Source organism: Felis catus, chromosome A2 (assembly GCF_018350175.1).
Source record: "Felis catus isolate Fca126 chromosome A2, F.catus_Fca126_mat1.0, whole genome shotgun sequence".
Lineage (NCBI taxonomy): Eukaryota > Metazoa > Chordata > Mammalia > Carnivora > Felidae > Felis > Felis catus.
The window spans coordinates 46,814,695-46,958,873 of NC_058369.1; the positions used below are offsets into that span (position 1 = coordinate 46,814,695).

Sequence of the window (144,179 nt, forward strand, 5' to 3'; positions counted from 1 at the left end):
CGGGGCTCGAACTCATGGACCGCGAGATCGTGACCTGGCTGAAGTCGGACGCTTAACCGACTGCGCCACCCAGGCGCCCCGCCTTTATTTTTAATAAAGTGTACTTTAACTATAAGTGAACAAAAGAGTTATGTCTACAACATGTTTCCATTATTGTATATAAAACTCTCCATCACATATATGTGTGTATGATTAAAAAAGAAAGAGTAAATGTTAAAATGGGTTACTTCAGAGGTGAGGGGATCAAGGATGCCAAGAGATAGGTTACCTTTTTCTTGTTGCATCTCTGTATTATTTGATATTTTACAACCATAATATTGTGCTTTTATGATAAAAAGTAATTTAGAGATTTTTTTAATGGGAAACTAGAATTGGAAGGTAAGAATGACTTTTCCATTAAAAGATTTTGGAGATGAAGGGAAGTACAATAATTGTAAAGGTTGAGGAATGTTCATCTTCTCATTTCAAAATTAGCGTGTTTATTTGTTCATTGTTTTCCCCACTTGAATGAAAGCTCCCTGATGGCCTTCACAGAGTCATGGTTCCAGCTTCCATTATCATCATTCCATTAAACTAGTACAACAATGTCCTAACCATCTCACCGTTTCTGTTCTTTCCCTCTGCATTAGTTTCCTAGGGCTGCCATGAGAAAGGATCATAAACTGGGTGACGAAAGCCATAGTTTTTCTCACAGTTCTGAAGCCTAGAAGTCCAAGATCAAGGTGTTGGCCGGGTTGGTTCCTTCGGAAGCTGTAAGAGATATTCTGTTCTATGCTTCTTCCCTGGCTCCTGATGGTTTGTTGGCCATTCCTTGGTGTCCCCTGGCTGCAACACTTCAGTGTCTGCTTCTGTCATCACCTGGTCTTCTCCTCTCCTGTGTCTGTATCTTCTTCTCTTCTTATAATGACACCAGTTATTTTGAATGTTTCTTTATTTATTTTTGAGAGAAAGAAAGGGAGGAGAGAATCCCAAGCAGGCTTTGCACTATGAGCACAGACTCGGGGCTCATACTCACAAACCATGAGATCGTGACCTGAGCCAAAATCAAGAGTCAGACACTTAAAACCATAAAATACCTTAGAATAAATCTAACCAAAGAGATGAAAAATCTATACGCTGAAAACTATAGAAAGCTTATGAAAGAAATTGAAGAAGACACAAAAAAATGGAAAAATATTCCATGCTTCTGGATAGGAAGAACAAATATTGTTAAAATGTCAATACTACCCAAAGCAATCTACATATTCAATGCAATCCCTATCAAAATAACATCAGCATTCTTCACAGAGCTAGAGCAAATAATCCTAAAATTTGTATGGAGCCAGAAAAGACCCCAAATAGCCAAAGCAACCTTGAATAAGAAAACCAAAGCTGGAGGCATCACAATCCGAGACTTCAAGATATATTACAAAGCTTCAGTCATCAAGACAGTATGGTACTGGCACAAAAACACTCAGACCAATAGAACAGAATAGAGAACCCAGAAATGCACCCACAAACATATTTCCAACTAATCTTTGACAAAACAGGAAAGAATACCCAATGGAACAAAAATAGTCTCTTCAGAAAATGGTGCTGGGAAAACTGGACAACAACTTGCAAAAAAAAAAAAAAAAAAAAAAAAAAAGAAAGAAAAAAGAACTTGGATCACTTTCTTACACTATACACAAAAATAAATTCAAAATGGATGAAAGACCTAAACATAAGACTGGAAGTCATCAAAATGCTACAGGAGAAAGCAGGCAAAAACCTCTTTGAGCTTGGCCACAGGAATTTCTTACTCAACATGTCTCTGGAGGAAAGGGAAATGAAAGCAAAAATGAACTATTTGGACCTCATCAGGATAAAAACTTCTGCAGAGCGAAGGAAACAACCAGCAAAACTAAAAGGCAACTGATGGAATGGGAAAAGATATTTGCAAATGACATATCAAATAAAGAGTTAGTATCCAAAATCTGTAGGGAACATATCAAATTCAACACCCAAAAAAACAAATAATCCAGTGAAGAAATGGGCAAAGACATGAAGAAACACTTCTCCAAAGACATCCAGATGGCCAACCGACCCTTGAAAAAATGCTCAACATCACTCATCATCAGGGAAATACAAATCAAAACCACAATGAGATACCACCTCACTCCAGTCAGAATGACTAACATTAATAAGTCAGGCAACAACAGATGTTGGTGTGGATGCAGAGAAAGAGGATCTCTTTTGCACTGCTGGTGGGAATGCAAACTAGTGCAGCCACTCTGGAAAACAGTATGGAGGTTCCTCAAGAAATTAAAAATAGAACTAGCCTATGACCCAGCAATTGCACTACTAGGTATTTATCCAAGGGATACAGGTGTGCTGTTTCGAAGGGGCACATGAGCCCCAATGTTGATAGCAGTGCTCTCGACAATAACCAAAGTATGGAAAGAGTCCAAATGTCCATTGATGGATGAATGGATTAAGAAGATGTGGTGTATATATATATGTGTGTGTGTGTGTGTGTGTGTGTGTGTGTATACTCACACATATATATATACATATGTGTATATATATATACACACACACACACACATACACACAATGGAGTATTACTAAGCAATCAAAAAGAATGAAATTTTGCCTTTTGCAACTATGTGAATGGAACTAGAGGGTATTATGCTAAGCGAAATTAGTCAGAGAATGACAAATATCCTATGATTTCACTCATACGAGGAATTTAAGATACAAAACAGAGGAACGTAAGGGAAGGGAAGCAAAAATAATATAAAAACAGGGAGGGGGACAACATATAAGAGACTCTTAAATATGGAGAACAGAGGGTTGCTGGAGGAGTTGTGGGAGGGGGGATGGGCTAAACGGGTAAGGGGCAGTAAGGAATCTACTCCTGAAATCATTGTTGCACTATATACTAACTTGGACATAAATTAAAAAAAAAATTAATTAATTAATTAAAAAAAAGAGTCAGACACTTAACCACCTGAGCCACCCAGGCTCCCCAGGACACCACTTATTTTGGATTAAGAGCCCACTCTACTCCAGTATGACCATCTTCACTGACTATGTCTACATGGTTTTGTTTCTAAACAAGGTCATATCCTGAGGTATTGGGGGTTAGGACTCCAACATATCTTCTGGAGGGACACGATTCATCACATGATGCCCTCCTACAGCCAATTCTCTATGGAGCTACCACAGTTAACTTTTAAAAACATAAATTGTTTCACTCACCCAATTCCCCATCACACCAAGAATAAAATCTGAACTATGACCAACTGTGCCTTTCTTTGTCTGGTCCCTGCCTCTTTCTCCCGCCACGTCTCTTCCCACTCCCTGCCTCCCTAATCTGAGCTAGCCACACTGTCTTTCTGTTCCCAGAGCATTCCATGCTCCTTCCCCCTTCAAGGTCTTTGCTGTTCCTTTCCTTCTGTCTGGAATGTGCTTCCACCATATCTGTGCCTGGCTCTCTTTCTCACTTCCTCCAAGTCTCCCCACTCAGGGATACTCCCTCTGAGAGTCTACTCTGATCTTAACTAGAACAGGGGCCACTCCTGTGTCCTTCTCTTGTGCAGTTTTCTGTATAATGCTCTATACTACATGGAATTATATCTTATAATTATTTTTTTATTACATTACATGTCTCCTCACTAGAATGTATGCTCCATGAGGTCAAGGATTTTTTTTTTTAATTTGAAATCCTTGCAGATATTTTAATTTATTTTGTAATTAAACTTTTGAACAGTCAACTCGTTTCCACGGTTGAAAGTCAGAATGATGCAAAAAGATATCTAGAGAAGTCTCATTCCCATTCGTGCCTCTGGCCATCCAGTTTCTTTTACCCCATAAAAAAACATTTTTTATTGGTTTTGCAGTATTTCTTTATGCAAATACAATACGTATTTTTCTATAAGTACAGACTTTGCATTTAAAGTCTTTGAAAACATTTCCTGGACATCATGCCATATCTGTTTATAGAGAATTTCCTCATTCATTTTTATAGCTGTATAGTATTCCCTTTTAGGGCCACACTACAGTTTCTTTAATGAGGTCCCTCCTGATGTACACTTGTGGCTTCCCAACTTTTGCTACCAAAAATGTCAGAAGGGATTTTTATCCCGTGCTGAAGCCCACAGAGTCTTGAATACTTTCTGCATAGAACGAATGTAGAATGAATGATGAGTGTGAACCAACCAACATTACTGGGCGAGGGAGGTGTGGTCGAAAGGGAGCAGGGTCAGCCGCGCTGCAGGGAGGCTCCAGCCGGTGGCGCTGCAGGCAGCAGACGCGTGTGGCCGGACCGGCCACGCCGCTCTTGCCGTGGGCGCCGACGGTGGCGCGGGGACGAGCGTGGGGGGGGGGGGGGCGGAGGGTAGGGCGAGTCATATGACCCGCTCGGCTTCCTGGCTTCGGCCGCCGCCGCCCGCCCGTGTCCGCCAGTGGTGCGCCGCGGCCCCGAGGAGCCGTTGAGGGGTCCGGGCTGAGGCCCGCTCGTGTGCAGGCCGTCGCTGTTGCTGTCCGCGCCCGCGCGTCCGTTCTCGCTCCCGGCCGCCATCATGCTGGCGCTCATCTCCCGCCTGCTGGACTGGTTCCGCTCGCTCTTCTGGAAGGAGGAGATGGAGCTGACGCTGGTGGGGCTGCAGTACTCGGGCAAGACCACCTTCGTCAATGTCATCGCGGTGAGTGCCGCCGGCTCGCCCGCCCCGGGCGCCGCAGCCCGCGAGTCCGGCCCGGTGCTGGCCCGAAGCCCGTGGCCGGGGCTCCCCTCAGCGCGATGGGGCGAGTGGGACGAGGGCTGGAGGCAACAAGGCGTTCCTGTCGCCTCGGCCGGGGCCGGGGTTTGGAGTTCGCGCGTGTTGGCGCCTGAGGCGTAGCGCTGAGCTCGGCCGCCGAAGGGTTAATTCCATTTAGTCGTGTTCTACAAAGGGCTGGGTCCTCGACGCGGCCGCGGCTTGGAAAGGGTAAAATCGGCCTTGTCACATTTTTCAGGATTGGGATTTCCTTGGGGCTTGCTCTGGGTGTGTGTGTTGGGTGGGGTGGGGGGGGCACCTGAAGGCTTAACTCCGGCCTGTCCCTTCCCAGGAGGGGGGGATTTGGCGAGCTGTCAGTCCCGTGAGAACGCATGAGTAAGACTCGAGAGCGTCCCTCCAGTATCCGCTCGGGACGGAGAGCCCATCGCGAGGAAAGCAGGGGAGCGTTGTGGGCCCCTTCCCGGATTTTGTGGGCAGCTGGTTCCTTGTGACTCAGTTACTGGTTTTCAGTCGGTCCCCTTGGAGGGGGCGAGATCGAGTTCATTGCTGCCGGGCTCGTTGCGGGAGAGACTGGGGAGAAACACTTCCAGCCAGTCTGGTCCACAGTAGTTCGCAGCCTTTACTTAGCCAAGCAGTTCGGGGGCTCTGCTTTCCCAGTGGTCGGAAGAGATGGATCTGTAGTCACTTAACTTTCTTGGGAAAGGGGGAGTTGGTCTTTTGTGAGAGTGTTTCTTGTTTGAAGGGGAGGGCAGGGAAGTGACTGGGCAGGAGCATAGCTTTTTCCAGATCCAGGAAATGGGGTGTCTGGGATGGAAATTGCCCTGGGAACCTAGTGTGGTGTTGATTCAGCAGTGATTGTGTGGAAGGATGATTATTAAATTTTGCCTGGGTGGTTAGTTGGGGAAGGGATAAGAGAGATTCTCCTCAATCTTTAGAAGCCAGGAGTCGATGTGACTCACTCTTAGTTGATAGGTGCTTGTACTTGTCAGGGATGAGCTTTAGAACTATTCTAAAGAGAGATGGCAGCCGTCCTTCCGTCTTCTAGATGGTGGTTGAAATCCTTATTTAATGGACTAGTTGCCCAACTGGTTTGGTTACAGGAACGATTGAAACACAGCTCCCTTGTGGGAGAAAATAGGTAACGTGTGACTCTTAGTCCTCCAGTAATAGAGTAGCAGGAGTAAGACTTGAAAAAGATTAGCAGAGATCCAAACTTCCTTTGAAGAATGTTGCGTATAAGTATAAAGAAAATTTACCCACTTGTTTGGCTCCTTTTGTGATAAGGTTTTTTAAATTATTTATTTATTTATTTTTTGGCTTGAGATGACTATCTTTTCAACAGGTATAGTGGAGTGGAATGTGTATGTGATGACACAGTAAAAAAAAAAAAAAAAAAAACCAACTTTGGATTCAGTATCCAAAGTAGAGCTTTTGTATGATGGGGAAAAGATAAGACCTCAGTTCGCTATACATTTTCTGGTATCCCTTGAGATAAGAAAGTTTCCTTGTAAACCCTATCCTTTTGACAAAACCGAATTAATATACAGTGTAGGTGTAGGTCTATCACTACATTTAGTTGTATTTGTTGCAGAGAAGGAGTTATGCGTTGGAAGTCTGAAAAGGTTTAGTAAATCTCTGAAGAACTTCTAGAGACATAGGCATGAACATCATGCTTATTTATTTATTTATTTATTTTTATTGTAGACATTGTAGCTTAATATAATGAGCAAGAACTTTGAAGAGAAGGAGCCCCAGCTTTGCAGTCTGGCTCTGCCACTTAGCAGCCTTGTATCCTCTTTCAGTCCTTGCTTTCTCATCTTTGAAGTAGAGATAATAATGTGCTTCTTAAAGAGTTGTTCTGGGGAGTAAATGAAATGACAGATGTGACCAGCACTATGCCTGCCCAAAGAAGGGGCTAGGTAGGTGGTAGCTGTTGTTATTTGTAGCGGATACACTCCTTTAATGCAGAAACAGTGTTTTGAAAAACATTCAGAAGGGAATTAGCTGTGGTCATTTCCTTCTTTGAATCTAATTTATCCAAACCTGGGCTCCAGTAGCGGATTTATGGATTGTGGCAAATGATCACATCATGTACTCCCCCCGACCCCCCGTTTTTGTTTTGTTTGGTTTTTTTTACATTGTATTAGATTATTTTAACAACTGAGCTTCTGCAGTGCTGTTGAACTTAAAGTGAACCAGTGGTGCCACTATTTTTTTTTTTTTACATTAGACTTTTCTTTTTTCTTAACGTTTGTTTATTTTTGAGAGAGTACTAGAGTAAAAGCGGGAGAGGGGCAGAGAGAATCCGAACCAGGCTCCAGGCTCTGAGCTCAAACTCAACACACCACTGTGAGATAATGACCTGAGCTGATGTAGGACTCTTCACTGACTGACCCAGGTGCCCCTAGCCTATTCTTTTTAAATTATAATTATATGGGTAGGTTTGGTTTAGAAAAAATTCTGGACTGTAAGTGGTGGTAACCCTTAAGATGCTGACAAAAAGAGACCTTAATAAATTTCACACTTAAAAAAAAAAAAAAAAACAACTCTAACCTAACCTGTGATTATCATAGACTATATTGAGGGTGAGGAAAAGGTTAATAAATAAAGGTGATGTTGCAGACTTTTCGATAAAAACAAAGTTTCCAGAATAGTGAATTTAGCCTTGTCTTTAAAAAAATTAACTGCACTGTTCTTTGTATTTTGCATAAAATGTCTGATTTATAGACTCACAAGTACACATGGGTTGAGTGTGTCACTTTAGAAAGTTGGCCATTTATTTACTCACATTCAACAGGTAACTTAGGCATGAAAAGCTTTAGGTGAAGGCAGTTTTCTTCAGGTAAAAATCAACTTTTTGTAAACATAAAATGTGGCTCTGTCTTCTGCCTTAAAAGTTATGAAAAATTTCATAAATGTCATTTAACTTACTAGAGAGGTTTGTGTAGGGTTTGGTCCATTCTGAAATTAGGCAGTTTATTTACAGAGAGGTTCAGTCTTAAAATTTATATTCTTGTGATTTTAAAACTTCAGTGAGACTCCATTTTATCTGGTATTTTTATACAGAGACCCTTAACGTACATACTGTATTCTTTGTTTTGGACATTAAAAAAAGAAACCCCTCTAATATTTAATTTTCTCATTAGTGTTAGGGAATGAAATATTGCCCATTGCTAAGTATTCTGGCAGTTATTGCATAATAAATCATGTGTCCTATATGTGTAATTTATGTTGAGTAATCTTTATTTTTAACAGAGACTCTAACATGGGTTATAAGATAATTACTAAGAAATGTTTAGTAGGATTTACCAACGTGTTATAGGCTAAATTTTATAGACACTGTGTATTTTTGAAATGAGTAGTATAAAAATTTGTCTACATTTTTATGAAGTATTAGTGCTCCTCCCCAGGTTATTCAAGGAAAAGTTTATTAACTTCCAAGAATTAGGAAAAGGAGATATTTTGAAAGATTGTAGAAATTTGAACGTAGAATAATTTTTTTTTAGAGTTTCTAGAAACTAATTAAGTGGTCTAATTTTATTCTCATTTTATAGATGTAGCTAGAAGATCCAGAAAAATAAGTGAAATTCCTAAGGCAACAAAGCTAATTAGCAGAGATAAAATTAGAATGTAGGGCCAGTGTATTTTCTACTTTTCTTATCTGCCTCTGTAGGATCTAGCTGAGATTAGAATCCTAGAGCTGTGGATTGGGAAATCTTAATCCTTTAAATATCGTTTTTTCATGTATTTGTACATAAATACACTCTTCTTATGAATGTGGATAACACTTTATTTTATTTATTATTATTTTTTAAAGGTTTATTTTATTTTATTTGTTTTTGAGAGAGAGCACAAGCAGGGGAGGACAGAGAGAGAGAGGGGACTGAGGATCCAAAGTGGGCTCCATGCTGACAGCAGCAAGCCCGATGCCGGGGCTCAAACTCACGAGCTGCAAGATCGGGACCTGATGGTCATGGTTGGACGCTCAGCCACCTACCCACCCAGGTGCCCCAAATCTGGATAACATTTTAAATCCAAGTATCTTAAGCATGTTGATTGACATTTGAGGACTATTTGTATATATGTGTGTGTGTTTATATTTGAGGATATGGATTAGAGGAAGTAATGAGCATCTGTGTAAAGTAGGAATAGTGGAATATTGTTTGGACATTTAAATAACTGGCTAACAGGCATTGTTGGGTTATTGAGCTATGTCTGTTTTCTTTAAAAAGCAGAAATAGGGGCTCAGTTGGTTAAGCATCCTACTCTTGATTTGGCTTGGGTTATCATCTCATGGTTCTGTGCTGACAGCTGGGAGCCTGCTTGGGATTTTCTCTTTGACCCCTCCCCCCACATGCGGGCTCTCTATCAAAATAAACATTAAAAAAACAGAAATAATTCTGGGTTTGATTAGTGTTTATTATTTAGTTACTTTAGGGCAAGAATGGCAAAAACGGTTTTTAAAGAAAATACAATGTAGCTGAAGTCTAAAGGTTAGTAAATTTGAAATTTTACTGTAGAAACTAGTCTTCCAACGAGGTAGTCTTCCAATTCACGTTAGGAATTGTGGAACCCGAGGCATCCTGCCAAGGAGCTTCTCTTCTAGGCTCTTTATCTTTCACCCCTGTTGCCATTATTTCTGCCATGCAGACCTAGAATCTCAAAAGCCACATGTTCTCATGAAGAAGGTGGTGCAATAATGCATTTTAAATTATTGACAGGGGTGCCTGGGTGGCACATTGGTTAAGTGTCCAACTCTTGATCATGGCTCCGGTTATGATCTCATGGTTTGTGAGATCCAGCCCCAAATTGGGCTCTATGCTGACAGTGTGGAGCCTGCTTGAGATTCTCTCCCTCTCACTCTCTCTCTGCCCCTCCCTCAGCTTGTGTGCACTCTCTTTCTCTCTCTCAAAATAAATAAACATTCCAAAACAAAGAAAGAATTTCTAAATTGCTGACTTAGAATATATCTCACAATTTGAAGCCCTTTTTAACTTTCTCAAAGATAAAAGTGGGTGGTAAGTGAACATGGATACAAAATGCATCACAGCTATAAAAACTAGTTACTTAAATGTTGTTTTAAGAATTTTTTTCTGATTTGCAATATAATACAGGGTCATGAGTAGAAATTTGAAAAAGGAGTATAAAGTAGAAGAAACCACTTGTTATCTTCATCATCCAAGGTTAACTAACTGTCAGCGTTTCAAAATATTCCCAAAGCCCCTGGCTTTGGGCTGACATTGTGGAGCCTGCCTAAGATTCTGTCTCTCTCCCTCTCTCTCTGTCCCTCCCCTGCTCTCTCTCTCTCAAGATAAATAAAGTTAAAAGAAAAGTATTCCCTTTTTATCCTTTTTAAATGTATGCATTGAAATGCCTTTCAACTTAAAAAAAAACTTTAAACTTTTTTTTAAAAAGTTTTGAGATGATACCTAGTTTGTTTTTTTTTTAAATTATGGTGTATGCATATTTCTGTGTGTAAAACCATTTTAGTGCCTTTATAATTTATGTTATGGCATTCATGTGGCTATACCATAATATATTTGATTATTTCCTTATTATTGGACATTTGGGTAGTTTCCAGGGTTTTGCTATTGTGTATCAATTTGATCTGCATTTCCTAAGGATGGGTTCCAGAGTTACATCATGGGGTCAGAAGATAGAAACGTATTTCATGCCAAATGGACAAATTGCTGTCCAGAAAGTATGCGCTACTGACAATGTCTTATGAATAGATTTCATGTATAAAGTTGGAATTAAGCTAAGCACTTGTTCTTTGTTATTTTTAGGGAAAAACATATTTAGTTTTGTTGATAAGTAAACCAGCAGTATTTTTAAACTATTTTATTAGGTAATTGCTCTGTTTCTGTGTTTAATGTTTAAAGAAGTATCTTTATGTTTCAGCAACTGCTAAGACTGAGACTATAGAGAACATAATTCCTTTTTCAATTTTCTTTTTTATTGAACTTTGCAGGCAAGTCTTATAAATACAGCTCATCCCCTTTAGCTATCTGCATCTAATTTGTTTTCAACTTACTGGTGGATTGCATTAGGAGTTTGTATTCCAGGAATCTGGCATATTTCCACGCAGTCCTTACCTAATCTTGGCCTATTATGGTGTGATGCTGCCTTTTCTTGGTGGGCGGGAGGGTGTCTGCTAAATATTCTTTTCTAAATCAGAATCTAAGAGCGTTTGCTAAGGAGACCACTTTTTGAGGGCTATAGCATATGATTTGTGTGTGTGTGTGTGTGTGTGTGTTTTAATGGTTATTTATTTTGAGAAAGAGAGAGCAAGAGAGGAGAGAGAGAGAGAACACCTTGGAGCAGGGGAGGGGTGGAGAGAGGGGGAGAGAATCCTAGGCAGGCTTTGCACTATCAGCACAGATCCCAGCAGAGCCTGATGTGGGGCTGGATCTCACAAGCCATGAGATCATGCCCTGAGCTGAAATCATGAGCCTGAGACTTAACTGACTGAACCCCCCAGGTGCCCCTAGTATATGACTTGTTTTGAATGAATAACTTGGATATCATTTATGATTATAAAAGTTGATTCATGTCCTTTGTCGTCATATATGAAAAAAACCATAGAAAAATACTAACTTACTTGCTCAATAGGGCAAAATTAAATGACAATTTAAGTCATTTAGTTTTTCTTTTTTTTTTTTAATATAATTTATTGTCAAATTGGCTTACATACAACACCCAGTGCTCATCCCAACAAGTGCCCACCTCGGTGCCCATCACCCTTTTCCCCTCTCCCCCACCCGTCCATCAACCCTCAGGTTGTTCTCTGTATTTAAGAGTCTCTTGTGGGTTGCCTGCCTCCCTCCCTCTCTGTTTGTAACTGTTTTTCCCCCTGTCCCTTCCCCCACAGACTCGTTAAGTTTCTCAAGATTCACCTATGACTGAAAACATAGGATAGGATATCTGCCCTTCTCTGACTGACTTATTTCACTCAGACATTTAGTTTTTCTAAGATGTAGCAAACCAAAATTGGAGTCTCTAATGAAATAATGTGAGTTAATTTCTTTCTTCAAAGTCAAAACCACAAAGCTTATATTCTATTGTGCTATTTTTTTAAAGGTTACACTGTTTCTTAAATTAGACATTGGATCTTGTATTTGGATCGGATTTCATAGTTTGTCTAGTTTTATTCGCTAGAATTACGTTCTTCATATCCCGAAAGGAATTTTTTTTTGTATTAAATCTAAACTTTAGGGTTAATTTAATTTAATTATATGCTTTAGGGTTCATTTTAAAATCATCTCTAAGAATGCTGTATTTTTAAAAAAATAAAATTCTGGCAAAATAGTTTTAGGTTTCAGGTATCAGAGTAGTGACATTTCTGCTTGAAAATTGAAGCCTTTCCTTCTAAACTAGGTTGGAAAAGTAATCATTTGTTATTAAAAAAAAAAAAAAGACAAACTTGGATTATGATTGGCAAAATAATCCTAAAAGTGTCTTTTTAACCAGTTTACTTGATAACAATTACTTTAGACTTACCAAAGTAGTATTACTGAAGAATATATTTGAGCCTACATTTGTTGGCATCTGAGTGTGGTATGAATGAGTTTATTTGGAATATGTTTAAGTGGCTGCAGGAGTTAGAATGGCATAGAAGTTAATAATTGAGAGCCAGACTGTTGAGGTTCAAATCCTTATTCTTTGACTTGTGTTATTTTTGGCAAGTTATTTAACTCCTCAATGTCTGTTTCCTTAAATGTAAAATGGGAATAATAGTAGTTCTCCCTCATAGAGTCGTTATAAGTTAATATTTATAAAACATTTTGAACAGTGTTCAAAACAAAGCATATACTATGAAAGTGCTTCATAAATGTTAACCACTAGGTTATTGTATTGTGCTCTCCTTGAGGTCAGGGATTTTTGTTGCTTTTGTTCACTGATATATTCCAATTCCCTGAAACAGTGCCTGGCACTTATTAGATGCTCAAATATATTTTCAAGTAGACTTACTCACAATAAAAAATGAAGAAAAATGTCTTTATGAACCCATATTCCCATTTTCATAGTTAAGTTTGCAAACTGTAGCATAGTGTTAAGAATGTGAGTTAAGAATGCAGCTTTATGGTACTAGGTGGAGAAGTAGACTGATCCCAACAGGAAGAAAAGAGTGGCCCTTGGCAGTACTACCTGCCCTCTAGAATTGAGGTGCCGTGTACAAGTGTATGCTTGGATTGTCATTGTAAATTTGGTTAAGACCATACTATTGGCATCCATTTACATGTGTTTGCTTTGATTTTTGAACGAAGATTTATGATTAGAATGGGTTTAATCACTGTTGACAGCCATAAATTTGCAAGCCCCACCAGGCAGTAGACTGTGTGGTAGGCCATCCTCTCTTAGATGAGAAGTGGGCCCTTGAGGGTGCATGCAGCCTGTACCAGAAAGAGCTTTTGGCAGAGTTTCCTCTCTGAAGGTGACTTAAGGTCCCGTTTAGACACTGATCACTAGACCCAGTTTTTCCTGACAGCTCATTTTGTCTAGAGAACGTTTGAATGCAATATATTGACTTCATTATTTTTAAATAGTTCTTATCAGAGGAAAAACCAGGAAATGGAAGAAACCCACTTTTTTTCTCCTCCAAAATCTAGCTGTTTCACTCCCAGGTTTTAGTTTTTTTATTTAATTGTATTATTTTCTTCAGTGGCTGAATTAAAAAACTTAAAACATTTGTTTCTTAAAAATAATACACATAATCCATATTGTTTTAAAAAAAGAGGGTAGATACAGTGCACCTGGATGGCTCAGTTGGTTGAGCATCTGACTTAGCTCAGATCATGATCTCCTGGTTTGTGGGTTTGAGCCTTGTGTTGGGCTTTGGAACCTGCTTAGGATTCTCTCTTCTTCTCTCTCTGCCCCTCCCCTGCTTGTGCACATGCGCACTCTCTCTCTCAAATAAATGTTTAAAAAACTATAAAAAGAGAGTATAGATACACAAATAAAAAATTCATCTTTAATACCATTAGGACCTAATCATTATTAAACTGTATATCCTTCCAATTTTCTCCCTATCCCTTTATTTATATACATATACATATACATATATATATATATATACATACACACACACAAATAATATACTTTTTTGTTATGATATAATTAACATATAACATATTACATTCAGGTGTATAATGTAATGATTGCATATTTGTATATATTGCAAAATGGTCATCATAGTAAGTCTAGTTAACATCCATCACCATGCATAGTTAAAAATTTTTTTTTTCTTGTGATGAGAATTTTTAAGACTTTTTAGCAGCTTTCAGATATGCAGTGTAGTATTATTAACTACAGTTACTGTGCTGTACATTACATCTTATTTATTTTATAACTGGAAGATTGTACCTTTTGGCCCCTTCGCCTGTCACCTGTTTCCTCTCATCCCCCTACTCCCTGCCTCTGGCAACCACCATTTGTTCTCTGTGAGTACTCCCCCCCCCCCTTTTTTTTTTTTTTTAAAGATTCCACATAGAAGTGTCTTTCTCTTTCTGACTTCTTTCATTTAGCACAGTGCCCAGTATATGCTTTCTTGATAACAGTGACAGGATCATATTGTACATACTTAGTCATCTCATGTAGTCTATTTGATTTATCTACTTTGATGGCTAATAGGCAACTCAAGTTTAATCAGCTCAAGATGGAACTTTTGATCCCCTTCTGCCTCAATCCAGGACACCAGCATCTATCCTTTTCTAAAGAATATTGAATGAAATGGATGCTAGAGGCTTTAATTTATCTATATATTTATAGTTTCGTTGCAGGCATTGTTTTCCACTGTTCAGTGATGAAATATTTGTGCCTAAGACTTTGTTTTTGCAATTTTCTTTGGAGTGCCTGAAGATGGGCCAGTTTGACCAGTTTTAACCTTTCCATGCTCCTCTCACCCTGTCTGTAGCATGTAATTTCCCAAGTTAGGATTGATCATATCACCTCCGTCATAATTTTCACCACACATACCACCTTAAGAAGTTATCTTGGGGGCGCCTGGGTGGCTCAGTCGGCTGGGCATCTGACTTTGACTCAGGTCATGATCTCGCGGTCCGTGAGTTTGAGCCCCGCGGCGGGCTCTGTGCTGACAGCTCAGAGCCTGGAACCTGTTTCAGATTCTGTGTCTCCCTCTCTCTCTGACCTTCCCCCATTCATGCTTTGTCTCTCTCTGTCTCAAAAATGAATAAACGTTAAAAAATTTTTTTTTAAAGAAATTATCTTGTTTATTGTCTTTGTCTCTTTTATGAATGTAAGTTCTTTTATGGATGTAAATTACATAGGGATAGAGCTTTGTCCTTTTTTCAGTACTGTATTAAGTACAAAGCACTATGCCCTGCGTATAATAGGTTTTCTAAATATTGAGTGAATGTATATAAAACAAACTATTTTATGTATTCTTAAATTGTGTGCAAGGCATTATGATAGATGATTCATAAGTGTATCAGATAAGGTTGTTTTGCTGGAGTATGTGCCTCATAGTAGCCATGTATAGAACAGAAATGTTAAGTGCCTTAAGACTGGCACAAAATGCTTTGGGAATCTCTTTACCCTGACCTCACTAAGACTTCAGGGGTGTTTTAGAAAGTCGGTTTAGTGGGACCATGGTGGGAATGGCCACTGAGGGGAGCTTTGAGAGCAGAGTGGTTTTCATTTATCAATGAGTATTTGAAGAAGCAGTGTTGTAGGTAGCATAGATATAACGAGGAACAAAACAGACATTCCTTTACTTGTGCATCTTCCTGTATTATGGAGGGAAGAAAAGATGTTCAGGAAGGAACTGTGGAAGTAGCAAAGACACAACTGAAGGCAAGAAATTTTGTTGAATTAAGTGTGACTTGCATGAAGGAGAAAACAAGAGACTGGAAAAGTAGATCTGTATGCCTGGGGAGCCATTGAAGATTTTTGTTTGGGGGAATGAAGTAAGACTGTTTTCCAACGGATTAATTTAGTAGACCAGTGAAAAGGAAGTTGGTCACAAGATCATTACAAAGGTCTGATTGAGAGGTAATGGGGTGGTGGGGGGGGGGAGTTAAGGAGTAAGGAAAAGATGAGCTTTATTAGGGAAGTAGAATAGGTACAATTTAGTGGTCAAATCAGATTTGCAGGGCAAAGGGGGATTTGTAAGGAGTTGAGTGAATGTTGGGGAATATGGCTGTGGGATCAAGTAGTGGAAATGGGGCAGAGAATGAGAATGAGTTTAGAAGAGATAAGGATGAATTGAGTATAAAATGTATTATATGATTAATGGTATAAAGGATTTGTATTTGGGAAGGGCATTCATTCTATTATTTTTAGATATAGTGGGACTAAAACTGAGAATTAAAATGTCATCATTTCATATCTTTATCTTAGTAGTAAGGGACTTAAGAAGTAGTTGAGAATTCAATCCTGGTTTTTCTTCTAAAGAACGTTGTAGAATATTTTCTTCCTTCTGATTTGTGTCAATTATCCTATTCTGCTGATAACTTATTTTGCAAATGTTTTATAAGCAAGGAGTAAACAAAATGTTCTCCACTCTTCCAGAATTTCAGTTGAGCTATCTTGATTTGTTTATGGGGCTATGTACATTAGTCTGTGCCCAGTTTGCAGGCTGCCCAGAAGACGTCCTAATCCATAGGCCCTTGAGGCAGCTGAATGAAGGTTGTATATTCAGAGTGGCTGAGGCTCTTGTAGGCTTGGAAGTCTTCCTGATTTAATTTAAAGAGGAATGTTCTATCCCTGGAAAGTGTCTGATTTAATTTTGTATGCTGTCTTTCTACTGAAGAGAAAAGCTGGTATGTATAATATCTTGTGCTTTAAACATAAAGGATACCTGATGTCTTGGGATTTCAGTTGTGATTTTTTTTAGGTGCTGGGTCAACATGTAGTAGTCTTAGACTCAGGATATCATTTTTCTTTCTTCTTGGGTCACATTACTGATTATTTTACTGTGTGATTGAAAAGACGCAGTGTGATCCTCAGTCCTCCTATCCCAGTTAGGCTGTCTGATATCTGCTAAGAGATTTATTTAGTGCAGTCTTTTGTGGACTTAACAGTGCTCAAAGACACCTGTTCATCTTAGAACATGTGGACATTATCATATAACAAAAAGGAACTGGCTGTACCATCTCTGCCATGTCATTCTTAAGGGTAGTTAATGCAAAGAATATTCCTAGACATCCTACTGTTTCTTAACTGTCCTTTTCTACAATGCAGAAGGGGTATTCAGTGAAAACCTTTTTATTTATTTATTTATTTATTTATTTATTTATTTATTTATTTATTTATTGAAACAGTTGATTGTTTTATGAAGTGCACTCACATACGAAGCATTGTATGATTCTTTTGGTCTCCTTGTTAAATAGATACTCACTGGCTTATAAAAGGTAAAAAGAGCTCAAGTGACACAGTTTTGAGATAGATCTGGAATGCAACTCTAACGCAGCCTGGATGTTCTGTTCCATAAAAAAGGTGAGCTATGATGAATCCTGTTTACAGACAAATCCTTTAGGACCTTGGTTTGCCACTTGATATAGTACAACTTTTCCAAGTCCTGTGACTCAGACTACTTGAGAAATTTGATATCACCTCTTGTGGTGTTCCTTAGGCATTTTTAGCTTTCTTTGGCAATTCATTGCCAAATACTTTAAGTCTATTTTACTGGTTGTTGTAATACTTTTCTGTATTATACTTCCTAGGAACACTTGTAAATTTTAGTGGTTTGAGTGTGTGTGTGTGTGTGTGTGTGCGCGCGCGGGCGCGTGTGCGCGTACGCACGCATGCGTGGCAGACTTTGGACTGGGCCTTAAATTTGCAAGATGGTTGTGAGCAGAAAGAGGAAGCAGGCTTTGAAATACATGTTAGACCGTGTTAATGATGGAGAATGAGACACCCAAGATACCAAGCCATTTTCCTTTGTCTGCAATACATTATCTCCTGGTCCTCCTTTTCCCTTAGACAGCACTGTCTTACACATAGTTTAGGTCCCATATCTGTGGAGCCTTGCCTTAACTCTTTTCCCAGGCAAAGTTAATTGCCCTTGCTCTCTTTTCATAGCGCTTTGTTAAAAATTGTGTTTATTTGTGCCAATTTTATATCTTTTTATCTGTTTCTACTTACAGACTGCAGACTTCTTGTTTATATCCCCTAAACGTATCTCTGTGCTTGACTCAGGAGGTGCTCCATAATTATTGACTTACTAGAGTCAAGCACTGTAGGGTATTGTTTAAGTATGTTGAGTCAGACAAGCCTACATTTGAATTCTATATCTGTTAGAGCTCTCTGCCCCCCTCCAAGTTTCAGTTTCTTCATTGGTGATTTGGGAATGAGAGTAGTTGTCCCATGGGCTCATGGTGTAAGGTAAGATAAATCAGCATAGTAGCTGGCATAAATGCTCCATAGTTGATAATTATCACTGTGATTGATGTGATATTTGGGGGGGAAGGGCAGGAGCATGTGCTCCAGTTAGATGGCAGATGAAATGGATCCTCCCTCACCCCTCAAGTAAGCACTGAATAGGGATTCAGTTTTGGAGGAGGATGAAAGGATTTTGAGTTCCAGGATGGAGGTCTGCTGGCCACTAGGGACCAATTTCTGATTCTTGATGAAGGTTCTGTCATTGTGAGAGAAATTAAAATCAGACTGTCCTTTGCCATAATCCATTACAGATGTGCTAGGGTGCTTGGGGCAACTTAACTGAAAAATTTACTGGTCTATTTGTTTTGTCTTCCTGTTGGTAAACTTGGTAGTAGTGACTAGTTTCGGCTTGGTGGAATACTAAATTTGTATTTTACTACGTATGCTTAGTATAGTATCTATTTATAATCTCTCAATTGACCATTGAGGTTTTTTTTGTTGTTCCTGTGTTTGGGCACCCTAACGTGGACTACAAGCTTCTGTACAAATAAAAATCTTTGCTTATTTATCAACAGATAACTCTCAAATGTGTGAAGCATTTTACTCAAGTAGAAAGTAGAATAAAGGTTTTGAAACTCAGACTTGGGTTCAGATCCCAGTTTTCCTGCTGTGTGTGTGACTTTGTGACCTTGCTCTCAAGCTTCCTTTTCTGTAAAATGAGGCCAGTAAAGTGAATGGTGTCATGTTGCTGTTAACATTATTACTATTGTTATTAATAGTGTAAGTCAGTGGAATGTGTCCTAGCTAATAACAATGATGTATTCTTGATGCAGGAGTCACATATAACTGGAAAACATTCTTGACACTCCAACCCCTTGTGCATTTTTATTTCCCTGCCAGGCTCCCTACCTGGATGGTAGTAAGTGGGGTTGTAGACAGCTACTGAATAAATAATGATGTTAGCATTTAGAAGACACAGCAATTTGGAACTTGAGCACTGTACAATGACTCAGTTTTTCATGACTGTCCATCATTTAAGAGCTGAGTTTCAGTTTGAAGCGATGCTGATAACACTGAGTAGGCTAATGGAGTAGCTTTGGCATGTTTGGTGTTTCTTCAGGGACACCCAGAGAGAGCCAGAGGGTGAAAAATAGCCATTGAAAGGGAAATAAATGTATTCAGGCCATGGCATTTTCTGCAGCCATACCACTGTACTGCCAAACTAATAAATGTAGAAGCAGAGATGTCTCTACTGATACATGAATAAACAGCTGCAAGACCTGATGTATTCTAGTTTAAAAATGTTTTTAGAGATTTAGTACCTTTAATATTTTAAAAAATAAGCAGTGTTTCTAAGTGCTTTACTTTGTTTTGGGGTAAAAACAAAGCAATCCACGTGATGTTATTAGCGGAGGAGATAAGGATGCAAATCCACAAAGCAGGAAAATGTTACAAGTTGGAGATAAACGACTAAAATTAAAATCCAGGTTTTAATGTATCCTAATGATAGGTGCCAAAGTTTGCTTCCTCCAGAGTCTGACATCAGAATTGTATTTATAAACATTTTCTGCTTCCACTACTGCTGTCAAGGATGCCTGGGCTACTCTTTAAAAGATAAGAAAGAGAGTATTGCTTATCTGTTTTATGATATACCTGTGGAGCAGGGTTTTAATAGCTTTATTTATCGTCCAGTTAGAAAAGAGATCTGATAAGAGGACATGCATATGCTGTCATCTGGCGTGATATGCTGTAATCCTTGGTTACATTTAGAGGCTTTTTCATTCTAACATTTAAAGGTTCTGAGTAGCAGTAGGAGTCATGGGTTAAATTCTAAACTAGGGGACAGTTTCTGGATAACTTCTCAGTAATGTTTCTGACATTTGTTTAATTGCAGATCTAAATAGCCACTAATGGATGTTACAGTTTCAGTGAGCAGTGATGTTTATTGTCTCGGAAGTAGAATGAGGTAGACTCAGAAAATGATATAAAATGTTCATCCCCAGTTAGATTTCTTGATAGCCCAGAAAAACCCCTGTATAACTTCTTTTAAAGAAATGGAGCTGAACGGGAAGCAGAAGTGGTTATGGATGATGTTGGACCTGGGAATTCTGAATGAGTCAGTTCAATTCCTACAGGATGTCTTGTCTCAAAGAAATTAGGGTGATAGGTGATGTAAAGCTTGCAGGGCTCCCTGTGGCCTTCCTAGTTCTGTTCTTTAACAGGTGGCAGTGGTCATGGCCTCTTCCCATACAAGATGCGATTAGGTGATTTTCTTCACTTTGGGGACTCTGCACAGCAGTTTTAACAATCATGCTCTGGTTGGTTCATCAGGAACTAAACCTCATGGCTAAATTCCAACACAGACTAATCTTGTAATCTTGTCCTTAATTCTCTATATAGTGAGTGTTGGAGAAGGTTTCCAGACTTCTTCAAACTAATCCAAGGGTACAATAAGAAAAGACAACATGAGGGATGCAGCTGTAGGTGTTTGTTGTATTCTGAAATTTTTAGGTTAGAATAGATGGTTCCTGGGTTACCAGAAAACATGGGTGGGTTTACCAGTAACCTCTTGATGGAGGTGGGGGTTGGTACACTCCCACTCCCCTACCTTTCCACACACCAGCATTTGGCTGAACAAAATTGACAACCTAGATCATTCAACAGATTATAGATCTCCCTTCCTCAAGGGCTCTTGTCCCCAAATCACAAGCAAATCTAGTAATTCATAGAACTTTGCTGTAGATTGGTGTGAATTTTCTAGCTGTTTTATATCATTCTAGTTGTTTAGGACATGTAGCCACCTTTTTGAATATTGTAAATTACCTTTTGGCATCAGGGTAATGCTAGACTCCTAAGATAAGCTGGGAAATGTTCCTGCCTCTTCTATTTTTTGGGAAGAGATTATGTAGAATTGGTGGTGTTTTTTATTTAAATGTTTTTTATTTAAATGTTTGGTGGAATTCACCAGTGAAACCATCCAGGCCTGAAGATTTTTTTAAAAAAGACTTAAAATCTGAATGCCTGGCTAGCTTAGTTGGTGGAACATGACCTCTTGTTCTTGGGGTTGTGAGTTTGAGCCTCATGTTGGGGAGAGAGTTTACATTAAAAAAAAAAAAATCTGAAGTCACTTATTACATTTTTTTAATTGACAGAGAACTATTCAATTTTTTTCTTCCTGGGTCAGTTTTAGTAGATTGTGGTTTTCAAGAAATTGGTCCAATTCGGGGTGTCTGGGTGGCTCAGTTGATTAAGCATCCAACTTTGGCTTAGGTCATGATCTCAGGGCTCGTGAGTTCAAACCCTGTGTTGGGCTCTGTGCTGACAGCTTAGAGCCTGGAGCCTGCTTCCGATTCTGTGTCTCCCTCTCTCTCTGCTCCTCCCCTGCTCACTCTCTGTATCTCTCTCAAAAATAAATAAATATTAAAAGAATAAAAAATTTTTAAAATAAATTGGTCTCTTTCAATGGGGTTGTTGAATTTATATGCATAGGGTTTATAGTATTTCTTTCTTTTTTTTTTTTTTTAATTTTTTTTTCAACATTTATTTATTTTTGGGACAGAGGGAGACAGAGCATGAACGGGGGAGGGGCAGAGAGGGAGGGAGACACAGAATCGGAAACAGGCTCCAGGCTCTGAGCCATCAGCCCAGAGCCCAACGCGGGGCTCGAACTCACGGACCGCGAGATCGTGACCTGGCTGAAGTCGGACGCTTAACCGACTGCGCCACCCAGGCGCCCCTATAGTATTTCTTATTACCCCTTTAGTATTTGTAGAGTTTAGTGATATCCCTTCCTTCATTATTAATATTGCTAGTTTTTGTTTCTCCTGTTTTCTTCTGTCAGTTCGTCAGTTTTATTTATTTTCTTAGAATCGGCTCTTGGTTCCATTGATTTCCTTCTATCGATTTTCTATTCATTATTATTGATTACTATTCTTACTGTTTGCTTCTGTCTGTTTCAAATTTATTTTGTTCTTTTTTCCTCCAGTTGTATCGAGATATAATTGAAATACAGCACTATGTTGTTTAAGCTACATGACCATAATGACTTGACTTATATATTGTGAAATGATTATCACAGTAAATTTAGTTAACGTCCATTGTCTATAGATACCAAAAAAATTTTTTTTTCTGTGTAACGAGAACACTTTTTTTTTATGTTTGCTTATTTATTTTTGTTTGTTTTTAATGTTCATTTTTTTTATTTTCAGAGAGAGATACAGAATGAACAGGAGAGGGATACAGAGAGAGGGAGACAGAGAATCCCAAGCAGGCTCCACATTGTCAGCGCAGAGTCCAATGCGGGGCTCGAACTCGTGACCTGAGGCAAAAGCAGGAGTCAGACGCTTAACCTACTGAGGCACCCAGGCAGGCACCCCTAATGTTTGTTTATTTTTGAGAGTGAGAGTGAGTGGGGGAGGAACAAAGAGAAGGGGGACAGAAGATCCCAAGAAGGCTCTCTGCTAACAGCAGAGAGCCCAATGCAGGGCTTGAACTCAGGAACTGTCAGATACTGATCTGAGCTGAAGTTGGATGCTTAACCGACCCAGCCACCCAGGGGCCCCTGTAATGAGAACTCTTAAGATTTCTTTTTTCTTTTCCTTTTTTTTTTTAATGTTTATTTTTGAGACTGGGTGCAAGTGGGGGAAGGGCAAAGACAGTGTGACCAAGGATCTGAAAAAGGGGCTCTGTGCTGACAGCAGTGAGCCCTGATGTGGGGCTTGAACTCAGGAACTGTGGATGATCTGAGCCCAAGTCAATGCTCAACGGACTGAGTCACCCAGGTACCCCTTAAGATTTATTTTCTTAACAGCTTTCAAATACAGCATACAGTAGTGTTTCTTAAAATATTATTTATTTATTTATTTATTTATTTATTTATTTATTTATTTATTTATTTATTTATTTATTTATTTATTTATTTATGAGACAGAGACAGAGTGTGAGCAGGGGAGGGGCAAAGAGAGAGGGAGACACAGAATCGGAAGCAGGCTTGAGGCTCTGAGCTGTCAGCACAGAACCCGAAACGGGGCTTGAACTCACGAACTGTGAGATCATGACCCAAGCTGAAGTTGGATGCCCAACCCACTGAACCACCCAGGCACCCCAATAATTTTATTTTTAATGTTTATTTAATTTTGAGAGAGAGTGAAAGAGAATGAGTGGGTGAGGGGCAGAGAGAGAGAGGATCTGAAGTGGGCTCTGCATTGACAGCCGATAGCCTGATGCAGGGCTTGAACTCATGAACCCTGAAATTGTGACCTGAGCCACAGTTGGATGCTTAACTAAGCCACCAAGGCACCCAGCAGTGTTAATTATAATAATAATGTTGCACATATTTATTCTTTTTCTAATTTCTTAAGTTAATTTGAGAATTTTCTAATACAAACATTTGAGTGTCTAAGTTCCCTTCTAAGCAGTACTTTAGCTACGTCTCACAAATTTTGATGTTTTTCATTTAGTTAAAAAAATTTTTTTTTTCAACATTTATTTATTTTTGGGACAGAGAGAGACACAGCATGAACGGGGGAGGGGCAGAGAGAGAGGGAGACACAGATACAGAAACAGGCTCCAGGCTCTGAGCCATCAGCCCAGAGCCTGATGCGGGGCTCGAACTCCCGGACCACGAGATCGTGACCTGGCTGAAGTCGGACGCTTAACCGACTGCGCCACCCAGGCGCCCCAGTTTAAAATATTTCCTAATCTTCCTTAAGACTTCCTTTTCTAACCCATAGGTTACATATAATAAAATATTTGGTTATTCCCAGATATTGTATTAATTATTTCTAGTTTAATTCCATTATAGTCAGAGAACATACTTTGTTTGACTTGAATCTTTTTAAATTTCATAAGCTTTGTTTTATGGTCTGGATATGGTTTGTCTTGAATGAATATTCCATGTTCATTTGAAGAAAGTGTGTATTCTGCTTTTTTGAGTGGAGTGTTCTATAAATTTCTATAAATGTCAATTAGATTCACTTGATTGCTACTCATGTTAAATTTTATATCTTTGCTGGTGTTCTTGCTCTTTGTTCTGTCAACATGAGAGGAATGCTGAAGTCTCTATAATTGTGGGTTTATTTCTCCTTTCATTTCCATCAGTTTTTATTATTTCATTTCATTTTTAGAGAGAGAGATAGAGTGTACAAGTGGAGGAGAGGAGGTGGTGGTGGGGAGAATCCCATGCAGGCTCCATGCTGTCAGCACCAAGCCTGATGTGGAGCTTGATCTTATAACTGTGAGATCATGACCTGAGCTAAAATCAAGAGTTGGACATTTAGCTAACTGAGCCACCCAGGCACACGAGGAAATAGATTTTAAATAAATTCTTTGTGTTCAAGTCTACTTTGATATTAGTATAGCTACTCCACCTTTCTTTTGGTTAGTGGCTGCCTGGTGTTACTCTTTCTGTCCTTTAACTTTTTTTTTTTTAAACCACTTTATTGAGGAATGATTGACATGCCCAAAGCTATACATATTTAATGTACCCAACTTGATGAGTTTAAGATGGAGCTGTTTTGGTTTTTAATTTACATTTACATCTGTCATTTAATTATTTGTTTTCTGTTTCTCTACTTTGTTCCTTTGTTTCTTCTTTACTGCTTTCTTTTCAGGTGGACTATTTTTCACTAATTTATTACGGTTTTGACTATTCTCTTTGGCTTCATTAATGCTTGTTTTAGGGATTACAGTATGTATACTTTACCTAGTTTACTTAGAAACCTTCTACCATATAGGTCCCTTTATCTTTCCTCTATGGTATGGTTGTCATATTATATCTACACACATTGAAAACATTACCAGAGAAGCTTGTAATTTTTGTTTTCAACCATCAACAATTTTAAGTATTCAAGAGGAAGACAACATTTGTTGATATTTACCCAGATGTTACTATTTCTGTTGCTTTTTGATCTGCACCTGTTTTTGATTCACATTTCCCTGATGATTAGTGATGTTGAGCTCCTTTTCATGTGCTTGATGGCCGTCTGTATGTTTTCTTTGGAAAATATCTTTTCAGGTCTTTTGGCATTTTTTTATTTCAAAAAAATTTTTTTAATGTTTATTTATTTTTGATAGAGAGAACACAAGGTGGGGAGGAGAAGAGAGAGAGGGAGACACAGAATCCGAAGCAGGCTCCAGGCTCTGAGCTGTCAGCACAGAGCCTGACATAGGCTCGAACTCACAGACCATGAGATCATGACCTCAGCTGAAGTCAGTTGCCTAACCGACTCAGCCACTCAGGTGTCCCTCTTTCGGCATTTTTTAAAACCAGATTGTTTGTTATTGAGTTGTAGAAGTTCTTTATATTTTGGATGTCAGCTCTTCATTAGATATATGATTTGTAAATATTTTCTTCCATTTAGTAAGTTGTCTTTTCATTTTGATGCAGAAGCTTTTTAGTTTGATATACTTTGAATTATTTATTTTTGCTTTGGTGTCAGGATTCAAAAAATCATTCTGAAGACCTTTGTCAAGGAGGTTAGCACCTGTTTTCTTCTAGGAACTTTATGGTTTTGGGTCTTATGTTCAAGCCTTTATTTTGAGTTAAGTTTTGTGTATGGTCTAAAATAGTGGCAGTTTTCCCAACACCATTAATTGAAGACACTGTCCTTTCCCCATTGTAAATTCTAGGCTCCTTTGTCACAGATTAATTGGCCACATATTCATGGGTTTATTTCTGGGCTCACTACTCTGTTTCATTGATCAATGAGTCTTTTTTTTTTTTTTTTTATGCCAATACCATACTGATTGACTACTATAGTTTTGTAATAGAATTTGAAATCCAGAAGTGTGAGGCCTTCTTCTTTCGCAAGATTGCTGTGACTATTTGGGGTCTTTTGTGGTTTCATTCTCTTTCTGTTATTCTGGGATTTCAGTGACATGAATGTTAGACCTTACCCTACAGATCCTTGAGGCGTGGCTCTTTCTTTTTCCTATCTTTTTCTCTTTTTTTTTTTTTTTTTTTTCTGGTTGGATAATTTCTGTTGCTTTATCTTCAAGGTCATAGAATTTTTCTTCTGTCATCTCCATTCTTCTATTGAGGGCATCCAGTTAGGTTTTTTTTGTTTGTTTGTTTTGTTTGTTTTTTTTGTTTTTTTTTTTTGTTTTTTTTTGGTTATTGTATTTTTCAATCTAAGATTTTCATTTGGTTCTATTTTACAACTTATTTGCCTGCTGAAATTTTATGTTACATTCATTTAATCCTTCTTGGAACATGGTTATGATAGCTAGTCTCTGATACTTACAACATTGGGGTCATCTTGATATTGGCATCTGTTCAGTGACTTTTTCCCTTGGTGAGTTTTCTTGATTCTTCAGATGTTCAGTTATTCTGGACACTTTGAATATTATGAGTCTCTGGTTTTGTTTACATCCTATAGAGAATGATTTGTGGTTTTGTTTTAGTGTGCATTTGACCCAGTTAGGTTCAGGCCACAAGATCCAACCAGCCTTCTTCTGTGGGCTGTGGTTCTAAAGTCAGTCCAGTTTTCAAAGCCTCACTAGTACTGTTTGGCTATATACTGTGCAAGCTGTTATTCAGAAACCTGGCTAGTGGTTCTACCTCCTAGTTTAGTTTTCAAGACCTTTGATATGTTATTTAGGGTCAGATCCACATGTTACAGTTTAGGGATGAGCCCAGGAGTTCATGTATAACTTTATGGGGTCTGTTTCTCTAGAACTTTCCTTTGCAAATTTCACCAGTACTATGGGTCACAGCTCTGGCCCCACTTTCCTTATCCTCTGTCTGGAAAGCTGGGCTTCATTATCCCTCCTTTGCTATGTCCTTCCCTCAACTGAATCTATCTTGGGGGCCAAGAGAATAGACAAAAAGAAATAATAATAATAATCAACAGGGTTTCCTGTCTGTATTTTCTCCACACTACCAAGCACTTTTGGAACAGGGTTCTTATGGTTAAAGAGGATCCTTTTCTTTCTAAGGAATGCCTGCCTGGCAGACTTGGTTTTGTCTGGAGGCTATGGCATGAGAGAGAGGAAAAAACCCAGGAGACTTTTCCCCACTCTCTGTCCTTTCTTCCTCTTGGCTGCCCCTCCTCCCCGCCCCTGAAACACACACACACACACACACACACACACACACACTCCCCTACCTCAGACTCAAAAGAGAAGGTGCTTCTCTTGGAACCTTTTCTGTTCATGCTTGGTATATGTTTGTTAGCATTTGGGCTACCTTTGATTACAGGATAGGAGATGGGAGGAAAGAAAATGACTAGGAAATAGCACCAGATTATTTGTGCTTTTTAAGTTCTGATTTCCTTTTCTAATCTGTCTGCTGCCACTTAACACCCTGAGCAACCCTCAGGTGCTGCATACATTCTGTCCAGGGATTTTAGTTACCTTCAGTGGAAGGGATAGGGTGGAGTGTACTTATCTAATCCTTTTTTTTTTTTTTTTTTTTTTTTTTTTTTTTTTGGAGAGAAAGTGTGCAGGTGGAGGAGAGGGGTGGAGGAAAGGAGGGGGAGAGAGAGATAGAGAGAAGGGGGGGGCGGGGAGAGAATTCCAAGCAAGCTCCACACTCAGTGTGGAGCTGGATGCAGGGCTTGATCCTACAACTTTTGGACCATGACTTGAGCCAAAATCAAGAGTCACACACTCAACCGACTGAGCCACCCAGGTGCCCCCTTACTTAATCTTAACCAGAACCCTGTGCATTACTTTTTAACATTGCATTTAGTGGACTCTGTGTAATGATGATGCTACCAAATGTTAAAACCTTTTCCATAGCTGTTTCTGAGGCAGGCATTGTTGTAAATGCTGTATGTGTTTTAATTAATTTAATTTTTTAAAATTGATTTGATTTTTAGACAATTCTATGAGATAGAGACTATTACCTCCACTTTACATTTGGGGAAAGTGAGGCATTGCAAAGTTAAGGAACATGCAGGGAGGACATATAACTAGGCAAGTGGTAAGACCAGAGTTATAACCCAGTCAGTATAACTGTCTCCAGAGTCTCCATCATAACCACCAGACTAATACTACCTCTATTTCATTGTGTTGTAAATTACCTGAGAAAATGAACAGGATCTCTTCTAGTAACTCCACACCCACTGGGATTCTTTAAACTGTACTGAAATGATTGTCAGCTATTTAACTTTCCTAAGATGGGCTTTATTAATTACATTAAAATTTTTATTTTTCTCCTGATTCTGGCTTACTTTAATAGATTTTGATGAAGACGAGGCTTGTTACTTGTTTTAAAAAGTATGAAATTCACTATGCAGTTTATTTGCAGGTTAAAACTTTGTTATGTATGATGCACCCTTTCCATAAAGCAGTTTTCCTTATGACGAGAGGACTTCTGTTACATATATAACTTACTGATTTATAGCATTTGGGTGGTTCTAGGAATCCTCCTTTTGATTTAGTAATAGAAGCCTATTTTGAGATTTGAAGGAAACTTTTTGTATTTCTTTTTGAACAGCTATACATGGACACACAGAAGGGCACATGCAGCAGAAAATAGAGGTCTTCTTCTCATTCTATTTCTTAAATACCCATTTTTTTCCCAGAAAGAGGGAAAGAAACTTTTAAATATAGAAAATCACTTTCTTTATGAAAAGTATTTAAGTTAGAAAAGTAAAAATAAAAAAAAGTTGAAACGTCTAGAGACCAACAAGTAGAATATATCAAGGCCTGAAAACGTGACTGTATGCTAATTTTCCCTACTCATGCTTTTGTCTTTAGAACCTGCTTTAGCCCATGTGAAGATTAGTAGTCTTTTTATATAAAGACACAGGTGTTATTAAAGATTTATGGTGGACCCTTGATGTTTGTGGGAAATAAATCCAGACATATTAGTGACTTGACAAGTTAGCAGAAACTATATTTGCTAAAGGTCTCCAGCACTGATTTCTTTTGAGGTCCATTTTCACATTATTACTGTGTCGTGATAATTTCTGAGTATCTGAGTGAAAATAAACCGTGGTATATGGTCTTTGAGGGTTTGACTAGGGATGTTCATTAGCAAATCATTTTACAGACAAGCAAGTTGAGTTTTTCTTCAGTAGTTCTTTGGATATAGATTTATAAAACCTTTATTAAAGTACTTTTAATGAAAGGTGTAGTGAATGTAGGAAATAGTCATTACAGACCTTTTGAAATGAATTTTCTTCAAGAATGGAGGTTAGCAGAGATGAGAGTTTTCAGGCTTCTAATTGAAATTGTGGGTTTGAGAACATTTTAATCCTCAAGAGTTATCTTTATAAAGGAGATTGCTGCAGAGTAGCTCTACTGGTATTAGCAGGCAGTAAGGATTAATTAGTTGTTTAAAATGAGTTGAATTGGAATGACAGTCAGACATTTAATTAGTAGTAATAGAGTTCCCTATGCCATTATGCTTTTAAAAAGTTCTTATTTGGAGAATTTTCATCTGTTAAATTTAGTTTTCGTAGCCTAATGTCAAAGAAAACATAATGTCTTTCGCTGAGTTTTAATGTTACCACCCAAAAAGAGCTATTTTAAAATCCATTTTTCTCCTCTTTGGGGTGTTCTATGTATCCTACTACGTAAAACCTACCAACAGTTCACTTGAAAAGTAAGCTAGCCACCTCCAGTAAGTAAGTTTGTTTGCCCACAAGGCAAACCTGATTGCTTGCCAAATTAACATAATTTAACAACATTAATAACAAAACAAAAGTACACTGGCAATTTTAACACTAAAACCCAGAGACTTGCTTTCCTAGACCCTTGGATTCAGGCGTAGTCTTCAGCTGAGAAGTATGTCAAGAGTGTCTCTGCTGGCAGGCAATGCTTGAGTGGTTTGTAAGGACGAGGACAGCAGTTCAGAGTTAAATATTGTATCTTATGGGTTGGAGTGGGTCTTTTTGCCTCAGATGAAAGGAATGCACTTGTTATTAAAGGCCTGCTCTTTGGGAGCGGGAACTCCTATCTACAGTAGCTTTGGGAACTCAGGAAAGAAGAAAAGCAAAAGGTTGGGAGTGGTAAACACTTGAAGTAATGAAGAAGTGAACTAGCTATAGGTACTTAAGTGGCAGTAAGGAGAGAGGTAGAACCTTTGCATTCTGAGTAAGAGGGTTGTTCAAAGTTGTATGTATCTATATATAATCTAAAGTGATATAGCTGGGACTGGAATTTAGATTTCCTTACTGATATTCAAGTAGCACAGTAGTTAGGTTATCTGCAGAAGCTGCCGATTTAAAATGATCTTTAGATGTTTAAATGTCACTGTTTCAGAGAGGCCTTTCTAGATACCCAGTCACCTCATACTGTCTCCTTTGTTTTAAATAGTCTGTATTTATTGTGTGGTATTTTTTAGGTTTCCTAGTTTCTTTTCCTTCCTTCTGTTGTTTGAATAAGTGAGTGAGTAAATAAACAAATGAGTAAAAACACAGGCAAAGTAGCTTTGTGGGTTTATCGGACAATAGAGGAAAGGTGAATAGTATAGGTGTTTGTGAGTCAGTACAACACACAGTCATTGTCTTTGTATGCTGTTGATGATTGGATCATGTGTGAAATAGGCTTTTATTTTTATTTTAATTTTTTTAATGTTTATTTTTTGACAGAGAGAGAGAGAGAGAGAGAGAGATCGAGACAGAGTGTGGGCAAGGAAGGGGCAGAGAGAGAGATGGAGACACAGAATCTGAAGCAGGCTCCAGGCTCTGAGCTGTCAGCCCGGACAGAGCCCAACACAGGGCTCGAACTCACAGACTGCAAGATCATGACCTGAGCCGAAGTTGGGTGCTTAACTGACTAAGCCACCCAAGTGCCCCTATTTTTATTTTATTTTGAAAGTTTTATTTATTTAAGTAATCTCTCCACCCTACGTGGGACTCAAGCTTGTTGCTTAATTGTATTTTAAGAAGCTTGTGAATAAAACACAACATCATAAACATTAGAGGTAGAACTGAATTTGGACCTACTCTTGCAGTTCCCCCTTCTAGATAAGATAGCTTCATTCCAAAGGTAAAATGACTTGCATGTGGTTAGTAAGTAGCATAACTGGTAATAAGATTCCCTGGCTTAGAGGATAGTCTTCTTTTTACTATTTTATTTTGCCTCAATCTATTTTGTCCAACCAAATTCCAGGAATATTGCCTTGAGACTTTGGCTTATGGATGACAACAGTTGCATCCATCATCACAGAATCAGTGAGTGCTACTTGTATCCTACTTATTAAGTGCTAAGAACAGTTCTTGGTGTTATTTAAGTGTTAAATTTAAGTAAATAGAATGATACACTGCTAAGTAGTATATTTTTTAAGCATTGATTTGCTTCCTAAATTGCCAGTCTCATTTTAGTGGCATAGAAATAAGTATTCCCAGTTATCTAGAAAACAGTTGCTGAGTAGTTTAGTCATTAAGCACAAGCTTTGAAAAGTGAGGAGTAAGATTTGACACTTGGAAAGAAGTAGAAAATGCTTCCAAGTGTATAAAGTAGTTATACCACAAAATCCATGCATCACAGTTATTATTTATTACTTATTTAAACATTTATTAAACATATTTCTGTGTTCAAGACATTTGGGATTAAAACCTTAAAAGACTTTGGACTTCAAGCTGTATTACAAAGCTGTAATCATCAAGACAGTATGGTACTGGCACAAAAACAGACACTGAGATGAATTGAACAGAATAGAGAACCCAGAAATGGACCCACAAATGTATGGCCAACTAATCTTTGACAAAGCAGAAAAGAATAATCAATGGAATAAAGACAGTCTCTTCAAGTGGTGCTGGGAAAACTGGACAGCGACATACAGAAGAATGAACCTGGACCACTTTCTTACACCATACACAAAAATAAACTCACATTGGATTAAAGACCTCAATGTAAGACAGGAAGCCATCAAAATCTTTGAGGAGAAAGCAGGCAAAATCCTCATTGAGCTCAGCTGCAGCAGCTTCTTCCTCAACAGGTCTCCAGAGGCAAGGGAAACAAAAGCAAAGATGAACTGTTGGGACCTCATCAAAATAAAAAAGCTTCTGCACAGCAAAGGAAACAGTCAGCAAAACTAAAAGGCAACCGCTGGAATAGGAGGAGATATTTACAAGTGCCATATCAGATAAAGGGTTAGTATCCAAAATCTATAAAGAACTTATTCAACTCAACACCCAAAAAACAATCCAGTGAAGAAATGGGGGACACTTCTCTCAAGAAGACATCCAGATGGCCAACACACACATGAAAAAGTGCTCAACATCACTCATCATCAGGGAAATACAAATCAAAACCTCAATGAGGTACCACCTCACACCTATCAGAATGGCTAACATTAACAAGTCAGGCAACAACAGATGTTGGTGAGGATGCAGAGAATTTCTTTTGCACTGCTGGTGGGAATGCACACTGGTCCAGCCACTCTGGAAAAACAGTATGGAGGTTCCTCAAAACGTTAAAAATAGAACTACCCTATGACCCAGCAATTGCACGACTAGGTATTTATCCAAGGGATACAGGTGTGCTGTTTGGAAGGGACACATGCACCCCAATGTTGATAGCAGCGCTCTCGACGATAGCCGAAGTATGGAAAGAGCCCAAATGTCCATTGATGGATGAATGGATAAAGAAGATGTGGTGTGTGTGTGTGTGTGTGTGTGTGTGTATACACATGTACATACAATGGAGTATTAACTCAGCAATCAAAAACAACGGAATCTTGCCATTTGCAACTACATAGATGGAACTAGAGGGTATCATGCTAAGGGAAATTAGAGAAAGACAGATATCATAAGACTTCACTCATACGAGGACTTTAAGATACAAAACAGATGAACTTAAGGGAAGGGAAGCAAAAATAATATTAAAACGGGACAACATATAAAAGACTCCTAAATATGGAGAACAAACAGAGGGTTACTGGAGGGGTTGTGGGAGGGGGGATGGGCTAAATGGGTAAGGGGCATTAAGGAATCCACTCCTGAAATCATTGTTGCACTATATGCTAACTAACTTGGATGTAAATTTAAAAAATAAATTAAAAGAAAAAACTCAAAAGACTTGGGGCGCCTGGGTGGCTCAGTCGGTTAAGTGTCCAATTTCAGCTCAGGTCATGATGTCATGGTTCGTGGGTTTGAGCCCTGCATCGACTCTGTGCTGACAGCTCAGAGCTTAGAGCTTGCTTACTTCAGATGCTGTTTCTCTCTCTCTGCTCCTTCCCAACTCGAGCTCTGTCTCTTGCCCTCAAAAATAAACATTTTAAAAATAATTAAAAAATTCAAAAGACTTGATGACCTAATTTGCAGCCGTTGCAGGTTAGCAACTGAATTAGAAAAAAGTTATTGTTAGCTTCTGCCACCATTGAGAAGTATTGGTGAGGAAAGAGCTGAAGAAACATCCAAGAAAGTTTAGGGGCACCACCCCAGTATACTGCAGACCACCCCCCTCCATCATTTTATCTTTGAGTGGGTGCTATAATTGATGTTCATAATCATTAAATTTTATTGCCAGAAGGGCCCTTACAGGTTATCTAACTTAGTTGTCTTGTTTTACATTTGGAAAGTGACCTTCAAATACCAAGAACACATTAAATCATGTTCCATATATTGTATGTGAGAAGTTAGCCAACTATGTGTGCATTTTGGAAAGCTTTCTATGCAAGCTAGTTTAAAAGTTTTTGTATTTAAAAAGTTTAGCTACCATTTCTGGCTGCTTCATTATATAGCACATCTTTTTCCTAATGATACCAAACAAATGAGGCATTATCTCACATAGGTCTCACTTCAGACATTAATTAAAGGTTATTACAATACATATAATTACAGTGGAAATCTTTAAGAAAAACAGAATCACCCACTATTGCTATGTGACCTTGGGATTTATTTCCTGTTCTATAAAATGATACTGGTAATTGCCTCTTCTTAACAGCAACGAGTTTTAAAGTTGTGGTAAAATACTCAAAACAGAAAATTTACCATCGTAACCCTTCTTAAGTGTACAGTTAGCTCAGTAGGTATTAAGTACATTCACCTTGTTGTGTAACCGTCACCAGCATCCATCTATAGAACTTTTTTTTTAATCTTTCCAAACTGAAATTCCATACCCACTAAGCAATAACTCTCTATTTCCTCCTTCTCCCTAGCCTTTGGCAAACACCATTCTACTTTCTGTCTTTGCGAATTTAACTATTCTAGGTTCCTAAGTAGAGTCATATAATATTTGTCTTTTTGTATCTAGCTTATTTCACAGTATAATATCTTCAATGTCATCTGTGTTTTAACAGGAATAAGGTTTTTAAGGCAGAGTAACATTACATTGTAGGAATAGACCACATTTTGTTTATTCATTCATTTGCCAGTGGCACTTGGCTTTCTTCTATCTTTTGGCTCTTATGGATAATACTGCTGTGAACGTGGGTATACAGATACAATTTTGAGTCCCTACTTTCAGTGCTTTTTGGTATATAACCAGAAGTGGAATTCCTGGATCATGTGGTAATTCTATTTCAAAAATTTTCGGGAATTATTATACTGGTTTTCATAGTAGTTGTACCATGTTATGTTCCTGCAACAGTGCACCAGGAAGGACATGGCTCCATATGCTCACTGCAGTTTGTTGTTTTGTTTTTTGATAATAGCCATCTTAATGGGTTTGGGGTGGTATCTTCATGGTTTTGATTTGTATTTCCCTAATAATTAGTGATGTTGAGCATCTTTTCTGTCCTTATTAGCTATTTGTGTATTTCCTTTGGAGAAATGTCTTTTCAAGTTCTTTGCCCATTAAAACAAATTTCTGGTTAAGATTTTTTAAGAGCAGTTTTAGGTTTACAACATAATTGAGGAGGGGACGGTATAGAGATTTCCTGTATACCTCTTGCCCCAACACTTACAGCTTTACCTGTTATCAACATCCCACACCAGAGTGGTACATTTGTTACAATTGATGCATTTACACTGGCACATCATGATCACCCAAGGTCCGTAGCTTTACATTATTTTTCACTCTTTGCGTTGTACATTCTGTAGGTTTGGACAAATGTATAATGACATGTATCCATCATTATGGTATCATGCAGAGTATTTTTACTGCCTGAAAATCCTCTGTGCTCTGCCTATTCATTTCTTCCCCACCCCCCAACTCCTGTTAACCACTGATCTTCTTACTGTTGCCATAGTTGTGCCTTTTTCAGAATATTTTTGGAGTCATATTTTTAGTCATTTTGTTGGAATCATATAGAGTACGCAGTCCTCCCAGATAGAGTCTTTCATTTAGATATGTTTTTAATATTCCTCCATGTCTTTTTGTGGCTTGGTAGCTTGTTTATTTTTAGTTTTGAATAATACTCCATTTCTTGGATATGCCACAGTCTATTTATATACTTAACTGGAGGACATCTTGGTTGCCTCCAGTTTTTAGCAGTTATGCGTAAAGATGCTGTACGCATTAATGTGCAGATTTTTGTGTGGACTTCAGTTTTAAACTTCTTTGGATAAATACGAAGGAGAATGATTGCTGGATTGGAGAGTATATTGAGAGTATATTTGGTTTTGTAAGAAACTACCCACCGTGGCTGTACCATTTTGCATTCCTTCTTGCTTCCACCATGGCTGTACCATTTTGCATTCCTACCAGTAATGAATGAGAGTTCCTGTTGCTCCACATCCTTAGCAGCATTTGGTGTTGTCAGTGTACAGATTTTGGCCACTCATTGATAAGCATATAGTGGTATCTCATTGTTTTAGTTTGCATTTTGCTGATGACGTATGATTGCAGCATCTTTTTGTATGCTTATATGCCATCTTTGTATCTTCTTTGGTGATGTATCTGTTAGGGTCAGTGGCTCATTTTTTAAATATTTTTTTAATGTTTATTTATTTATTGGGGGGGTGGTGCAGAGAGAAGAAAGGAGAGAGAATCCCAAGCAGGTTCCGCAGTATCAGCACAGAGTCTGATGTGGGGCTTGAACTCACAAACCATGAGATCATGGCTGAAATCAAGAGTGGAATGTTCATACACCCACGTGCCCCATGTGGCTCATTTTTAATTGGATTGTTTCTTTTCATATTGTTGAGGTTTTAAGAGTTCTTTGTATATTTTAGATAACAGTCCTTTATTGGAAGTATCTGTTACAAATATTTTCTCCTGCTCTGTGCCTGTTTACTAACTCTAATTCTAACTCTTGTTCACAGGACAGATTTTAATTTTAATGAAGTCCAGCTTATTGTTGCTATCATGGATAGTGCCTTTGATATTGCCTTTGTTCCTTTTTAAATCAGTTTATATTTTTGTTTTTGCATCAAGACTAGTTTTGATGTATGTAGTTTTGATGTCATGACTTGACTTTCTCATATTAGTCATATGTGAAACTTCTGAGAATTATGTCTAATATAAATGAAAGTAGTGATTGTGGTTAACATTTTTTCTTTCATTTTTTAAATTATCATTTAGTTAAAAATTTTTTAAAGTTTATTTTTGAGAGAGAAAGAGAGAGAGAGAGAGAGAGAGACAGACAGCGTGCGAGCAAGGGAGGAGCAGAGAGAGAGGGAGACACAGAATCTGAAGCAGGCTTCAGGCTCTGAGCTGTCAGCACAGAGTTGATGTGGGGCTCGAACTCACAAACTGTGGGATCATGCCCTGAGCAGAAGATGCTTAACCGACTGAGCCACCCAAGTGCCTCAACATCTTTTTTTCTGAAATCAGCCTAAATTCCACTGAACGGGATGGGGGAGAGAGGTATAACTTTGGAGTTATGTAGAGGATATTAATTTATAAAATTGGAATTCATTGTGTTTGGGGCTTGTAGACTGTTTTAGAATCATGTGTGGCTAGCATAAGGTCACAACAAACAATTGGCCAGTGTTAGGACCTTGAAAATAGTCCTATTTGTTTAACCATTCCTGTCTTGAGAGATTTCATAATCCTGGGCTGTTTACCTAAAAAGTAAGAGTCAGGTCAACTGAGAAATTAATATTGGGTAAATAAAATATATAAATAGATAAAATTAGTATTAACTGTGACTCATATGATGTACTTAGTAATTGCAGTCAAGGTAAAGAATACGACAAGAAGCGTGAGAGAGCTGGTAGGAGAATTATGATACTTTCCTGAGGATTTAAAAGATTTGAATGTTTGAGTGGACAAACCATGTGCCTGGAGATGGAGAGATTTGATAGTTAAATATTGTGAACTGATACAGAGCAATCCTTCTCAGATTAGATACAGTTAATATAATCCCATTCAGTATTTTAACTGAAATATGAATTTCTAAAGTTTATTTGGAATGTGAGCAGTGAACCATTCCAAATTCTTGATCTTCTATGTAGTGTAATACATTGCACAAACAGACTAATGGAAAAGAATTGAGGACTCAGAAATAGAACTGTCTCTGTATGGCATTTGGCAAATCACTTCAAATTAGTTAAGAATGGGTGGATTTTTTTTTTTTTTTTTTTTTAAGTAGGCTTTGTGCCCAGCGTGGAGCCCAGTGCAGGGCTTGAATTCACAACCCTGAGATCAAGACCTGAACTGAGATCAAGAGTTGGATTCTTTAAAAAAAAAAAAAAAAATTTTAATGTTTATTTATTTTTGAGACAGAGACAGAGCATGAGTGAGGGAGGAGAAGAGAGAGAGGGAGACACAGAATCTGAAGCAGGTTCCAGCCTCTAAGCTGTCAGCACAGAGCCTGATGCACAGCTTGAACTCATGAACTGCGAGGTCATGACCTGGGCCGAAGTCAGATGCTTAACTGACTGAGTCACCCAGGCGCCCCAAGAGTTGGACCCTTAACCTACTGAGCCACCGAGGCACCCCAGGAATGCATGCATTTTTAAATGAGGAGTGAGATGATTGAAAAAAGGAGCTTTTTTTGCACTGTATAATCAAATTCCAGATGGGTGAACATTTTAAATGTAAAAAAGTCATTCAGTAGCAGAATGTATGGATAAATTGTTGTCTATTACTATAGTGGAATACTCTACAGCAATGAGAATGAACAAACTGCAGGCAGCATAATGTTGAAAGAAATACAAAATATTATGTCATAAGAGTTTATTAATATGAAGTCCTGGAACAGTAAAAACTACTCTGTAGTGTTAGGAGTCAGAACAGGATTAACTTTTGGGTGAAGAGTAGGAAATAGTGATTCAGACGGGGCAAGATAAAGACTTTGAGGTTCTGGAAATGTTATGTTTTTTTGATGTGGGTAATTGTCTTTAATCCAGTTGTTCATTGTGATTATTTATTGGTCTTCATACTTACGATTTGTGTACTTCTTTGTATGTATATTTAGAAAAAAGTTATAAAATTAAAAAAAAGAAAAAGTCATTCAAATACTATTAGAAGATACTTCAGTTTTATGACAAGAAGGTCATAAACCAAAAAGAGAACAGAATTGATTACATAAAAGGAAAACCTATAAAGTGACAAAATAATTTGGGATGCCTGGGTGCCTCAGTTGGTTGAGCATCCAACTCTTGATTTTGGCTCAGGTCATGATTCCAGGGTTATGGGATTGAGCCCCACATTGGGCTCTGTGCTGAGTGTGGAGCCTGCTTAAGATTCTCTTTCTCCCTCTGCCCCACTTCCCTGCTCATGTCCTCTCTCTCTCTGTCTCTCTCAAAAAATAACTAAATGAAATAAATAAATAAATAAATAAATAAATAAATAAATAAATAAATAAATAAATAAAATCATCTCTTTAAAAGAAATGGCAAAATATTTTATAAGCCTTGTTACAAGACAAACCTGGAAAAGCTATTCAGCCATGAATTGTAATAGTTATTGTCAAAATAATTTAAATGCTAAAAATGGAAAACTTTGAAGTTTTACTTCTGATTTCCTACTTTGTGTGTTAACATTTACGTACAGGTGGGGAAGTTAATAAATGTTTCTTCATAGTTGTATAATAATTCTTTTTTAAATTTAAGGATATACGTAAAAAATTTTTATTACTTTTTAAATATTTATTTATTTTTGAGAGAGAGAGGGAGAGAGAGAGAATCTTAAGCAGGCTCCATTCTGTCAGTGCAGAGCTCAACTTGGGGCTTGATCCCATGAACTGTGAACTCACAACTTGAGCCAAAATCAAGAGTTGGATACTTAACTGACTTAGCCATCAAGGTGCTCCCAAAATATCTTTTTTTAAATGGGAGAAATGTGTTTGTATGAACAAAATATATCTCTTCAAGAATTAGGGGTATAAAGCGTGTTTTTTTTAAGTATTTTTTAAAATTTTGTAATGTATGTTTATTTTTGAGAGAGAGAGAGAGAGAGAGAGAGAGAGAGAGAGAGAGAGAGAGAGAGAGAAAACGTGAGCAGGGGAGGGGCAGACCGAGAAGAAGACATAGAATTTGGAGCAGGTTCCAGGCTGTGAGCTGTCAGCACAGAGCCCGATGCAGGGCTCAAACTCACAGACTGCGAGATCATGACCTGAGCCGAAGTCGGAGGCTTAACTGACTGAGCCACCCAGGTGCCCCTAAAGCGTGTTTTCTTAAGACATTATTACCACCCCTAAAAAATTAGTTAAATACTAAAATGGTTACAGAAGCATTGTTGATGCCTGAAGCTTATACCATGTTATGAATCTTAATAAATATTGATTAATCTAACTTGAGATGTTTTCTTTCATTCAGTCAGGTCAATTCAGTGAAGATATGATACCCACAGTGGGCTTCAACATGAGGAAGGTAACTAAAGGTAACGTCACAATAAAGGTATGTTATCTTGCCATACTTGACTTAAATTGTTAGCATACATAGCTAGAAATCTTTGTTTCTTTGTTTTTTACATGCTTATTTGTACTTCTTAACTCATGAATGGGTAAGTTTCGCAAGAATGTAAATCAACTGTTTTGTTCTGTTTTTTTCTTTTTCTAATAGATCAAAATGTGTAAGTTGAAATGGTTAAGTGCCATAAAAAAAAAAATTAAACATATGGTTTGGCAGAATAATGTTTAGGGTCTAAATGTTTCTAGGAAATAAAAACCCCATGTTTGGGATGTAGTGTTACATTATTTCATGGGTAGTATTTTATATTGAAAGATAATTTATTATTTATAATATTGGTAATTTAGTATTATATTTGTGGTATATATGTGGTAGCCTAGTTTTCTCTTTCTTTGTTACTAAGCCCTAAAATTAAAACTATAAAATTGGAAAGTTTATAAAACTATAAACATAATTTTTTTACAAAATGTTTATTTATTTTGAGAGAGAGAGAGCGTGAGGTTGCATGAGCAGGGGGAGGGGCCGAGAGAGAGAGGGAGAATTCTGAGCAGGCTTTGTGCTGTCAGCATGGAGTCTGATGTGGCGCTGAATCCCACGAACTGTAAGATCATGACCTGAGCTGGAATCAACGGTCGGACACTTAACTGACGGAGCCACCCAGGCACCCTTGAACATAAAGTTTAGAATGGCCCCAAGAACTTCTAGATGAAGAGCTTGTTTTATTAGCTCAAGTTTTTCAGGAGTAGTTTGGCTCTAACGTTGTGGAAATAAGCACACCTGCCTAATCTTTCTCCGCCTCTTGTAATTTTTTCCTTCCGTGTATTACTTGAAATATCTTTCTTAAGAATTGTCTTTCTTGGTTTAAAGATTTGGGACATAGGAGGACAACCCCGATTCCGGAGCATGTGGGAACGGTACTGCAGAGGAGTCAACGCCATTGTGTAAGCACTTTTTACAAACGTCAATTTAGGTTTCCAGGAAGAAAAGTTGTTTTTAACACTCAAAGGCTCAATTTTTATTTCACACAATAACTTCCTCAGATATTTTCTTAGTGTAATTCCATTAATATGAAACTTGAAAAAAATCATAAATGAGAGTTTTATTTATGTCTTTTGTTTATGCAGTTAAGAGCTGAGGGATAGAAATGTTTTACTGCCATGTTTTAGCACCTAAGAATAGTCTATTTAAAAGTATTTTTGGGTACTGAGCTTCTCTTTATGTAGGCCTTTATTTTGATTAACAGTTTCAGTAGTGTAAATCTTAAAATTAAAAACCTTTATTCCTAATTGTGATCATCAGAGAATTTGGAGAAGACATATTGAAACTGCTTTTTTTTTTTTAAGTTACATGATAGATGCTGCAGATCGTGAAAAGATAGAAGCCTCTCGAAATGAGCTACATAATCTTCTAGATAAACCACAGTTACAAGGAATTCCGGTAAGTATGGAGTTTTTGGTGTATTATATGATTATAATATATTATTAGAAGTGTAATTCTTTGATTATGTTATGTTCAAAACCAGTAAAATGTCTTCTGTCTTAAAGTCTTAAAAGGCTTATATTTATTGAATATGAGTCATATACTGGGCACTGTGCTATTTATTCATTTCTTAAACTATATGCAGTAGGAGCAGTGCTCAGTCCTGGGGATACAGTAATGAACAGAAGTGAATAGAATCATGCTCCCTGCCATCATGGAGCTTGTGGTTTAGTAGGAAAGGTGGATGCGATGAAATCATTTGAATAGTACAGCTCTGATAAGTGCTGCAAAGGAGAGGTACAAGGGGCCATGAAAGTTGTAAGTTAGAGGAGAGATTTGATCTAGTTTGAGGGAAGAAAGAAGGATTCCCCAAGGAAGTGATGCTTGAGCTGAATCGTGAGGGATATGGAGGCATATGAGGGTTGGTTGGGACGATTGGAGGAGAAGGGAGTTGTAGACAAAGAGAGCGCCTTTGGAAGGAGGAAGCAAGGCGCTGAGAGGAGGCCAGTCTCTCTAGAACACACAGCAAAGTGAGAGGGTGGTGAGCTATGAGGCAGCTAGGACACTAGAGGAGGCTGGGCTGGGCTGGGCTGGGCTGGACTGGACTGTGTGGGAGGCTGATGTAACATTTGAAATGATCAGATTTATTATTTAAGTCACTTATTTCAGTTGGAGAGTAGATTCAAGGGTCAAGAAGGACTATAAGGAGGACAGGTTTAGGAAGCTGTTGAAGTTGTACTGCAAATTATAGTACCATGAATTAGGGTGGTAGTAGACAAGATGGTGAGAAGGAAACAGGTATTAGGGATATTTAGGAACACTGTCCTCAGACTTGATAATGGGTTAGAAGAGGAAATGTAAAGAATAATTTCCTAGTTTTCTGGTTCGTGCATTTGTGCGGAGGGTGGTGCCTTTTGTTGAGCCAAGAATGCTGGAAAAGGACCAGGATTTAGCCTCATGACAATGAATGTCAAGGACTTGAGGTGTATTATCTCTGTGAATTCTTAGAACATAATGAGGTTCATGGTTATCCCTGCTTCATAAAAGTTGTTACTTATTCAGGGTTACATGGCAACATTTGTATGTTGTGCAGCCAGGTTTTGAATCCATGTCTATCTGACTTCAAAGCCAATTCTTTATCTCCTGTTTTAAAACCTGGTTCTATATACTGTAAGTAAACATCAGCCTTAAAGTCATCACGAGTCTTCTTAGTTGCAAGCAAAAGAAAGCTGACTTAAGCAGAAAGGAATTCATTGAAAGGACATTGGGTAGCTCTGAGAAGGCAGCACATCAGCAGGCTCAGGAAATGGGCTGGAACAAGGAAGCTCAGCAGCTGCCAGATACCCAGACCCACACCACAGAGTAAATCCAGTGACCAAATGCAGGTTCTAAACACTGGACGTAATTTTTCTGGTTGGAAAGTCATCTAGGTGATTCTCTTTCCCTGTCAGAATGGGTTCTCCCTCCTGCTTTCTTGTGTAATTGGCTCTGCCTGGAAGGTTTTGGTCAGTTCTAGATCTAGCAGAAAGGAAAGCTGGGGAAAAATGATCCACAGAAGCAAGAAGGTCTGTTGGGAGGCAGATTCATATGGTAGGAGGAGGTTTCTTAAATGTAGTAAGAGGTCTAAAATGCTAGGCAACCTCCAAACTGACCACTGATAACAAATGGCCGTGATGTTATTTTTAGAAACAAGGCGGGTCCAGCTTGAGAACCTGGTGTGACTTAAATAAGAGTATAGAGAGGCATGGGAGTTGGGAAAGGGGAGACAGGCTGACCAAAGGTATTGAGGTTTGGCTCTTGGCACTCTGACTCCCTGTAGTGCACTCTCCTGTGAGCCCCTGGTGTCCCTGGCTTTCTGTCCTTTGTGCAGAGTCACAGTCTGGGGCCTAGGAGTACGACTGGTCAAAGTGTATGGAGTCAGCTGAGAGTATGCTGTATTAAGTGAAAGGAATAGGTATGACAAGGTAGACCTGGCATGTACTTTGTTGAGATACAGGTTTTTTAGAAAACACTGACTTTAGAGTTTGGATATCATCAGGTATGTTACAGGTACTCATATTCTCGCTCTCTCTAAGGCAGAAAGGACATAGCTGAGAAAGATAGATTGGTAATTGGGAAGCCTATTTCTGCTTTCCTTTGTTTTCAAAGCTCATCTAGCAACCTGATGACAGCATTTATTGCTACAGTTTAGAGCTGCTATATTTATCCTGAGCTCCAGACTTAACCATTGTCTTAGAATATTTATACGTGGTATTCTGTAGGATGGATCAGGAATTTTAAAAGCCTATTTATGTGTTTATATGATTAATGGTTAACAAAAAAATGGCTAAAAAATTGTTCCCCCACTCTTGGTTGTGTTGGTAGAGATTTATTTAGAAATAGCAGAATGCATACCATAGACTCAGATTTTTTTTTTTTTTTTGAGAAAGCATGAAAGCACAAGTTGGGGAGAGGGAGAGAGAGAATCTTAAACAGGCTTTACACCTAGCTTGTAGCCTGCCTTGGGGCTCAATCTCATGATTGTGAGGTCATAACCTGAGCCAAAATCGAGAGTTGGACACTTAACTGACCGAGCCACTCAGGAGCCCCTAGACTTAGAATATTTTATTTTTTATTTTAGAGAGAGACAGTGTGAGTGGGGGAGAGGGGCAGGGGGAGAGAGAAAATCTCAAGCAGGTTCCAAGCTCAGCACGGAGCCCACTGCGGGGCTTGATCCTATGACCCTGGGATCATAACTTGAGCTGAAATCAAGAAGAGGACACTCAACCAACCGAGCTGCCCAAGTGTCCCTAGACTTAGAATATTTTATTTTATTTTTATTTTTTAAAATATTACTTGTTTTTCAGAGAGTGCAAGTGGGGGAGGAGCAGAGAGAGGGGGACAGAGGATCTGAAGCGAGCTCTGTGCTGACAGGCTGACAGCAGAGAGCCTGATGTGGGTGGGGCTTGAACTCAGGAACCATGAGATCATGACCCGAGCTGAAGTTGGATGCTTAACCAACTGAACCATCCGGGTGCCCCTAGACTTAAAATATTTTAAATGTTTATTTCTTATTTTTGAGAGAGTGAGAGTACCAGTTGAAGAGGGGCAGAGAGGGAGAGGGACACCTCACTGGCAGCAAAGAGCCCGATGTGGGGCTCAAACCCCCGAACTGCAAGATCACAACCTGAGCTGAAGTTGGATGCTTAACCAACTGAGCCAGCCAGGTGCCCCAAGACTTAGAATATTTTAAATAGAATTTGGCAGCCACATGTTGGATTAAGGGCATCTGTGTGGGAGAAGTTAAAATGGATGCTGATTTGAATGACAGAGTGAATGAGATAGGCTACCACTTAACACAAATATGCCTTAATAGTATGGCATGTGGTACCATTCCAGTTTTCATGTCCACAGATATGACTATCATATGCTTCTGTGACCTTTTCTTACATAAAAGTTTATTGTTAATATCTTTTCTTTTTAAAGGTACTAGTACTCGGAAACAAGAGAGATCTTCCGAATGCCTTGGACGAAAAACAGTTAATTGAAAAAATGTATGTCTTTTTTATTTTTATTTTATTTTATTTTATTTTTTTTATTTATTTTTGGGACAGAGAGAGACAGAGCATGAACGGGGGAGGGGCAGAGAGAGAGGGAGACACAGAATCAGAAACAGGCTCCAGGCTCTGAGCCATCAGCCCAGAGCCTGATGCGGGGCTCGAACTCACGGACCGCGAGATCGTGACCTGAGCTGAAGTCAGACGCTTAACCGACTGTGCCACCCAGGCGGCCCCGAAAAAATGTATGTCTTAAGAAAGAATGATGGTGTTTTTAAAAAAGTTTGGTTCTCAATTACACTTTTTTGCCCACTACTTTGTTTAGCATCATTATATTATTATTTAATTTTTAATTTTTATTTTTAGAGAGCACGTGAGACGGGGGAAGGGGCAGAGAGGATAGAGAGAGAGAATTCTAAGCAGGCTCCACACTCAGCACAGAGCCCGACATGGGGCTTGATCCCATGACTCTGGAATCATGACCTGAGCTGAGATCAAGAGTGGGGCGCTCAACTGACTGAGCTACCCAGGCGCCCCTTAAGGATTTTATTTTAAAGTAATCTCTACACCCAACATGAGGCTCGAACTCACAACCCCAGGATCAAGTCGCATGCTCTTCTGACTGAGCCAGCCAGGCGCCGTTATTTAGTAATGCTTATTGCTATGTTTTTAGGTAAACATGGTAAATTTGGCCCACCAGAGAAGTGAATTTCTAAAATTTCAGTAGTGGTAAAATAATTTCTTCAGTATAAAAAGACCAGGAAATGGAACAAAGGGTGATAAGTATGGTTGTTTTAGGCACTGACTTATTCTCTTAATTCTGCTTCTTATAGGAACCTGTCTGCTATTCAGGATAGAGAAATTTGCTGCTATTCAATTTCTTGCAAAGAAAAGGATAATATAGGTAAGAAATGACTGTTGAAGAAATGGGTATTACTGGAAAGGTGTCTTAATGCTTTCTACTGTTTATTTTCCCCATTTCTGTTTAATTGACTTCCCTTTTAGAGTACTGTTGTTTTTGCCTCAGGAAAAATAATAGACATTGTATATTTTGACAGCAAATACACATCCTGAATGTGCTCTATGCTATTTAAAGAAGTGAAATAGACATGAAGTTAAACATTATGTGATATCAATTTATTGTATTAATTTTGGTCGAGCTGGTATCCAGCTGTGCTTTTTAACAATGATGTTTTTGAAATAAGACTTCACAAAAATTGGTCTATTATTTGGTCTATAGGCACTGAAACAATTGTTCATTTATTGAACCAGTATATTACTGCAATATGTCAGTACTCTATTGGAGATATAAGCCAAAAGTACCCTTTATCTATTAAGTGTCTGTATAAATTTTCTAGAATTGCCATAGCAAAGTACCACAAACTGGGTGGCTTAAAACAGCAGAAATTTATTTTCTTAAGTTCAGGAGGAGAGGCATCCAAACTCAAGGTGTCACAGGGCCCTGAAGGCTGCTGGGGAGTATCCTTCCTTGCCTTTTCTTAGTTTGTGATTGCCTGCAGTCTTTGACTTGGAGATGGCATAACTCCAGCTTCTGTCTCTGGCCTCACACAGCCTTCTCCTCTGTGTGTGTCTCTGTGTGTATTTTTTTTTCTTATAAAGACATATATCATTGGATTAGGGCCTACCTTAATCTAGTATGATCTCATGTTACATCTGCAAAGACTATTTCCAAATAAATTCTAAAGTTCTGGTAGGTATGAATTTTTAGGGGACTCTCTTCAATCTAGTACAGTGTCCTTAAAGAATACGTATATGTGGTTGGACTTTAGTTTCTTAACTAATTTATGAGAGGTTATGTAATAAAAGTATATTGGAATGGGTAAAAAGAGTCAAAGGTAAAAAGGAAAGAGGACTGGAAGAGTTTGACAAGATAAATGACTATTCCAACCTGTTAGTTGCTTGCTTGAGTGAAAAGACCTTTAACAATGCAATAAAATATACTCAGTGGTAAAGTATAATCTTCATGAAAAAAGCTACTCACGCTAAGTCACATGGTTCTTGTCTGGACATGACCGGCTCAACCAAAGTATGAAAGGAGAGTTCAATGCATGCATCTTGAAGCGGCTGGGTAGGAGCCTAGGGATTTTTGTGGCACCTTCACTTTTCTCAGTTTTGGTGGTCACTGATGAAAAAGATCACTGTGTGGGTCAGTACAGAAAAATGAGGCTATCTGTCATTGCTGTATAGTAGGCTACAGACAGCATGTGCTTTGGAGTCACGCAGCCTCAGGCCAGAACACTTGGTCCTAAGTTACTTTCTGACAGGCCTTGGACAAAGCACTTAACCTCCCTGATCTCCAGTTTTCACTCATCTATAAAATGGTGATAATGGCAGCAATTTCAAAACTCTCTTGTGAGAGGGAATGTGACAATGCATTACAACATTTGACATATGGTGGATGTCACATGGGGGTATTAGTTTTTCTATTGCTGCTGTCAATTAGCAGCCTCTCATGGTTCTCACTGAGCTAGAAATCAAGGACTAAAATGACAGGTTGTGCTCTTTCTGGAGACTCTAGGAGAGACTCCATTTTCTTGCCTTGTTTTCACCTTTTAGATCCTGCCTGCTTTCTTGGCTCATGGCTCCTTCCTCCATATTCAAAGCCAAAAACATTATCTCTCTCTGACCATTTTACCATAGTCACACCTCCAATTAAAAAAGAAAAAAAAAACAAAACACCGAAAACTTGTACTGGCACTTGTAAATAGTGCCAAAAAAGTGTGTTTAAAAGGTATTCTGAGATTTTTTTTTTCCTTTAGCCTTGTTCATTATGTATTGGTTCTTACCATAGTTAACTTTTTTCCCAAGTCATTTCTAGTCTATCAAGTTTTTCCCCATACCTTCTCAAACATGCTCTGATGAGCTCAAATTGTTGATAGTTTTCTGGCCAATTCTGGGCTTTCTTTCTCTTTTATTTTATTTTATCTTATTTTACTTTTTATTTTGAGGGTTTTCTTTCTTTCTTTCTTTTTTTTTTTTTGAGTTTATTTGAGACAGAGAGACAGCATGTGTGCATGAATGGGAGAGGGGCAGAGAGAGAATCCCAAGCAGGTCTACGCTGTCAGCACAGAGCCTGACCCTAGGCTGAGTCTCGAGAACCATGCGTTCATGACCTGAGCTGAAATCAAGAATCAGATGCTTAACCTACTAAACCATCTAGGTGCCTCATAAAGATTTTATTTTTATTAATACTGTTTTTTAATGTTTATTTATTTTTGAGAGAGAGAGACAGACAGTGCAAGCAGGGGAGGGGCAGAGAGAGAGGGAAACAAAGAATCCGAAACAGGCTCCAGGCTTTGAGCTGTCAGCACAGAGCCCGATGCAGGGCTTGAACCCACAAACCATGAGATCATGGCCCCAGCTGAAGTCGGACGCTTTACTGACTAAACCACCCAGGCACTCCCAAGATTTTATTTTTAAATAATCTCTGCACCCAACATGGGGCTTGAACTTAACAACCCCAGGATCAAGAGTCCTATACTCCACTGACTGAGCCAGCCAGGCCTCCCTGAGCTTCCTTTAAAGAGCACCTAAAAGCAGTTTGAGCCTAATAAGTTGGTGATGGACACAAACTCTCCTCTATTAAATGGGTAGAATAAGTGGTTTGTTATATTGTGAGCATTCAGATAATTTGCAGACTCTTCAAACACTCAGGGTTACATAGTTTATTAAAAAAAAATCCCCCCCCCTCCCGTGTTAGGAGGAATTCTTGTTAAATTTTAAGTTGTGACGCCATGAGAGTATTTACTTATACAACAGTGTTCTCATCAAAGGACTTTTTTTCCCCAGGAGATGTTTGGCAACGTCCAGAGACACTTGGTTGTCATAATGAGGACTGTGATGCTGGCACATAGTGGGTAGAGACCAGAGATATTCTAAACATGCTACAGTCTCTACGGCTAAGAATCCACCAGCCTAAAATGTCAGCAGTAGTGGCGAGGCTGAAAAACACTGTTTTATACTAACCGTAATTTTTAGGGCATTGTGCTATTCTGTAAATCTATTTTACCACCTTGAATACTCTCTAGTATTTCATAAAATAGGAAAAAGAAGTTATTGAAAGGAGAAAAAAAATCCTTTATTTTATTACCTTAACAAACTAGCCAGATAGTTTCTTGAAAAAATCTTGGGAGCTCATTTAGGAAGGAAATGCTGGAGAGCTGATGAGAAAGAACTTTTGCTATTTGAGGCTGATCTTCCTAGTCTGTCATAGAGCTCCAGAGACACCAGTGTGTGACTGTAGAACTCCTGCTTCACTTTGTATTATCAAGCCCTAGGACATGGATCCACTCTACCTAGATTCAAATAAGCAGTTTGTAAATGAGAATTTGGAGCAAGAAATGCAGCTAATAGCGAATTAGATTAGACTTCTTGGATAATCAAGTCAGAACATCCTCCTTAATTTCAGCTTTTACAACATTTTAGAACCAAATTCCTGAATTTACTAAATTGTTCCAAAGGTATCTCAGTACACATGGATTGTATATTCTCCTTCCAGCTTCCTAATGTGGCATATGAAATACTTGAGTAATGTATCCTCAGACCACACATAGAACAGATTACTTCTGGGAACATGATTTTTGCAAAGATGTCTCATGTTTGTGGCCCTTTTTGTCATGGAAGATGACTTCTTTTTCTGAGTATCTTATTTCTTTTCTGCCTTTTTATCTAGTCTTCAGGATCCATCTGTCTTTAGGATATGACTTCTGTCCAGTGTCCACAAGTTTTGATTTTTTTAAGTGAATATCTTAAATATTTAAAACTAGGCATTTCACTTTCAGTTTTACCTTTCTTTCCGTTCAGTTCTAATGAACATGGCTTTGCTCTTACTGCATACTGCTGTCCCCCTTTGAAAGTGCACAGTCTGGTTCAGCAATGAGGTTAAATCATTGTTTTCACAACTCTGAGCAGATCATGTTTGTTCAGATCTCAGCTCTAGGCTATTCTTTTTTTTTTTTTTTTTTTTTAAACAAAATTTTTTTTTTTTAATGTTTATTTATTTTTGAGACAGAGAGAGACAGAGCATGAATGGGGGAGGGTCAGAGAGAGGGAGACACAGAATCTGAAACAGGCTCCAGGCTCTGAGCTGGCAGCACAGAGCCCGACGCGGGGCTCGAACTCACGGACCGCGAGATCATGACCTGAGCCAAAGTCGGACGCTTAACCGACTGAGCCACCCAGGCGCCCCTCTAGGCTATTCTTTATATGTGTGTGGAGTACAGTTTCTGTAACACATGTTAGCTGGGAAACTGAATTTGCACTCAGCTCTCAGGCTTGGAGAATCGAATGCTCCTTTTGATAGATGACACATTTTAAAGAACTCAATGACAGTGACTCAGTGTTTGACTTAGCTGCTTTCTCTTGTCACTCGAAGTGCTTTTCTTAGCTAATTTCAGCTACTATAGCTTCACCTGCCACCTCTATTATGGTACCTTACCAGTCCACATCCCTTTCTGAGATCCATAGAGCTAAAACTACCTGCTGGACCATCTCCATGCCTGTTATCTTCTTACACCTCAAACCTGATGTGCTTTATAGCTTAATTCTTTTTTTTTTTTTTTTAATGTTCATTTATTTTGAGAGAGCACAAGTGAGGGGACAGGCAGAGAGAGAGAGAGAGAGAGAGAGAGAGAGAGAGAGAGAGGGAGAGAGAATCCCAAGCAGGCTCTGTACTGTCAGTGCAGAGCCCGATGTGGGGCTCAATCTCATGAACTATGAGATCACGACCTGAGCCAAAATCAAGAGTCAGATGCTTAACCGACTGAGCCACCTGGATGCCCCTACAGCTAAATTCTTAATCTTTTAATTCTCAAGTCTGTTCTTTCTTTAGCCACTGTGTTTGTCAGCAGCTCCATGACATACACAACTCATTGAAGTCAGAATATTCTTTCTCACCCACTACATATAGGCAGTTTGTTCTATTCTGTATGTTAGTCAATTCTGCATTTCCTTCTTCTATCCCTGTAGCACTTGTTTGCTTCAGGCCTTCCTCCACTTCCTATTCCTGCTGTGGTATTTGGCATCTGTATTAGCAGTTCTCCAAGTTGTTCTCTGTTGCCATTGTTGAGCATGCTAAAATAAAGTAATATATGTTCTCTGCTTAAAATTCTCCAATAACTTCTAGTTGACTTGAGAATAAAACCCAAACTTAGTAGCACCTTAGAGTGAGATACAAGGATATCTGGCTCCCTCTTGTCTCTGGTTCTTTGTTGAGGACATTTTTGCTCCCAGGGGACATTTGGCAATATCTGGAGACATTATTGGCTGTCACAACTATGAGTGTGGAGGGGGAGTGATAATGGCATCTAGTGGTAGAGGTCATGGATACTGCAAAATGGTCTACCATGCACAAGAAAGGCCCTCTTCCCATCCCAGCATAGAATTACCCAGTCCAAAATGTCCACAAGGTGAAGTGAGAACTCCTGCTGTAGCCTTAGCAACGAGTGGCAGCCCCTTCCCCCATCCCTGTGCTTCATCCACATCTTATCAAATATAACCCATCCAGATCTCCACAGTGTTCATGTCTTTGTTTATTCTTTTGCTTTTGTTGTTTCCTTTGCCTGGAATTCTGCCGGGCAACCCTCCTCCTAACCCCAAATGATTTCTTCTCTGTTTTCCAGCTTTGACACTAAAAACTCCCTGAGGGCAAAGAGGGTTTCTCCCATATCTTTGCATTCCTGGCACTTCATGTAATAGTACCTTGTCTTAAGGCAGTTAGTAAATTTTTGAGTGAATAAAAAGATGGCACAAGCTGTCCTGAGCACGGAGACCTCATGAGTCTCTCATAATTCCTTAGACTGCCCTCTTGATGTTTCGGTAATGGAGAATAGTAGTATAGATGCAGAAAAGCAGAAGAGGGCAGGGCCAGCATGTGTTTTGAATTAGCTGCATTTTAAATATTATCTCTCATGTTTAGTAGTTTCTTAACTTTGATATCTTAATGCCTTCAATTTTTTTCCCTCCATCTTTAGATATCACACTTCAGTGGCTTATTCAACATTCAAAGTCTAGAAGAAGCTGAAGCATCTCCTGACGTCATCCAGTCCTTCCTGGCTATAATCCTAGAATTATTGTCCGTTCCTCTGAAGTACTTCCCAGAATACGGTCCTTCCTAATCCCAAGAAATTGCCTTTTTCAGAGTTTATTTCTCATGTGCACTGCTGAAGATGTGTATCCCTAATCCTTCATAAAGAATCAGCTAGAGTTGTCATGATAAAGTCAGCACACACAAAAAAGCTTATTATACATACTTGTCTTAAACAGTGTGTAGAGCTTTTTTTAAAAAAAACAAAAAACAAAAAACAAAAAACCCCAAACACATGTGACCATCTTAAATCAAGACAATTGCATATATATGTTCTGGTCTTTCTGGGCCAGATTTTTATATTGGTTTTCGGTAAATGTCTATGATATTTCGTTATAGAGTCCATTAGCTTAATACTGATACTGACTTGATACAGCATGAAGTTTCTAGTGCCACACACAGTATTTAGAAAACCTTTAGCCTGACTCATGTGGGATAAAAACATAATGTTTACCTGTCTCACAAATGCATGTGAAATGTATAATTACACCTTAGGAATTTAAAAAATGGTCTGCAAAGAGTGAGCGAAGGCACCAGATCAGTGTTGTTAATTGGTTCTTTACACTGGTGAGATCGTATATGAGTTTAAAAAACATTCTGCTTTCTGAGAATTCTTCATCACCAGATAGCAGTTGGGAATATGGGAGGAACTGAGGCATGCTGTTGTGTATCTGTCCAGATCATTACTTCTCTATTTTCTTCTTTTTTTTTTTTTTTTTCCTCTGGGTTCAACACACTTTTTTAAAGGGTTGGGAATTGAGGATTTTCTCAAAAGCTTTCATGAATTTAGAGCATTCCAGCCAATATAATAAAATGTGCTAAGAATGTCAGACTTTGTTCAAACACCTGTTTGTTCTTTCTTTCTCCAGTCATTAAATCAGTGCTGCTGCATGACACTCTAACTCTCGACTTTTTATATCCAGTCATAGACTTTCAGCACAATAGATACTTAGAAATAAAAATTCTTATTTTTCTCTCTTATTGATGTAAGGTTTGGCACTCTTTTGTCTGGTGCCATTAGACATCTCGATTATTGTGACAACTCTAGACCTGCCTGCTCTATCTAATGTAATCATGCGCAACGTCTACAGGTTGTTTAATAATCACCTGGGAAACTGAGGAGCTGATGCTGTGGATTGTTTGCTTCTATGATACGGAGATGTATACAAACTTAAAACGAACATGTTTTGTAGTTTAGTGATGTCCATATACACAAAGGGACATATTACTACTGGTTCACTTGTAAATTGTTATTCACATAAACCACTGTAGTAGATAAAACTCTATGGTACACCCGCTTATGTGTTGCCTCACACTGTGTGTGATTTTGTTTCTTTTGTTAAGCAGCACTCATGTAGACAGTGCATTTCCAGACATGTTGAGCACTCAGAAGTGCAGTCAACAGTGAGTTCTTTTAATGAATACCAGTTTTAATTTATAGACTGCCATGGCCTTAACAATATTCTGTACAAAGTACTGCACTGTGTTGCACAGATACTCCTTGTTTTCCTCCATTCGCATTTTTATGAGTAGAATCTCAGCTTTTAAAATTCTGTTCCTATTCTTTGAAGCATGTTGCATACTTCCCTGATGGGATGGATGGTTCTGTAAATGAAGGGAAATTTAAACTTGCTACTGTAGCTCAACACCATAAATGGTCACTGTGAACCATTACAGAGAATGTGGCAATTTGCTTGTGCCTAAAAGGAGGAATTGGAACTAGAAAGTGTGACTCTGTGGGGATCGCATAGGTTTGTTATTTGACCTATAGCTAAACCTTAAATGTGTTTGTGTGTCTGTTCATTGCTTTCAGCATTTCAAGACATCCAAACTCTACTACCAACATTTTCCTGTGCATTAACTTCTGCATGTGAAAACTTAACAGTTACTGAACTTTGTAAATACGTGAATTTTTTAATTTCGGTGATGCATTTTTTTGTCTGTTTACTGCTCTTCTCAGCTTTATTCAATAAACTTGCATTTTGAGGGTTGTATTGACAATTTTAACTGAAAATGTGCACCCTGATGGAGGGTGCTGACGTTTTTGGAAGGGGACAGAAAGTTATCGTGAGCAGGGTCCACAGACAATGTGCTAGAAAGAAATCAGCTCATTTCTCAAAGAACTGGGTCTGTGGGCTAGTTAACATAGAAGTAAACTTTTACAATATCCACAGAATTGATACTAGGATTTGGCGGGGGGAGGCAGGGTGGAGGAGATGCTGTTACCTGTAAACTGTCATGATACACCAAATTTAAGACTTTCACAAGTGGCAAGAGCTAGTTAAGCATTTTATTATCTATTCTTTTTAAAAATCATAATGAAACTTTATTAATAAATTGAAGTTGCAAGGCATGCCTACTTACTGACTAGAGTTCCAGAATGAAAAGATTTTAAATGTCAAACGTTAGGGTTTTCCCACAAAGGCACATGTTTAAAGTAAAGCCATTTGGTCTCCCTTCCTGTGTGTTATCTTTTGCACTATAAAAGTGAACATTTATCTCCTCAAAGCTACTGCAAAGATGGGATTTTTTATGTAGTTTTACTCAAGAAAAGTTCAGCCTGGCCTTTTCTCCTATATCCATACTGTTGTTTTGGATAGTCAAACCATGTTGGCCAATTGGGTGTGATTCAGCATTTCTAGGACAGAAATTTCGAGGATATCCAGATTCAGTTTTTGTAGGGGATTGGCAGAGAGATTGAGTTAGGCTATTCACTTGCCCTCTTCTCACCACCCTCCTACCAAAGTGATTTTTGAAGGAGTGTGTGTGTCCCTGGGGCCAGTGGGTAGGGGTGCAGGGAGGATATAAGTTTAGCTTCCTGTATCCTTGATTTTCAAGTTGATATCTGCTTTCAAAAATTGAGACTTACAAAAATCTGTCCCTTTGATTCCGTCAAGTAAATTGGATGTATTGGGCTGTGGCTACTTTAGTATTCATTGTTTTGACTGAGGAATTAATTGCCTTGTGTAATTCTATCCATACAAGATCCAGTTACACTGAAATCCTGTTGATTTGGTAATTCCAACCTCTCAGGGTCTGGCAGATTGAAAACTGGAGTGGAAGTCTGAATTTACCATAGTCAGCATTATAATGTAACATCGAATTGGCCAAATACTTTAAAAATTCCATTGTGGGGAAACCAGCATGTTTAGTATTCAAGATGTTTTTTTTTCTCTTAAAAAACTTTAAATGTGCCCTGAGCAACGTGCATGCCTGTGAACATACTTGAAAAGGAAGACCGTAAAGCAAACACTAGCCTTACCAACTTCCCTTCAGCTTGCACATCTACCAGTGTGGGGGCCACTGCAGGTGTTTCCTGTTGATTAGTAAATAGCCTCCCCACAATTTCTGTTTAAAACTCAGCTATTAATAAAAATGGGCGCTTTTGTAATTGCTGCCTCTTGAATGTTCTTAGGGAAACAGAAGCAAGTCATTGACATGATAGATGGCAATGGGAAGTTCCTTAATCTAAGCAACGGCAGTAGTCATTCATTATTCCATTTCATTAACAAGCTCTCTCTTCAGTAAGGTAATTCTGTTTTAAAACCGCAAGGCAGCTGGTATGCAAGGCAGCTGGTAACTCTAGGTGATGCAGATTTCCTAGCAGGAATCAGAGTGGGAAATCTACTTTAACTTCATTTTATGGGGGCTTGCAGGTCAAGGGATGAGGCAGGGAAATAATTTGTCAGTTGAAAATGCTAATACAGTTTGACTCTGTCACGAGTGCTGGATTGACATTTGAGAATATGGGTTCTTTTGTTTTTATTAACTGATTGTGTGATGAGTTGCTGAATCCCTTCTGGCTCTGTAGTTTTCCCATCTATAAAATGAAATGTAGAAGATTTCTAATATAATTTCTCCTAACAGACTATGGTTCTACAGCCAAGAGAAGTGGATGGTGGTAAAACAGCAGAGAAGAAAGATGAAAAGGCCCATTCGCCCTAGTGAATATGTTAACTTTGCATGTTATTCAGCTTGCAAATAATCCAAAAGCACAAATATTTACATTTTATCACTTTAACACATTTAAGGGCTAGAGATCACAGACATTTTATAGAATGATACAGTAACTTAGATTTTGTCTGAAGGAAATGCTGTAAAACATAGGGGCTTATATTTTGAAAGCCATTTAAAAATTTTAAAGCTTTTCTCCCAGACTGCAGAAAAATGTTTATTCTGGTATACAGGGTGGAAAAATACATATCTACTACAAACTCGGGGGCAAACATTTAGAACTAATGTTTAACACTTTATAACTGCTGTGTTGCTGGGTTCTGCTAGAATTTATTTGGAGCTTGGGGAAAACTGGAACAGTTAAGAAAATACTTCTTTTCAAAGTAGTGAGAGGGGAAAAAAAACAACAAAGCCAGCGTATTCCCTTTTGAATATAGGAGGTGGAACATTAATAGATTGCCCGTTACGGTGTCTCCTTCAACCAGCTTTTAGATAATCTACAGCTTTGGCCTACCCTCAGTTTTGTACAATCTATATCACACAATGTGTGTCTTCTTTCTACATATTAAAAGTGCATCATTTGTATCTGCTGCTACCCAGTATATGAATTAGGTAACTCCTTTTTCTATTTGTATCATTTTGTAAGGAAAAAGAAATTGTTCACGTTTATCATACCACTAACTGATGGAAAGCACAAGCTCTCACCCTTAAAAGAAGGTTAAGAATTTTTATGATTTCCACTTTCTCTGTAAACATCAGTTACGTAAAGCGTGGGGCATGGCACATGGATGGTGAACATTAGTTCTTGATGGATAATCACTGCATTGGATTTAGTGATTTAGTAGTTAGAACAGGTGCAGAAAGGAAGCTTACCACTTCCTAGGTCCGCTTTATTATTTTTTTAAATGATTTTTTTTTAATTTTTTTTAACATTTATTTATTTTTGAGACAGAGAGAGAGAGAGAGAGCATGAATAGGGGAGGGTCAGAGAAAGAGGGAGACACAGAATGCGAAACAGGCTCCAGGCTCTGAGCTGTCAGCCCAGAGCCCGATGCGGGGCTCGAACCCACGGACCGTGAGATCATGACCTGAGCGAAGTCGGACGCTTAACCGACTGCGGCACCCAGGCGCCCCTTTAAATGATTTTTAATAGGTGAGTTACATGATTCAACAATTGAAAATACCTAAAAAAAATGAACTCTTGGTTCCACCCATGACTGAGTAACCAACTGCCCTTCAACCACCATTCTGGCCTTACAGGTAATCCTTAAATCACTTTCTTTAAAAAAAAAATTTTTTTTTAATGTTTGTTTATTTTGAGATAGAGACAGAGTGCGAACAGGGAAGGGGAAGAGAGACGGAGACACAGAATCTGAAGCAGGCTCAAGGCTCTGAGCTGTCAGCACAGAGCCCAAGGCAGGGCTCGAACCCACAAACCGAGAGATCATGACCCAAGCTGAAGTCAGACACTTAACCGACTGAGCCACCCAGGTGCCCCTTATATCACTTTCATATTTATTTTTCTAGTGTTTTCCTTATACAAAATAAAAGCAAGTAGAAATATGTATGCACTTTTTTAAAAATTATTTATTTAAATCCCTTTCTTACATTGAAGGTGGCATACTGATTTGAACATGGCTTTTTTCCACTTACACTTCCCTGGCGATCTTTCTGTATCAATATAGAGAGAGGTCCCAATTCTCCTTCACAGCACCATGGTTCCCAATTCATTGTGTATGTGGTTTTCACTGTTACAGATTCCAGTTTACCTAATGGTCCCCTGTTGATAGACATTTGGGCTGTTTATAACATTTTGCTTATGTAACCAGTACTGCAGTGAATCGTGGACGTTTGCAGTAATTCACATAACCATGACTGGGTCAGAGGGTAAATGCATTTGTCTTTATGCCAGGAGTTGTCAATCTGCCCTTTATAGGGGATGGGCCACTTTTTAGTTCTAGTTCCTGTCCCCCGTGTCTTGTCAGTCAGCAGAGTGTGTTGACAAACTTCTGGATTTCTGCCCATTAAATAGGTGGGAATGATAATTATATACTATACAGTTTTGAATATGAGAAATTTAGCTTTTCTTACCCAGCTGAGGAAACAATATTACCTTAATTCTGGAGTTGGATCACCAAATTGATGGGATAATAGGTAATCTCCTCCCTGTTTTTGCTTAAGTCTGCCCCTACCCCTACTCCACCTTTTACAAAGCAAGTAGATACTGCTTCAGAAAGAAGCAATGCTGAGTTGTAAAAGTTATCATTACATCACTTGTTTCTTTTTTACATTACTGTTTTGGGTACTAAGTCATTTATAATTTCTTAGAGTAGAAAAATCCTCCTTTTAATAGACTATTTTAACCCTGATATTTAACATAGGAATCTCTGGGAGTATCCTTGTACCTTTTGAGGTTATTATGGGGCCAGACCTATTTTCTAGCTTCACAGTTTTAGGAACCTAGTGCACTGATTGACGCAGACTCACAAGATTGATTCTGAAAACTGCAATATCCACGTATTTATTTACAATGCAGGATATCTTTAAAAGCACCAACATACACCTAGGTCATCTCCTTCAACTATCAGAGTTAAGAGGAGATTGAATTTGGATCACCTTGTGGGATGTAACTCCACATCACAGAGATTTAGGACCGTGAGTATAGAAGCTAGAACAGGTTGAGTTAAATAGAACTGGAATTAGATGTGAGGATTCAAATGTCTTTCAGGCGTTCTTGGACTGTGGTGAGTTTTAGTCCTGTCCTAGCTTACATTAGGTTTCCTTAGATATATTTTTCTCCTAAAACAGTGCTTTGAAAATAGGAGGGGCTTATTCATCCAACAGACCTCAGGTTCAAAAATACTAGGTGCTTTTACTAGATGCTGGTCAGTTCAGAGAGTTTGCGAGTAGTAAAAATAGGGCTTACTAAAAGTACTTTTGTAGGTACATTATATACATTCAGTAATTGAATTCTCACAACTGCCATATACTCATATGTTTTCTTTTCTTTTTTTTTTTTTTTTTTTTGTAAGTAGGCTTCAGGCCCAGTTTGGTACCCAATGTGGGGCTTGAAATCATGACCCTGAGATCCACCCCTGAGCTGAGATTGAGTTGGACCTTTAACTGGCTGAGCCACCCAGATGCCGTTGAGTACTGGTTCCTTTTTTTTTTAATGTTTATTTCTTGGGGGGGGGGGGGGAGAGACAGAGTGCGAGTGGAGGAGGGGCAGAGAGAGAGAGGGAGACTTAGGATCTGAAGCAGGCTCCAGGCTCTGAGCTGTCAGCACAGAGCCCAATGCAGGGCTCAAACTCAGGAACCGTGAGATCATGACCTGAGCTAAAGTCAGACGCTTAACCAACTGAGCCACTCAGGTACCTCGAGTACTGGTTCTTATTACCCTCATTTTACAGATGAGAAAACCAGCTCCAGAAAAGTTAAGTAACTTTCCAAGGTCACTCAGAAGCCAGAGCTACGATTTGGACATCTGGCAATCAGACTTGGGTCTGGGTTCTTAGCTATCACCGCTTTTACGTCCCCCAGAGTAAAGGCATTTTTACCACAGTACGTTTCATTTTTTTAATCAGCCCCCTAATGCTTTTGTAAGATTGTGCAGAAAACAGTTTTCTTGAAGAGTTGCTTTTTAAAATGGAGGTTTTCTGATTAGATAGGGATGTTGTCCCAATCTTATCAGCCACATTTACCTTGAGGGGAATCCTAGGCTAATCTGAAAGGCTAGCACAAGATCTTCTGTTTTCTTTTGGTTCCGTTTAATTCGAGATGAAACAGTTTCCGACTCTGGCCCCTAAATCTTGGACTGTGCCTTGCAGGAAGCTAATGTCAACATTGTTGCCTCTGGGGTATCTTGGGAATAGTAGAAAAACTCGTCTTCATTTGCTTTGAGGGCCAGCTAGTTTGGGTTAAATTTCACTAAAGTTCAGGAGGGAGACCTGGGCAGTAGCTTGTTTTCTGCCTACAGTAAGTAGCTCAGAGAACTTGAGCCTTCCGACCTGATTTCTTCCCTTTTGGCTTGTGGAATGGGCCTAACAACGCTTTCTGTGAAGATTAAGGGAGAATATAGGAAAGGATTCTGAAAACTATAAGACATATATGAGTGGCAGCTATTGTCTGTTTTACCATCAAAAACATCTTTTAGAAGTTGGATGGTTTTCTCTGGTTATGAAGAGAAATTTGTTTTTGTTTTTAACTAGAGCTCATTTCCAAATGTGAGGACAAGAGCTGTCATTAATGTGGTCTACACTTGACCATGGTGCAAGATCAAATTTAAAACCTTTAAAATTTGCTTATAATGAGATAGCTTAAGAAGGAAACCTGTAACACATACCTTAATATTCACATTCAGTTTGCAAGTTCTGGGAAGGCAGACCTGAAAGTTCAGGGTCAAACCCTAAGACTGGACTTCTGGCAGGGTTCCCAGTTGCCTTTCACAGAGGAGTAAAAGCAGAATCTTCATAGGCAAAAGACCATGGCTCAAGCTATCTTTATAACTCTTTAGTGCCTGGGCAGGCTTAGCTCTCAGGACTTCTGGAGGAATAAGGCTCAGCCAACAAAGAGGGCCATCTCAGGTGCCAGTTACCTTGTGTGTTGTAACGAAATGTTTCTTTGTGCTTCTTCTCAGTCCCCATTACATCTCTGTGTTGCAAAAAGTCCCCTGACTCTGAGAATGTGATGACTGAGCCACATGACAACTTTATCATTCTCTTAGTCACTCCCTTGGTGGCTCAGCCAGTCTCTGACGTGGGCCATTGATTAGGCTTTGTTTCCTAAGCTTTTCAGAAACTTTGGTGTAACAAGCACATGGTCTAAATTTGAGGGAAAACCTTAACCGATACCTACAAATGTAGCAAACAAAAGAAAACAAAACCCCGCAACTATTGAATCTTTACGTGAAAGCCATAGCCTTTCAGAGCTGACATTAGCAACCCTCTTAATTATAGGAAGTAGATATAGAATGTGTAAAGTGATTTGACCAGGAATCTATCCTACACCCCAAAGGTTAGGTCACTACTGTGGTGCACAGGAGAGATGGTGGGAATAGAAGGAGCGGGAGGGGACGTGGTTAAATAGATTTGGCAAAAATAATTTGGTGGTAGTGGCGGCCTTGATTCTTCACTTCTTTTTTTAAAGATCCTATTTCCTAGACAAAGGCAATATAATCTAATTCAGTATTTCATGAAATTGCCAGATGCTAAGAACAGCACACGACCACTTGTTACACACACATTCCCAACACCCTCCACTGACGTTTGCTATGTCTAGGACGGGATCTGGGAATATGTGTTTCACAATCACAGCAATTCTTACAAATTAGTGTTCTGATAAAAATAGAATTCAGGATACCGTTTAGTGCAGTCGCTAGCTACAAGGTAGTATCCCACCCCCGCTGTAAACAGACGGTCAAGTTAAAAAACCCTGCCCTTGCGATGCATAAGTAGCTCCTTTTGTAAGGAACTGTCCCTTTCCCTCCTCTTCCTTCGGTCATTTGACTGGCACCATCCCAAACCTACAGCTGGAGTGGCTTTCTCCAGGCCCAGCTAGGCGGGAGACACACACTACCCTAAGCCGGGCGGTCGGGGAGCCCCGTCTCCGTCCGGCGTCCGGCTGGTGCAGCCGTGCCGCTCTCCCATTGGCTGGAAGTTTCCTCGCCAGTAGCCCGAGCGGCCCCTACTCGCCACGCCAGCCCTTCTGGTCTCCGACCGCCCAGGGGGCGGGGCGGAGGCAGGGGCGGGGCCCAGAGGGCGGGGCAGGAAGATGGGGCGGGGCCTCGCGGCGCTGCGGAAGTCTGGGCGGCCTATGGCGCGGGAGGGAGTCCCCGGCCGCGCCCCACGAGGCCGGGCCGGGCCGGGCCAATCCCGGGCGACTGGGCGGGCGAACGCGGGGCCCGGCCGGCCGGCCCGAGGGACTGGGGGTGGGGGACAATGGGCCGGTTCCTGGTGCGTCACGGGGGAGTTCCTTAAAGGGGAAGTGAGCGGGGCTACGGGCGGGTGCGGGGTGCGGTGGTCCGCGGGGGAGGCCCCCCGCGCTTTAAAATAATGCCCGCGGCGCCCGCGCGACCATGCAATGGCGAGCGCTCGTCCTGGGGCTGGTGCTCCTCCGGCTTGGCCTCCATGGAGTGCTGTGGCTCGTCTTCGGGCTGGGGCCCAGCATGGGCTTCTACCAGCGTTTTCCGCTCAGCTTCGGCTTCCAGCGCCTGAGGGCCCCCGACGGCCCCGTCTCTCCTGCCTTAGGGCCCGCGGGCCCGTCGGGGCCGTCGTGGCTGCAGCCGCCGGTCCCCGGGGCGGCGGCGGGGCGGCGGCGGGCTCCGCGGCGGCCCCGGCCAGGCATGTGCGGCCCGGCCCACTGGGGCTACGTGCTGGGTGGCCGGGGCCGCGGCCCGGACGAGTACGAGAAGCGCTACAGCGGCGCCTTCCCGCCCCAGCTGCGCGCCCAGATGCGCGACCTGGCGCGGGGCATGTTCGTCTTCGGCTACGACAACTACATGGCGCACGCCTTTCCCCAGGACGAGCTCAACCCCATCCACTGCCGCGGCCGAGGGCCGGACCGCGGGGACCCGTGAGTAGCCGGCGCTGGCCCGACGCCCCGGGCCGCGCGCACCACGCGCTTCCTTGCGTCCTCCGGGTTCCCCAAGGGATGCCATAGCGTTTAGGGTCCAGCTGGCCACACCCGCCCACCTGGGGCCTTGGCCCGACCCCCCTGGAGATCCCCCTGGGCTTGGTGGGGGTGTGGATGGGTCCGTGGCTGTCCTCTTCCTCGATTCTCCCGGAATGTCAGTTACAGCACAGCTGTCCAGCTCAGTCTCTTTTACAGATGGGGAAATTGAGGCTCAGAGACCGGAAGGGACAGTGGCAGTACCAAGGGGTAGCTTCGGGGGCTTTTGACTAGGGAAAGAGAGGGAGAGGGAGGGAGGCAGAGAGGCTATCTAGCTGAGATTTGGGGTCCTGATACTCAGGCTGTGATTCCCTGGCCGCAGAATTGACTGCCACCTTTATCTGTCCCATAAATTCCTCTCCCCTCTGGTGGCAAGGTTGTCACGGAAGTTCAGCCAGTGTTCCTTTCCACCAGCCTTGTCTGTGGAGGCCAAGCTTCCAGGGTCACTGCTGTTGACATCAGAGTCCAAGAGGACAGCACACTCAGCTGAGGACCTTCCACCTGGAGGGAATGGGTGTGCTTTGTCACTGACCCTGTTAGACCACATTGGTGACTACCTTCCTCTGTGTGGTGAGGGTGGACCAGAGGAGCTGCTCATTGTCCTGGCCCCACATCCTGGGGGTGGCTTTGTACTTCTGGGGGATGTACTTTCCTTCACCTGGGGAAAACGAGTCCGATCCTTAAGTTCTGAAAAGGAAGCCTGTATACTAAAGGGATTTGAAGGGTTTTAAAAAATGGTTTGGTTATCTCCAAAGTCATATTTTAAATGACAGTTTGAGGAGCATGAGTTTCAGTGATGTAAGGGCACATTCCAGGCTACTTTCAAGGGACTGTGCCTTTCTAAAATTGCAGGAAACAGATGAGTTATTTTTCTTGCTTCACTAGATCAGGCTTTATGCATATAAATATCTTCTATCTTAATTTTTTTTTGAGAAAAAGTTTTCTTAAGTTTTGAAAAAAAATTGCTGGGCCTTTCCAGATGTTTGGAAAGTAATGAGTCGTTTGTTGGTATTTAACTGTACCAGGCTTTATGCCTGTGTATTTTCTGTTAATTTCATTTTTTATTGTTGGAGGAAAAAAAAATTAAAATTTGAAAAAATGAAAAAGCCTAAAACCCCACCAGACATTTAATTTATTTTTCCTTGCCAGCTCCTGCTCATATGCCTACACATTTTTTACATAGTTGAAATCAAAGTGTGTGTACACATTTTGGATCTTGATTGTATTTTCTCGCTAATGCTCATGGTATTACAGGAAGGGAGGGAATACTTCAGTAAGTGCCCTTATTCTCTCTCGAAGACTTTTTCCTCAGATTTTCTTTTATGGCAAGAACCTAAGGAAACGGTTTAATGAGTGCTTGTGATCACACTTTCAGTTGGGAATATGGTGGTCTGGAGAGTTAGCTGATGGCATTTGGATGCTTTTCTTAATGAATCTTAGGAACCCTTTGGGGAGTTGGAGCCCCTCTCCAGCAACGTGACGTGTCGGTTGATTACCCTACTGGGCCCTGTGGTAGTTCCGGGTGGCGTAGGCCTTTGTTTCAGACTAAGTCTGCTGATGAGTGTCTTGGTTTGATTGTGTAGTGGCGGTGTGGGTAAACTGAGGTCAGATTGCTTTGAGACAGATATATTGCTGTTGGAAAGATGGAGTTTGAAATGTCGAGGGGGGTAGCATTTGGGAAGGGTCATGCCCAGAGGTTAGTAAACCTTTTGGTTGATAAACTTTTGATGTCTTTGAGGAGATGAAAGAATTCTGGTGTTATGGTGATCTTGAGTAGATCCTCACATTGGCTGCTTCCAAGGAGTGGAAAGGTTAATTTTTTTACTCCCTTTCTTTAACTTAACTCCTTTCAGACTAGTATTTGCTTTTCTTCTTTTTTAAATCATATTTTTTTTAAAAAAGATTTTATTCTATGCTTTTTATAGCTTATTTAGTTTTGAGAGAGAGAGAACGTGAGCAGGGGAGGGGTAGGGAGGGAGGGAGGGAGGGAATCCCAAGCAGGCTCCATGCTGTCAGTGAGGAGCCCAATATTGGGCTCAAACCCATGAACCCTGATATCATGAACTGAGCTGAAATTAAGAGTTGGATGCTCAACCAATTGAGCCACCCAGGCACTCCGAGATTTTTTTTTTTTTTTTTTTAAGTAACCTCTGCACCCATCATGGGTTGCAAACTCACAACCTTGAGATCAAGGGTCACATGCCGTACCTACTGAGCCAGCCAGGCACCCCCAGACTAGTATTTTCGAAGAAAGTTTAGAACCAGAGTTTTGGCATTCTGGCTCTGAAACAATAGGATAGTTTATATCGCCCAAGTAAATAACCTGCAATAAAAATTTTTCAGATTTTAAAAAATCAAATGTATTCTAATAATTGTTTTCAAGCGTATTCTAATGATACATTTAAAAATATAGAGTGACAAAGCCATTAGAATGTTATGCAAAAAGTACAGAAACAAAATATGGGTGCTCAATGTGTGTATCTTTTCTTTCTAGTCACATTTACCTGAGGCATATCTTGCCCGTCATGTTTAACTATAAATAGGGTGAGGGTTTAACATGAAGTAAATGAAACCTGAACGCTTTAAAATAGAAAATCTTTCTGTTCAGCTACAGATGACTATGCAAAGTCAGTCACTCTCATATCCCCAATTTGGGTTGGAGGATCCAAATTCAAAAGTTTCCTCAAGTGAATTTGAATGTTCTATTTTTTGTAACCTTGTGAATAATAACGATAGTTCTGGCCTTGGGCACGTGACCCTTCTTTGCGTCCTCCCCAGCCAAGTTGCTGTTCAAGTAAAAAAGCAAATCGCCTTTGAATCACCCCAACCAGTATTGGCCCCCAAACCAACCCATTCCTCAGCAACCAAGCTTAAGATGGCCTCCTCTGCATTCTTCTTTCTTTCTAAAATCCTGTCCCACTACACAGCTCGGGCCTAAGACTTTTTCTATGATGCCATTGAACTTTTGAAGACAAGTTTCTTTGATTTACTCGGTTCTCCTTTCAGTTCCTTTTCTTTAAGCTGCTGTTCCACATTTTAACATCACTTGAGAATTATGTATGTGTCACCTTCCTTTCCCTTTGTCTTGTCTTCCCAGATTATCAATCCCTTGACACAGAGACTGTTTCTTGTATTACCTCTGTGTCTACCCAGCACCAGGTATATTTCTGAACAGCTGGTACAGGTTAAGTGTATGTGGGAATTTTTTTTTTTAAACATATGTTTGATTTTGTCAGTTACGTCATCAAAAATTTTCTGTCAAAGGTGTAGTTTTCTCCTCTATCTCTGTTTTGGGGTGATAAGAACCTTAAGAATTCACGGTAGAGTGGGATCGCCTGGGTGGCTCAGTCAGTTAAGCGTCTGACTTTGGCTCAGGTCATGCTCTCATGGTTCATGGGTTCAAGCCCTGTGTCGGGCTTTGTGCTGACAGCTCAGAGCCTGGAGCCTGCTTCAGATTCTGTCTCAGTCTCCTTGCTACTCTCCCACTCACACTCTGTCTCTCTCTGTCTCTCAAAAATAAATAAATATTAAAAAAGTTCACAGTGGGGCAAATGTCATGAACAGTCACACATGGTAAATTAAGTGGAGAGTTTAATTCTGGGTCATCATGGTTCAGCCAGCTGGTTATGTGGAAAGATGTGTACTTGTGAGCCTAGTCTTGTACTAGACGATTGAGTTCTTGGCTTGAGACACTTAGCAGATATGAAGTCAGGCTGGCCATTGGTCAAGAATACCTACAAAGAGCAAGACCACAGTCTTACATACTGGGCTGGCCTAAGTGGAATCACAGTAATATGGTGCTGCTAGGCCAAGAGCGTTCTATGGAGTCTACATTTCCCTTCTCACTCCTCTTCCTTTTCTATTTTGGCATATTTTAAAGACTGTATAGCAGTTACTCGGTAGAAAATAATTAAAAGTGTTTTAATGAACACCTTAGATTTTTCAGTCAAATCCTTTAGGGGGATTTGTCTGAGTGGAGAGAAGGAACCAACTCCATTATTCCAAATATTTATTTTCTTTTACTGTGGCATTTCTTATAACTGTTAATTGTTAGTGACTGCTTGGGCACTGTATTGAGAAGTAGGTTGAAATTGGGTCCATTTTAGTTATTAGCCTAAAAGGAAAAGTGCTACAAAACACATGAAGGAGTGCAGTGATCGAAGTTAGTAACACCTTCCACCGACCTGTGTAGGTGGAAAGAGTGGTGTTGGCCCCAGATGAGGGTATAGTTCAGGAGAGGGTGTGTTTCACACGTAGTTTGAATGCTAAGTGGCGAAGGAACTATTTTCTAATGAGGTGGGTGTTGGAACCCACTCTTTGTTTCTGAGCAGTAGAGCAATGCAGTTAAATATTTAAACCCAACAGGATGTTCTTGAATTGGCAGAATTAAGCACAAGGATCTTCCTGTCTACTTTGACCTTCTCCTCCAACTTTCGACATTTCCTGTATGTTTTCTTGCTGGCACTGCCCTTGAAGTGCTTATTTTTACCCCACGGCTCTCGTCTTTAGAGGACCTTTTGGAATTATATGAACATATTTAGAAAGAATCTACAAATAGAAGAAGCAGGTGCAGTTTTTCAGCCATGCGGTGTGCTGGCCTCATGGCTTGTAAGGGGCAAGATAACCCTGGTTCCTAGATAGCCCGTTCTGTATGGCTTGTTCTCAAAAGTGTATCTAAAAGTTAGCTCTAAATTCTTTGTCCTAGATTTAGGGGGGTAACAGCATATAACAAAGCAAGTGGAAGGCTCATGTGAGATCAGATGTGAAGTGTCGAAGCTGTGTGTGCCTGCTTCATGTAAGGCCACTGACCCCGACCAGGGCACGCTGGAGGGTACATTTTCAGAGAGCATAGCAAGCCATCCAGGACAGGGGAAGTGAGACCAGGTGCTGTAGGTGTGACTGAGGGAGTAGCTACGGTGGCCTGGGACGTGCTGCAAGATGTTTGAGTTTTGGTGAATCTGTTGTCGAAGATGAAACTCGGGCTTTTCACTTTGGTCTTTAATAAATGTAACCTTTTTAAAATTTTTATTAAAAAAATTTTTTAATGTTCATTTTTTGAGAGAGTGCTAGAGTGAGTGAGTGCGGGTGAGGGACAGAGAGCAAGGGAGACACAGAATCTGAAGTAGGCTCCAGGTTTCGAGCTGTCAGCACAGAACCTGATGTGGGGCTTGAACCCACAAACCATGAGATGACGACCTGAGCTGAAGTGGGATGCTTAACTGACTGAGCCACCCAGGTGCCCCAATAAAAGTAACCTTTAAACAGCTGTCCCATTTCTCCTTACTCCAGCCTTTTCAGGCTTCTGCAGTTACTCTCGGGGCTGGTGGGAAGGAGAGAGAAGAATGACTGAAGTCCCTGGAATTTGTCAAGCTGCACTATTTCTCCGTCCTTGCCCTTCCCGGATGTTTTCGTTGTCCTTGTCATCGTTTTCAGTGTTACAAGGAGCAGTCTGAGTGACTGGGGAGCTTTACTTTCCCTGCAGGCCTGAAGGCAGTGTCTTAAGATTGCTCCAGGAAGGGAAATCAGTGTTGACTATGACTCCTCCGCAGGAGGAGTGCGGCAGACAAGTCCCACCGTGGCTCATCTCCTCAGAATGGGTGGAGGTGATGGGGATTCATTGGTTGAATGAATGATAATGAGAAAATGAGATCAAGAGGTTAATTTATTCCCCCAACCAAAGCACCGTGGTGATAATGGGAATATAACTGAAGGTATTTACTTCTCTTTGTGTGTAACCTGCTGGAGTGTCTGATTTCTATATTTAAGGTCACATGACAGGGTCTTCCTAGTTTCGTTAACAATGATTTTGAAATCAGAGCTTTTTGAAGCTGGTCAGAGAGATGATTTGTGGTGATAAAACTGTGTCTCAGGGCACACGATTCTGGTTCACCGTCTCCTGACTTCCTGTTGCATGTTTCCTCAGTAGCATTAAGGGTGCATCTATTCTGTGAGTTGAGTCTACTTACGGACACCATAGAAAGGGTCACTTATGAGATGGAAAGACTGTTGCCATACTGATCCACCTGTAATCGGCCCTGAATAAATGAGAGTTTCTAGCAGTTTTAGTTTCTAATGGATGTTTAGTTTTATTGCCCTTTTTCTCTTTTAAAATAAAGTACCTTTGTTTAATTTTAATTTTGTTTCTTTTTCAGTTCAAATCTGAACATCAATGATGTCCTAGGGAATTATTCATTGACTCTTGTTGATGCATTGGATACGCTTGCAGTAAGTGTGTAGGCTTGTTATTATTTTTGTAATTAATTAAGGCATTTTGGAGTTGCAACCCCTAGTTTCCACCATCGAGGGAATTCCAGGAAACCTGATATTCAAAATGTATTCATAGCTTTGATAGCCATTGTTTATTTTAATGACCTTAATGCTGAGAGCAAGAAAAGCATTCAGGGTTAAAGGGACGGAAATGTGATTCCCCTAAAAAAAATGGAGAAGAAAGTATGATTATTTTGAGGGAACATGTTTTTCTCCCAGTTTCCCACTGTTTTATTCCATAAAGGAGCAATGGAGCATTCCATTAAAGTTGACAGTTACTGTAGTTAAGATTTCAGAAGTAAAAGATAAGCTCAGGGTGGGTAGGGCCCCTGAGATAGCATTCAGCTACTTGGTCCCCTTGTGTGTGTCCTGGGCCCTGGTCCCAGCCCCTGCGTGAGACCCCTAGAAATGCTCCTCTCCTATGTGGGACTCCGTAGTTTGTAGACACTCCCTACTCCACATTTGGGCTGCCAACTTGGGTGCCGCCTTCACCCCCCCAACCCCTGTTTCCTTCGCGGAGTCTGGGGAACTGGAGCTTTTTGAGTAGATCTGCAGAAACACACTGAAAGCAGGATGGCACTGTGGCATGGTACTTAACCATTGGGCTGTGTCGTGTGCCTGGTCTGCTTCTTGGTTCTTTGCTTCCAAGAGGCTGTCTTCCAGAACAGTATGTTAAAACCTCCTTGATCAAGGTGATTTCACAACCTCTTTGCTCCTCGTCATTGTCCTGCACGGCTTTACCACTAGAGAATTCTTACCATAGTCAAGCCCAAATACTGCATTTAACAACGTACTCTTGTCTGTTTGGACGTCCCTGAGAAGAATTTAAAGCCGTCAGGGGTTAGAAGTGGGTCATGCTAGCTAAGTTTGCGTTACAGCTGCCCAGTGTCTTGCTGGCAGAAGAATCACCAGGACATGGGAAGAGCTTGAGTGATTGCTCTGCATCCTCACAGGCCCGGGGTCTGCGGGGACTGTGGGCTTTCATTCTGCCAGGCTGTGATTGCATAGCACTTTTGGTTTCCCAGTCTCTCTGGGGTTCTTGCTGCTGCGCTTCAGTCATCCGTCATCCATGATCACAACGTGCCCAGACAAGTATGCTCAGCCTAATTGGAATTAACTTGCCGCATATACCAGAGGCTGACTCAGACCATAGGTGTTGGTTAAAACAGAGTCCCAAAACTCAGATATGTTATGAAAGGCATAACATCTCTTCTCCCTGACCTCTCTTTTTTGGCCTGTTGTGTCTTTTTATCCTCCTGCTGTGCTCATTAAGTACAGAGACCTCATCTCTATTACTCATTGTCCTCTCCACACCTCATGTGTCTGATACATAGTAGGAGTGCAAATATGTGTTCAAAGAATGAATTCCTACAAAGCCAGCATTTCCCAACACCATTTTCAAGGGTGTTCTCCCTGAAGGAAGAGTTGCTTTCTCAAACGAACTTGAGAAATTCTTCATGCCTGTCCTACTATTGGAGAACCACAACATACACCAGCCTTTCAGAGGCTCTGAGAAGTTCTTCAGTAAAGAAACTGTTTTAACTCTTTCTTTCCAGCCCACATTTTCTTAAGCCTGAGTGAATGATTTCATAGCCTGCTTACTCTGTTCTGTAGCTGCCTAAAAGGGTAGAGTATGTAATTGAAAGTCACTGGCTTTCTTCACCATGCTCCACTTGATCTGAGATTGTATCAGCCTCTGCAGGTGCTAACAGATATTGTTGCTGGCGAACATCTGTAAGGAAACAAAGCCACTTCTGTGGTTTTCATTGTAGAATATCCGGTGTTGAGTGTGCTAGCACTTTAGGCTTATTTTTCAGGTGTTACTTCAGTTGAGGGTTTCTTGATCTCTTGCTAACATTTTAAATAGGCTCTAAGATGTGCTGTGGAAACATTCAGATGATAGCAATCCCCTGACCACTGACTGCAACTTGTGGCATTATTGCATAATCTTTTAAAAAGAAAGAACTAAAAGTCAGGAAAGAAACGCCTGTACTCGATCTGCCTGTTTACAGTGAAATAACAACGAAGAAGGGACAAAAAGATGAGCTGGACCAATAAATACTGGGAAGTAAAGGACACTTGGAAGAAGTAGTATCTGGATGAAATTTTTTGTTTTCCCTTTGTGTGTGTGTGTCCTGATGATGTCCTTGTAGTACCAGGATTGTCCTGAATTTTTGAACAGGATGAAACCATTTTGGTTTAGTTAATCTGTAACATTTTATGCCCAATTTGCACTTCCTATAGGAGAGAGCAGCTTAGCATGAGATCATATTCATGCACCCAAAATAGAAATCGTAATTTTAGATCACTCTTTAAAAAGGACATGGAGCTGATTATTTGTTTGTTTGTGTGTTTTGGATGCCACTGGTTTTATGCTGTGCTCCAAAAGATAATGCTTCATGTTCTCAAAGCGTTTAGACATCTGGACAGCAGGCAACAAGTCCATTTTCCCCAATGTTTTGGTCTCCTGGGAGCCAAGCCCCAAGCTGCCGATTTATTTGAGGAGCACCGGGAGAGTTATATTTTTGTTTCTTCAGTTTTGGAATTTATTTTTACTCATGTTAAGAGTTTTAGGAACTCTGGCGCCTTGCTTGCTAAATCGGATCAGACCGAAGTTTGAGGGAGAGTGGAGTGGGAAAGTGAGGGCTACTCATGGTTCATGAGGAATTACTTCACAGTTTTACCATTCGGAGATCGGATTCTTGAGTTGCCATCTGTCATGGAATATGTTCTAGGAGACAACTGTGCTTTTTCTGCCTTTTGTGTTTCCGCTCCTCCCATGGGTGGCGAAACCCCGTGCAGACTTTTAGGCGAAGTGGTCCAGCTCCTGCCTTCTCGGAGCCTCGTTCCATTACAAGCTATGGTAATGGTTTGTGTTCCTCTTTTTAAAGATAATGGGAAATTCATCCGAGTTCCAGAAAGCAGTCAAGTTGGTGATCAACACAGTTTCATTTGACAAAGATTCCACCGTGCAAGTCTTCGAGGCCACAATAAGGTAAAATAGTATATAAGATGGATTGAAGACTTCTTTTGTAAGTGTGGAAGGAGAGAAATTCCTGCGAGGATTTCCCTGTGAGATCCAGGTAGAGAGTCGTTGGAGACCTTATGAGCCCTGTGTCCATCTTTCCTCTTCCTTTTGGGCTTTATCAACAGCGGGACCCTTGACATTTCAAAGTAATTACGTTTGGGGCTGAAGAGAAAGACTCACCTAAGCTTTAATGAAGGTGGGAGTTAGGTGTGCTTTTAATGTAGATTTTCACCGTTGCACTTCATGTCTGTTTTCGTTTCCTTCCTTCGCCGTGTCCTAGGAAAACCCCTACATATTTCTGACGGAAATGAAAGTTTCCCATTTTACCTACCACCCACAGAGGACCGCTGCTTACCATTCGAGTGTATTTCCCCCTTTTCCCTCTTAATGCAACTCCCTCTTCTCTCTCCCTCCCCCGCTCCGTGTTCCACACTCCGATTTGTTTCTTGTCTCTTTTAGGTTGATATGTTGTGACTATTTTACTATTTCATTTAAACTTTTGGAAAATTATATTACTGCACACCATTCTAGATGTATCATTTATTTCAAGTTAAAGTTATAAAACCGTTTGTGCCGAAACACGTCACGATGTACTTGAGATCATCGGAGTGGTACATGAATTCCTGGCTCTTAGGGACGTAGATCTCAGCTGGTGGCCGTCTGCCTCTGAGCAGGTCATTTTCTCCTCCTCACCTTCTTCTCTTCCTCACCTCACATCCTCACCAGAAGTTGGGTGATTTCTGAGCTGTTTGGCAGCCCAAACAGGGAAAGTGACTTAGTATTTGTTGTTTTGCCCTTTCCTGTTTCTTAGACGGTTAATTGTGTTCCCCATGTGAGAGAAATCAAGAGTAATTTATTCATATTGAAAGGTAATGTTTATTCTGAGGACAGCTAGTATACTCTCTTCTGATGAGATGGCTGAGACTGCCAGCCATTAGATTTTACTTTATGTGAGATTATTCTTGGAAACCCCAGATGAACGGTTCTCTTTCTCCCGGGCAGTAGTGTGGTTAACTAAGAATCGGTTATTTATTATTAGGGCTGAAAAGAACTTCAAGAAACCATTAAATTCAGTCTCTCTGATTCTCGGCCGCTCTAATTCACGAGGGATTTGAGGCTGCTTCTGTCCCTTGGAACTGGATTGTGTGCATTGACGAGCAACATGATTTTATTATTTTTGTGTTCTTGTCATCTTGTCTTCTAGGGTCCTAGGAAGCCTCCTTTCTGCCCACAGAATAATAACTGACTCCAAGCAGCCCTTTGGTGACATGACAATTAAGGATTATGATAATGAATTGTTGCACATGGCTCATGACCTGGCTGTGCGGCTCCTCCCTGCTTTTGAAAACACCAAGACAGGAATCCCCTATCCTCGGGTAGGTAGACTAGTTTGATGTTTCAGCATCTTCCTGAATTGAAACTCTTTTTAAAAAAAAAAAAAAAATTATATTTATTTATTTTTGAGAGAGAGGGAGAGACAGAGCATGAGCAGGGGAGGGGCCGAGGGAGAGGAAGACACAGAATCTGAAACAGGCTTCTGGCTCCGAGCTGTCAGCACAGAGGCCGATGCGGCGCTCGAACTCATAGACCGCGAGATCATGACCTGAGCTGAAGTCGGACACTCAGCCGACTGAGTCACCCAGGCGCCCCTAAAACTCTCTTTTGATTATTTTATTTGGAGAAAGGAGGGAGGTGATGCGGAAGAGGAAAGCTGTGTCCTAGAGAGAATTTGGCCCTAAATGCGATGTAAATGTTTTCTAGTTTGTTCAGCATTTACTGAGCACCTACCATGTACCAGGCACACAGTGACATACCTGATCTTTCTCTTAAAGAACTTAATGTTCCTGTGCTCAGTGTTCTTAAATTCTTCTGCATGTGAGGTTTATATCCCCTGCTACAGAATAGCATGGGGAATTTGTCTTTCTTTCTGACTTGAGTACATGTCCCCAAAGACTCTGATGTGTATATTGTAAGGATCCTGGTGAATGTTCTTTGGAGTGCTTCACATGGATCTTTCAAATAAAAGCCTGCACAGCCCAACAAGTTAGCTGCTGATTTACATGCAAGATCTGGAATGAGATTATATGCTTGTGGCACCCGATTTGCTGAGCCCAGAACTCCCTTGGGAATTGAGTCAGCCTTTGACGTAACCAGCAGAGAATTGCCAGACCACAGAGCCTCAGGGATGAAACAGGCTGTCACATTCTCCCTGTGTCTCCTTTCTCTCCCAGTCTGCAATTTGTTTATGTTTGCTGAGCAGGGGTGAGTTCCTAGTAGGTCACTTAAACTTTGTAAGGGGTTCCACAGCAGAGCTCTGTTTCTAATGCCAAAGCCTGGTGCCCTGTAACCATGAAGAGAACCCACTGGAAAGAGACGGGTTAGTGAATAGCATTGTGACGATGCCCCTAAGACTTACTAAAATAAGGTGGTGGTGTTCTTATGGTCTTGGAGGTGTGACCTGGAAAGTGGTGAGCTGAGTCACACTGCAACAAGTTTGGGTCATTGGTGGAGTCTGGTGGCTGGGACATGGCCTTTTGGCCCTGGAGGGTTCCTCAAGTTTTGCCACAAATCCTTTGTCTCTTCCTGTCCCCAGGTGAACCTGAAGACTGGCGTTCCTCCCGACAGCAATAATGAGACCTGCACAGCAGGAGCTGGTTCCCTCCTGGTGGAATTTGGGATTCTGAGCCGACTCCTGGGGGATTCTACATTTGAGTGGGTGGCCAGACGTGCTGTGAAAGCCCTTTGGAACCTGCGGAGCAATGATACAGGATTATTAGGTGTGGTGGCACCTTCTCAGGCCATTGGGACTGTGTACCTACGACCCCCTTTCCTTCCCTCTTCTCTGGGGTCTCTCCCCTCTCCACTCCTTCTGTCTTGCACCACGAATCTGACAAATGACTCCTCAGAAAGACCGGCCCTCTGTGTCTGCTGTATCGGTTTCTCTGTGGGGCTTTCTGCTTAGAGGGAGGCTGTAACATTCAATGGGAAAGAATCATGCTTTTGCTGTTTGAGGGTTCCCTTCTGATGTGAATCCTTTGGCAATTCCACTTGAAGATAATTGTTAATGGAAATGCTGTAAGAACTGCCTCTAAGGCAGATTATATTGTTTCAATCTAAATAGAGGGATTTAGAGTTACTTACTGGTAGAGTGGCTTTCTCCTTTAAAAAAAAATCTAGGCACATGATAGGAGGTTGAAAGGCCAGATTAAACTTATATTAGGTGTTTTGGTTTTTTTTTTTCCTCCTTTGTGAATGTTTGGTCAAGATGTTATTTGAAAAATTACGGGGCCGCCTGGCTGGCTCAGTTTGTTGAGCATCTGACCCTTGATTTTGGCTCAGGTCATGATCTTACAGGCTGGGGAGTTTGAGTTCCACTTTGGGTTCCTTGCTGACAGTGTGGAGCCTTCTCGGGGTTCGTTCTCTCTTTCTCTCTCTCCCCTTCTCCTTCCCCCCTCCCTTCCCCCACTCATGCTCGCATTTGTGCATGCACACACACTCAAAATAAGTAAATAAACTTAAAAAAAATTATTATAGGGGTGCCTGGCTGACTTAGTAGAGTGTGTGACTCGATCTCAAGGTTGTAGGTTTGAGCCCCACGTTTGGTGTAGAGATTATTTAACAATAAAATCTTTAAAAAAATTATTATGGAACGTTTCAAACATGCAGTCATAGGGAGAAAGTGTAATGAATTATAATTACCTATGGACTTATCATTCATTCTCAGTAAGTAATAGTTCTTGCTAATTCAATATTTTATTTTAAACTGTCTTATACTGAGAAAATTTTTTTGTGTCATTGAGAAGTAACTTGATTGCTTCTCCTAGAGCCATGCAATGTCATTCCAAGAGCACTACTTTTTATTTTTATTTATTCCCCCAACCTTTTTAAAATTTCAATTTTAGTTAGTTAACATGCAGTGCAATATTGCTTTTAGGAGTAGAATTCAGTGACTCATCACTTACATAGAACACCCTGTGCTCATCATAAGTGCCCTCCTTAGTGTCCATCGCCCAATTAGCCCATCCCTTACCTACTTCCGTGCAGCAATCCTCAGTTGGTTCTCTGTATTTAAGAGTCTCTTGTGGTTTGTCTCCCTCTCTTCTCTCCCTGCCCTTGCCATATGTTCATCTGTTTTGTTTCTTGAATTCCACTATGAGAGAAATCATATGGTATTTGTTTTTCTCTGACTGACTTATTTTACTTAGCATAATACAGTCTCCCCCCACCTCTCTCTCTCTCTCTCTCCGTATATATGTATATGTGTATGTGTATATATATATACACACGCACATACCACATCTTCTTTATCCATTTATCAGTCAGTGGACATTTGGGCTCTCTCCATAATTTGGCCATTGCTGATAGTGCTCCTATAAACATCGGGGTGCATGTATCCCTTTGAAGGAGCATTTTTGTATCCTTTGGGTAAATACCTAATAAGAGCACTCCTTTTTAAAATGATTTTTTAAAAGTAATCTCTATGCCTAGCTTGGGGATTGAACTCATGACCCCGAGGTCAAGAGTTGCACGCTTCACTGACTGAGCCAGCGAGGTGTCCTAAAAGTGATTTTTGATTATTCCTTAAGTTCTGAAATGTATTTACGAATTTGTTGTATTTAACAACAATGGTAGAAATAAAGTTGCCCAAATTGTCACCCCACCACCAGATGATTGGCCGGTGTCAGCACAAATTGTCACCTTTTAAATTTCCCATAGGTCCTTTCAGCCTGGCATTTGTAAGGTTTTTATACCTTCAACTTAAAATATAAATAAACATTTTATTCTGCGTCACATTTGGCAGTTCAGGTGTTTTCAAATTGTTGCCTTGTGTTTATAGCTACTGTCTTTAAAACCTACATCTAGTTCATTAACTCTTCCTGTGTTGGACACTTGGATTCTTTCTGTTTTTTCTTTTTTTTCCCCCATTTTACAGATAATGTAAATCATACAATTCATAATTCTTGAAAACAACATAATACTTTTATTTAAAAACATTTTTTTTTCATTAAGGATAAATTCCCAGGAATGGCAGTACTAAGTCAAAGGCTTTGAACACTCATTTGGTATTTGAAATGCACTGTTAATCTGGAAAGGCAAAATGACAAACTTATTTTTCTTTTGCCTTCAGTGTTTTCCCCATTTTTGTGCCAGTGTTTAAACACTGTATTTTCAGAAAGATCTCCTGGCTGCCTGTGCTTCTGCTGGGACCAATAAAACTGTGAGGGCCACATGTTCATCCCTTCCCTTTTCTGCCAAGGACGAGGGTGTTGAAGCACATGGGGCTGGAGGAGAAGGGCACCCTGGAGAGGGAGCTGCCCCAGGATAATTGGGCCCTGTGGGCTTCGTTTGTTTTTGCAGGCAACGTGGTGAACATTCAGACGGGCCACTGGGTCGGAAAGCAGAGCGGCTTGGGTGCTGGACTGGACTCCTTCTATGAATACCTCTTGAAGTCTTACATTCTCTTTGGAGAAAAAGAAGACCTAGAAATGTTTAATGCTGCATATCGGAGTATTCAGAACTACTTAAGAAGAGGGTGTGTGTCCCCGACACCTGTTCTCTTGCTCTATGAAACAAATAGAATGCATTCAGAAACTCCCCTACTTTTCTCAGCATGAATTTACGGGGTCTTTTGGTCTCTGCCTCAGTCGTGCACTTCCTGGCTGTTGGTCAGACATTCGAGGGTGAAGACCTGTGTTGGCTTTCTACTGTGCCATAGTAATTACCCTGGAACTTAGTGGCTTAGAACAATAAACATTAGCCTACACAGTTTCTGAGGGTCTGGAAGCCAAGAGCCACGGGGCGGATCTGGGGTCTCACAAGATTGTCATCTGGCTATTGGCAGGGACTGTAGCCGTGTCAAGGATTGGTCGGGGCTGGAGGACCCACTTCTGGGCTCAGTCTGGTGGTTGGCAGGCTTCCATTCCTCACTGGCTGTTGGCTCACAGCTCCTTGCCACATGGACCTCTTTGTAGACAGGTCTATGGCAGCTGGCTTCCCCCAGAGTGAGTGAGCTGAGAGAGAAAGACCCAAAGTGTGCTTTCATGACCTAATTTTGGAATGACAAACCAACACTTCCATCCAGCTCTGTAGGTCCTACAGACCAACTCTCATACAGTGTGGGAGGGAACCTTTGTGACTGCCAGGGGTTGGGGATCTTTGGGGCCATCGTGGAAACTGGCTGCCACAGGGAGTGACATTATGCCTCTGTTTCACTGTGGCTCTAATTGCAGATAGAGCTGTAATACAGGACAATTACTGAGTTATTCTGGTTCTTTTACATTCCAAAGAATTGTTAGGATTGGTCTTTATCCCTAATGAGAGAGAGGACAATTATGAACCCCCCTTCCCCCACCCCTCTTTGTTTCAAACACCATTATTTGCTACTATCCAGTTGTACAATCAGGAGGGCGGAAGAGAAGTGCTGTTTGAAGCTTCTACCCCGGGCTTCTACCCCGATGTCACCTCACTCCCTTAGGTCTTTCTTTGTATGCTTTTGTATATTAAGTGTCCAGTGCAAGTGATAGCTACTGGGTTTGTGCATGCTAGGATTTTCTTAGACCCATAAGAAAGCTGTTGTAGGAATGCATTACGTGAGTGCTGTGTTTTAGTAAGAGGCCACTTTGCCAGGGTTCAGTCCTTTTTGCTTTTTGAAGTCCCAAACTAAATTGAGAAATAATCCGTGAGTATCTTGCTCTGATGTGATCTTCCAGGCCGCTGGTGTAGGACCTCATTAGAGAAGAGACTCTTCGTGTGTGTGTAGAAGTAACTAGGCCTCCCACTCAGGTCAAATCCAACAAAGACCCATGCCGTATGCCACATTACTTGGTGGTATTCTTAAGCCTGAATATCAAGTGCTTTCTGCAATATAGAGTGAAATCCCCGGTAAGTTACACTGGCTGACTTTGGAACTTCTTTCCTATGGCACCTGTTACTTTCTGCTAGATCCTGGTATGGACAGGTAGAGGCAGTTGATTCCCAAAGGTTTAAAGAATGAGGTAGGGGAACATGTTAACGTTGATTCCATTTGAGGTAAAGGCTGCTGGAGTAGGGCTGGAGCTCTGTCAGCAATCTCTCTTTTCACCTTTGACCGCTCTGCTTGGGTCACCAGTCGGGAAGCCTGTAACGAAGGAGAAGGAGACCCCCCGCTCTACGTCAATGTGAACATGTTCAGTGGGCAGCTGATGAACACTTGGATCGACTCGCTACAGGCTTTCTTCCCCGGCTTGCAGGTGTGTTGCGAGGAAAAAGCAATCATTTTTTCTTTCTTTCTTTTATTCTTTTCTTTTTATTCTGTTCTTTTTATGATACCAGAGCATTCTCTGGCTCCTCCGGATTTGGGAGCTTATTAGCACAATATGTCTTGATTATTCTGTTTGTGAGATTAGTCCCCAGAATGTTGAACAGAGCCACAGGAAGCAAGCACAAACCATGGTAAAAAAGTAACCGTATGTGATTTTTGGATCATCTGTCTCTTAATTGTTTATTCTTTGTTCATTGGTACAGTTAACCTGCTGTCCTGTGCAGTTCACATCAGTTTGGTGTTGATGGTCACATAGGGAGGGCATCCTTTTCTCTGGGCTGCTACTTTCGGGTTGGTTTAGTCTCCACCTGTGTTTGTAGGACAGATGGGAACTGGTGGGCAGAGGGAGAGCCCAGGGCCTCTGTGTTCTGCCTTGCCACGCTGAGAAAAGTGTCTTAGCCTAGTGACCTGTGTCTGTTCCTCAGGTTCTGATAGGAGACGTGGAAGATGCCATCTGCCTCCATGCCTTTTACTACGCCATATGGAAACGCTACGGGGCCCTCCCTGAGAGGTATAACTGGCAGCTACAGGCCCCTGACGTGCTCTTCTACCCGCTGAGACCGGAGTTAGTGGAATCTACGTATCTACTGTACCAGGTACTAGGCTTTGTTGACCAGTAGTTTGTGTTTAAATGCTAGCAGGACTCGTAGCAGTTGGGTTTTAGCACACATTTACTTATTGGTGGAGAATTGTGCTCTTCATAGTGACTCTGATACAGCTACTGCCTGACTGTGGGCTTGTCAGTGTTCCACGTGTTCATGGTCCCACAGGACAGAGAAGGCATCTGCGGCCACACGTGTCGTTGAGTCTAACCTTCTGCAAAGCTGAGCATGCCCGTACCATAGGACTTTTCTCTCACGCCCTCAAACATTTTAGAGAGGATTTAGTACTCGGTGTTTACCGGATCTGTTTGGCCAGATAACTCTTTTTTGGGCTACAGTTTTTTTTGGGCTACAGTTCTGTACTCATGCACGGTGGAACCCTGGTCTGTGTAATAATTATTCAGACAAAAGGAATTCTTTTTCTTGGTAAAGGGAATCCTCTGGGATTCATCTGAATGCCTATTTTTGTTTAACGCTTAAAAAAAAGTATAGCATTCATTTTTCCATGCAATTCAGTGCCAGAGGGAATGTTACTTTAACTGTGAGGTCTGCCCTGCAGGCTGAGGCAGGTATTTGTCTGTCTGTGCACACGGAGCATCTGCACGTGTTCACAGGTCCTGCAGCTTTCTACAGAGACGGCCTTCAGTGCACTTCAGTAGACCTGTAACAGATGCCCACGGTGGGCAAGCCCTCACAAGAAGATACTTAGTTTCATGACTTCTGAGAGTAGGATTAAGACTCTGGTTTAGATTTATTAAAATAATAATAATAATAATAACGCTAAAGCCTTGCCCTTTGCTTCTAGATGAAAAAAGGGAGAAATGCTATGAACCTGGTCATAGTCCTTGAGTGTAAAGAGAGCCCTCGTGAGTTTTAGATGACCTCTCAGACAAGGAAGAGATAGCCTCTGAGCTGGCTTCTCTGAGCTGGGTGGGCGGTCAGGCTGCACATGCTGTGAGGAAGTCATGCCTCGAACCGCTCAAGTCCTCCTGCTAAGCTGCCTGAGTCCTCCCCCTAAGCTTAGGTCTGTTGCCTCTGGGTTTACACCTCTTGATTTCTGTTCTTGCGTCTTTCCTGTTTTCAGCTTCTTCCTTGCGTTGCCTGTTCTCTCAGAATCCACAGAAATGTCTGGCTTCGTGTCCCTGCCTTCTGAGCCATCTCCCTGTCCTCCCCTTACGCGCAGCCTGCTACCTTACTAGCGGTTTGCATTTGCTGCTGCAGGTTGGCACTGGGCACGACTTAAAGGCGATCCCTAACTTTTAAACCGTCTGTGGGGTACAGGTCTCATCTTCTCAGAGAATTGTTTTCCTAAAGAAACCATCTGCAAGCATGTGACAGCAGAGTAAGGAGCCCCAGGGACTAGGTTCTCAGGGCAGCTGGAGAGCAAAGTGTGGGGGCCTCCTGTGTGAAAGCCTTCTTGTTCCTGTTAGCTTTTCCCGGGAAGGACCTAAGTGGATTGGGGGCAAGATCCTGCTTCCCTGGGCCTACATCTTAAGTTGCTAGAGAGTTCCGAGGCAAGATAGAATTAGATTGGTTCTCCCATGTGGTACTGTCTGTGAGGCATTATTTCTGATCACGACGGGGATCAGGGGCGCCCAAGCAGGGTATTGGTCTGCCCTCAGACAGATTGTCTTAGCCCTGGTTAAGGTGAAACGCATTGTAGATGCACTTTGACGTGAGCAATGGAACACCTTAGTCCTGTTACATTTGCGACCCTTCCAGATAAAGTGAGCTGGGCGCTGCACCTGCTTTCAGCCAGTGACTCACCTGCTCGGGAGATTCCTGCAGTCGCTGTGATGTTTGTTGATGGCATGTTTTCCAGGCCCTTGCTGGATCACATTCTCTCGTGTTCTCTCTAGGCAACCAAGAATCCCTTCTACCTCCATGTAGGAATGGATATCCTGCAGAGTCTGGAAAAGTACACAAAAGTCAAGTTAGTTTTCTAAGTTCCTTCCTTTTTTCTGGCCCTTTTGATTTATTTTCAGTCGTTTTGGGGAAATATTCCACTTTGCACTTTAATTTATAAAACAGGTCAGTACTGTTAATTCTGTAGGGAAATTGCCTACTGTTTGTGTGGCAGGACTGGTCCATTTTAATCGGAATTACTTTTTATTACCTTTTTTTTCCCCCGTAAGGTTCCAGCAGACTATGTATGTTCTTTTTAGTAATTTATTTTCCCTACTTATACAAATACATGTGCTAAAAAGTTTAGGGAGTACAGAAAACATGGAGGTAGAATATTATCACTGTATTCTCCACGTGCAGATAACCACAGTCCACATTTAAGTGTATATACTTTTTTGTATATTTATATGCATAATGTGTTTATGTGTGTGTATATAAAAAATTTCTATATTTCAGTTTTGTGACCTGCCTTTTCACCTAGCAGTATAAGTATTTTCTTACAAGATAGTATTTTAGACTGTCCAATGATAAGTCAGTTCTACAGGTACTGGGACAAAAAAATTTCATTCAGTCCTAAGTTTGCTGCCTGTCATTTTCTTGGTGTCACATTAAGCACTTGGCATGTCCCATCCACCACCCCCACTCTCTCTTCCCCCTACACCAAACCTGATGATTTAGCAGCCAAGCCACATTTTAATGAATTTGCAAATAATTTCTGGGCTAAAAAAAGGATACCTCTTCAACCTAACCTAATTTGCTTTTCGTATGGCATTTGATAATTTGGTTGATTACTCCAAATTACTATTTTTGCTTTTCAAATCAATAAGCAAGTAGGAAGGAGCAGAGGCAGGACTAACTGGAAAATTGTTTTGTAGGTGTGGGTATGCTACGTTGCATCACGTCATAGATAAATCCAAAGAGGACCGGATGGAGAGCTTCTTTCTCAGCGAGACCTGTAAATACTTGTACTTGGTATGTGTGTTACAGGGTTATAACCAAGAAATGTTTTTTTTTTTTTTTTTTTTAATGTTTATTTATTTTGAAAGAGAGAGAGAGCAGGGGAGGGGCAGAGAGAGCAGGAGAGAGAGAATCCCAAACAAGCCCCGTGCTGCCAGTGCAGAGCCCGAAATCAAGAGTCTGGGGCTTAACCCCAGGTGCCCCAAGCCAGGAAATGTTGATCACTGCTTGGAGCAAGCATTCATTCAGAGTTCTGTCCAAGCACATACTCCCTGGGCACTGCTTCGGGCTGCACATGTGCTGGCCTGGGGACACAGTACTGTGCACACAAGAGCATATTGCCGTCCTCCACCCTGGTTTCTAACGCTGTGGTGCTTGGGACAGGTTCCCACGAGGACGAGAGCAGTGTCTGTAGCTCTTACGTCTCTTGATGTGTGTGAGTTTGGCTGAGACCCCCAGCCCGGCTGGCTCTCTGTCCACACACACATACTCTCGTGTGTGCGGAGAGCGGCAGAATCACGGGCCCTGGAAGAAACCTTGAAGGGGTCATCTTGTCAGCGTTCATTCTTCCCCTCACGGGAGCTGCTGTCTTCGTGGAGAGGCAGGTGTGACTTGCCTGGATTTTCGGGGTGACTGCATGGCGGAGCAGAGGCTTCAGGCCCGGTCCTGACTCCTTCTTCAGTGCTCTTCCCCCTTCCCTGCTCTCCTCCTGCTCACATGCATGGTGGTGGTGTGTGTGGGTACCTGCCTACTGTCCTGCCTTGTCTGCCACTCTACTCACTGTGGCTGCATACCAAAGGCTGCTTCCTCAGGGCACAGAGTGTCAGGGTCCCCGTTGGGGAAACAGTGAGGGGGCTGAGATTCAAAGGTAATCGAGCAGTGATGATAGGCTGTGTTATTGAGGCCGCTGGTTCCCAGGCCTTGGGGCCAGCTGGATCAGAATCACCCTGGGGCCCTTGTTAAAATTACAGCCCTGTTGAATCAGAATCTTTACATTTTAGATTCAGAAGCGGCTCAAGAATCTGTAATTTTGACAAGTGGCTTGTGATTCTGCACAAAGCCAGGGTTTGGAACTTCCAGTCTAATCTGGTGTGACTTCACAGAAGACTGCAGAGGGGGCGTGTCCACCAGCAGGCCACATGGCCCATGGCATGATGGCTGTCCTGCTGTCAGACCCCCGTGGGGGCCTAGGTCTCCCTGTCAGAGCACGCCTTGGACTTGGAGCCAGGCTGGCCGCTGCAGGCTGATGGGAGCCCTGCACGCATCCCTGTCCAGCAGCCATTGGTGCGTGGGGTGTGCACCAGAGTGAGTGAGGGAGATCCCCTAGGCCATTCTAGAGGAAAGAGCTCAGGGTCTGGGGCCAGAAAACCTAGGCCTACTGCATTCTTCCTTAGCTGTGGAAACAGACCAGCCATGCTGAGTCTTTCCTTATCTGTAGAATACTTCAGGTAACTGTAAGGTTTCTTATATCACCGAGATTCCTGTTCTGAGCGTTGGCTCATTTAGCATTTAGTGGACACCTGCCTTCTCCACCCACTGACCTGTCCCCTCTTCGGTTAGGTGTTCTTTCTGGACACTCCTGCTGCACGCCTCCTGTTGAAGGAGGGCACTGCCCTGTGTGCCTCTGTCCTCAGGGTCTGGCCCGTGTTCGGACAGGAAGCAATGGGATGGTGGTACAGGGTCAGGCTCTGTGCCAGACCCTGGGATAGGGTGAAGGTGTGTGCGTCCTCCCTTCCAGCATTTTCCAGTTAGGGCCTAGGTGTGTGTGAGGTGGGTGGTGGTTCTAGAATTCCAGTGTCAGAACTCTCAGGGGAGCCTTGGAGGGGAGATCATCCTGAGAGCTTTTATAGACTATGCAAGTTTGGGTCTCAGCCCTCAGATTTCTCAGTCTTTAGGTCTGAGCAGGGTGGGATGAGATGGGAGACATTCAGGCATTTGGGTTTAAACAAAACTGGTGATTCTGTTTGCAGCCAGAATTGGGAACCACCTTTTCACCCATTTGTTGCTGAAAAGCCTGAGGACCCAGCAAATTCTGCTCCCTGAGTAGTCTGGGACACTGTCTCTGGAGTTAGTTCCCAAAGTGCTACAGTTACATTTCTTTTCTTTTCTTTTCTTTTCTTTCCTTTCCCACCAGCTATTTGATGAGGAGAATCCAGTCCACAAATCTGGAACCAAATACATGTTTACAACTGAGGGACACATTGTATCTGTGGACAAACATCTTCGGGAATCACCCTGGAAGGAATTCTTTTCTGAAGACGGAGGGCAGGACCAAGAGGGAAAGTCTGTGCACAGGCCTAAATCTCCTGAGTTAAAAGTCATCAATTCCAGCTCCAATGTAAGTGGCTTTCTCCAGCGGTGGTTTCTGTGCGGAAGAGGAGAAAATAATACAAATTGGTCATTTAGAGTCCCTGACAGAAGATTGGTGGCACACTGAGACTGGGTCGTCTGAGAAGAGTTTCACTAAAGACCCTTAACGTAGATAGTTGTAGATAGCGTCAGGGCGCAGGGAACCATGGGAGCAGTGCCTCATTGTCCTAGCTGCAGGGGCTCGTGGCTCCAGGAACCGGGGTGGGGAGAGGCGTGCTGGAGGGGGCAGTCTCCTGGCAGAAGCCATATTCCGAGCTGGCCTCAGTGATCTTGCAGGAAGGGAGCCAGTGGAGTAAACACTGACCATTGTGCTTCCTTCTAATCTGCTGGAGCCCCTCGTTGGCTGCGCGCACCAGAAGGCAGAGGCCACTGCGACCTTTCGACCTCTGGGTATAATCTGCCAGCTTGGCCTCTGGCACCAGAGCAGGATGGGGAAGGAGAGTGATTTGGAAGGACAAAAGGAAGAGATCCAGCCAAATCACTGAGCAGCAGGGGAGGGAAAAAACGCAGTCATCAGTCATCCTGATTTTTAATGAAATGCTCTTTGAGGTGCAGAAGAACCCAGTTTCGTTTAAAGCAGGGTTTCACTAAGCATGCCTCCCTCCATCATCCTGGTAAGTACTGGGAAAGATTTGGAAACGAGTCCTGGAGTTTCTGGTAGGAGTCCTAGGTTAGTTGTGTTGGTTTGAAACAAATAGGATGGTTTGTAAGCGAGGATGCGGAAAGAGGCATCAGTCGAAATACCAAACCACGTTACCCCATGGTGCAGTGGATGCCACCTGTCTTCCCAGAAAAAGCCTCTATTGTCAAGATTCCTACCACCCAGCCCCACACTGCCTTGGTGAGGGACACCCCTTCATCCCAAGCTCCTTAATGGTCCTGCTGAAGGTCTTTACCATCAGTCTGTGAACTGTGTGGACAGCCCAGCACAGAAGTGAGTCCCCCAAATCTCCGTAAGGCCGTGGAGTGTAGATTAGGTAAATACGGGCCTAATTGAGAAGGAAAGGGGGGCAGGAGAGTTAGGAGGACAGAGATATTAATAGGTCACCTTTTGCATGTAATGCGTACCGTTGCCCAGGCCCCTTTTCCAGGTGGTCGTGTGGGTGAATTTCTCACAGCAGCCTTGTGAGGTTAGGTGCTTGGTGTCCCCACTCGACAAGTGGAGAAAGGGAGGCACAGAGAGATTCAGGTTGCGAGGTGGAGGCAGGAGATGGACTGGAAGGAGACTCATCTGTTGGCGCATCCCAGGGGCCCCAGTGGGCTCCCCGCCCTGGGTGTTTGTCACTAAGGCACCGCGTGCGTGAAGTGCTGGTGAAACAGAGGAGCTAATCTCCCAGGGAAGATAAAAATAGGCTTCATCATGGAGGCTGCTTTTCAGAAGTTCCTAGAAGGGTGAGGAGAAGCTTCCCAGGAAGGGGTGTTCAGGCAGCAGGAATAGCACCTACAGATGCCTGGCTGGGAAGCTTTGGGACCCACTGAAGGGCCTGCTGGCCTTGATCTCACGAGGATGGGGAGTAGGGCACGGGGGAGTCAAGTTCAGAGCAGTGAGTGGGAGTGTGTGTCTTTGGGGACAAGTGTGTAATGAACGGATGTTTGCAGACAAATGTGTTTGGTTTACAGACTCGCACCTCATTTGAGGGGGTAAAAAGGTCTCTCAAGCATTTAGGTTTTAGCTGTGGATCCGAGAACCATAAACTCAGAAAAACCACCCACAGCTGACTCTTGAACAACGCAGGTCTGAACTGCTTGCAGGTGTTTTTTGATAAATACGGTGCAGTCCTGCAAGTGTATTTTCTCTTCCTTATGGTTTTCCTAGTAACATTTTCTATCCTGTAGCTTATTTTAATGTAAGAATGGAGTATGTAATACACACAACATGCAGAATTCGTGTTCATTGACTGTTGTTACCAGTAAGGCTTCCAGTCAACCGTGGGCTGTCGGTTAGTAGGGAAGCAGAAGTTACATGTGGGTTTTTGACCGCTCTGGGGGCCGTGCCCCAAGCCCTGCAATGTTCAAGGGCCAGTTGTGTTTTCAAATAGCCGAGGTGTTTTCTGAAATTCTGGGTGGATTAAATGAAGGCCCCAAGGGGATGAACTTTTCGTCCCGGTCACTCTGCCCTTGGGCACATGTCCTTTAGCTGCCCTGAGTCTCCATTTCTTCACTTGGGAAGACACTAAATTATATCAGTGGTCCTCACCTGGTGTGGTTTTCTCCTCACAGAGGAGGTTTTCTCCTCTGTTCAATGGAACAGAGTCTGGAGACAATCTTGGTTGTCACACTAGGGGAGCAGGGGCTTGGGGGCGTCTAGCGGGAGACAGCAGGGACGCTGCTAACCATCCCGCGGCGCACAAGATGGCCCCCATGACAGCGGTGTGCAGATTGACAAACCCTGGTTTAGGTCATCCACCTGCGTTTCCTGGGCAATTAATACCTGGATTTTTAATTCCAAGTTGACAGTTTTCCTCTTCTGTTTTCTTCCTAGTGCAATCGTGTTCCTGACGAGAGGAGATACTCCCTGCCCTTAAAGAGCATCTACATGAGACAGATTGACCAGATGGTTGGCCTGATCTGAGGTGCTCTCCTCCGTGTGGCTGCATCGGAAACCGGACGTAAACAGCTGAACCCAGGCCATGCCGAGATATGTTCTGAAGTGGAAGTGGGTGGCAGTCTGGCCGTCCACAACGGTGTTGGCATTTCCGGCTGGCTCCGCACACACGTCTAGCAGAATCGTGCATACGCTATGTTTCTCTTCTGTTCAATAAAACGCCCTGTTTTTCTTAAGGATATAATTGGAAGTAAGAAGGTACACAGAAGTTGGCTTCCTATGACATGCTGATTTCCTAAGCACAGTGTGGATGGGGCATCTTTGGATGGATCTTCCTAGCCTCACACTTTGGAATCCAACGAGTGTGTTCCCGTCTCCGGCACTTGTGACTGCAGTATTGCTACCTCTCTGTTAGAGGACTGTGAACGAAATTTCCGTGCAAAGGGCCTGAGGTTCATCCCTATTTATTGCATTTTGTTATCCTTTCTCTCTCTCACTAGATAATTGGGCTCTCCCTCCACCTATGATTTGGAATCACATGGGGGAAAACCCCCGAGTTATTCATTTGCATCCCCAGTAATCTTCACAGTGTTACGAGTTAATTGCTTATGAATAACTTTGACCTGAATTTCAAAAGGCAGTCTCTTAAATTGTCACAAGGCTAGATCTTTTGGATGGTGTATTACATTTATTTTGAACTTACCTGAGGAGCTCCTGTAGTTCCATAACCAGGTGCCTTTTAGGGGGAGAGAAATACCTAAGAATGTCTGAGCTTCCCTCTGTGTTGTATATACTAACCAAGGATTCTCAGTTCTGACCGTGTTTGGGTTAGAATTGTGTTTTGTTTTTGTTTTCTGTGTCTAGTGCCAATTAGCTAAGTCAGGGAGGAAGAAATGATCAGATGACTCTCTGGCCCCCTTGAGCCGTTTCTCTGTGTAACACAGGCGTTAGATTAGTGCCTTATTCGATTTTGGTGGGGGCTGCTGGTCGTCACAGCTGCTGGCACGCTTGTAACAGGCTTGTTTTGTATTGCCACATGGTGGGACCACAGTGAAAGGGGGATGGGATGAGTATTACGAAGACTGGAAAATTCTTGGCCGGTCCTTGACTTTCAGCCTGATATTTTTAAGCAAACCTACATTAGGAGGAAGTTGTGCTCAAATGCCTTCTTTGTTGTTGTTTTCTTAGCCAGAACAGAAGTATCTGTCTTTGAACTTACACTGAATACTCATACGAAGCAGAGGTGGATTTGAACCCTCAGCCTGGCTTCGTGTAACATCTGAGGTTGAAATGAACCCCAGTAGAAAGGCTGGGAAGTCTCTTGAACACCTCCACCCTCACCTGTCATGTTGTGCACCTGTCCCTGCTTGCACACTTCCAACGATTTCCCGTTCATCTTTTTAAAACTAGAAGTGTGGTCTAAGCCATTGCATATCAATCAAAGGGAAAGATTTTATTCCTTCTTGAAAATTTAAGTGTTACTGTTTTTTTTTTTTTTTTTTTTTTAAGACAGAATTCAGTTCTTGGAGATTTTTAAAAAAAGGATTTTCAGTAATAAATGTGTCACCTCTACCTTTTAAATATTTACTATGCAAATTGTTTTAAAGTAAACACAATCAAATGCTTCTGTCTTACCTTTTTTCTTCTTTTCAGAGGCATTCTCTTTATCGACCTTGTCTTATCTACTGAATAGAAAATTTTCTTTGAGAATATATTTTAATTGTTTTCTTTGACTCAGTCAAATCAAAATGCCACATTTACAGACACATGTGCACACAGGCCCGAGCGTCCCTGTAGCTCTTCTCCAGGCACATTGACGTGGGACTATAAATGGCCCACTTGGGAGGATGGGGCACATCAGGGAGGAAAGTGGGTCCTCCATGCATCTGCCCTCTCTCGTGGCCTTGCTGGGTTCCCTCTCCAGCTTCTGTGACAACATTGATGTGTGGCATTCTGACATCACCCTCTCCTCCAGGCCCTTAACCTGTCACCCGCTCTGGTGTTGCAGCCCCCTCGTGCTCAGGAGTGGGGATGTGTGCCTGAGTGCCGCTGATGTACCCCAGGGGCTGGAGGCGGCCCGGGAGGTGTCTTGCACGGAGTCAAGACCCTCTTGCCTTTTGGGCACTGCCTTGTACCAGTTGGCGAGCCTGAGGATGAGCGACATACTGTGGACTCATCCTGGTGGTTGAGCTCGCAGACTCTCCGGTCCAGAGTGATGCTGCCCAGTCCGTGCTCTGTGGGGCTACATGCAGATGAGCGCCTAGTGCCAGCCACGAAACGAAGGTTCTTTTAGCCAACTTCAAAACTTGCTCGTGTTCTGGTTGGAGATCAGAATGTCCACAGCTGTGTTACATCTTGTAGGGCTTTTGCTGTGTCTTTTATTCTGTGTTGCAGGATATGGGGTAGGGAAAGGCGGAGGGGGGAGTGCTTTGCCCCAGGACTGCCCTGATTCTGAATGGATGCCATCCTTTGGAACAGCCGTGGGCCTGCATCAACCTCAAGTTCCCCTGTGTAGCCAGGGTCTAGAGTCTGCTCTGGTCGACGTGAGGAAGATGGTCTTAACAGAACTGCTGTAGAAAGCTGCCTTGTAGTTAGGCTGGGTGGAGTCTGAATCGCCTCCCACAAAGTTCTAAATCGGTACAGGGCAGGCTCAGTGTGACAGGGAACTCTCATTTCCTGAGGAGTAGGTGATGAAGGAAGTCTGGCTTACAGTTGCGCTGGCTTTTGTGAAGAACCAGCTTCCATTTGCACATCCGTCCGGCCGTTAGTTCCACCGGAACTTGGTCTGTGCGATTGAATCCCAGGTTCTCAGGCCGTCCCGGATCAGGGCGGGGGCACACACACGTCACTGAAGTCGTTGCTGTTCATGCACCAAGGTGGTGTCTGTGCAGGTGAATTTTAGAGGAGGGTCTGTATACAATCTGAGGGCCTGAACCTGTTTCCCCCACCTTCTGTCCCCTCCCCGACCAAAGAAAGCCTCTTAGCTATTTTCTTAGCTCAGTTTACTGAATGATTGCAGACAGTCATCCTTTGCTTTGGATCTTGTGGAATTAGCATCAGACATCCTTTTCTTCTTTCTGGAGGGCTCCGGGGGTCTTTCTCTTTTGACACTTTCAAACTGAATGGTGAAAAGGTAGGGTGCATGATTGCTCTAACCAGAGTGCCTGAGCAGGGACTTCTGAAGAAAATCTTGGTTTTTCCTTTTCTGTTCCCAGACATCCAGCTCCTTCTCTAGTGCCTGTTCCCTGCAGGGCAGGGACCCTTGTGAAAGAGAGAGGGTGGGCTGGCTGGGTTGTGTGTCCCCAGGTTTTGCAGGGCTCAGGGTTCTGTTCCTGCTTGAGTTTGGACGTGACTCCGGGAAAATGTACCTGTGGACCTTCCTGATTCCTTACCCCCTTTCCTTCTTTCTGAGAGGCAGAGAAATACTATTTTTTAAAAGGTATTTTGTTTTAGTTTTAAATAGCAAAACACAAGCTGCATTTTTATTTATTATGCACAAGAAAGGTAAATCTGTTTTTACAAAAAAATCTGGAGTTGGAAACTCTGGGAAAACCAATTAAAACATACACATGCTTCTCTCTCTGTAATGTGCAATATGCTTTGCAACTATAGATGATATTTTATGTTTAATCTGTAAATAAGAAATGTATTTAAATTAAGAGGGAGCTTTTTGTAAAAGGACCAAATGTTCTTTTATAAATGTACTAAGAAATATCTTGTTCTTAGAAATTTATTAGGATTTTTATGAATAATTTTTATTAAAAGATTCTTTTTTTTTTTGAATTGTCTTTTTGTTTCTCCTTTATAAACTCACACGTACACATTACATGCAGGACAAACCAGGGGGGAAACCCTTTAAAAGGAAACCATAAAGCCAGATGATAACTTTATTTTGTGTGTTTTTTGTTTTTCACAGCTGAGCCCTGACTAATACCACTCTATTTTTGTCTGTCACACGTTCCCTTTTCCTGTCCTTCCCATGTGGGTGAGAGCCGCACGTAATGATTTTTGTCCTGTCTCTGCCCTCCTCTCTGCATTAGCCTCCTTTGTCCCAGCCACTGACCTGTTCTCAGTTCTCATTGCCATTTATCTGAGTCTTTCTACCTTCTGGAACCAAGTCTCTGTTATCTTAAGGCAATTCATTCCTGCTGGCCTCCTACAGGTTGAGGTGGGGTAATGGCACATGCGGTCAATGTGGGGGCAGCGGTCTGCGGGAGGCATGAGCCAGGAGGGTTTCAGCAGGACAGCCCCCATCCCTGCAGCTACCTGAGTCGCGATGGGGTCTGGAAGGAGATCGCTGGTTCTGCCCTGTGCTACCTTGGTGTCCCGCCTTTGTGGCTGGGCAATTCTGACGGTGCTTTTAAAAACCTCTGCGTTTTAACAAGGAGAGGAAGCACCTTGCTGATATTAAAGCACACCGCCTTTGTACACGTTGGTGGTGGTTGTGTCTTTGAAGTCTCTTGGGCTTGTCACCCTCTTGACAAGGCCAGGTGGGGCCCCTATGCCAAAGGTGCAGCTGAATGGCCTTGATGGTGGAAGCACCCGTGCCCTTGGTCAGCGGTGGCACGTGGGAGCATCCTGTCTAGACACTGCCGGGGAGCATCAGGGCCGAGAGTGGACTCTGGACCCACACTGCGGGAGGTGCGGACCTGACTCCGCCGATGAGCCTTGTGCCCGGTTGTACAAGGTCCACAATCTCGCTGGGCCTCAGTGTGCCCATCCGTTATATGGAATGCCAACAACAGTCCATATGTACAGGGTGGATTGAGTGGATTCGTATGTGTAGCATGCTTAAGATGGCACCTGGCACCCAGGACGCCCTGCCTGTGCACCTCCTAAGGTTATGGTCGGGTTGGATTTGATACCCAGGAGAAGTTGTAGGATTTTTACCCCAACCCTAAGGAGGGATAAGAACTTGGACTGGCATGAAGAGGCCTGGGCCGGAGCCTTGGCCTGTCCTTCTGGATTAGCAGCTTGAGTCAGGGTCTCACACTGTTTACTCGTTTGTAAAACCAGGGGCACCTGGGTGGCTCAGTCGGTTGAGTGTCCAACTTCGGCTCAGGTCGTGATCTCAAGGTTCATGAGTTGGAGTCCTGCGTCGGGCTCTGTGCTCACAGCTTGAAGCCTGGAGCCTGCTTTGGATTCTGTCGCTCTCTGCCCCTTCCCCACTCATGCTCTGTCACGCTCTGTTTCTCCCTCTCTCTCTCTCTCTCTCTCAAATACAAACAAACATTTAAAAAAAAAAAAACAACAAAAACCCCCCAGATTCTAGCACCTTAACTCCTGGTGTTCTTGTGAGAGCAGAATGAGCTACGTTTTAGCAAAGCCTGTTAGGTGCCAGCTGCTAACATACTTATTATATATGTGACTTCTCTCCAAGTTAAAAATTTTTTTTTTTTAAATTTCATTTTAGAGAGTGTGAGCGGGAGAGAGAGGCAGAGGGAGAGAGAGAATCTTAAGCAGATTCCACACTCAGCGCAGAGGCCAATGTGGGGCTGGATCCCACGACCCTGGGATAGTGACCTGAGCCGAAATCAACAATCAGACGCTCAACCAACTGAGCCACCCGGGGGCCCCAACTTCTCTCAAAGTGTAATCAGGGAAATGTGCTGCTGTTCTGTCCATCGTAGGACCCCAGAATGCGAGGTGCAGGGTGGTTAAGAGAGATGCCTGTGCCCCACACTCCCTGGAGCATTGTGGGCAAGTACCTGGCACATTCTGGCACATCACAGTCCTTCACGTGTGTGTTTGTGCATGTGTGTCTGTGCACATGCGGCTTAAAACCTACCATATTCAAGCATCACCCGAATCCTGGGAGAGAAATTCTATTATTCTATTTCTACAGTTGAGGACACTAGGCGGTAAGAACCCTACCCTAGGTCACAGTTGAAACACTCTGAACCTGTGACTTCAAGCTCTCTTAAGTAGCAGAATGAATAGCTTGGCTGTAGCCCCAGGATGGAGAGAGGGGGGGTCTTTCCTGCAGGGAATAGCCTGGGCCATTTCCAGAGGGATGTTGCTCAATCCTTGGTCTGAGAACCCAGTGGCCCCTTCCACAGGGTGGGAGGGAGGAGGTTGGGACAGGGCAGTAAACCTGCTTCTGGATTCCGAGGACCCCAGCCTGAGGCACCCTGGCCCTCCCAGCTTCTGGTAATCAAGACCTCTGAGGCTGCTCTGCATTGCACAGATCAGAATGTTCTCTGTACTGGTGGGCATGTGTGAAGGAGGCAATGAGCCTGCCCGCCCTCCAACCAATAGAAAGCCCCTCTCCAAAAAAGATTTGTTACTCAGTTATTACTGTCATTCTCTTAGATAAAATATACCCCATAAAAGCCTTCCACGATTTATCAAATTCACTGTACCTGTTATTTAAAAAAAAAAATTTTTTTTTAACTTTATTTATTTTGAGAGATAGAGTGGAGGAGGGGCAGAGAGAGAGGGAGAGAGAGAATCTCAGGTAGGCTCTGTGCTGTCAACGCAGAGCCTGATGTGGGGCTTGAACTCATGAACGGTGAGATCATGAAGCCAAGAGTTCTGAGCTCCTGAAGCCAAGAGTTGGACACTTCGCCAAATGAGCCACTCAGGTGTCCCTCATTGTACCTGTTATTTTTAAATTTAGAGGTACCTTACAGAACTGAAATACTCACAAAGTACGAGGAAATTAAAAAATATTAACTTCAACACACCTCTGATCATACATTAAAAGAAAGTGTCTTTGTCTTGTTGCCTCCTTTAAATATATTTACGTCAAAACTCCGGAGCTGTAGACTCACCCCCTCAATTTGGAGGAAATATCCACCCTGTAACTTAATTGGCTAAGCAGGTCCTGGTTTTCACACTCTTCTGCCCTAACAGGCTTATTTGCTGATGGGAAAAGTCCAACTTTGTTTTTCTGTCCTAATGAACATGTTAATTAACACGAGAGCCCTCTCGTGTCTGCATTCTAGCACAGAGCAAGGCGGCCTGAAGTTTTGCTGTGTTTGCTGCAGGAACAGAACGAGGCACTTGGGGCTCTGCCGACAAGCCAGGAAGGGAAGAGGCAGAGTGTTTCCTGACAGATATTTCCCATGGTCCCTTTGGTGCTCCAGAGATTTCTACACGCCAGGGCTGTGCACGCAGAGCAGTGACATTCCAGGTCTTTGAGAGGTGTGCCCTCCGATCAAGTCCGACAGGGATCGTGGGGACTGAGAACTGGTAGGTCACAGGTCAAGCCGTAGCCGAGCCATTTTCCGGTGCAACTACAAATGTGTACTTTGATGTTGTGTATGGTGAGGATTTGGAAATGTCCCTTAAAGGCGGTGGTTGTTAGACGTTAGAGTTCCTTGGAGTGTTTATAGAAACACAGATTGCTGGGCTACCCCCCAGAGTTTCTGACTCAGTAGGTGTGGGGCGGGCTGAGAATTTGCATGTGCCAACCAGTTCCTGGGTGAGCCTGATCGCTGCCAGTGTGGGGACCACAGTTTGAGAATCTCGCTTACTGTTTTTCCTGAAGACACGTGTACCCCTTGGAGAGTCTTCCAGTGCAAAAGACACTCTTAACTTTCCCATGTTTTGTAGGGGGCGATCCAGGTTTTGGAGGGATGTCTTTGAGAAAAATAAGATAAAATTACGAACGCAAAACTAGACATGCAGAAGTAAATATGTATGCAGGATAAAAAAAAAATCACAACAAATTTTGAAAAGCTGACAAATACCATAATAGCACGCATTTCATAAAAATGACAATGGTTTCATTAAAATGACCTGATTTACTTCTTTTCCTAATGTTTTGGGGTTATGTACTCTTTGATTATTCTCTATACTTATACTAATCTATATAGATTTTGTGCCTCACATTTGTATGCCCTTTCCCCAACGTATACCCTCAACCGTCTGGTTCTAGAACCTCAGCTTCCTTCCATTCCTTCCAGCAAAGAAGGAATGTAATTGGGTTGTTGGCCTTTCATTGTCTAGCCATGCCAAACCTACGTCTTCAGTAGAAGACAAGTGGTTCTGAGCCAGAAGAGTTTATGTAGAGTTGTAGGAGGGCCATTCCACTATTTTCCTGATTACGTTCTTAAAAAACTAAGATGGCAACAGCTAGCATTCATGTCTTTGTGACAAACATTTTTTTTAACACTTATTTAATTTTGAGAGACAGAGACAGAGCACGAGTGGAAGAGGGGCAGAAAGTGAGGGAGACACACAATCCAAAGCAGCCTCCACGCGGTCAGCCCAGAGCCTGATGCGGGGCTGGAACCCACCCACCGTGAGATCATGACCTGGGCTGAAGTCGGACGCTTAACTGACCGAGTCACCCTGGTGCCCCACTAGCATTCATTTCTTAAATTTCATGTTTGTAACATGGCAAGCTTTTCCCATGTATTATCTCATTTAACACTTGACTAAATCAATGAGGGAGCTTCAGTCAAACATTCCGAGAAGTGTAGCATCAGCCCAAGTTCTCTCAGCCAGTGAGTGATAGGGTCAGAATCTGAGCCCAGGATTTGAACATCTGACTGTAGCACCTAAATCTTAACCACTAGCAGCATTATATATGCTCCACCTGGGGTAGTTTGTGTCGGGTCTCTGTAAGGTGATTAACATTGAACAGTGGTTTATAGTCTTTTTAAAGAGCTTATAAAAGTCTTCAAATAAAATATGTAGTGACTGAACTTATAAAACAGATGAAAACAACACCACCACCGCGAACTTGTAGCTTTTGTTAAGTATGGGTGGGAATGAGGACCCTGAACCTCCCATCTCCTCCAACCAGGTCTGTTTTACAAGAACTAGGGTTTCTGTACAAACAGAAACACAGAGACAGCCACTCACACTGCTTTCTTCACTAGTAGGGTTTTTGTTTTTCCGGTTTTAATATTGTCTGTGGTCTTTCACCCATTTGCGGGTTCGAGTCCTGAATCAGCCTTGACCACCAGTCTTGGTTGACTGTCTTTTATTAGTAGGAGGATCTTTATAAGTTTAAGGGTATGATTTGAATTACCCAACAGTCCTCTCAGCAGTGTATAAGCATGGATTTGTGGGAAGGGGCAAGAGCGAGTTTAAAAACACAGGCTTCTTGCCATTTAAGTGCCCAAGGAGAAATGCATGATCTTCACTTTACAGGAAAGTAGTATTTCTTTTTTTTTTTTTTTTCAATATATGAAATTTATTGTCAAATTGGTTTCCATACAACACCCAGTGCTCATCCCAAAAGGTGCCCTCCTCAATACCCATCACCCACCCTCCCCTTTCTCCCACCCCCCATCAACCCTCAGTTTGTTCTCAGTTTTTAACAGTCTCTTATGCTTTGGCTCTCTCCCACTCTAACCTCTTTTTTTTTTTCTTCTCCTTCCCCTCCCCCATGGGTTCCTGTTAAGTTTCTCAGGATCCACATAAGAGTGAAAACATATGGCATCTGTCTTTCTCTGTATGGCTCATTTCACTTAGCATCACACTCTCCAGTTCCATCCACGTTGCTACAAAGGGCCATATTTCATTCTTTATCATTGCCACGTAGTACTCCATTGTTATATAAACCACAATTTCTTTATTCATTCATCAGTTGATGGACATTTAGGCTCTTTCCATAATTTGGGTAGAGAAAGTAGTATTTTCATCAGAAATACATGAACTCAAGACTTGTCTACTCTTCAGCGAATTGCATAGCAAAAGTATTGCATACCCATGCATTTGGCAAAATTAATGAGACCAGCCCCTGGTAAGGATGTGAGAAATGGGGACATTTCCACACTGCTGGTGGGAATGCAAATTCATGCCTCCACTCGGGGGGGAAGAGCTTGGTATTCCCCAGCACCAGTGAATGGGAACATGCCCTGTATGGCCAGGCTGTGCACTGCACCAACTGGGGCTGCCATGGAGTCATGCTATGGGCTGGCCCCGGCATTGTCACTCCTAAGAGTCATCTTTAGCAGGAGTCAGCAGACTATCGGACCATGGTCCAAATCCGAGCTGCCTCCTGTTTTTGTTTGGTTTTGTATTTTTGAATAAAGTTTTATTGGAACACATTCATGCTCATTTGTTTACATAGGGTCAGCATTTGCTTTTCCTATACAACGGCAGGGTTGAATAGTTGCTAGAGGCCATCTTGTTCACAAAAACCCCCGAATTCACTGTCTGGCGATTTGCAGAAAACGTTTGCTGGTATCTAGTCTAGATGATCTCTTGTATGTGAGAAACTGGTGACACTTGTGAGACCATTCATAGCAGCATGGTTTGCCAAAGGCAAAAATGGGAGACACTATCCAAATGTTCATCAAAAGTAGTGACTTGTTCAATGGAAATATTATAGAGCAGAGACACACTTCACAATGGTCCATTTATACACACTTGAAAAGCAACCCAAACTGAATTTATTGCTTAGATGTGTAAACACATGTGGAAAATTATAAAGAAAAACAAGGAATTGATTATCATAGAAGTTAGCCTAGGGGTCATCCTGGTGTGGATGTGATGGTGGAGAGGCACAGAGAGGGGTACTGGCAATGCTCATTCTCATCCTGAGTCCATTTTTAGTGGTATGACTGCTTACTTTATTTTTCTTTTTTTATAATTAATTTTATTATTTTGTTATTAAAAATTTTTTTTTAATTTATTTTTGAGACAGAGAGAGAGAGAGATAGAGTGTGAGTGGGCGAGGGACAGAAAGAGAGGGAGACACAGAATCTGAGGCCAGCACAGAGCCTGTTTCAGGGCTCCAACTCACAAACCGTGAGATTATGACCTAAGCTGAAGTTGGGCACTCAACCAACTGAGCCACCCAGGCGCCCCCAATTTTCTTCTTTATATGGTTCACATGTTTTAGATGCTCTTCGGTGTGCATGTCAAATTTCAAGATAAATGAATTTTAACATTGTATATGAAACTGGTTTTTCAAATTGTGGAAAAGAAGTCATAATTCAGTTTGTCCTGATACAGTGTGAAAAATGGCAAAATGTTCTTCAAAATAGGAAAAAATAAAATCATGTGCTTCATCCAGTGGAGAAATCTATCAAGGATTTTGTGCCCCCTCAGACCTTTTAGGTACACCTATCCTAGCCTTAGTCTTTTTTTTACCTTTCGTGGACACAAATGTAGACCAGGGCTTGTCAGTGAGTTAGCAGCTGAGTTTTGAACAGCAGTCCAGGGGGGAAGGTCTTTCTTCGGAAGTGGTATTTGGGGGTGCCTAGGTGGCTTGGTTGGTTGGGCGTCCGACTCTTGGTTTGGCTCAGGTCATGATATCACGGTTTGTGAGTTCAAGCCCCGCTTTGGGCTCTGTGCTGACTGTATGGAGCCTGTTTGGGATTGTCTCCCTGTTTCTTTGTCTTTCTGCCTCTCCCTGCCTCTCTCTCTCTCTCTCTCTCTCTTTCCCTCTCTCTCTGAAAATAAACTTAAAAAAAAAAAGCACTATTTGAAGAAAACACAGTAGTATACACCACGTGTCCAGTAAGACTACCGGAACGCCCAATTTCAGAGAGTATTTCTAGAATACCTGCTGTTGACCCACCTGGGTGATTGAGGAGCACAGACTAGGAAGGCTGGCAGTGGACGGGAGAGACACAAGTATTTATGGCCTTGCGGAAAGGCTGGCAAGCATGGCCTTGGGTTTTAGGCATGCAGTTTCAAAACCCATCCACACTGAAAACAGGCCATGTCCCTCCGGTGGGTTTCCAAAGATCCTGTGTCATTCAAGCTCTATTAACTGTTGTAGACACCATGACTTCCACAAGAGGCCACTCTTGTTTCACTTTTTCAAAGGGGGCCTTTGAAAAATAGTTTTAGCAACCAGTGGTACAGAAAAAAAAAAAAAAACACCATTGGCATGTTTTAAACTCAGCGTGCAAAAATGTAATTTCATGGTCTTTTGGAATCTTGCATCGAACTCTTGGTGTGTGCTTGCTAATTGAAACACGAGTAATAGTGACGATGGCAGTGATGGCATCAGATGTCTCTATGGGGTCTTCCTCCAGAGAACAAACTCTTTTGTATGTATTATTCAGGGAAGACTCACAATGCCATATGTCTTGGGGTTCTCGTTTTCTGAGAGCGAGACCAGGTAAATACCACAAGCTGCTTAGTTAGATGGTGATATTTCAGAACCAGGGGTAGGTAAGTAAGAAAAGGGGAAATGTAGAGTTTTTCTTTGGGACGTGCCCCAGGCCTGCCTCGGCAGCCAGGTGGATGGTTTACTTTTCATCTTGTGAGGTTGTTTTTGGCTTGCTGTGAATTTGGGTAGATACAGTTTCTAGAAAAAACTTGGGAGGTTGTGTCTTGGCACCCACAACTGGGAGATTCCCAGATGACAGCTTCCGTAGGCTCTCCTTTATGGTTTTTCGCCTTGAGCTTGTACTCTGGATGTGAGGCACTTCTGGGTCCTGTTGAGCCTTCCCTTCTACTACTGTCCAAAACCAAAGGTTTTGGTTGTCCAATCTGGCAGACAGAAAGTGGCAAAGAAAGTCAACTTTGTAGGTTTGAATCTGGACTCTGTTCCTTATTAGCCGGGTGAGTTATTAAGCCTCCCTGAATCTCAGTTTACTCATCTGTAAAATGGAGCAAATTATACCCATCTCACAGGGTTTCATGGGGATATCCTTCCCTTTCTGCCTCCCGCTGCCCTCAGATCAGCTGCCTCTGTGGTTGTGAGCCCTGGTTCAGAGAAGATTCACAGAATGTTCGCTACTAACCTATGTTCTGTAGTCCTTGAAGCAGTGGTTCTAACGTTTAAATGAGAATCTCCTGTTCAATTCCAATACGGCTGGCCAGGCTGGGTCTCTATGGTGATCTCCCTCCTGGAAACGTGGCCAGGCCTGGGCTCTCTGCCACCTCCACCTGTGGTGAGTGGCTGAGCAAACAAGATCATCCTACCCATGCCAGCAGGCATCCAGTCTGTTGAAGGCCTGGATGGAACAAAAAGGCAGAGAGAGGGCAAATTTGCTGTCTGCTGAGCTGGGACATCCATGCCCTCCTGCCCTCAGACTTTAGGACTCTTGGCTCTCAGGCATCTGCCTGGGAGCTCCCTCCATGGCTCTGCTAGTTCTCAGGCTTTGGGGAGGGGACTGAAACTGTACCATCAGCTTTCCCTCGCCTCCAGCTTGCAGCCGGCTGATTGGGGGAAGTTAGCCTCCATACTCAGGTGAGGCCAATCCTTCATAATAAATCTTTCTACAGATCTAAAAAAAAAAACATCCCCAGTGTAATGGCTCAACAATTCCTGATGGCCCTGAGCCAGAGTCTGCCTTGTAACAGACTCTCCGGAGGAGTCTGAGGCTTGTGGTCAGAGGATCACAGTTTGAAAACTGCCTTGGGAGTTTGCTGGGGGAAACCTGCACCACATCCTGCATTTCCAGGCTTACTTTTGGGACTGATTTCATGAAATTTGCAAATGCAGCTCATTTAGGCCGCTTCCTGTCCTACCCTTCTATGGCCTCCTGCCATCCATTAGCTGCCCGCCAACCCCGGAATACAGTTAGAAAATGCAGTCTTTGTGGGAAAGCTCCTTCTCAAAATGTGGTTCCTAAAGCAGCAGCGGCAGCACCTGAGAGCTTGTTTGAAATGCAAATTCCTGGGTCCTATCCAAGATGTACAGAACGGGAAAGTCTGAGGGTGGGAATTTGGCAATTTGTTTCAAACAAGGATTCTGCACTTAAAAAAATTTTTTTTTAAGTTTATTTATTTATTTAGAGAGAGACAGAGACAGCATGAGCCGGGAAGGGACTGAGAGGGAGAGGGAGAAGCGAGAGGATCCCAAGCAGGCCCCACACTGTCAGCACAAAGCCCAACATGGGGTTCGATCCCTCGAACCATGAGACCATGATCTGAGCCAAAATCAAGAATCAGATGCTTAACCAATGTGCCACCCAGGTGCCCCAAGGATTCTGCATTTGAAAGGTGGGTGACCTTGCACAAGGGAGGGTTGGTCTTCCTCCCAATCGGGTGTAGCAGATTCCAGAACCTATCCACTTCCTGCCATTCTTGGGCTGGTAGAGGTGGGAGGTGGGGTTGTTCTCCACTGTTCCCAGTGTGCAAGCGCTGAGCATTTAGGAAGCACCTCCTAAGAGTGCTGATCTTTTATCCTCCCCTCTGCTATGCCTCCTCACCTTAAACCATGTTATTTCTAGTAGAGAGGCAGGTTTGGTGTTTCTGATTCATTCACTCTTTTTATTGAACAAATACTCCACAGCCACTATGTGCCAGTACTCTTCTGGGTACTAGGGTATGGTGATAGGATTGTGCCAGCACAGAAACAAATCAATTTAAGCTATAATGTCAGAGCACAGCAACAGCTTGAAGGCAAAGCAGGGTGAAGGGCTGGCATGCTGGGTGGAGGAGGGGACATGGGGCTCTTCTGTTTCTCTGGGATGATACGGAGGCCTGTATTTTGCCCTTTAATCCTTGTTCTGGGGAGACCGTCTCCATCTTCACTCCACCCCCCTCAGTCCAAAAGGTTTCAAGAACTTAACTTACCCTTTTGGTGGAGTCACGTGATGCAGGCCCAGCCAATCAGCATTCATCTCCCTGCCTCCAAAACAGAGAGGATTTCTGAGGTGGAACTGAGGGCAGGAGAGAGCACTGATCACCTTGTTTGAACCACTAAATCCAGCCATGCCTAAAGCCTTTACTCCTGGACTTTTTAGCGTGGTGAACCAATCCTTGAGTTTTTCATGTGGAACCTTCTTCAGTCTTTTTTTATTTTATTTTATTTAAGTTTATCTATTGAGAGAGAGAGAGACTGCGGGGGAGGGGCAGAGAGAGAGGGAGACACAGAATCCAAAGCAGGCTCCAGGCTCTGAGCTGTCAGCACAGAGCCCAGCTCGGGGCTCAAACTCATGAACCATGAGATCATGACCTGAGCAGAAATCAAGAGTCAGCTGACCAAACCGACTGAACCACCCAGGTGCCTCACCTCCTTCAGTCTGTTGAAACGCAAAGGGTTATAATATGAAACTCAGGGAAGGTGGCTTCAATTCCAGACTCTGCCACTTTCAGGCTGGGAGGTGTTGAGTAAGGGGTGGCTGGACTGGAGAGAAAAACCAGCCTCAGGCCAATTTCTTTTTACCTTAGCTTAGTGGTATTCACATTTTGTGTTTCAGAGACATGTGACTGAATTCCCAATGACGGGGTGACTGGCTGTTCTATTTTTCATCTTATTCCGACAGCCCAGATGGTAAGGGCTCTTGCTCCTTGTCTTTCCCTTTCTCCCCACTCAAAGACACACGTGTGCCAGTAGAGACACTTTTTTCCTTTTCTCAATGAAATGCAATTACATTGAATTCATAGCATTGATGATATTCATTGTCTCAGATTACACTGTTTCCTGGTGCTGGGCTGAGAGCTGTATAATAAGGTACTGATAAGGATTTTCTCTTTCTAACCCAAATTGTATGCAGATAGATGACACCTCCTTAGGACACTTTCTTGTGTGTGTGTGTTTTCAAAATTACTGAAAAATCAGTCATTCTGAAGCTCATTTACATTGCATGTGTTTTTCACACATCCATCAATTTCAAAATAGACTTGAAAGAGGAAAAAAGTAAAGTTCTCTCAGCTCAGACTTCCGAATGACTTGGTTTTAATAATATGCAAAACAGGGATGGGGGTGAGGGAGGGCTGGCCAGGCTTAAGCGCACTGGCAGCTGAAGGAGGCCAGAAGCGTTTCCACGGTTCCATGGCTGAGAATAGCTCTCACAAGATCCCAGTACTGACAGCCTGGGAAGGGGGTGGAGGTTCTGTAAAAACCATCTGGACTGACCAGTCCCTAGACTGGGAAACTACCCAAGTCACAGAAAGAACCCGTTTCTGTGTTTGAGCCGTTTGGAATGCTGGGGCTCGGTCACCACCATCACTGCAGGTGGTATCCATCTTGGGCAGTGTTCCTCAGCTTTTTATTTATTTATTTTTTGCATTGTTGCCCCCTCCTAAGGAGACGTGTAGAGTTTTCCTAATCCTTCTCAACCCCTCTTCCCATTATGAAATTTTAATACCAAAGATACACTATTTACCTGTTTATGCACTGGATATAAATCTATGCTTATACATAAAAATAGTAAGTCTGTATTTTTTTTTTCTTGCTTCTAAGAACCGTTTTTGCCCTCTTGGTGATATTGTCCCCATTAAGGACACATGACCCAGTGTTTGTATGCATCAGGCTCTCTTCTGAGTGCTTACTTACATCAACTAATTCAGTCCTCACAGTGACCCTAGCAGGTATCGCCATTTTGAAGTTGGGGCACTGAGGCACAGAGAAATGCCTAAAGTCACAGAACTAATAGGTGTTTGTTTTGCATTAAGCAAACTACAAAGGTTAAGGGAACAGTTTCCACACAAGGCTTCCCTCACCTCTGATACCAAAGCGAAGGAATTCTGGGCCCCTACGAAGTTAAAGGGAGCAATGCCCTTCCCAAACCAGCCTTGGGTTTGCTAATTTGCTTGAAGTGCTCACAGACCTCACAGCTAGTATACCTACTCCTGGTTAGAATTTATTACAGTAAATGGATACAGGTGAATCAGCCAAAGGAAGAAAGGCATAAGGCACAGTCTAGAAGGGCTTCAGATGGGAAGTATCTATTGTCCTCAGGATGCGTTACCCTCTCAGCATCAATGTGTGACAATATTCATGGAGTATTGCCAACAAGGGAATGCTTACCCAGGATTTGGTGTTCAGTTTTTATTGGGCCTTCATTACACAGGCATGATTGATTGATTGATTGCTTCTGTGGTTCAGCTCAGTCTCCAGGTCAATTGATAGAGCTAGACCAAAGCCCCCACTCTAAATCAGGGTTGGTCTCTCTGGGCATGACCATCCCTCACCCCATGACTATCAAGAATGGACAGCCCCACTCCAAGATCCAATATGGCCAGTCTCTGCCCTAAACAAAGACACTCCTATGACATGGATTACCTCTCAGAAGCTGAGGATGAAGTCCAGAGCTGTCTCAGGGGAAGGCCAAATTCTTCATTGCACAGAGCTGGGGCTGGGATTTAAAGACAATTTGGATCCTTGTGGAAGAGAAACGGGCCTTATATTTGAGTTTTATAATCACTGGAACAATATCGTGAGGAGACAGGCGTATTCGCACTGCACAGGAACTGAGTAAACTGAGTATGGTAGGCTGAATAATGGCTCCTCCAAATCTAGGTCCTAATATCTGGAACCTGTGAATGTTACCTTACATGGCAAAGTGGACTTTGCAGATGTGATTTAGACCCTTGAAGGGGGAGAATATCCTGGATTGACCAGGTCATTCCTGAATGTAATCACAAGTGTCTGTATAAGAGGGAGGCAGGGGGTGAGTTGGCTCAGAAGAGGAGAAGGTGATGTGAGCAGAGGTAAGAGTGATGAGCTTTGAAGATGGAGGAAGGGGCCAGGGGGTTCCTCCAGAGGAACCAGTCCTGCCTACACCTTGTTGTTAGCTCTGTGTAACTGATTCTGGACTGGTGGCCTTCACAACAGTAAGAGAGTATGTGTGTTGTGTTAAGCTGCCAAGTTGGTAGTGATTGGTTACAGCAGCCATAGGAATGCATTGAGACTGAGGAGTTGAATGTTGCTAAAGGCTCTGGGGCTAAGAAGCAGCTGTTTGAGAGTTTTAACATGGACCTCCCTGACTCCAAAGCCTGTTCTCACTTCTGCAATCCAGAGATGGCTTGTTCAAGGCATTCCGTGTTGCTGCTTCACTCCTGTGTTGAGACTGGCTATTGCTAATTGATTATAATTCTCTTCTCTTGATCTGGGGGTGAAGAGCAGAACCCTTATCAACATGATGCTTTTGGTGGCCATGGTCTAAAGATGGACTGGGATCAATACCTTGACCTACCTCCTTGAGAGTCTTAAGGAGACTATCAGCTACATTCTCTTCCTTTTTTTTTTTTCTTTCTTTTTTTAAAATACCTGAGTTTGTAATGCCAACTCCAACACAGCAAATACTCCGTATAGGACCATTGTTTTTACTTCCTCCACACCAACTCCTGTTGCTTGGATATTTGGTCTTTACCATTTGCAATAGTGTGCCAGCACTTGGCATATGCCCTGGGGGACCAGCCCTGCATCTTGTACCTTTTATCACTCTTTTAGGTCAGTTCCCTAAAGCAGAACTTGAGACAGGAATTTGGATTCCCTGAGTGGGGGATAAAAACGTATGGAAGGGAGTGGGGGAAGGAGGATAGTTAAGAGGAACGAACAGGGCAAGGTTGGAGATACAGGGAATCTGGTCCTGGCACCACAGTGCTGTCTCCTTGCCAGGCAGTCGGCCACCTGTGGGTGGCAAAAGCCTGCAGCTTTCTGGGAGATGGGACTTCTAGAGAAGGGGGAACTGTACCATGAGTGGCCAACCTTCCCACTGGGTGCTATGGGGGATGGAGGGATGAGTGATCCTCGCAGGAAGGGGGATCTGGGTGGGGTGCCAAGGACATGAAGGTCAAAATCAGGACCTAGTTGACAAGAGGGCTCAGAAGAACCTGAGTAAAGTTTGGTCGGGGAGGGAGTCCTTGTTACACAGGAGTCCTAAGTCCACTCTGCACTGAGGAGGGACAGTGACACTGCCTGCAAGAACTTTTGCAGGATGAACTCCTGCCGGCAGAGATCTCTGACGATGGCCACCAGTGCTGTCAGCCCTCTTGTCTGCATCAGGCCTGCTCAGGAAGTACCTGTGTAGAGGGAAGAGGTTCACAGAAGGTTTGTGAGGTGACCCTCTGCTTACTTGCAGTGGGGGAAGGAGACTGCTCAAGTTCCCTTCATAGTGGAAACACCTTTGGTTCCACAACAAGAAACAAAGCTCCTGCTGAAGAAGCTTCTGGGAGAAAGGCTGCATGACTTTAACTGCAGCAATGGATGGTATGCGATTGATCTAAGGGTTTGGTAGAGGAATGGTGAAGTGGAAAGGCGGTGTCGAGGGGGCCTAGATACCTTGGCAGAAGCAGCAGGAAATAGAGATAGGCAGCTATACAGGTCATGGTTTCATGGTTTGTGAGCCCTGTGTTGAGCTCCGGGCTGACAGCACGGAACCTGCTTGTGACTCTCTCTCTCCCTTTCTCTCTGCCCCTCTCCCATGCATGCACTTACTCTGTCTCTCAAAATAAATAAATACACTTTAGAGAAAAAAGTTAAAAAGAAAAAAAAAGGAATAGGCGGCTATAGATACTGAAGACAGAAGGCGGAACAATTTTGAGTCTTGAGAGTGCGTCTGCAGGGAAACACATGTTTGTTGATCAAGTGGCATGGTCTCCATTCTGTGCTGTTATCCTTCCCTCTGAATAACTCCCTCTTGCTCCTCCTGGGACTCTTCTCCTAACTCCCTCACCCTGTACAGAATCTCACTGGTCCACTTCTTCCTTATGTTTGTTTGTTCATTTGTTAAACAAATATTTGTTGCCAGAAATCATACAACATCAAGTGTTAGGGTCCAGTGGTGATTCAAGAAGCAGATACAGTTCCTGCTCTCATGGGGTTGACAGCCGAGAGGAAGAGAGAGACATCAACCAAATAACCACTGAGATGCATACTTAACAAATTCCCACACAAGCTGAGCCACAGACCCTTGCCACTACTCTGGTCACCATCTTCATTAAGAAAACTTTACTGTTGACTGTGTGTAACAGCACACACGATGCCAGAAGCCAAAATCACAAATAGCTGTGTTGTTTGTTTGGGAAAATCTATTTATCCAACTTGGGTCTTCCCAACTAGCTGTCATTAGGGTAAGTGTCCCTTTCTCAGGGCAGTAGGTTGTTTAACAAGGCTCATCAAATGACTCTTCAGGACTGTTTCAAAACCCTTGCCCTGCTATGCTCACCAGTCCTAAGTGATTCTGTTGTGAAACTTGTAAACGCCCAATCAGTCCCTGCATTGAAAAAGCTGCCTTAAACCAGTCCCCCCAAATCTCCTAGATATTCCATTTGTTCCCTCCCCCTCTAAGATGTGACTATATTTCTGGTGAGACTGTGTTCTCCCTTATAATGAAAGCAATGAACTTGAAGTTCACAGGTAATGGTGTTCTGAAAGGGTGGACTGTAATCTTTTACCACAAAGAACTGGGAACCAATCTAGAGGCTTCCCCAGAAGTGTAATGCTTGAGCTGAGTTCTAAAGGATGTATAAGAGTAAATAATGCAGAGGGAAAGAGGGGAATGAGGGAGGGCAAGGAATGAGAAAGGAAGAATGTGCAAAGGCCCTGGAGCAGAAAAGAGTGTGGACCTTGAAGAGACAGAGAAAGGCCAGAGTGGCTGGAGCCCAGGGTCAAGGATATTGTAGTGAGGGTTCATGCTGGGGAAGTAGGTGGGAGCAGGCCACACAGGGTATTATAAATTCGCCACATTAGTGATTGTGGGTGTGTTTTGAGAGAGAGAGAGAGAGAGAGAGGGTACAAGTGAGGTGAGTGAAGGGCAGAGAGAGAGAGAGAGAGAGAAGCAGGGCTCACCCAGAGTGGCACTCAAATCACAAACTGTGAAATCATGACCTGAGCCGAAGTCAGATGCTTAAGCAACTGAGCCACGCAGCCGCCCTCAGTGATTGTGTGTTTTTTTTTTTTTTACCTGAAGAGCACTGGGAAACTATTATAGATTTTTTTTAGTCTGATTTTTATAAGTGCTCATCACCCACAATTAGCAGGGATGATAACTAAGTGGCCATGGTGGCTATCCCGGGGAGAGACAGATTAGAGTGCTAGCAGACAGAAGGAAAGAAATGGTGGATTTGACAGTCTGTAGCAAGCAAAACTGAGGGCTGGATATGTTAAATCGCTTGACCAAAGTCACCAGAGGCTACTTAAATAACTTATATCAATTAAAATGACCTAAAATCAAGCATTCCACCTTTCTCAGGCACATCAGCCATAGTACAGGTGCTCAGCAGACACACGTGGCTACCTTATTGGGCAGGCAGCTTACAGAACATTTCCACCGTTATGGAACAGGCTGATGGACAGCGCGCATGAGGAATTCAGGACTACTGGTCTACTGCAGCTCCTTGCCTAAGGCACAGCCTGATTTCCTCCCTAGTCAGTTTGGAGTCTCTAAATGTTTGGGGGCTGAGGTTGGCAACTCTAGGCCGTGCTTGACCTGGAGGTGTTCCCCAGCCCTTAAAGCGGAGGGGAGTCCCAAGCCGTTCAATTATTTCTGCCCCTTCACACCCACCTGAGAAGCAGGAAGCGGCTGTTACTAACTTGCTCCTCTGAGCTTGATCACAGGGCCGCAGGGGCTGCTTGGAGGCGTGGGGATGCCAAGTCCAAATCCTTCTTTATGTGCAATCAGCCTGCCGGCTTTTGCCCAGCTTCCGGGAATATTGGCATGCAGCACACACATTTCATGGCTGGAATTGCCCATTTCTGAATTAGATAAGAGATGTCAGAAGAATAATAAAGTTACTTTTGGTGAGTACATATTATCTGTAACGAAATAAAATGGGGATTGCGGCAACTACAACTCAATCTTCCATCTCAGGTTTATTAACGCTAATCCCCCTAGAATCAGGAGCAGGATCTGAGAGTGTAATAAAATGGACTCATTTTTCACAGCTTTTTCTTCCCCTGTCAAGTGCTAGTGGTGTAAAAAGGGCAATATTAAAAAAAACAAAAAACAAAAAACAAAACCAAAAAAACCCCACCACACACAAGCATTTGTTTACATTTTCTGCTGCTAACTTATGACTGATTTTTGGAACAGTCCTATTGTTTTTGGGGATAGTGGCTTTCCCCTCACCTTAGGTCAGAGCCAGGATGACAAATCCGTAGCCTATGTCTTTGCTCCCTGATCCCTTGCAGACATCATTAATCAATCATGAAACTCTTACCCATAACTCCAGACATGGCCTTAGAATCCTTCTCTCCCTACAGTCCTCACGAGGAGAAAATAGGTCAGAAACCTAGTTGCTATCCATGGAATAGGAACAGGCCTTTTATCTGGGCTGGAGTAGGATAGATACTCATTTCTCAGAACAGCAATGGGAAATGGTTCAGAGCTTTCTACTCCTGGGAATGAGGGGAATACTTTTGCTGTTTTGGGGGGTAATTAAGGAGAAATGGCTTACCCCACTCAACCCTACTCAATGGTAGTAATAGCATCATAAAGAATTATAGGGACCCTCGGCATGATGATGAAAACATTTCTCAGCATTTCCAGTGGGCTGTTTCTGTTCCTAGAGAACTTATTAATATTTTTATAGCGGAAGTCTTACTGATGAGACCTGGGCTGTCTTTCTGCCAGTGCTTGGACCACTGCATCATGTCACTTCTGGGTGAGTTGGAAGTACCTCGCATGACATCCTTTTAGAAGGGACCCCGGATTAATTACATCTATACTAAAGACTATTATTAGTATTTAATATAAACAGAGCTGGCTGAAGCAAAATGTCAGAAACATGCTGCCAGTTCTATCCCCCCACCCCCCAGTTTATTACTAGCAAAGGCTCCAAGTGTGAGGTTTTTGTTTTCCCTGCTGAAAGATGAGTACCATTATTTTTGTTTCTAAATAGTTGTGCACAACCTCTTCAACTGATCTAAGACTTTTTCACGAATCCTGGCTATTCGACTCCTTGGACACAATGAGTATCCTAAATTGTGAATACGATGAAGGTACAGAAAGGATTTGGGGCCTCCTCTTGGACCTTATTAAATAATCCAAGGTGCTTATTTAAACTATATGCAAATGTCCCAGGAGCCCCTCAGGAAAGTCCTTTACCCTTGAGACTCCTAACACCATCATGTAGTGACTTTTTTATTTAATGGGTGATCAATGGAATTAACAAACTGGAGCTAGTTTCTAACAGTCTTTTTGTGGGGTTTCCTAAGCTTTCTGTGTCTTTTCCTGGATATGGGCTGCAAATCTGCCCACACAAAGTAAGAAAATTCTTAATGTTCGCAAACCGTCTGCTGAGCTCCCCTTCATTTAAAAATCATGCTTGCTTGTTATATCTGTTCTCAGGTATGTTCTTATACATATTACAGAGAAGCTTTTACTTTCTATGCCAAAAAAGGCCCAAGAGAGTTTTGTGATGGACTAGAACTACAGCTTTTAAAATTTCTTTCCAGGGAAGAGCACTAAAAGGCATCAAACTCTCCCTCTCCTTCAGGAACAGTTGCCCTAAAATGGTACCTGCAAAGTTTTCTGTCCTGCCACTTTGCTGAGGAGGTCCAGGGCTGTTGACAGGATTGAAGGAACCAAACTTTCCCAGAGGTTAGGAGCAGGGTGGGAAAGTCTTGATGTAGATTAGCATGGCTTCTGGCAGGGAATAATGAGAGAGGAAAGCCACTTTTGCTGAGTCTTTATGTCCAGCACTTTCTATCTTGGTGTGATTGCATGGGCTTGAAATACTGTTTAGGCTGGGGAGGGAATCAGCCCATTTGATTGATTTCAGGACATTGCAGGTGGCCTTGATTATACCACTTTGTCTCTAGACTTTGACAGAATTTATTGGCCCTCCCCGGGTACGTAGGTGAGGTGGCATTTCGTTCTGTTGTTCTAGGTGCTAAAGTTATGTAACCAGTTACTGCAGCACATAGAGTGACTCATACCCATGGATTCTGTGGGTCAGGAGATCACACAAGGCACAGTGGAAGTGGTGTGTCAATATTCTGGGATGTTGGGGTCCCAGTTGGGAAGACTCAAAGGTTGTGGTGATGCCAGTGAAAGGGGCAGGAGTCTCCTGAAGGTTCATTCTTGCACATCTAGTGCCCAGAGTAGGATGGCTCAGAGATGGAGCTGTCTCACCTGTTGACCTAGCCTCCAAAGCCATCTGCGTCAACTCTGAGCTACTGTATTGGTTGAAGCCCATGCAACCCTACCAGGATTTCAGGTTGGAGAGTCACATTGTAGAAGAGCATAGTGCGGCCACCTTTGACAAACACAATCCTCCCCCTCCCTCAGGAGCTCAGTGTGAGGAAGCCAGGCTAGGGAGGGGGTGACAGTTTCCATTGTATGCACTAGGCAAGTGCCCATGTTTCCTGCCAGTGCTCCGAATTTCCTGGAGTGCTGTTCCTTCTGTAACAGGGATACCTCCACGGGGAATGGTGACTCAAGCCAGTTAGCACCCTGGCTAGCATGTAACAATTTCTCCTAAATGCTAACTTGCCGAGGCGGTTGTTAACCTCCATGGGGCCTTTATATAAATTAGAAAAAGATAGCTTTTGGATGTGGGGGAAGGGCAAGCAAAGCACAGCCCCTTTGGCCTTGAGATGGCCACGATTACAGTGCATGTACCACACAGCCAAATGTAGCCGTCCTGGTTTGTAGTAGGTTTTGCCATTTAAAAACACAACCAATGCATTTAGCAGTCTCCGTGCCAAGGGTCCTCCTGGTTGCTTTCACCAGTGCCCATTCCTACCTGCCCTCTTTACTAGACCTATGCTCTTCCATTTCTGAAGCTCCCACAGTTTCCCAGAAACAAGACATTCTCTGTAGTGGACCATGAACTTGGTGAGCAGGGGCACATTCCTAGGAATGTTGATGGCTTAATGGGACTACATATGCATTTAGCAATTTCTAAACAATGCTTTTATTTTTCATTTCAAATGCAATAGATGTGTTATGAAAATTCAAGCAAAAAATATAGAGAGGTAAAAAAGATAGTGACTCCAAAGTCTCTTGTGGGGATTTTCAGCAGTATAGAAGATCTACATGAAAGTAGAGTAGAGGGGTGTGTGTGTGTGCGTGTGTGTGTGCGTGTCTCAAAGAAAGAGCGGGAGAGAGACAGAGACAGAGAGAGAAACAGGTGTGAGGAGTTGCCAAGTAAAAGACAGGTCCCTCGGTTAAATCAGAATTTCAGATAAATAATGAATTTCTTTTAGGTGGAAATATGTCCCAAATATGTTTATCTGAAAGTCTACTTTAATTCGCATCCTATATTTAGTCTGCTAAATCTGGCAGCCTTTGTGTGTGATGTGTGAGTGGGGAGTATATGGGGGGTGTGTGTGCATGTGTATACGTGGTGTGTGTGTGTGTGTGTATGATGTGTGTGGGACTTCTGTTTGGGTGGGGAATGGGAGGTCAGAAGAAAGAAAGAGGAGATACAGGAAACCCGAAGGTGGTTTTTAAAAGTTTTCCCCATTGGCTTTGTAACATACAGATTTTTAGTTTTGTACTTTTAATACTTTATTGTAATTTATTGGTTTACATGTCCAGATTCCTATGAGACACAGGGGTCAAGTCTTGTTTATATTTAGTCCCTGAATGTGGCATAGAGAAGACATAGAACAGATACCTGTCGATTTCGCTGCCGTCCGACTTCAGAAGAGTTAGTATATTAGTGTGTCGGGGCCGCTGTAACAAATACCACAGACTGGGTGGCATAGGAACAACAGAAACTTGCTTCTCCAAGCTCGAGGTAGGAGCATGGTCAGGTTTTGGTGAGAGCCCACTTCCTGGTCCAAGATGGTGCCTTCCCGCTGTGTCCTTACATTCTAGGAAAGGTGAGGGATGTATGGAGAAGGGCAGAGGTGGAGCCTCTTTTTTTTTCTTTTTAATGTTTATTTATTTATTTTGAGAGAGAGAGAGAGAGAGAGAGAGAGAGAGTGAGCTTGGGAGAGACAGAGAGAGAGGGAGAGGGAATCCTAACCAGTCTCTGCAGCTGTCCAATGCTCAGAGCCCAGTGTGAGGCTTGAACTCATGAAATATGATAGGGTGACCTGAGTTGAAATCAAGAGTCAATGCTTAACTGCTTAACCAAATGAGGCACCTAAGGGCTCCAAGGTGGGGCCTCTTTTATAAAGTCTCTAATCCCATTCATGAGGGCTCCACTCTCATGTCCTAATCAACATCCAAAGGCCTCACCTTGTAATACGATCACCTTGGGAATCAGAATTTCAACATATGAATTTTGGGAAGACACAAACATTCAGATTCTAGCAGCTGAGGATTTAATTCTGGTGCATCAGTCTCCCTTAATATCAGCCATAAAGCCATCCACTGCTTGCATTGAGTATCTAGTTTTTGGTATGTGACAGAGTAGTCTTGGTTCCCAATGTTGGGCCATCAGAATCACCTGGAGAATTTGTTTATTTTTTTAAATTTTAATGTTTATTTTTAAGAGATAGAGACAGAGTGAGCAGGGGAAGGGTAGAAAGAGACAGACACACAGAATTGGAACCAGGCTCCAGGCTCTGAGCTGTCAACAGAGCCTGATGTGGGGCTCAAACTCATGGACTGTGAGATCACGACCTGAGCTGAAGTCGGCTGCCCAACAACTGAGCCACCCGGGCACACTGAAAATTTGCTTAAAGTACAGTTTCCCAGGACTTACTCCTCCAAGAATTTCAGGAAGCCGAGAGTTAGAAGGAACAGTGTACAGGAATCGCCTGGACGATGACTGTTGACATTTAATTGTCTCCTATTATAAAAGGAAAAAAGCAACAGATTCAGACCCATGAGCCATGCTGTGAACAACTGAATGTGTGTGTGTGTGTGTGTGTGTGTGTGTGCATGCACATCACATGCACCCAGGCAGCACAAAGTGTAAAAAGTAAAACTTGGTTCATTGATATTTTATAAAGATTTTTCCTCTATGAATTTATATTGGTGCTACTAATAATAAATCACTTGCCTTGAGCAAGTAATGAAGTCATAAAGATCAGTCTGCAATGAGCTGTGCCCAAAAATATCTGTAAGAAAAACCAAAGGAAGCAGAGGTTTTATTTTCTAGCAGCAAAATCCCAACTATGCTTCCCAGAGCAAATGTGCATCTTTCCGCCAAATAAAGTACCTCTGTACTAACGCTAGGTATAGAGGACTTGGTGGTGGAAAGGGCCCAATAAGTGTGTCCAAAAAAAAAAAAATTAAACATGTACAAAGAAAGGGGCCATAGGGTGGAAGAAAAGTAGCAGTTGATTCTTTGAGTTCAAAGTTCTTGAGTTTAGACGGTCTTTCAGATTTTCTCTATGGCTTTTCCTCCATAAAGACCATTTTAAAACAACAGAATTGTGGTTACTCAAAAGGAAGTCAACTCTGAATGTAGTAAAAACCACTGAATTGTGTACTTCAAATGGGTGAATTGTATGGGTATGTGGATTTTATCTCAATAAAGCTTTTACAAATAAATTCTAAACATCAGGAGGACCAAATTCCTTAAGCACTAAGGATCAGATCATTTCACAGTCTGGTGATGAATCGTAGGGCAATTTATCTTCCAAGGATGACCTTGTTGCAGACTTTCCTAGGAAGGTTTTGTAATTGAAGTACATAATACAAATTTAAAAAATACAGCAAGATGAATGGCACTGTTTCAAATACTAAAAAGGTAGATTTTTTAGAAAACACTAATGGTCAAGAGCATCAAATTGTTTCTTCTGTTATCTGCAGTTAGTTTATTACCTGGTGCCCATTTGGGCTTGGGAGGGAGGGAGGGGTGGCTGGGGATGAAAAATACTGGTGAGTCGGCAGCTGTTAATGTTTCTCCTAAGCCTCATTTCCTGAAATCTGTAATTTGAACAAGGCCGTTCTTTGAAATGCTCCGGTCTCTCAAAGTTCAATCAATTTCTTAATCATGTAACAACAGCACGAGTCACTGAAAAAGACAAGAGCTAAAGAAAACTACACATGCTCCTTTTCCCAGTGTAGAGAATATGGAACCCAATACCTCCTTCACAAAAGCTCTTGTGATCACACTGCACATCCGAGTGGTCAGGGGGAGGGAAATGGAAAGTATTTTTAAATGAGAAAAAAAAAAGAATTCAGAAAATATCACTGTTAGATGAACAACACCAACAAAAATCAAGAGCTCCTGGTGAAAGGCAAATTATACTATTCACATTGATCGCTTTTTCTCCCCATTTTCAAATGATTTATTATCCTTTGATATTACAATCAGTTAGCTAGCTAGCTGAAGCATAAATATTTGATCTTGGCTTAATGTTTTTTTCAACTGCTTTTTGCTACAGTCAGACATCCTTGCTTTTTCCCTCCATCTTTCCTTGATGAAACCAAGGAGGCAAATATTAGGTGTGCAAAGAGACTAGAAATCACCGACTTGTTAATTATCCAAGGGAGGGAAAGCCCCAAGGATTAAATAAAATTCCGGCAGGGAGAAACTCCCAAACGGTATTTTTTGAGTGCTCCATTACCTGTGTCTGCTTTCTGGGGAGAATCAGGATACCGTGGAATTCATTTTGTTTCCAGATCACTGTTTTGCGCTGTAGTTATTATTAAAAGCGAGCTGTACGAAGAGGGGCGCTGGATTTTCAGACAGTCATTATATGTGTCAAAATTCGGTTGGGATGCAGTAGCTGAGTCAGAGCAAACATTCCGTTGCTTTGGGGTACATCCCCGTGCTAATTCTTCAGAAAAGGGTGCCCCTGTGAGAACGTGTCACTAGCATTCCCAGCAACTTGGCTTTGAGAGGTCTGGCCTGGGAAGGGGTATCTGAGTGGGGTGCTGGCAGCCTGCACTGCAACCACTGATCTGAGTTCTGTTTTCTGAGGTCAACAGATCTAACCCAGCCTCCCTAAGCAATAACCCTTCAAATACTTGCACTGTCCTATGCCTGCCTCTGTTGCACTCTTTCCTCCAGGTCAACCGTGTTCTGGTCAGTGCTCCTCTGACATGGTTTTAAGTCTCCCTCATCACTCGCCTGGGCAGCCAGCATCCCAGATTGAAATCGGGGTTCCACTTGGGTCTGTGCGGGGGAGGGGGTGTTCCATCCCCTTATTCATCCACAAAGCAGAGGTGCAGTGCCAATTGCCTTAAGGGGAGATGGGAAGAGGACACGAGAGCTGCTCCTGGAGGGCTTAGCAGCGCCTGGCACTCATCGCTGAGAGCACAGTGAGGATTATTACAATTCTCTTTTATAGAGCCCTTTGAAATCAGTCCTAGTGGCTGCTGGCCTTTCCCCCTGGCCCGGAAGGCTTGTCTTTTTTGTTCTTCCTGGTTCTGGTCCATCACCTCGCTCTGACCTTGGGTTTCCAAAACAAAGCTGTGCACCACAGCTAGACGCTGATGCGACTCGGTATTAGTCAGCATTGTCACTTGCCTCGGGCGATTTATTTGAGCTCTTTGAGCCTCGGTTATTGCCTGGAAAAATTGTACCTTCCTCTCAGAGTTGTGGGGTCAGATGGGATGACTTGGAAAGGGGCTGGTGTATAGCAGCCAATGATTACTGTCATTCTCCCTACCACAGGCCTCCCTTCTGCTTTACTCCTTTTCCTTCCTTCCTTTGTTTATTCTCATTTGCCTCAAACCCAAGTTCAAACGTCACCTTTTCAAAGAGGGCTTTTTGTTTTCTTTTTTTAATGTTTCTTTCTTTGTTTTTTGTATTGTTTTGTTTTTAATTTTTTAAATGTTTTATTTTTGACAGAGAGAGAGAGAGAGAGAGAGAGAGAGAGAGAGAACATGAATGGGGGAGGGGCAGAGAGAGAGGAAGACAAAGAATCCGAAGCAGGATCCAGGCTCTGAGCTGTCAGCACAGAGCCGGATACAGGGCTTGAACTTGTGAACGGCGGGATCATGACCTGAGCTGAAGTTGGATGCTTACCGAACTGAGCCATCCAGGTGCCCCTATTTATTTATTTTGAAAGAGAGAGAGTGTGAGCAGGGGTGGGGCAGAGAGAGAGAGGGAAAGAGAGAATCTCAAGCAGGTTCTGCACTGACAGACATGGGGCTTGATCCCACACACTGTGAGATCATGACCTGAGCCGAAATCAAGAGTCAGATGCTTAACTGACTGGGTGACCCAGTGCCCTGATGATACATAATTACTGAAGGAAGATACCGTGATCATCATCACTGTGATGGAGAAAGGTAAAGAAGGACTAAAGTGGTTTTCCATCACTAGTATTTTCAAATACAGCATGCTCAAACTTGTATGGCTTTAAGCAAACTCAAAGACTACATCTGTGTTTCTCTGAACATAGGGCTGAATTGATCCTCATGAAATGGGGGTCCACTGCGTGTAAACAGGATTCTGAAATTCTATTCTCACACCTAAGTCTCCTCTCCTATGAACACACTCTTTCTGGGTTTCATCCTTACCCTTTTCCACTCAACCACCAGTTTTCCTGCTAAAAATGGCTAATGTTTGTTCAACATTTATCATGTGCCAACCATACTGCACAGTGCCTTGTAGGTGTTATCGTCCAAATCATAACAAACACATTTTGTGATTGAATCACAAGTATTCCTAGGCTAACAGAGTTACTAGTTAGTTTATTCCTAGCAACATTGGGCTCTGACCATGGATCTTGAAAAGAGAGAACAGGAAGCCAGGAGAAAGCAAATATGGGTAAGAATGGAAATAGAAAATAGTTCTCATAAAGTGGTAGTTGAGATAAAACTGATCAGAAATCAGTCAAGAAAGCATAAGTCACCAATCCCAAATCCAAGAAGTTAACCTGATGTGGGAGTCCACCTTTCCCAGGAACCAGGACCAAAGGCAAGCAGAATGTTGCCAGTCTAGACAGTGGACACTCAAAGGCATCTGCCCAGGCAGCACATGACATAGAGATCATGGTCCTTTCTTATTGGGGCACTCTCCTACAGCTGCGGCCCCACAGAGGGTCCAACCCCAGATTTGCCAGTGAAAATGGGGTGGGGAGAAGGCAGAGAGAGGATGTGAACCAATTCTACTAGAGAAGGGAGGATTCATTGGTAGTCACTCAAGATAGAAAACATTATTTACTTAAGATTCTTTTATTTTGGGAGAGAAATAGAGAGAAAGCATGTGCATGGGGGGAGGGGCAGAGAGAGAGAATCCCAAGCACGCTCCATGCTGTCAGCACAGAGCCTGATATGGGGCTCGAACTCATGAACCGTGAGATGGTGACCTGAGCCAAAATCAAGAGTTGGACTCTTAACCTACTGAGTCACCCAGGCCTCCCTACAAAACATTTTTAAAGGCATCTTCACCAGGGTTGTTCTTTGAAAATGGGACAGAAACCTCCCGAATGTTTAGAGATTTTTTTTTTTTTTTTTTTTTTGCCAAGGCAACAGAATGCTGAGGATTGCAAGTAAAGATTCTTATTACAAAAGGGTGCTAAATTCTGGATTAGGGTTTAATTATACCTGAGGTATTTCTGACTTGGTGTGCGTGTGGGAGGCTCTGCCTCTGTCTCTATTGCTGTTATTATCTCATGGGTCTACAGTTTAATTTTTCTCACCATGGGGCTCCTTAGTCATCTTTCCAATCCCCAGCCCCCTCTGGGAGGCAGTTTCTGGCAAAGCACTCAACTGCCAATAAAAGTTGCCCCCTGAGTCTCTGACTATTAGCGATCAGATTCCTGGCCATGGCTAATCATCAGGTTTAATCACACGTTAATCATCTGCCAGATGGCGTAGGGGCAAGCTTCAGATATTCCCCGAGGCTGGATCTGTACAGTACAGATATGTTTGTTAGAGAAACATATCTGCTGAGAGCCTTTGTCTAACGGCATGCAAGAGCTGAAGACAGTGAGAGGCATGGTTGCATTTCAGGCTGCCTTGTGTGATCTCTCCGAATAGATTCCTCTCCTCACCGGCTGGCCTATCTTTAATGCTGTATTTGATATGGTCCATCTCTCAACCTCTCTGGCAGTTCTCCATTTGTTTTGCTGGCTTCTTCTGAAGATTTTATAATCGAGTATTTACCAGGGCCTCCAGAGGTCATCGGGAACCCCATCAGCAGATTTGCCTTCCGTGGATGTCCGTTCATCTAGCTGGGCGAGCTCCCAGGAGCAGGTCAAGGCCATGTGTCCTTTACTCAAACCTTCCAGGGCCATCCCATCTCATTTGGTGGAGGTCCAGGGGCCTGGCCAAGGCACATAGAGGTCTGTGTTATCTGGCCTCTGGCTATTTTTCCCATTTCATCTTCTCAGCCCTCTTTGCTTCTACACTCCTGCCACGTTGGCCTTCTCGCTGTTTCTATTAGTTTTTTGTTGCTGTGTGGGAAATTGCTGCAAGAGGAGCAGCTCAAAACATACCCCTATTTATTATGGCTTCACGGTCTCAAGGTCAAAAGTATGGGCAGGCTCAGTTACATTTTCTGCTTAGGCCAAAGTCAGCTCGCCTGCTGGTATGGGCTCTTATCTCACGGCTCTTGGGAAAAGTTTACTCCCAAAGTCATTCAGGTTTTTGGCAGAATTCGGTTCCTTGCAATTGTAGGACTGAGGTCCCCGGTTCCTTGCTGGCTGTCTGCTGAGGGCCACTTTCAGCTTCTGGAGGCCACCCGCATTCTTTGCCATGCGGTGCCCCCCACATCTAAGCCAGCAAGCGTGCACGGGATCCTACGAGCCAGCGATTGTATTGGATCCTTCTCCTGCTTTGAATCTCTCTGACTTTCCTTTCTGCAGATGACCAGAGAAAGCTCTCTTGTTTTTAAAGTCCTCATATGGGGGCATCTGGGTGTTTGACTCTTGATTTCGGCTAAGGTCATGATCTAATGGTTCATGAGTTCGAGGCCTGCATGGGGCTCAGGGCTGACAGCATGGAGTCTGCTTGGGATTCTCTCTCTCCCTCTCTCTCTCTCTGCCCCTCCCCACTCTCTCTCACTGTCTCTCTCTCTCAAAATAAATAAATAAATAAATAAATAAATAAATAAACAAACAAAAAAATTTAAAGCACTCATGATTAAGTTAAACTCACCTGGATAATCTTCCTAACTAAATTAGGAAATCGTAATTGCAGCAGCAAAATTCATTAAATGTATATAATCACGGGAGTAACACAGGGGAGGGGATGATCACAGAACATCTTTCTAAAAAAAAAGGGTTTTTTTTGATGTTTATTTTTGAGAGAGACAGAGACAGAATGTGAGTGGGTTGGGGCAGAGAGAGAAGGAGGCACAGAATCCGAAGGAGGCTCCAGGCTCCAAGCAGTCAGCACAGAGCCTGACGCAGGGCTCGAACTCACGAGCTGTGAGATCGTGACCTGAGCTGAAGTTGGACCCTCAACCGACTGAGGCATCCAGGTGCCCCGATTACAGAACCTCTTAGTCCTGCCTCACATGTTGTTCCTCCAACATGCTGTGATCAGTCTCACTTCAGGACCTTTGCACTGGCTCTTTCCTCTTTCTGGAACTCCTCCTCAGATACTCACATGGCTTGCACAACTGACATATTATGTATTTACATGTTTATTTGGTTATTCTCTCTCTTCTCTCACTGGCACAGAGGCTGTTGGAAGATGGGGGCTTTGCCTGCTTTAGTCAGGGCTGTATCCTCAACTCCTGGCACTTAGCAGATGCCCCACACATGTAAATAAATAAATGCATAAATGAATCTTTAGCTCTTCCTTCTCTCTCCCTCTAAGACGTGTCTGAATTTTAGAATTCCCATAAAATGATCACTATAAGGGGCTTTTCCCTCACCGAACTCAAGCTTTATCTCCATTTATCAGCCTTTCTTACAGTTGACACATTTGTCTCTTCTTTGCCTGGCATGCACCTTACACATTTCCATCTTTATGTCCGGTTCAGGCTTGGAAATGTTGTGAGAATGTTTGATTGTAGCTTCCCATTCAATGAGAGACTTGTACATACTGGAATAGTCTCCCTTTCCTTGCCAACAATACTCCCTGCTTTTAAAGGCCCAGGTCAGGCCTCACAGGCTCTGAGGCATTCTTTGATTGGTACAGTTCATAGGGAGATCTTTCTCTTTTGAACTAATTTAATATCTGAATCAGGGGCCCTGAAGGCACTACGGCTAGATCAAGTACATTGGTCTCTTTTCTGGCATGTACAGCCATTTTTTAAACAGTTGAGCCTCATGTAAAGGAGATTGCAGTAAAAAATCTGAAATTCTCTCTCACAATATGTAGAAGTCAAACCATTATGTTGTGTGCCTTGAACTTAGGTAGTGACGTATGTTAAGTATTTCTCAATAAACCTGGGGGAAAATAAACACCCTGGGATTCTCATTTCTCTTAAGAGTAAAACTCGGGCAAGACTGTGCTCTCGTTTCTGTAGGAGAGAAGTCTCATTTCCATGTGGTGGCACTTGGGGCTTGAGTGAAACCTTCCTTTCAGCTGGCACGTGTGTGTGCAGTTTTCCACCGTCTCTGCTTGTCCCTACTGTTTGACACCAAATGAGGTCTGACTGTTGGTTGCTCCTTATCATCATTCTTGTGGCTGATATTTTAAATTTATTTTAAACTTATTTATTTTTAAATGTTTATTTATTTATTTTTGAGACAGAGAGAGCACAAGCTGGGGAGGGGCAGAGAGAGAGGGAGACAGAGAATCCAAAGCAGGCTCCAGGCTCCGAGCTGTCAGCACAGAGCCCGATGTGGGGCTCAAACCCACCAATTATGAGATCACGACCTGAGCTAAAGTCAGACGCTCAACCCACTGAGCCACCCAGGTGCCCCAGGTGATATTTTTTAAAGCAAAGAAATAATTCTCTATATCCCTGTTGTATCAAAAGTGAGAAAGTGGCTGATAGATATACTCACCCTACCTTATGACTTTCTATCACCTGCATGGCCTCTGTAGGCTTTTGAGTTTGATGGTTTCTACCCAGTTCTGTGAGGCTAGAAATCTGCCTACCTTGTTTGCTGCTGAATTCTGAGAGCCTGGAGCATCAAAGGTGATCAATCAATGTTGACAGAATGAACAAGCACCTGGTATCTAAAGTCTGTGCAACTCACCTAGCACCTAATAACACCTGACTTTACTGTTGTCTTTTTATGTGTCAATATCCTTCTACAAACTCTGCATGTCACTGTCTCCCCAGTAATCCCTTTAGAGCCAGAGACCATATCTGTATTTGTTTCCTATCACTGCGGTAACAAATTACCAAAAATGTCAAGTCTTAAACAATAGCAGTTTATTCTCACACAGTTTCGTAGGGCAGAAGTCTGAAGCCATGGTGTTGGCAAGGCCACATCCTCTCGAGAAATTCTAGGGGAGAATCTTGCCTTTTCCAGGTTTGTTGCACTCCAGGCTTTTGGCTATGGCAGGATCTCTCTGATTTCTCCCTCTGACTTCCTGGGGCCTTCGCCTTTTCTGTGTCTCTGTCTTCTCTTCTGTCTCTTGTAAGAGTACATGGGATACCTGGGTGGCTCAGTCAGACTGACTGACTTTTGATTTTGGCTCAGGTCATGGTCTCATGGTTCATGAGTTCGTGCCCTGAGTCGGACTCTGTGCTGACAGCATGGACCCTGCTTGGGATTCTCTCTCTCCCTCTCTCTTTACTCCTCCCCTGCTCATACATGCTTGCAGGTGCGCTCTCTCCCTCTCTCTCTCAAAATAAATAAACATTAAAAAAAAAGAATACATGTCATTGGATTAGGACCCACCTTTAATTCAGGGTGCTTTCACCTCAAGAACCTTAACTTAGTCACACCTACGAGGACCCTTTTCCCAAATAAGCACATTCATGGGGACTAGGTGGACATGTTTTTTGGGGGAGAGGATGGGACTTTTCAGTCCAGTACATTATCAGATGGTAGTTCCTATTCTTTATTTAAGAAAATATTAAGAACATGATGTTTATGGGGCTCTGTGCTGGGTACTGTATGCAGAAAGATACTGATCAAGCAAATAAAATCCTTACCTCTGGGAGGGAAAATTAGAAATATATGCAAGGAACTGTTATATAATCATGTTCATAAAGAATACTCTCAGAACATTCAAAGCACTCTTGGGTCTCAAAGGAGAAAGATTTTGGGGGATTGGGGACAGAAGGGAAGGGATTTAACTGTGTCTTAAAGGAGGAATAGAATCTTGAAAGATTGAGGATGTTTCTGGCAGGGTGAAATGTATGAAAAGCCCAGAGGTGAAAAAAATACCACACAGAGTGATTACTTATTTTGGTGAAACATCCAACAATGCATCCCTAGGGTGCCCTTTGTATATAGTAGATGCTCAACAAACATCTCATTGGCTAGAAGCACTTATTAAACCCCCATGCCATTGGTGCCATGCTTGGGATGATATCAAATTTATATACATTTGATAAATTTACAGTTTTCTGAAAAATTGTAGCTCATGATAGAGAGGTAGGAAATACAAACAAGTAGCAAATTAATGGCATTGTCATTATGCATTTGGAGGCGATATTTGCTGTCAATGCCCTCAGGGTGATATGCAGATTGGCACTTTAATCTCTTACATACACAACTGAGCCCCAAGGTTTTCCGGTTTTCACATTCTAAACTCTGATACTGTGGGCTGCTAATCATATGCTGATCCACTCGGAGCCCACTGTCTCTTTGTTGTTTCCAAATTTGATTAATGTTCCTGCCTTCATTCACCCTCCTGGTGGTGAGGCAAAATGCCACAAATTACACCCACTAGTGGGTTTCAGGCAGCAGAGGAAATTTCTTTCTAACCATGAGGAGCTCAAAGGGAATTTCTTGAGAAAGCTACCTGATCACATCACAAAGGCAATGCCACCCTGGCGTTGTGCAGGAATGAGGAGATTACTGCTCCTCAGGCTGGAGGGAGATAATGAGGGGCAGTGGGCAAGCCATTTTCAACAGACGCCAAGGAGTCACGTACACGAGAAAAATATTTGCAGTAAGTGCTGGCTGCCTGTGTTGAAAGTAATGGTTCTGATCTTTAGAGTATTTGTTGGGGCGCCTGGGTGGCGCAGTCGGTTAGGCGTCCGACTTCGGCCAGGTCACGATCTCGCGGTCCGTGGGTTCGAGCCCCGCGTCAGGCTCTGGGCTGATGGCTCAGAGCCTGGAGCCTGTTTCCAATTCTGTGTCTCCCTCTCTCTCTGCCCCTCCCCCGTTCATGCTCTGTCTCTCTCTGTCCCAAAAATAAATAAACGTTGAAAAAAAAAATTAAAAAAAAATAGAGTATTTGTTAACACAAATTTAACTTCATTTAAATCTTCGATTAATGTGGCTTTGTTATAGATGAGTAGACTCTCACAATATAGACATTTTAATAAGATGTTGGATTCAATAAGTTTATTGTGCCAATGATGGGCTTGTTCAGTGGAATTTGGTGATGCAAGCCCTGCCCCCGGATGTTTGCACATAGGCTCTTCAAGTTTCAGGTGGTTTGGTACCCAGAAGGTCATCTCATCCAACTAACTTGCTTGAATCCATCACTCCCCCTGTCTATACCATCTGGCCTGGCAATTGACCAGGTGCTATTTGAACACCTGAGTGATGGGTCACTTTTTACCAGAATAGGAGACAATTCTGTAGAGTGACGTTGGTTTTCCTTTTATCTGATCATCAACAAAATATGTTTAAAACACTTACCTGAGTTTTTAAACAGAGAATTAATATACACACATTAACCTGCATCAGTATAAAAGGGCACATCCTGAAACATTGCCTTTATTTTGCCATCTATCCTTCTGGCACTCTTCCCAGTGCATTTCATGTATATTTCCAGAATATTCTTGCCTTAACACAAATGTTTGTGTATGTACACAGTCTCCCCCCATGGTTTTTCTTTTTTTGGCCCATATGGAATCATCCGATTCATGTGATTCTGTACCTTGAATAAAATTTTTTTTTAAGCAATGTACCTTGGAGGTGTTTCCAAATTAGTACCTGTAGTTCTGCATTCATTTTTTCCATGTCTAGTATTCCATTGTACAGCTATATTATTGGCTATAACCAATTCTCTATTAATGGCAATTTAAGGGTTGCTTCAAAGAACAGCAGATGTTTTTGGGTCCCCCTCTTTGCCTTCTTGCATCACTACCTATCCCCAGTCCCACTTGACAACATCTCTTTATCCATCAACCAATTCAGGCTCCTTGGAGGAGCCTTCCCTTTATCCTTTGCAGGTTTCAGAGAGCATTTTACACACACCTCTGTCAGAGCATTTGGTGTTTAACTTTCCCTAGGATGTAAGCATAGGGCTGGCCTTCTACCTCCCCTGGAAACATGGAAAAACCTTGGGTCAGACTCTGCCTTTAAACTTGAGGGGCCTAGTACACTTTGGGTCTGGGTTACCTGAGGGCACGAGGAACCACCCCAGACCTATTGTTTTATCAGGAGCTATGGGAGGCAGAGAAACATAGTTCGGTCATGAGAAATATTTATGACTGGACTCTACAGCCATTTTTGAGAAGAGATTGCTTAAACCTGTTGTAGATATTGTAGATAAGTTGTTTACATGCTTCACTGTGCCTCAGAAGAACTTAGTGATATAGGTTAGAATACAGACGCTGGGCCCTTCCTGGAGAGGCCACTTCAGGAAGCCAGGGACAGGTGTCAGCCATTTGTATTTTTTACAAATGACACTGATATGCAGAGCCCGCCTGGCCAAACTCTCTCCTTTTTGGACAAAAATAAGAAGTGGAAGTAAGTGTTTTGACCCTCTAGAAGGTCATAGTCTAGGTGGAGAGACAGAGAGAATGGGAAAAAGGAAGTGACATTTCAGTACAAAATAGTGAACGCATGCTGACCAGTTGTCTGTGGGGAGATCGACCCTGGCAGGCTGGGGCGTTAGAAAAGGCTTCATAGAGAAAATGAAACTTGAGCAGGACCTTGGAGGTTGGGTACCCAGTCTGTGGGGTTCTGTGGGCTTGAGGTTAGTCATTGTACAATAGTCTTTTGAAGGAGGCAGTTGAGTGTAGACGCAAAAAACGAGGGCTTTGCAGCTAACTGCTGTGCGAAATTTCAGTTACGGCTGCACGACGGATTGGCTATGTGACTGTGGCCAAATAAGTTCCATATCCAGGCTTCAGTTTCCATATCTGTTAAATGGAAACAACAACGGTTCTCACCTCAGAAGGTTGTTGTGAAAGTTAAACAGGATTAGTTTATGCAAAAATCTTGATATCTGTAAGCCCTTGAGAAAGGCGACTTTTTAAATAATAAATGAAACACAGATCCAGGTTTTATACTAAATCTTTCTCTCAGGAAAGTCAGATGGGGTATATAGGGACTGAGGACTCAGCGGGAAAACAAGAAAGAAGCGTCTATCACAGAGCAGGGCTGAAGTACTTTGAGGGCTCCACTGAAGTTTCAGCTCTGAGGCTCTTAGCCACGACCGACCACTGATTTAAACCGCAGGCCCACGGAGCCCACTGAGCCTTCCTTCCGCTGCCTATCTGAGGTGAGCAGCCCAGGGTGCGGGGCAAGCTGAGAATCAGGGCAAAATTGGCTGCAACCAAGGAATGGCACGTTTCCCCCCAAATCGTATGACTCTAATAATAAAAAAGAACTAGAATATGGATTAAAATTATTTGCCATCTAAATCTTCCCAGTGCCACAGTTTATCACGTTATTTTGCATGAACCTTTAGGACTGTTAGGAGCAGAATTTTCTTTTACTGTCTTTAAGCAATAGCAGCACCAGCTCAGCGGTTGGCTGCATCCACTTTAGTCCCCATGCCCCACCCTCCCCCCCCAACACGCCACAAATCCCTTCTCTTCAAAGGACCTGATAGGAGCTTTACCATGACCACGTGAAATGTGCCACCATGTGAAAAAGCACTCTCGATGGATGTTGAACTCACAGTCTCAATGGCTAGAAATAAGTAATGGTGTAGACAGAAAAAGGAGAAGAGGAAGGTAAGAGTCAAAGCAAAAAGTAAAGAAAAAGAAGGCAGAAAGAAAAGTTGAACAGAAACAAAGGGTGAGGAAAGTTGAAAATGAAAATGCAAGGGAAGAACACACAACAAGAACGGAAAGAAAAGAAAGATATGAAAAGGAGAGAAAAGAGAAATGGGTTTCCTATCCTTTCCTGCTTAGACGTGGGCTAAGTCAAGGGCTGCCCTGTTCCGCCATGGCAGGCGCACCATTGTGTGGGCCAACCTTTATGTAATGAACAAAGTATCATTTGTTCCCACATGTCTGCTGACATCAATCAATAAGGCTGTTTCTCTCACCCAGGTACTACAAGGTGATAAGGAGAGATGTACAATAAGCACTAACTAGTACGAACAACAATTATTTTTGAACTTTAATGAGGTACCAGACAAGAAAAAGCAGTTAATTTCTACTTAACGATCTGTTGTGGTCCTCGGAGTCATGCTCCGGGGTTACGTTGCTTTTATTGAACAAAGCTCTCAGTATTGTCTGACCACGTGTCCAGCAGAAAGCTGCTGATCTGATTCAGGGACTGCAGAAAAGACGTAGCCACATAGTCATTTTTTAACCCTCGATTTCTAAACTATGGGGAAAGAATAGGAAAGAGCAACTCTTTATTTCTAAAGAGAAATCCTATTAGGTGAAGCCTACTTTATGGAGCTGGAATGTGAAGAATAAAAATGTAAGGGCACCTGGGTGGCTCTGTCGGTTAGGCATCCAACTTCTGCTCAGGTCATGATCTCACGGCTCATGAGTTTGAGCCTCGCGTTGCTCTCTGTGCTGACAGCTCAGAGCCTGGAGTCTGCTTCGGATTCTGTGTCCTTCTCTCTCTGCCTCTCCCCAACTCGTGCTCTGTCTCTCTCTCTTAAAAATAAATGAATTAAAAAAATTTAAGCATATTATAGGTTTCTTATGTTGTTATGTAGAGAAAAACCCTAGATCACTTTTCTAGGCAGTGGCCCATTGTGGAAAGATGCTGATATCAACTCATTTCCTTAATGCCATCAGTTATGCTGAGCATTAAAATAGTTACTCTGTTGTCTGTATATAATAAAACATACTGGATAACTCTAGATGAATGAATGTTGAAGCAACTATGACTTTTGGAGGAAGGAAGCCCAGATGGCACACGGGCTGCCATGTCTCTTTGCGCAAGGAGAGAGACATTACTAACTGATTGCTACACAGATCCCGTTAGGTCCCTATGTGACCTCAAAATTCTTCTCAACATAGCACTCGAGGCAGAACCACTGCTTGGCCAGAGCTGTCATTTGAAATGAAGCCTTTTCCATTCCTGATGTAGATCATACGAAAAAGTTGTATTTCTCTTCTCTCCTTGCCGTTTGTTTTTTCTTTTCTTTTCTTTATGAAAATGCTTAAGGATAAACAGCCTGGCCTTTGTATTTCCAGCTGAATCACTAAATGGCTCATTGCTTGTTATGTCACTTTGAAAAGTGGGCCACTTTAGAAGTTCCACTAGGGAATTTGACAGGATTGCTGAGGTAAGGCTTCATTTGATTTTTTGAGCTTTTTACTCCACACCAGACATTGATAGAAGCCAACTTCTGGAACAGATGGAAAATTGTGTATTTCAGGAGAGACAGCAAATGGGTCACACCACGTGAGAATCTAATTCCTTAGAGTGAGAAAGTTTTCTCTGATGGCAACTCAACACCAAGTGACCCCGAATGCTCATGTCTACGGACTCGATTTCTTCCTTTCCTGTGTCTTGAAGTTACAAGCAAAGTCAGGCAAATGCCTGCCCAGAACAAAATAATTTGATAGGAGGGAATACTTAGGCTCCAGTTTTCAAACTTGAGAAGTGAAGTGTTTTCATTAAAAATGCATTATTCATACCATGCAAAACCACAGCCCTCGTCTTTGGTTGACACATGATCATTACATTCTTCAGGATTACTTGAATTTGTTTTGCAACTGACACAACACAAATGGCATCAGAACATTTTGAACCAAGGAAGCAATTTAAAAATTCAATATTGCAGAAAAAGAAAACAAATAGGCTTTGTCTGTTTGTATACAACAGCCCTAAATATACACACTGCAATTTCATGGCTGACCTGTACTATAATTTACTCCTGGTGGTTCACTTATTGAAATTTTAATTCTTGGGACTCTACATTTGGCCAGAAATGATCTATATTTGAAAACCATTACATAGCCTCTCTCAGCAAGAAAAAGAAGGACAAAGTGATGGGCATAACTTTAATTTCTGTGTGGTAGCTGAGGAGAACCAGGGCTCCAGAGTGTTTGAATCCTGGGTGTGCAGTCTTGAGCAAGTTATCAAACTTCACTGAACCTTAGTTTCTTCATGTATAACTGGAGTAATCATACACGTCTTAGAGTCGTTGGGAAGGAAGAGATGAGTTGGCCCATGTGCAGAGCCTAGCACAGGGCCTGATACATTGAAAGGGCTCAGTAAGTTCTATTTGTTATTTTTCTATGGCTCTGAATGGCAGTGTGCTTTCTGGTTTAGATAGTATTTAGAAAAAACGATCTTGGAATTGTGGAATGGAAAAGCTTCCAAAATTATTTTCCTGTGCTTTTGTTTGCAGCCCTTTTTTTCATACCTCTTATGGTGGGTTACAAAAATGGGCCAGTTCTTTCTCTTCCTCTGTCCACACCCTCTGCCATGTGACTTTGAAGCCCTTCCCATTGAGAAGGGGCTATGTTTGCTTGTCCTTTGTTTCTGAATGTATCATGCCATTTCCTTTGGCCAATGAGATGGTAGTGGACATAATAGAAAGACTTGACGAAGCCACTGAGTGTCTCTGCTGGTTCTGAGTCATTCCACAATGAAACTCCAAGTATTCTCCACATTCCTGGTAGGATTTTGAAGGTCAGTTCCAGTTGGTCAGTTCCCATAGTCTGGCACAGCAGTGAGTCATTTCTTTCAAATTGTCTCATGCCATGCCTGCGGCCTGCTCTGGGGTTCAAAGCCAAGGGCATCACCGAGAAGCGCTGCCAGGTGAAGAAGCAATGTTTGGCAGTTCATATATTGGAAAACAAACCAAAATTACAAGACAGATATAGTTCCTTTGGTCTTTGTGCAAAATTGCATTATTTTCTTGGGAAAATGTTTTTGCCTTATCTAAAGAAAAAATAAAATTTAAGCATTTTGTAGTTATAAAAACGTGCATATCTGCCATTACCATGAAAATGCCCAGGCCAGTCTGCTGGAGAATGAGAGCCACATGGAGGTGAGCCAGTCAGTACAGCTAAGAGCATCGGCTCCCAGGTATGTAATCAAGCCAAGCCAAGAACAACAGTCCCTTGGCAGACCACCCTGGATTCGTGATCAATAAGTAATAACTATAGCATGCCACTGAGGTTTTGTGGTTGTTTGGTATGCAGCATTATTAAAGCCATAGATAACAGTTACACTTCTGTTGTAGCCCACATTCTCTTGTGTTGCAATTACGGCTTATCTCTCAGGGTCGCCAGATGTATTGGGAACTCCTTGAGAGTAAGAATGATGTCTTATTTCCCTTGTGTCCCCGTGGCCTAGCACAGTACCTGGTGGCAAATATATATTTGTCACTTGAAGTTCTGGCTTTAATAGGACATTCCTCCACTCATTGGTTTACTTGTTATTACATCCATGCTCTCATTATTGAATGCCTACAATGTACCTGGGCACCTTGTCTTTGGGGCTATAATTTTGCACTGGAGGAGGGAGGCTGGAATTAATTTTGATTCCAGTTAACGTACAGTGTTCTATTTAGTTTCAGGTGTATAATACAGTGATTCAACAGTTCTACACATTACTCAGTGCTCATCAACATAAGTGTACTCTTAATCCTTTTCACCTATTTCACCCATCCCCTTACCTACGTCCCTTCTGGTAACCATCAGTTTGTTCTCTATAGTCAAGAGTCTTTCTTGCTTTGTCTCTCTCTCTCTCTCTCTCTCTCTCTCTCTCTGTCTTTTTTCCTTTGCTTATTTGTTTTGTTTCTTAAATTCCACATGAGTGAAATCATATGATATTTGTCTTCCTCTGATTCACTTATTTCACTTAGCATTATACTCTCTAGCTCCATCCATGTTGTTGTAAATGGCAAGAATTCATTCTTTTTATGGGTGAATAAAATATTCCATTATATATATATGTATATATAATGTATGGAATAAAATATTCCATTATATATATACATATATGTACATCCTATATATGTATATATATAATGGAATATTTTATTCAATTATATAATATATGTATTTATTTATAAATGATTATTTCATTTATTTAAATATATATATGTACATATATATGTATATATGTACATATATATATATATATATATATATACATACACACACACACACACACACACATACACACATCTTTGAATTAGTGTTTTTGTATTTTTTGGGTAGATACCTAGTAATGCACTTACTGGATTGTAGGTTAGTTCTATTTTTAACTTTTGAAGAACCCCCATACCATTTTCCACAGTGGATGCATGGATTTGCATTCCCACCAACAGAGCATGAGGGTTCCTTTTCTCCACATTTTTGCCAACACTTGTGTCTTGTGTTGTTGATTTTAGCCCTTCTGACAGGGTGTGGTGATATCTCATTATAGTTTTGATTTGCATTTCCCTGATGGTGAGTGATATTGAGTATCTTCTCCTGTGTCTGTTGGCCATCTGGATGTCTTCTTTGGAGAAATGTCTGTTCATTTTTTCTGCCCATTTTCCACGTTCATTATTTGTTTTTTGGGTGTTGAGTTGTATAAATTCTTTATATATTTTGGATACTAGCCCTTTATCAGATATGTCTAGCATTCTGTAGGTTTCCTTTTACTTTTGCTGTGCAGAAGTTTTTAAAATTTTAATGAAGTCCTAATACTTTATTTTTGCTATCATATCACTTGCCTTTGGATATCTAAAAAAATGTTGCTACAGCCGATGTCACAGGCATCACTGCCCGTGCTCTCTTCTAGGATTTTTATGTTTTCAGGTCTCACATTTAGGTCCTTGATCCATTTTGAGTTTATTTTTGTGTATGGTGTAAGAAAGTAGTCTAGTTTCATTCTTTTGAATGTAGCTGTCCAGTCTGAGATTCTGTATTTCTAACAAACTCCTAGGTGATGCTATGCTGCTGATTCCCTCTTCCATCCTCTGAGAAATAAGAAACTAGTTGATTAAAAAAAAAAAAGACAAAAAAGAATCTAGTTGATTGTTGCCATATGACCATGTCCGTCTGGATTTGTCAGCTCATTGGACCTTTTTAAGAAAAACAGTAATTCTCTGTTTGATCTGAAATATCCTGATTTTTCATGGTGGTAACTAATGTTTGCAAAGATACTTACAAAATGGAAAACGTCTCTTTGACTATTTCATGGCACTATGTACGTGAACTATTTGATTCCAAATGGTAGGATATCACCCTTGCTGACTTCACCATACTTTGGATTTTGCATTTCATGGGTTTGCCCTTGTTGATCTATGTTTTGCATTTCTCAAAATAGATCTTGAGCTTCTTAGGGGCATGGATGGGATCTTCCTGTTTTTCTATGTGCTAAAATATATGACAGAATGTTACAGACGCAGTGGGAGGTCAATAGATACTAGTAAACCAACTAATGGAGATAAATGGTATATTTCATAAAGCTGGAATGGATTTTTATATATTATCAGTAGGAGTTTTATTTTGGAGTGGGCAAGCAGAGAGAGTTGCTTGATTTTATTAATCACCCTCATTTATTAAAAAGCATATTAATAGCTTCAGGAAGCCTTGGTTGGCATGGGAAAAAGTTTAATATACCACGGTGGTCATGATGGCATGTGACTGGGCTGTGGGGGAGAGAGGACAGTGCTGTCATTATGAAAGCAGTTGAGTAGTTAAAAAAAATACAAACTCAGTAAAAGGCCCAGTATTCTTAATGATTTAGGAGTCAATGCTAGGGGACAAAAGTGCAGATTTTCTTATAAAACCTAGTGGTTTTGCAGATGACACAGTGGAGAAGAATTCATGGAGGCAAACACATCTTAGTTCAGGGTTTCCAAATATCTTTGGAGAGGCCACCTTGGGTGGATGCCATTATGAACTTGTCATACCCTGAAGGTTTACTTCTGAAAACCACCAACCCTTCACTTAAGGTACAGCACCCCTTTATACACGTATGACACTCGAGTTTTCTTCATTAGCTAAGCTGAGCTCATAACAGTCTTGTAGGTCGGCATAGAAGATAGTGTCAAGGAAATTATCCAAAACTTGAAAATAGGCAAAAGGGAGGATGGTTTTCTTTCACTACAACACAAACATTGGCTAGCAAATCCTCCAGGGATTATCTAAGTCTACAAGGGTGTAGCCTGTTGACAAGGCCAGGGGTCAGAAAACTTCTGGAAAGCACTAGATGCTAACTATTTTAGACTTTGTTGAACATATACATTAACTGTTGAATATTCTTCTTCTTCCCTGCTTTTTAAAAACAGCTTTTTAAAAATGTAAAAGCTATGCTTATTTTGTGAGCTGTACAAAAACAAGCTGTGGGCTGGATTTGACCCATGGGCAGTAGTTTGTCTTGCTGGCTCTTGAACTAGGCTATTTTACAACTCTGTAGGGATAGAAATTAACTTGTAAAAAATGAATAGCATTGCAAATGATTCTTGTCTGTGAGAAATGTAAATAATCCCTCTCCACTGGGATGTAAATAAATCTTGTCCAGGAGAGATGCAATTGATTTCCCTGCGGTGAAAAGGGATAACACCAAATATTACCATTTATTGCCTTGTAGGGTATTAACCAGTTTTGCATCTATAAGGAAATTTATTTTGGCATCCCTTTGAGTGACTAAATATATTTCTCTTCCTTGTACTGTCCTTTGAACCAATCATAGTGGCTGTCTCATTAATGAATGCGTTGAATAAAAATTTTAAACACACGTTTGTTTTATATTTTCCTATCATATTTTTAACTGTTTGAGAGTTACCCTACAGCATTAATATTATCTTCTCCTAACAGATTAGAAAACTGACTTTACCAGTGACAAAGGGTTTGCCCAAATTAAACCAGTACATGGTTCAACTGGGACTTGAGCATGTCTTTGGATTCTTACTGGAGGAAGAAGCAATCCTGCCGTTTTGCCCTCAGTCTAGCTCTGACCTACTTAATAAATTTAGTTTTCCTCCTTCTGGAAAAAGAAAACATTTTTTATTTTATTTTGTTTTATTTTATTTATTTATTTATTTATTTATTTATTTATTTATTTATTTTTGAGAGAGAGAGAGAGAGAGAGAGAGCACGTGAGCTCATGGGAGGGGCAGAAAGAGAGGGAGAAAGAGATAGAATCTTAAAGCAGGCTCCATGCTCAGTGCAGAGCCTGACATACGGGTTGATCTCACCACCCACCATGAGATCATGACCTGAGCTGAAATCTAGTTGGATGCTTAACTGACTGAACCACTGAGGCATCCCAAAAGGAAACATTTCTGAAAGAAAACAGTTTGTATTTCTAGAAGGGAATGGTTTGCATTTTTAAAAGGCCTTGCATCTCAAGATAGGCCATGAATCAGTAATTTTCTGACAGCAGCCACGAATAATCAGGGCATCCATAAAGAACCGGACTCACGGATGGCACCAGATTCCTCAAAAGCCTACTTCTTAGGTAAACCAAGAAAAACAGAGATGTCGTGTATTTTGTTATCCAAAACAAAATCTCCAGGTGGCTTAATGAAGTCATGAGCTATGTTAGTGACAAAGCTGAGTATAGAACATATATTTCCTAATTTTAAAATTTTTCCTCTGCAACATTCTGTCACCCAACATTTCTCTATATTGTCCATTTACAAAAGTGAATTTAAAACGGGATGGGCCAAAAGGTCACATCATCTCATTTACGCTGGCTACTCAATTTATTTTCATTAATATTGTGATTTTTTTTTTTTTGATTAATGTGACTAATGTTCCTCACATGGCTGGGAAATATATAAATTATGGGGTTAATTAGTGTTGATGTTTAAACTCAGAATGGGATCATATTAATCGAATGCATCTATTTGATGGGGGTTTAATTAATTAGGTTCTGAAAACCTCTTCTGATAAATTCCACTCCATGCTAATGAACTCCATGGATCACCTTATTAAGCTCTAACCGTTGCTTCCTTTTTCCTCTGCACTATTAAGCCGTGTTTAATTTGTTCACATAGTTCCCATAGTCAATAACAAGGCCTTTATTTTTACACCATGTAATTGGGGTTAGGAATATTCAGTTTCTCTCATTTAGTGCACTGTGTGCATGATGCATGTTGTGGAAGATGCTTAGCTAGAGAATTGTTAAGCACTAAAAGGAAAAAATCAAATTGGCATTAATGAAGTGTAGGAGTAATATAAAGCTAAAAATGGTATTTATAAGAGTCAGTAAAGCTTTAAGTTTGAAAATGGTTGCTATAAAGTAGCACAGGGATAGAAATTGTAAGTTTTAAATGGCATTTATTTCTTCTTCTGCATCCTTTTAAAAATAAACATATATTTCTGTAATGGGATCTAATTTACATATAGTCAAATTTGCAGATCCTAAGTATACAGTTTGATGAGTTGTGAAAAATGATGTGCCCAGGTAACTATGGCTCCAATCAGGGTAGAAAACATTCCCAACACAGCTGAATATTTGCTTGTGCCTCTTTCCAAACAGTCCTTTCACCCAGTGGCAGCTACTTTCTGATTTTTATCACGAGAGATTTGCTCTTCCTGTTCTTGACCTTGATGTGAATGAAATCTTACAGAATGGACTTTATTCTGACATCCTTGATTCAATATGTTTTTGAGATTCACTTTTATTGTTGTATACATTTGTTCTCTCTCTCTTTTTTGCTGAGTAGTATTCCATTTTATGAATGCCACAATTTGCTTATCCATCCTCCCATTGATGGACATTTAGAGCCTCCCTGCCCCAGAGTTTGACTTTTATGAATGAAGCTGCTACAGACAATCTTATATAAATCTTAAGAGTGAAATTAATGGGTCTTAGGGTAGGTAACATAAGAAATTGCTCAATAGTTTTCCAAACGCTTATATAACATTGATATTGTCAGTTTTAAATTTTAGCCATTCAAGTGGGTGTGAAGTGGTATCTCATAGTGTGTTTAATTGGCCATTTTATAATGACTAATGATGTTGAACACTTTTTTGTTTGTGTGCTTATTGGCCATTTGCACACATTCCTTTGTGATATACCTATTCAGTTCTCCTCCTACACTTTTTTTATTTAAACATTGGGTTACCTTTCTAGTCTTGGTTTATGGACATTTAAATGTTCTGAATATGAGTATTTTGTCAGATACATGCATTACTAATATTTTCTCCCATTCTGTGGCTAACTTTTCCATTTTCTTTAAAAAAATTTTTTTTAATGTTTATTTATTTTTGACAGAGAGAGAGAGAGACAGAGCATGAGTTGGGGAGGGTCAGAGAGAGAGGGAGATGCAGAATCCAAAGCAGGCTCCAGGCTCTGAGCTGTCAGCAGAGCCCTATGTGGGGCTCGAACTCACTGACTGCAAGATCATGACCTGAGCCGAAGTCAGACACTTAACCGACTGAGCCACCCAGGCACCCCAAATTTTCCATTTTCTTATTGGTCTCTCTTGATGGGCACAGTCTTTCATCTTGATGAAGTTTAATCTATGTATATTTTAATGGCACACTTTTTTATGCCCTGTCTAAAAAAATCTTTATCTACATCAAAGTCATATAAATGTTTTCTCCTACAAGTGTTTTAATTTTAACTTTTATATTTAGGTCTATGATTAATTATATTTTGTGTATGATATGAGATGGAAGTCAAGATTCATTTTTTCAATGTAGATATCTGGCTATTTGAATACCATTTGTTCAAAACACTTTCCTACTGCATTTCATTGGCATCTTGTTGAAAATCAATTGAGTGTGTAAGTGGAGCTCTATGAATTCTATATTCTGTTTCGTTAATCCATTTGGTTATCTTTATGTTAGTACTATATAGTTTTGATTCCTGTAGATGAACAGTTTTTATTGAAATTGAGAATGCAAGTCTTTCAAGATTTTAAATTACTTTTCAAGATTGTTTTGGGTATTCTGGTTCCTTCTATGTATGTTTTAGACTTAGCTTGTCAATTTATACAAAATCTTGTTGGAAATTTTGTAAGATGTTCATGAGTTAGGTGAATTTGGGGAGAATTGACACCCTATAAATATTTTCCACTCCATGAATGTGGTATGTATCTCCATCCATTGGGGTATTCTTTAATTTCTATCAGCAGTATATTGTAGTTTTCAGTAAAGAGATCTTGAACTTTTTTTTTTTTGATAAATTTATACTATATATGTGCTATTTCTTGTATCAGTTTTGGAACTATGTAAGGTAGCAGATGTAATCTTTGGGTTACTCCACTCAAGGTGCAGATTCCATGGAGGCATTTATGATTCCTGGCTTAGGTAACGTGCCCTAATTTTTCAGAAATGGGTGGTTTGGGATCTTGACTGCCAGTCTGTGCAAGACTGCGTCTAAAAGCAGATGGGAGAGTGTAAGAGTCGTGGGTACAGTAGGGTCTCTGTTACTCAGAGAATGAAGAATATATCTTGGGAGACAATGATAACAAATATCTACTACTGGTTACAGTGCTAAAAACTTTACATGATCTCATTTAATCCCTACATTATCCATATGAGGTGTATAAATATTTCCATTTTACTAATATTGGTACATTTTTTGAGCATTTTTAAAGTTTGCCTAAGATGTCTTCATGCTGTTCTAATAAGAATCATTTGCATATAAAAAGGAACGTGTCCAATATAGATTGTTCTTTTTTGTTCATTAAAACTGGTACTAATATAGGTACTACAGTGAAGAGATTTTCAAACTAAAGTTACTAATCATGTCCCTTTAAGATAGGGAGATTAATCTGGATTATCTGGATGGACCCAGTGTAATCACATGAATCCATAAAAACAGAACAGGATGTAAGAAAATGTGGTGGAAAAAGAAGGCAAAAAGAGATGTTCTAGAAAGGGAGGTCAGGGAGATTTGAAGTGTGAGAGGAACTTGGACCTGCCACTGCTGGTTTTTCAAGTAGAGGAAGAGAGCCATGAGCCCTGGAACACCAGCTCCTCTAGAAGTTAACGACCTCTGGCTGATAGCCAGCAGGGAAATAAGGATCTCAGTCCTACAACCACATGGAACTGAATTCTGCCAGCAATGTGAGCGAGCTTAGACCCCAGTGTATCCCAAGAACATCCAAAAAGGAATGCAGCTTTGGTACACCTTGATTTCAACCTTACAAAACCTGGAGCACAGAACCAGCCTAGCCACGCTGTATCTAGATTTCTGACCTACAGAACTATGAGTTGATTATTGGGTATTGTTTTAAGTCACTAAAATTGTGGTGATCTGTTATGGCAGCAATAGAAAACGAATATATCAGGATTACAGACTCATACATGGGCAGTGGCCAAGAAGAATTATAAATAGGCACGTGTATATTTCTTGGTGATGAATGATAATTGACCCTTTGCCTCCATATTTGGGGAGTCAAGGAGGAGTGGTGGGGCCTGGTAAAACGAAGGGTTCTATATAAAAGGCATCTTTACTACTACGCTCCAACATATTCTAAGAAGGTGAGCCCTGTGTTACAAGATATGTTTATTCCCACTAGGCCAGAAATTCATATTTTAATGTGAAAATTTCTGATTTTAGACAGTTGACAACTACTACAGTTTATAAATAGAGACAGAACATGTCTGGGAAACAGCTGTGACCTGAGGGATATTAGTTTGTGACTTTTTGACAAGATGCCCTAAACTTGTTTGATCTTGCCAATGGAGAGAAGTATAATGTGAGGTTTATAATAATAACAAAAAAGAACAAAGTCAGTTCTGAATTGTCCCTGAATGGTTATTTCATTCCCATTTTAGAGATGGAAGTGTTACATTCCATCTCTAAAATGGAAATAATGATTCTAATTTCATAATCATGTGAGGATTAATGGAGAAACTGCATGTAATACCTTGCACGTGTGTATGTGCATCAGTGTGTGTTAATCAGTATGTTATTTTATTGGTACAGAGGTGAGTGTAGGTTGTAATTGGCTGCCACGTTCACAAGATGCAGTAGGACTCACTCCTATGCTACCTTCTGTGAGCTGTATAAAACACATGAAATGCATGCTCCACAGTATCTTCATCTCTTCGGGAGACACAACAGCTACCCATGGACACAGTTTCTTTTGTTCCCTCACCCACAAGGGCATGTAGGCTTATCCAGAATCAGAACCTGGTCTGCTGGTCACTTGGACAGAGAGCAGTGGAGGCCTTAGTTTGCCACCCACCTTTTACACACCTCTATCCATGTAAGTGCATGGTCTGTGTGTCAACTCACAGCTCCCCACGCCAGGCTTTTGTAGCGAAGAAGGCCAACATAACACTCCATCCACATTTATCTCAACGCTATAATAGTTGCCAAGGAAATAGGGCTCTGACCTTCATTTTCACAGCCAGGCCTTGGTCAGTCCAGAAATGATTTAAACTCTTTATTCACAAATAATAACAATCCTTTTAAGATAGTGTGTTACTTTCCTGTGGCTGCCTTAACAAATGGCCACATACTTGGTGGTTTAAACTAGCAGTAACTGAGGGTACCTGAGTGACTCAGTCCATTGAGCCTCTGACTCAGGCCATGATCTCACGGTCCTTGGGATCGAACCCCACACTGGGCCCCGTGCTGACAGCATGGAGCCTGCTTGGGATTCTCTCTTGCTCTGTCTCCCTCTTTCTCCCTCCCTCTCTTTCTGCCCACCACCCACTCACATGCACATGTGCTCTCTTTCTCAAAATAAATAAACTTAAATAACATTAACACAACAATAATTTGTTTTGTCACAGTCCCATAGGCCAGAAGTCAAAAATCAAGGTGTCAGTGGGATTCAGCTCCCTTCGAATCTCTGTGGGAGAATTCTTGCCTCCTCTGGCTTCTGACACCTCTCAGCAATTCCTTGGTTTGTGGCTGCATAACTCCCATCTCTATCCTGTCTTTACACGGCCTTCTCTGTGTGTCTCTATCTTCTGCTCTTCTGACTATTATATGGACACTTATCATTGGATTTAGGGCCCATTCAGATAAGCCAGGATGAGCTCATCTGGAGATGCTTAATTTAATTACATCTGCAAAGATTATGTTTCTCAAATAAAGTCACAATCCCAAGTTGTAGGGGTTAGGCTGTAGACGTCTCTTTGGGGGGTTGCCATTCACCTTGCTACAGGTAGGCAGTGAGCATATTATTACTCCTGTTTTAGAGACGCATGCTCTTCAGAGTCAAGGATCCAAGTGCACAGGCAGATAAATCATGCCTTAAGATCAGGATAAAGTTAAGTGGCCTGGATATAGATTGAATGTGTGGCCTTGGCCTCTTTAGCACAGTCCTCTGCTCCAAGAGAAAAATGAACACTTTATAAGGAGGACTTTAGTTTTTAAAAAGTTTGGTGTTAAGTTTCCCCCTAGAATGAGAGCAATTCAGCTGGGCTTACCATGTGAATGGTTGAGTGGCACTCCAGATGGCTTCTCTGTGCCAGTTGGTATGATTTAGGTTTAAGAGCCCAGCTCCAGAAAGCATGACTCTGAACTCCTCAATTGTTGGTCAGTTTATAATTGGTATCATTGCTGATTGTGATGCTTTTCCCAGGAACTGTAAAGGACAATAAGCATACAGACTTGCTCAAACAAACACTGGATTATTCTTTGCTGGAGGAAGTAATCTTTCGAATCCGTTTTCTCTAGCCTGCATCTATGGAAATCAGATTCTAGACTGTTTCCACTAGTGTCCCTGGGCTGGTTTGGACTGGGATTGACAAAATGGCTCCTCCTACAACGGAGTTAGGAGACACCTTCTTCCTTAAAATAGAAACAATTAGCACCTGACATGAAACCTCATTTGACCCTAGTCACCAGGCATGCCTTTATCCCATGCTAATATGCTAGTCTGGTGTGAATTTATGGTTTCATTTCCTTTTCAGTATGTAGTGTAATGGAATCCTCTCTCAGTCTCAATTTTATAAAATAATGGGGCAGAAGGAGATGTAGTGAGGTTATTAAGTCTTTCCCCAGCCTTAAGATACTCTTAATTCTTACTCTTCTTAACACATCAACATGATTTAGCTATGATTACCCAGGTAATTCAGGCAAAATACCCATTCCCTTGCTTTTACTGTTTAGACATGTCTTTGACTGCCTGTTTAATGAAAGGCAGTAAGTTTAACAATTCCATTACATTTAATACCCTCTAAAACACATATAAGACGTTAGAAGCATCAGTGTGCATGAGTATTTAATAATGGGAACTAGAGCTTTGCAGGGCTTCACAGTTTATAAAGTGCCTTCTATTTATTACCCTCTTTAAACTTTGTAAAAGATTAGTAATATTATATCCATTTTAAAGATGAGATAAGTGAGGGTCAGAGTATTTGGGCATCTACTATCCCGTTATATCTAGAGCTGGAACTGGGACCTAATTCCTCCTCCTTTCTTTTCTACAATGTGGTCCTTTTAATATAGGTACAATTGTTTAATCCAGGAAGCTAAAAGCAAGGACCATGGGTGACTCATTTGTTCACCTTGTGGGATTTTAAAACTGGTTGGGATCTTATGGATAATCTCATTGTATCACTTCATTTTGCACCATGGGGTTGGAGATATTGCTTCCCATAGTCCTTTGAAACTTTCAGGCTTAGTTAGACTGGAGCTTGTAAAGACTTGTGCTTTGGCCTTCCTTATGGGGTGATAGAGAAGCTGGAGTTCAGGGAGGATGAGAAGCTTGCCCAAGGTCACGCAGCTGGCTGGTGGTAGAGCTGGGAGTTTGGATCCAGATCTCACATCACCCAGTGCCATGTCTTGTAGCATCTTAGTACTCAGGGAGAATTTCACTTAACCTGTTTACCTTAGGATTCATGTAGGTTTTCCTAGGAAGCAACTTTTTAAAACTGCTGATTAAATAGCAGGGATAGACAGTTTATGGATTTCTACACTAGCCATAGACTACTCCTGAGAACTATCAAGTTGTATCATCTGTGATTCTCTCTGAAGTACTTAAGTACATCCAGCCACACAGAAACTCTCAATAGAGTCTTCAAAATAGAAATAGGCTGAGCCATATTTTCAGACAAATAAACCTAGACATAATGAAAGGAGCTGCAAATAGATAAGCAGAAACTTCACCAATTAGAAATTAGAAATATCTTTATCAGATGATTCCTTGGCCAAAGAGAACATCAAAACTATATTTAGAGAATATAGGTACTGAAAAAGAGATGTATAAAAAGTAGTGGAATATAGCCAAAGTTGTATTGAGTGGAAAAATCATAACTTCATATATCTGTTTTAAATGAGAGAAAAAAATACATTGTTTAGTGCAAGAAATTAAAATAAGTCTAATGAAAACCTAACAGGAGCATAAATAGAGACTTCATACATATTATGTGTTTATTAATGAACAATAATGTAATTAAAAAAGAAAAATATATAGAATTGGTATGTCTAAAAATTAATTTTTTAAATTTTATTTATTAAAAATTAATTCTTTAAAAACAAATCAAAACATACTTTGAATCTAGAGAAATCAGAGGAAAAAAGTGAGAGAAAATACAAAGACATAAATTGGGGATGAGAAAGCGGTAAGTAGCAGAAAAGCAGAATAACCAACCAAAAGAGAAGTTAGAAGATCACAAGAGGATCCAGCCAATGAAAATGAAATTAAAAATTTTTTAAAAAAATTTTAAGTGTATTTATTTATTTTGAGAGAGACAGAGACAGCGCGAGTGGGGGAGGGGCAGAGCCAGAAGGAGACAGAATCCTAAGCAGGCTTGGTGTTGCCAGTGCAGGGCCAGATTGGAGGCTCCAACCCATGAAACCACAAGATCATGACCTACGCCGAAACCAGGAGTCGGACGCTTAACCGACTGAGCCACCCAGGTGCCCCTAGCCAATGAAAATAAAATTAAAAAAAAAAATAATGCATGTTTTATCAGGGAAAATGTAAATGCCTAAAATTGACTTCAAGAAGAAGTAGGAAACACAAATATGATGGTTTCATGGACAGGTTCTTTTAGAATTTTAAGAAACATAATTCCTAGTCAATGTAAGCTATTGGAACAAAAGTGAATAGGGACAAGGATCCATAGTTTTAAAAACAGAAGCATAGTAACACTGTTTTCACACCTAAAAGAAAACTACAGGGTTCTCTTGTCTGTATATATATACAAAAGTTCTAAATAAAATATTAACTAATTGAGTTCTGCAGTATACTAAGGTAATAGCAACACAATCAGGCAGAATTCACTTCTAGAAACACATTCCTTCTCTCTTATTCAGGTACCAGTATCCTAGTTTGGGAGCGAACATCAACCGAAACCAGATGAATTGTACCCTTTCTTCTGGGAGGTTGAATTTAGAATATAGTGATACAAGAGTAAGAAATTGTAGGTGTTTACCTGGAGCTACATTGAGACTAACCATTAGTTTCTCTTACCCAGATTCTTGCCATTGCCCTGCTTTCTGTGTTTCTGAACCTTCATTCTTCAGATTTTCTTTTGGTTCTGTAAACTACTGCATGTAATTCCAATAAATTCCTTCTTTGAGGTAGTCAAAATTAGCTCTATTGCTTGCAACCAAACCATTCTAAATGATACAATACCACATAAGTAGACTGTTGTAGGTTGGATAATTTTTCTCAGTGCTTCAGCACCTCCCCCCACTATACCCCTTGGCATATAGAATGGGTGGAATATACATTGCACTCCATTGATGTTGGGCTTGGCCATGTGGTTTGCTCTGATCAATGGAATGGTAGCTGATCTGATACGAGCACAGACCTTGAATATGCTTATGTGATTTGGCCTCTTGCAAATCTGCTATTTGCCATGACAGGAACATGCCCTGGGTAACTCTGGGCCAAGGACATAATGGAAGCATATAGAGAAAAACTGAACTCAGCTTGAATTCTGGAGCCAAGCCCAGCCAACCTGCAGCCTGAAGCAGGCCTGCCTCACCTACCCTACAGAACTGTAAGCAAAAAAGTAAATAGGTGCTTATTGTTGTATCCACTGATTTTTACATAAAATTATAATTTTCACACCCTGTTTCCTCTGTTATTAACAACTTACTTTAGTATGATACATTTTTCACAATTAATGAACCAATATTGCTACATTATTGTTAACTGAAGCCCATATTTTATTGAAATTTCTTTAGTTTTTCCTTACTGGTCTTATTTGGGTCCAGAATCCTGTGTAGGACACCTCATTACATTAATCACCAGACCTCCTTAGGCTCCTCTTGGCTGTGACAGTTTTTCAGACTTTGCTTGTTTTTGATGACTTTGACAGTTTGGAGGAGTGCTGGTCAT

At 41.7% G+C, this 144,179-nt stretch overlaps 2 protein-coding genes across 2 annotated transcripts; both read left to right on the forward strand.

The window, feature by feature from the left end:
• The first annotated feature begins 4,360 nt into the window (after positions 1–4,360).
• Positions 4,361–53,829, forward strand: ARL8B (ADP ribosylation factor like GTPase 8B). Its single transcript, XM_003982443.5, has 7 exons — positions 4,361–4,667; positions 39,626–39,706; positions 40,586–40,659; positions 41,062–41,155; positions 44,663–44,730; positions 45,567–45,637; positions 51,726–53,829. The coding sequence occupies exons 1-7, from the start codon at positions 4,545–4,547 to the stop codon at positions 51,773–51,775; spliced, it is 561 nt and encodes a 186-aa protein (XP_003982492.1). The 5' UTR covers positions 4,361–4,544; the 3' UTR covers positions 51,776–53,829.
• A 7,884-nt stretch (positions 53,830–61,713) lies between these two features.
• EDEM1 (ER degradation enhancing alpha-mannosidase like protein 1) lies at positions 61,714–91,215 on the forward strand. The gene is made up of 12 exons (XM_003982475.5): positions 61,714–62,362; positions 68,611–68,683; positions 71,617–71,720; positions 72,958–73,129; positions 74,347–74,530; positions 77,112–77,286; positions 78,862–78,982; positions 79,479–79,649; positions 81,515–81,588; positions 82,436–82,532; positions 84,652–84,855; positions 87,370–91,215. The coding sequence occupies exons 1-12, from the start codon at positions 61,866–61,868 to the stop codon at positions 87,457–87,459; spliced, it is 1,962 nt and encodes a 653-aa protein (XP_003982524.2). The 5' UTR covers positions 61,714–61,865; the 3' UTR covers positions 87,460–91,215.
• The last annotated feature ends 52,964 nt before the right edge of the window (positions 91,216–144,179 follow it).

Bases quoted from the DNA above. Each gene is read 5' to 3' on its own strand.
- ARL8B (XM_003982443.5), top strand. From the start codon at position 4,545: ATGCTGGCGCTCATCTCCCGCCTGCTGGACTGGTTCCGCTCGCTCTTC. The intron at 41,156-44,662 runs GTAAGTATGGAG...TTCTTTTTAAAG, and splicing joins CACAGTTACAAGGAATTCCG to GTACTAGTACTCGGAAACAA. The intron at 45,638-51,725 runs GTAAGAAATGAC...CTCCATCTTTAG, and splicing joins CAAAGAAAAGGATAATATAG to ATATCACACTTCAGTGGCTT.
- EDEM1 (XM_003982475.5), top strand. From the start codon at position 61,866: ATGCAATGGCGAGCGCTCGTCCTGGGGCTGGTGCTCCTCCGGCTTGGC. The intron at 79,650-81,514 runs GTACTAGGCTTT...TGTTCTCTCTAG, and splicing joins CTACGTATCTACTGTACCAG to GCAACCAAGAATCCCTTCTA. The intron at 84,856-87,369 runs GTAAGTGGCTTT...TTTTCTTCCTAG, and splicing joins TCATCAATTCCAGCTCCAAT to TGCAATCGTGTTCCTGACGA.